The sequence below is a fragment of the Arvicola amphibius genome, chromosome 7, assembly GCF_903992535.2.
Source record: "Arvicola amphibius chromosome 7, mArvAmp1.2, whole genome shotgun sequence".
In the NCBI taxonomy this organism is placed as follows: domain Eukaryota; kingdom Metazoa; phylum Chordata; class Mammalia; order Rodentia; family Cricetidae; genus Arvicola; species Arvicola amphibius.
In genome coordinates this window covers 119,932,173-120,076,034 of record NC_052053.1, presented here as the reverse complement: position 1 = coordinate 120,076,034, position 143,862 = coordinate 119,932,173, and the positions used below count along the sequence as shown (strand labels likewise).

The window sequence follows — 143,862 nt, the reverse complement described above, 5'->3', positions numbered from 1 at the left end:
TGCAGCTTTTTTTTAGAGCCTGTCCTGGAGCTAGCTCTTGTAGACCAGGCTGGTCTTGAACTCACAGAGATCTGCCTGCCTCTGCCTCCCGAGTGCTGGGATTAAAGGCGTGTGCCACCACCGCCCAGCCCCTTGCTAATACTTTTTAAAATGTGTTTAAGAGCCGGGCGGTGGTGGCGCACGCCTTTAATCCCAGCACTCGGGAGGCAGAGGCAGGCGGATCTCTGTGAGTTCGAAGCCAGCCTGGTCTACAAGAGCTAGTTCCAGGACAGGCTCTAAAAAAGCTGCAGAGAAACCCTGTCTCGAAAAACCAAAAAAAGAAAAAAGAAAAAAAAAATGTGTTTAAGCCCACAAATTTCTCATTTTTTTCAATTAATCTTTTTATCCATGGCTAATCATAAATAGCAAAAAAAAAAAAAAAAGGAAGAAGAAAAGAGACAAACCTTTGTTGTCTGTCTTCCATGTGACTGTAACATACCATCGATTTTCCTCAAGGATCATCTGTCCAGTTTCCCTAGCATCCCACGTTTCACCAGTCACATGATCTGTGGCCCCCTAACGTCATTTGCAGGCTCCGCAAGAGCTTCCCACTTAACCTAGGCCCCGTCGCAAAGCCAAGTGCGTGCTTGATGGACGTCGTTAGATCAGCAGCCCACTTCCAGCTACAGCATCCTCATACACATGATCCTGTGAGACACGGATTTGATCCAACTCTGCTCTCTGAGGACGTCGTTAGATCAGCAGCCCACTTCCAGCTACAGCATCCTCATACACATGATCCTGTGAGACACGGATTTGATCCAACTCTGCTCTCTGAGGCACTGGTTCCTAAGAGGACACTGGCACATTAGCTTGTGGGTAGGCTGGTTGGTGACTCCCAGGCGGCTTCCTTTGTGTGCGTGTCAACATGACACTGTGCCCAGCAGAGACTGTGTTTGCTCAAACTGCAGCTTGGCGATCTCTGGCTGTCTTTGCAAAGCCTCCCAAGGAAAAAGAAGTTGAAGCTGCCTGTCTTTTGAGACCTGGGCTCAGAAGGTGGCACACTGTCACCTCTACCATCCTCTATCAGGCGAACTATTCATGTACCCAAGATCTAAGAAACAGCCATGGATTTTGTCTGTCAATGTCAGAAGGAGGGTGGGAGGCTGGAGAGATAGCTCAGAGGTTAAGAGCACTGGCTGATCTTCCTGAGTTCAATTCCCAGCAACCACATAGTGGCTCATAACCACCTGTAATGAGATCTGGTGCCCTCTTCTGACATGGAGATGTACATACAAGAGGAACATTGTATAAATAATAAATAAATCTTTAAAAAAGAAACTTTCAGTCACTGTTTTACAGAGGAGTAAGCTAGGGGGGCATGAAGAAAACCAGTTTGCCCCAAATCTGAACCACCCTTAGTCCATTAGGGTAGAACCAAAACTCTAACTTAATGATCTATCAGGTGATTAAAATGCTATCATTGTCTAGAAACGCAAAATACGTGCCCATATGATCCTGTTTTTTTCAGCCACAATCCAAACTTCCTCCTTTCCCTTCATCCCTGCTCTCAGGGTGATTTCTGAAAGCTGTGTTTCCTGAGTGTTTCTGAAGGAGCAAATGATCACAGGCTATGAGGGTCTCATAAAGGCCTTGCCCAACTCCATTCATGAACATGCATAGGACAATCTCGGTCTGACAGCATGATGTCTCAGAGGTGAGGAAAATAATGGGAGAAACTGCTCCTCTAGAGCAAGCTGGGAGAGCTACTTGGGGATGACGTAGTGACAGGAACCTTGGGGAACAAATGGACTTTGGCATCCCAAAGAGATTGCCATGAGGGAAGAGAAGCAGACGCTGGAGGAGAAAAGCTTGCTCTCTGTCAGGAGTTGACAGAGGTGACAGGTCCTGTGCTGATGGGACCTCGGGTTCTATGTATGAGGAAAGATAATGCAGGAGGGAGAGGGCAGTTTAAAATAAAGGTCTCAGTCGGGTGGTGGTAGCACACACCCCTTTAATCCCAGCACTTGGGAGGCAGAGGCAAGCAGATCTCAGTGTGTTCGAGGCCAGCCTGGTCTACAGAGCTAGTTCCAGGACAGGCTCCAAAGTTACAGAGAAACCCTGTCTCAAAATAATAATAATAATAATAATAATAATAATAATAATAATAATAATAATAGTCTCCCAAGGAGAACCTGATAAGAATGGGAGAAGCGAAACAAGTGGGGAAAGGAAAACACCATATTTGCCCCTGAAACAAATGATGTCTGTCAAATTTTAGCCACTAAAAACAGGGTCCTGGTTGCTATGGGGCAGAAATAAAGCTAAGTCATAATTAGGTCCTCTTTTTCGTAATCCATTACAAGGTTACAGGGAAGGTGTGGTCCGGGGTCTACAGGCTCATCTGAGAGCCCACCTAGGGAATGATCTGCTTCCACAACCAGTGCAGCTGGCATACTGAGTTCCATCCAGGCTGTTGGCCAAAGACTGTTGTCTTCCTGGTTGGGTACTTTGTCTGCCTGCCCCCCCCCACCCTGCCGAAGCTCATTGCTGGGTATTTTGTCTGCACCCCCCCCCCCAAGCATGCAAGCTGGGAAAGTGACAGTCTGCAAACGCTATGGAGGTCCCAGGCTTTTGTAACCTGTTTACGGTATTGACATCCCCAGCACTCCTGTCATAATCTATTGGTCAAGAACAAGCCGCTCTGTCTTTTCCACACTCGAGGAAAGGAGACTACACGGTGAGATGATGAAGAGCTGGGGAATCACACGGGATCATTTAAAAGCTGCGTACAGAAAGATCCATCTCAAAGTCCCACAGAGGGTGGCTTTCTATGTTCTAGACAATGCTGGAGAGCCGGCACTGCCTCTGAGTTGTTCTAACTCAGGGAAAGGGACCAGAGCATCTACTCCCACACCCAGTGGTCTACTCAATATCAGAGCAATGGGGCACAAACTCTCAGCCTCTTCCAGCAGCTTGGGCACCCAAAGGCTCAAAGGGAAAATGTGAAACCCTGAGACCTGGTGTGAAACAAGTGGGGCACTAGAAAACACTCGACCCCCGGGTTTCCCTGAACCCTCTAAGCCATACAGATTCAGCAGAGCAAAGAAAATCCTGAAAGGCCACCTGGGGCTCCTCCAGGATGAAGCCGAGACCCAGGACAGCTGATGGCTCTAAAAAACAGGAAGGAGTGGTGGGAGGGATCCAAGGTACACCCACAAGACAGGCTGGAGAACTCTGGGAAGAAAATAAAGGTTGGTACCTTCCTGTGGACTTGGTACATAATCATGGACATTAGCTAATCTACCTCGGGAAAAAAGAAGTCCCTAAAATTTGCAAGACACTTTTCACTTTATTCATCCCCAGATACTACAGGAATAAGTAAGTAATCACAAGCAAAACCATTATCTAAACAATCGTGACTAATTCATGGGAAGCTCCGAGAATACAGGCTAAGAAAGCAATCGGTGGTCATTTCCTGCTTCTAGCCTGGCCCTTATGAGGGTTTTTCAGACAAGCACTCTACCCCCGAGCTATATCTCAACCCCAGTACGAGTATATTAGAAGCCAACCAAAAATACTAGTGCCTCCTATAGATCCCTAATGTTATATAAAAAAAAAATGCAATGACTTTTAATAGCACGGTTGAACTGGGTAAGTCAGATCTAGTCCTAACCAGCACTACTGGGCTGCAAGGTCATGCCATGCCAAGTTTCAAATATACCTCATAAGAGAGAGCACCCCTCTGTCTCCTATTTGGATGGAAAATAAATCTTACTAGCCATGCCAAAACCTTGTATAACTTTAACATTGAACTTCTTTTATAATCTTCCTTTTGCTCTTGGTTCTAAGATTCCTGACCACCTCTCATGTGGTCATCCAAGGCCATCTCTATACTGTCCTCTGTGGCAGAGAGGAGTAACTGCTTACCACCTTCCCTAGGAGCACGCTGTGGCACAGCCTGTCTGCCCTTTAAGCAATCATGTTTATTTGACTTTTTTTTCTCATGCCCTTCATTGTCCAATTTCAGGCAAATGTGTGGTTTCCTTTTGAATCTAATCTATGTTTTCCTTGGTCTCTTGTATACTTGAACTAAATCAAATATGTAAACTTCGTGGGTGACGTTGAAGCATTGCATTCTCGCTATTATAAAGAGGGGGAGATAGACTGTAAAGGGATTCCATCGATGAGCTGACATAGATGACTAACGTTGACGCGGGCTGGGCGTTCTGGGTTCTCTTTAGAGCTTTGTGACTACGAAAGTCATTGATAGGAAAATGGCTCCATCTAGTGCTCCAGACTAGTATCAGCCTCGACCAGAAAAGGGTCTGGAGAAAACTGTAAATCAATAATACCAGCACAAAATGACGGCTGCAGCAACTGGCGGTGCCAAAGCAATTTAATCACGATAGAGGTCAATTGACCAGGGGCCCGGAACTCTTAGTCCATTGACCAGGCCATTAAAGCGACTTAGCAAACAATGGAGAGAGAGGCTGGCCTTGTCCCAAATGTGGCAGGCCCCACTGAGGTCTGCAATGACAACAGAATCAAGGAAAGCCCACTTTGTGCCAGCACTTCACTAAGAACTTTTTTACATTCTAAGTTATTAATCATAACCACGGTGGGAGGCAGGTATTATCATCCCCATTGTACAGACAAGAAATTGAGGCCCAGAAAGGCTACCATCTTACTGTAGGGTTACAGGTCTGACACTAAGCACTCTATCCCTCGCACTGATCCCAGAGAGGATGCGCAGCAACCTTGTCAATTCCTGTCTCATCGATTGCCACAGGGAAGACCAGGAAGAGCTGTGTGTAAAACACAGCTCTGCTGAAAGACAAGGTCTGGGACATAAAAGGACTCTGTGGCAAGTGGATTGTCATGAAATTCCATTTAAATATTCTGTTTCCTTGCCTTTAAATCAGGCATTCCTTGGGACCAGCAGCTACGGTCTTGCTATGCCACAGTAAGAATGATTAATACTGACCACTGACTGCATCAAGAGTGCAGGGGACGGTCCTTTTTCATGCTACATTTCTTTGCCGTGATAAAGTTCCAGGCATTGACACCAACGAATCTGAAGAAAGAAGCCTGCCTCACAGGAAAGAAGAGGGGAACTGAAGACAGAACACGGAAAGGCTGCCAGGGATTAAGGCCGTTCAGACTTGGGTTGACCACTGTCACTTGGCCAATGCTCTCCGTCCTTTAACTAACCAGCGCATGTCATAAGAAAAACACAGAAGTAGAAATGAGGTAAAAATAAAGGCACTCATTTTCCTAAATGTTAAGACTGTGTCCATTACTTTTCTCACTGCTGTGACAATATATGAAAGAAAGAAACTAAGGAAGGGCTGGTAAGGTTCATGGTTGGCAGGTATGGTTCATCGCGGTGGGCAAGGCCTAACAGCGGACCCTGAGGTGGGAGCCGCATTGGACTCAAGCACAAAGCAGAAAGAAATGAATGGCGGTGTTCTAGTCACTTTCTCCTTTTTACTTCAGTCCAGGACCCCAGCCCATGAATGAATAGCTCTTCCCACCTCAATTAAATCTTTCCAGAAGACACACCCAGATGTTTGTCTCTGAAGCCATTATAAATCTCACCAAGTTAGCAAACTTAGCCGTCACAAAGAATCTCATGCAAAGTAGGAGGATTCCTAAAGCATTGCGTTTTCATACGTGTAGGTTATTTCTAACCCAGCGGCTAAATCTATCAAGTAAACAAGCCAAATGAGGTGAATAGAGACGTGAATACGGTGGTAGTTTATTATTTTTGTGTCCTGTGCCACGGAAAACTCAGAACAGGGCCCAGAGTCACAGTTAGCTGTGGCTGTGTGGGTAAGACTCTAGGACAAACCCAAGTGGCGGGGTTAATAGTGAATTCAGTGGTTCACAGTCAACAAAACAAAGTCTCTGAGAGGCTTCAGAGAATTCCCAGTGTGTTTATGGCATTGTCTTTTGAGGGTCTTTAAGAAACCACAAATTTGCAAAACTTCTGCTTATGCTGAGAATAATGCTTTGCCCTGGAATTCAACTTTCAGTGAAGCCTAATTAGAGCGAAAATAATTGATGTAGAAGGACAAGGGAATCCATGTGTCCAGTATATGAAAATGTCCACATAAAGGAAATTATAGTACTAACATGTTGTGGAATATTATTTTAACTGTGTCTTTACACAGTGTTACATTTGTTTATGCTGCAGAATATTACTTTAACTATGTAAAGGTGTGTTACATTTGTTTATGTTGCAGAATATTTAACTGTGTCAAGGTGTGTTACATTTGTTTATGTTGCAGAATATTTAACTGTGTAAAGGTGTGATACATTTGTTTATGCTGCAGAATATTACTTTAACTATGTAAAGGTGTGATACATTTGTTTATGCTGCAGAATATTTAACTATGTAAAGGTGTGTTACATTTGTTTCTGCTGCATTTGTTTAATTATGTAAAGACGTGTTTACTTTGCCTGCCTAAAGCACATGACTGGTCTAATAAAAAACTGAACAGCCAATAGCTAGGCAGTAGAGAGTTGGAGAGGGGGCTGGAGGGCAGAGAGAATAAGTAGGAAGAGGCTTGGGAAAGGAAAGAACAAGGGAGAAGAGACACTCAGTGCCAACCTGATACAGATACAGAGAAGGATGTATACAATGAAATAATTAGGTAAAAAGTCCCGAGGCAAAACATAGATGAAGGGAAACAGATTAAGTTATAAAAGCTAGTGGAACAGGCATAAGATAAGGCCAAGCATTCCTTAATAATAAATCTGTGTCATGATTTATGAGCAGGTTGGTGGCCCAAAAGAAAACCTGCTACACCAAAAAATATCCTATTTTTTATTATTAGGTATTATTACCAAATGCAAATAAATTATAAACTGCCAAGACAATAAAAGGACATAAAAATCACAAGGACCACAAGTTTGAGGCCACCTAAAGCTACATAGGAAGTTCCAGGCCCTTACTGGTCAAGATCAATTTTAAAAGAGCAGGGATAGCAGCCAGAGATAGAGTGCTTGCCTAGCAACTGCAAGATCCTGACTTCAGGTCCGCCACTGTCCCCCCCCCCCCCCCCCCGAGAAGGAATACTTGTACTCACACACATACTGGGAAGGCTGTTAGTAGTTCCCTAATCGTCGTTCCCTGTCGTCCCTTTAGTTAATAGAAGTCCTCACGTGTTTTCTAGTGCCTGCATTTTGTAGCCGCCTTTGCGTCTGAGCATGGTCACGTGACCAAATTCTGTCCCTTGAGAGTAGACAAAGGGACTATACAGATGCTCCTCTACTTACAATGGGGTCACATAAACCCACAGCCAGGTGGAAATGGCCTAATTTGAAAATGCACTTTTTATGCCTAACTTACTGAATACGGACGCATGACCTACCTAGCCTTTTGTACAAACGACCAGGATCATCACATTAGCCTACAACTGGGCAAAAGGACCTAAAGTGAGACTAATAAAAACTCAGGGTCAGAAATTGGGATTCAACCTGAAGATCTGAAAAGCAAAACAGCCAGTCACTGGCTCTTACCTCGACCTCAGTCCAAATTGGCAATCCTGTCTCCAGGAATCTCAGAAGAAGACTGTTTTAGAGCTGTCTCGCCCCGTCTTATATTCCTCTCGAGAGCTGGGAATTAAGGTGTGCACCGCCCAGTTTCTATGGCAACTAGTGTGGCTACTGGGATTAAAGGTGTGTTACCATAATCTGGTGTGTAAGGCTGACCAGTGGGACTGTTTTACTCTCAGATCTTCAGGCAGTCTTTATTAAAATAATTTGAAATGCCACTACAAGTACCAAACACACAAAGCCTACTTTGCAGCAAAGTATCATAATTTCTGTGTGATTTATGGCATGCTGAACTGGAAGTGCCAAGCAAGCTGGCTGCATGGGTATTTGCCATAATGTACCCAGCAGGAGCACAGACAGGATTTCTGTAGACATGACAGGACTCAAGGAATCAAAATGCAACATCCTAAAAACCTGGCAACAGGACACTGTAGAAGATCTAGCGTTTCCCTTTGTGTTCCAAAGGCTCTCACTGGACACTGTGGTGTAGCACACCATGGCTCTATGCACCGGGCAAGGGGCTGGTGATTGAAACACACACAAAGACACAGAGACAGAGACACAAGTCATCCTTGATTCCAGAATACCCCAAGAATGCCCCCTTTATTGTGTCCAGGGGCATCTTATATAGGGATAGCCACGCCCCAGCCAAACGCACCAGAAACCACTCTCCTGCCATCAGGAACTCCTGAGGGTCTTGTGCTCAGAGCAGTTGTAGGCACTCAGATCAGGGGAAAACAAGTTGTTTACAAGAAATTCAGGATCTGGGGATTCACTTCTCCCAACACTGTGGACCAAGCCCCCGACCAGCATTGAGAGAAATAATCACCAGCTTGAAAAGGACCAACGGTTGAGTTTTAAGGCATGATTTCACTGTGTGTGCATGGCCTTCCATCAAAAAACTGAAAAATTGTGGCCAAACTATTATCAGTTTGAAGGTATCTCTCTACAATTTATTGTCTTGTTCTCATGAAGAATTGAGCTTTCCCATCCTTCCTCTTTCTCATGGCTGGAAACCAAAGGAAGCGTTGAGAACCTTCCCTGACCATGTGAGTGAAGGCCATACAACCTCACTGCTCATAATGCCATGGCAGGACGGGTTTCAGAGTGCTCATCCTGGACCAGACAAAGCTAGTAGAACAGAATCTCCAGGTACTCTCATTCACATCGTCTTTTTTTTTTTAATGATTTGCTTATTTTTATTTTTCGTGCATTGGTATTTTGCCTGCATATATGTCTGTGTGAGGGTGCCAGATCCCTGGAATTGGAGCTACATACAGTTGTGAGCTGCCATGTAGGTGCTGGTAGTTGAACCTGGGTCTAAAAGAGCAGTCAGTGCTCTTAAACCCTGAGCTGTCTCTCCAGCCCCATGTTTTAAGAACTCTTGTCTAGAGGCAGAGCAACAAGCTAGGAGAAACTCAGGTCTGTGCTCCTGGACCACTAGGTTGCCGTAAGACAGAGAAGTAGATGCTTGTTTGGTTTTACCTGTTAGTTCTGATGCACCAGCCATATTAATATGTACAAACATAAAGCATGGTACAGATCCCTACCACTGTAGCTCCTCCTAACGTGTTTGCGTTCTCCTTTGACTATTCAGTGCCACCATTAAATCACATAGACCATACAAGTTTTTTATTGAACTGTAAAAGCCCATTATGTGCTGGTCCACAGAATAAAATTTTTTTAAAAAGTTTATAAATGAAATAAAACTGTAAAATCAGAGTTTTTTTTTTTAAGTCAGGCAGTGGTGGCACATTCCTTTAATTCTGGAACTCGGAGGCAGAGGCAGGTGGATCTCTCAGTTCAAGGCCAATATGGTCTACAGAGTGAGTTCTGGGACAGATAGGGATACACAGAGAAACTCTGTCTCAAAAATAAAAAGAAAGAAGGAGGGTTGGAGAGATGTCTCAGAGGTTAAGAGCATTGCCTGCTCTTCCAAAGGTCCTGAGTTCAATTCCCAGCAACCACATGGTGGCTCACAACCATCTGTAATGGGGTCTGGTGCCCTCTTCTGGCCTGCAGGTATACACACAGACAGAATATTGTATACATAATAAATAAGTATTTTTTAAAAAAAGAAGGAAAGGAAGGAAGGAAAAAAGAAGAAAGAAAGAAAGAAAGAAAGAAAGAAAGAAAGAAAGAAAGAAAGAAGAGAAATTAAAGAAAGAGGAAGAATTGTTTTACTCCAGTGAGACAGGTGATGCTTTCCTGTTGGAACAGGGCTCTCTTGACACCATGGCTATGGAACAGCTGCTTAGATGAAAATGCTTTTGAAGCCGGGCGGTGGTGGCGCACGCCTTTAATCCCAGCACTCGGGAGGCAGAGGCAGGTGGATCTCTGTGAGTTCGAGGCCAGCCTGGTCTACAAGAGCTAGGTCCAGGACAGGCTCTAAAAAAGCTGCAGAGAAACCCTGTCTCGAAAAACCAAAAAAAAAAAAAAGAAAAGAAAAGAAAATGCTTTTGAGTTCATAGCATCATGTGGACTGATATACAAAATAACTATATAACTATATTTGATATACAAAATAATTATATTTGCATATGATGTTTGATGACTCACTATCTCACCACATGCCTCTCTATGAAGTACTGGCAAATCACCATTATCACCAAATGCCAAGATACTGCTTGGTTCCCCTTGCTCTAAATGCATTGTTTATGTGTCCTGAACCTGCTCACCCAGCACAGTCTAAGAAACACTACGTAATACCCACAACTACAAACACATCTTCAAACATAAGATAGTCACTCAGAAGCCTGGATAAATAAACATTCTCATACAGAAACTGTATCTGATGTGGGAGTCCCCTCTGTGTGCTGTGATTATCATTAATGAATAAAGAAACTGTTTTGAACCTATAGCAAGGCAGAACTTAGGTAGGCAGGGAAAGCTAGGCTGAATGCGGGGAGAAAGAAGGTGGAGTCAGAGAGACGCCATGGAGCCATGGCCAGAGTCAGACATGCTGAAATTTTGTAGGAAAGCCACTGCCACGTGGCAATACATAGATTAATGGAGATGGGTTAAATTAATATGTAAGAGTTAGCCAATAAGCTAGAGCTAATGGGACAAGCAGCAATTTAAATAATAAGGTTTCTGTGTGATTATTTCCGGTCTAAGCTAGCCTGCGGCCAGGACAAACAAGTGGCTCCCTGCTACACTGTATCCAAGTGGTCATAGCAACTTTATGTCTGATAGCCCCACAGTGGGAACACCACAGGCATTCAAGAGCTGAGTGAGTGCAGAAATAAATGGCATACAATGGAATACTACCTGGAGGCACAAAGAAACATGCTGACATGCACTGCTCAGGTAGACCTCAAATGAATATTACGCTAAATAAAAACAGCCAGTCTCCAAAGGTTGTTTACTCCAAGCTGGGAATGGTGGCCCATGATGTTTCCAGTCACTCAGAACTGAAAACAGGACTGAGAGTCAGAGGCACCTCTGAGTATATAGGGAGTTCAAGGTCACCCTGGGCGACACAGTAAAACACAGTCTCAAAAAGTCAAGGGTTATGGATGTAGCTCATTGGTACCGTGCTTGCCAGATGTGCAAGCTCTTAAATTCAATCCCTAACACTATCCCACCCATCCTCCCCCCAAAAAAAAAGTTTTTGTAAAAAAAAAATAAAGAAAAGAAAGAAAAAAGCATTTACAAGCTGTATAATCCATTTAAGAACATTCATAAAATAAAAATTTTATTATGACAAAGAATAGCTCAGCAGATGCCAGGTTAGGAAGAGGGTGTGGCTGCAAAAATGGCAATATCACAAGTGATGTTTAAAGATGGTAGATTATTTCCTGGGTGGAGTAATGTGTACAAAAATATCACATTTATGATAAAATTTCCCAGAAGTATACACAAAAGTAACTATGTATAAAATGGTAAAAATCTGAACAGTCTAGACTTTAGCTTATTCCAGTGTCAATCTCTGTGTGACGATGCACAGGATCGCGAAAGGTGTCACCATCCAAGGAATCGGAACAACAGAGCGCAGGACTCACCGACCAGTTCTCACCACATTGAAATCAAGTTTTTAAAAAAATAAATGACAAAAAGGGCCAGCCATAACACCTTTTGAGATTTTACACTTTCAAATAGCCACAAACGATAAGAAATAATCAATGAAAGAGTAATTAGAAAATGGGAGGTTCCCTCCAAAGACAGCAAGGAAATCATATTTTAGAAAGACTGGCTAGCCAGGTGTAAAACAAAACAAACAACAAAAAAAACATAGTGGGGGTAGGGTATGAAAAATATCAAGTAACAATTATTTACATGTTTATGAAATTTATTATTTTGTATATTAACTAAAATAATTAAAATTAAGGACAATAAACCTGATGTGGTGGCACACGCCTGTAATCCCAGCACTCAGGAAGCAGAGGCAGGTGGAACTCTGTGAGTTCCAGGTCAGCCTGGACTACAGAGAGAGTTCCAGGACAGCCAGAGTTACACAGAGAAAAAAACAAAACAACCCTCCCCCCCCCCCAAATTAAGAGCAATACACTACACATCACTCAGCTACTTCTGAAACTTTCCCTGCCTCCAAAAACTACAGTAGTGCCCTAAAGGGGCTATGTCTCCAAACTTCCCATGGATGCCTGAGAGCTCTGATAGTACCAGTATTAATCACTTGTCTTTCTATAACAAAATACCAAACCAAAGCAACTTAAGGAACGAAAGAATCATTTTGACTCATGACTTGGAGGGTCATAGTTCACCGTGATTAGAAAGTAAAGCAGAGTGAGTCAGTCTGTGGTGGCCTGGGGGAGGGAGGGAGGGAGAGGGAGAGGGAGAGGGAGAGGGAGAGGGAGAGAGAGAGAGAGAGAGAGAGAGAGAGAGAGAGAGAGAGAGAGAGAGAGAACAGGCCAGAACAAAAGCAAGTATAAGCTTCAAAGCCAGCCCCTGGTGAATGACTTCAGCCAGGCTCCACTTCCTGTGGACTCTACAACCTCCCATCTTGGAACAAGAGTTCAAACACAAGAGTCTGTGGGAGCCATTTCAGATTTAAACCATAACAGTACCAAATCCTATCTATATATAGTAGGGTGTTCCTACATATTTGTACCTATGATGAAGTCTAATCTAAAAATTATGTATAGTAAAAAATGAAAAACAGCTCGCTTAAAAAGAATAGCACGATAGCATCTGCAGTAGAAGCCATGCGAATGCGGTCTGTCTCTCAGAACAAGTGGCTGAGCTATATCTGTCTTATTCCCATTGTGTGAGGTGACCCAGCCCCTGCTTGATGCAATGACAAAAGGTGAAGGGCGTGGCGTTGTGACGTGGCATTTGACTGCCACGAAGTAAGTGACAATCTGATAACTAGGATGATTAACACCACACGCATTGTGCTGGGTAAAGAAAGGGCGGTCTACTTTCCAGGGAGGACAGAACAGGGCAACGTGAGATTTCATCACGCTATCCAGAACATGGTGCAATTGAAAACGTACAGAGCGGCTTGTTGTCGTTCTTGTTTTAATGTCTGGAATTTTTCACAGCATCTTCAGTGAACAACTAAAACCACAGAAAGCAAGATCTCAGTGACCACTGTAACAAAGACGTAAAGGAAAACATTCTGTCTTACATAAGTTATAAAGTTCACATCAGTCCACTCAGTGGAGGTAAGAAGGGGGCACCTAGCTCCTGACTCATATCCACAAAGCTCCTGCCATGGCTCCAGATGTCAACCAGCAAAGATCAGGGATAAAACTGGCTCAGAGCGGGGGAGCCCAAGTTTACAAGAAACATCCTATTTCTAAACTTGGAAAGCAAGGACCAGTTAAGGACCCTTCTGATTTATCTCGGGATGCAAACTTTTGCTTTGTTGTAGCTCTTCTTCTTGAGTGTGGCTGATGAAGCATTTAGACTTACTGGAAGCAGAAAACGATTCTGCTTTATATGGGACACCCTTGACCTATCCAAAGCATGGGGTCTCCGACTGTCTTCTCCCTACCACCCACTGTGACTCCTCTGGGTGGAGACTGTGTCTGCGGAAATCAGGGATAATGTAATTAGCTTCACACCTTGGATCCCATTTTGGGTAAGACTCTAGAACAAAATATTTAAGGAATGACTAGTGAGTATTTAAAAACTAAGAGAGATGGCTGGCATCCCCTGGGTTATGCCACAGGCAGGACACCAGGTGCCTTCCGGGTGTCATCTCATTCCACCTGTACATCACCCTCGTTGTCAGCGGTAGAATAAAGACTCGAGCCCACTGTCTCAGCGGCTCGCTATGCTCCTTTCCGCAGAACCTGAGAGCAGGAAGGTCAAGCCGTGCCCAATCTTACTAAGTCTTTAAATGAGAAATTTCAAGTTTAGCAGATCTGAGAAACAGGAGAAATCTGGCTTCAGCGAGGAATTGGTAGACCGACGATGTTCAACAACTAAGGGGAAGGGAAATCTTGAAAGGATAATCACAGGTAGGGTAAAACCGTGAGAACTAAAGATCACACGAAGAGCGTGGAGCGCATAGACTTCTCTGTGGGGTTTCTGTGAGCCTTGTGATTTCTTCTACATTTGAATCCAACCAATGAAATTCTCCTTCACACCCGCACAGTTTGTTACACCCAGTCCTGTCTCCTGGACGCTCCTGGGCTATAAACTATTTTCTGGAGCCAGCTCAGAACTACCTTCCGTAGGGACGTGTGCGATCGATCGATCGCGATCCGGGCTTTTTCAGTTTCTTCTTAGCCTCGCCCCGCAAACAGAGCCACAGGTACAAACAACACTTCAAAGCACATTCGCAGGAAGGAGAGGGAGGCAGAGATAAGAGATAAAGCTCACACAGATAAGAGGGGGGAAACTCCTGCTCTCCACGACCTGTTTTTCAGGTGCGTAAAGGCTGTACCCTTGGTAGCTTTGCTTCGTGTATCTACCCACAAAGGAGTGACAAATAGATGTGCCAGAGGAATGTTCCGTGAGCACAAGGGTGTCGACCTAAGACAGCCTCGGAACTTTGAGTTTGTAGGTTTCTCATTTTCTGCAAGTTTAAAATCAGCTCGGCAAAGGGAAAACCTGATCTTACAAGTAACAAACAGCCGTGTCTCTCTCAGTCCAACCGGAGCGGCCGAGTTCAGCCAATCACAGGCTGTCAAACTGTCGCTGAACGGTTCTTTACTCCACTCCCACCGGTATGTGCGGAGGGTACAGTAACAAAACTGCCTGAATGAAAAAAAGAAAAAAGGTCGTGACGACTCTTAGATAGGGTGGAGGTGAAGGTTTATTGTCGATAAAAGGCAGAGCAGAGCCGGGGCAGGGACATCTGGGAGAGTCCAGAGGGCCACGTGAGGAGAAGGGAAGGAAAGAAGGGAGAGCCAGACCAAGAGGTCAGGAGGATAAAAAGCAGGTGGAAAAAAAAAAAAAAAAAAAAAAACGGCATCCTGGGGAAAAGCTGCCAGCCTCTGGGCTGGAGACGTTCAGGGTAGGAGGCAGGATATGGCCAGCCAAACCCTGTAACAGGTAGGGGACTGGGAGATGCTAGGAGAACCTGGCGGCCACGTTCATTGGGTATATTAAATAGGCGCCTCGGTTAGCCATTTGTCCTGGGTTTAAGACCTATGGTTGTGTGAATAAAAATGCTCCCCATAGGCTCATAGGGAGTGGCACTATTAGGAAGTGTGGCCTCGTTGGAGAAAGAGTGTTACTGGGGGTGGGCTTTGAGGGTGGGGTTGGTTTCAAATACTCAAGCTAGGCCCAGTGTTGCTGGCTCTCCCTGCTGACTGCCAGTTCAGAAGTCTCAGCTCCTCCTCCAGCACCATGACTGCCCCCACGCCATCAAGCTTCCCACCATGGAATGGACTAATCCTCTGAGACTGTAATCCAGCCCCAATTCAATGTTTTTCTTATTAGGAGTTGCCTGGCCATGGTGTCTCCACAGCAATAGAAACTCTTGATAATAAATGATAAGGGATGATGTAATCTTTTCTATGACTACTTTATGTTGGCATTGAGGCATCGTTGTCAGGAACCCAAGAAAACTGGAATGCTGGCCAAGGCTGGAAAGAAAGAGGCAGGAGTGCAGGCTGATTTGCTTGCTGTCCAGATTCTGAGGGACCATCTGGGGCTAGGAAGGGCTCCTTGTAGAAGCAGTCTATGAGGCTGGACCACCTGGGGCTAGCTGCTCTGGAGCCATCTAGGATGCAAGAGGCTCAGGCTGGTTGGAAATTCCATCAGAAGCACTGGGGCTGGTGAGTGTGGAGAAGTTTGCAATCTTTAGTTGATTGGAAATCTGCTGGAAACAGATATATGATAGAGACAGAAAGTAAAGTAAAGGAGTTTAGGGGAGAATTTTTATCTTGGGTATACATTTGAAACTTCCAGGCCCAAGGCACTGGTAGTTGAAGGAGGGGAGTTAGTTCCAAGACCAAGGCAGAAAGAGAGAGAGAGAGAGAGAGAGAGAGAGAGAGAGAGAGAGAGAGAGAGAGAGAGAGAGAGAGAGAGGAGAGAGAGAGAGAGAGAGAGAGAGAGATCCCCACCCTTAAGAACAGGCAGCTGGGGAAACATAGGAGTACTTATCTGGAATCCATTTGACCTGAGAGAGGTGGATTCAGGTCAATTCCCTGAAGCTTACAAGAATTTTTTTAAGTGTATAAAGAGATAAAACTTAGCATTATCACTGTTTGTAATCTGTGTTGAAATCCACATTGTAGAAAAGGCAGTAGACTCATGCCTTGGAGTCATAGTAAAAGCCTGGGAACCCAAACATGATTTTGAATTAAAAGCTTCTGTGAATTTATCTCCTTTCAGAGTCTGGTAGCAAGGCAAACTATCTGTCTTCCTCAGCTGGAGACCTAGTCGCCCTAGGACAGGAGGCCTGAATTTTACATAAGGAGAGAAGGTAGCTGGTACGCTTGCTGCTCTTGAAGCTTAAGGTGTCAGTCAATGTCACCAGAGATCTGAGAAGGATAAACTATAGCAGGAGGTATAATCCAAATGGCCTATGTATCCATTAAGATGGCAGAGACTACCTAACTACCTGGACAGTTGCCCTAGCCTCCCGTGGTCTCCGTGGCTTCAGTGGAGGCAGTGGTCATAGATCTTCCATGGCTTCAGTGGAGGCAGTGGCCGTAGATCTTCCGTGACTTCAGTGGAGGCAGTGGCCATAGATCTCACGTGGCTTCAGTGGAGGCAGTGGCCATAGATCTTCCACTGTCATCTTCAGCTGCCACTCAGAACAGCATCGGCCTTCAGCTGCCAGACCCTGGTCTGACAGATGCTTCTGTGGAGAAGGAACCTGGGGGACCGACCTTACCGTGGCCAGGCAGAGTAGGGTGTCGACCCAAAAGTATCCACAGCTTGGGCAAAGCCCTGGCAGCAGGCAAAGTATGGGGCAGTTTTGTCCGGTGGTTAGTGTTGCCACAATGCAGGTGGCTTCATCAGGCCCCCTCTGTCTTCTTTGGAGACCTTGAGGTTCCCAGTAGGATCCGGCATATATATTATGGGAAGCTTTACTCTTACACATTAAAATGTCATATTCAGAGCTTGGGAACTATCTATTAAGTATCCCCGAGTTTAGGCTTAGCCTTGAAAGTACATACAGGAAGCTAAATGTTTGTCACTAAGTGAATTAACATAACAGTTTACAAGTTAGTAACTTTTATAAGATTTGGATTTTACAGCTTTATCCCTGTTCAGTTTGAGCCTTAAAAATTGAAGTTAAAGGTTTAATTAAAGATCCTTTAGCATTAAAATGTTAAACCATAAATGTAGTAAACTTTAAACCATAAGTACAGCACATAGGATGACTGGAAACTTTTCTGATCCTTTTATAGTGCACCATTGTGGATATCACGGGGTTTTTTTATGTCTTAGTTTATCCAAACAGCTAAAGCTTAACAAAGTGAGTAAGGACAAAGAAGCTAGACAGATATTACTGTGACCCTTAGAGATTTATAAGTCTTAAATATCAAATATACCTATTTAATCAAACATATGTTACTTATCTAAATTTTCTAGAAGCCTGGTGTTGAACATGTAAGTAATTTGGTGCAAATCTCTAAGTCGGCTTTTGTTCTTCTGAGTAGACCTTCATAGCCTTACGAAAATCCATACCTACCCCAAATATTTTGTAGCTCTGTTGCTGCTTCCATAGTCTAATGGAGAAGCAGAGGGCTCAGTAGGACTGTGTTACATAGGTGCTGCCTTAATTGATTTATAGTATGTGGTAATCATAATTGGGTAAATCACATGACACGTACCCTTTAACCTTAGTAAATATGGGTGCTAGCCATGAGTCTGCTTCCATCTCAATAAGGCCATCAGGCAAGACAGAGGAGAGCCACATGGTTGCTATTTAAAAACACCTATTTTCCTAAACAGGAGTGCAATCACCTATAACATGTTGTTGCAAATTAAGGTTACCCATGTGCAGATTTTTTCTTTTTTTTTTTTTGTTTATTTTCCTTTCTTTTTTATTCAGATTTTTTATTATAAGTTTTTTTTGTTTTGTTTTGTTTTTCGAGACAGGGTTTCTCTGTAGCTTTGGAGCCTGTCCTGGAATTTTATTATAAGTTTTAAGCCAATTTTTTTCAAGACAGGTTTTCTTTGTGTGGCCTTGGCTGTCCAGGAACTAGTTCTGTGGACCAGGCTGACTTCAGATTTACAGAGATCCACCTGCCTCTGCCTCCTGAGTGCTGGGATTAAAGGCGTGCATCATCACCACTCGGCAAAAGATTAAAGAGTTTTAAAAGCCTAAAAGCTGGGTGGTGGTAGCGCACGCCTTTAATCCTAGCACTCAGGAGGCAGGCAGGCGGATTTCTGTGAGTTCAAGGCCAGCAAGGTCTGCAGAGTAAGTTCCAGGACAGCCAGGGATATATCTGTCTGTGTGTGGGGGGAATGTATAGAGTGGGAAGTAGAGGAAGAACAGAGCAGAACAGGTTGGATATAAGAGATTCTGGGATCATTCGTTCGTGTTGTGGCACTTGTTACTATTTGTGAGAATTTGGAAATCAAGTGTGCCAGTTTCTGGCCATTTATCTAGACTGAGGCCAAGCTGTTTGTAGAAATAAAATCTGAGTCCACAGAGGAAGAGAGAAAGGAGTAAAATATGAAACACCACTGGAGAGAATTTCTATAAGCTCCAACAGGCGAAGAGAAGCTGCAGGAGGAACTCCACCTGAGGGAAGGGAAGCCTAAGGCAGCTTAGAGACTGGGGGAGCTGAGAGACAGAACAGGGTTTCACAGGTCCCCTTAAGGAAACTACTTAGCAGGCAGATACTAGGGTGGGGCAAAGAAATCCACAAAGTACAGGCCTAGGAGGGCACAAAGAGAAAAAGAGCAGGTAGCTCCAATAGAAAAGAGGCCGTTCCAGGACCCTCGGCCATGGTTCTCAGCCTTCCTAACGCTGCCACCCTTCAATACAGCTCCTCGTGTTGTGGTGACCCCCCAACAATAAGATTATCTCATTGCTATTTCATAACTGTAATTTTGCTACTGTCGTGAATTGTAATGTAAATATCTGATATGTGACTCACCCCCCGAAAGGGATCATGACCCACAGGTATAGGCATGAACCACTGCCGTAGCATCCCTAAACTTTTCTCTAAGCACCACTGGGAGACTTGTAAATGTGGTTGGAGGCCCCGCCCACATCCAAAAGCATCATACTTTGTTAATCCTGTGTGAGACCAAAATAGGAACACTGTACCTTGCAAGTTCATGAGAAACTAAAACAGGAAACTATACCCTTCCAATTAAGGGCGCAGTTAAGGGGTTAAGAATAAGTTCCTGTTTGTCCTACATTAAAACTTGCAAGTTAAGGTTTCTATTTGTAGTTAAGACATTCCTGTTTGTACTGTGTTAAATCCTAGCTAAAGAATAAGCCTGTTGGTCCCTCTCTCTCTCTCTTTCCTTTTCTCTTCTCCCCCTCCTCTCTCTCTCTTTCTCTTTCTCTTCTCTAAGTAATAAATGTCCACTTCTAAAAAAAAAAAAAAAAAAAAAAAAAGAAGCCTGTTCTTCCTATGTTAAGTCCTTGCAAAATAAGGTTTTTATTTCCAGTTAAGAATAAGTTCTCATTTTTTAGATGTGGTGTGAACCACTTGCAACCCCAGTCACACGATCTATCTCCTTACCCTTGCTCCTTCCCAACTCTCTCATCCCTGTGAACACCTTATCTCTCCTCTTCAAGAGGCCACAAGAACTGCTCTCTCAAATCCTAGCTAAAAGTGAGGCAGCCAGCTGGCCAGTCCTGGGTGCACCCCAAAGCACAACTAGCTTTATTTGGACAGTCGTGAACTTGATTCTCTGGTTTAACACCGAGATGCCTGAGCAGTGGAAAGAGAATGAGTTGAAGGACTTACAATGTACAGGTGACTGTTACGTTGGTGAACAAGATACAATCCAGACCCGGATGCTGACCTCTGAGAATAGATGGATGCTCTCACTTAGACAAGGGAATGTCCTATCCCTTCAAACTCCATCCAGGAGTAGAGACTTTAATCTCTTAAGATCACAGACTCTTTCGTCTCAAAACAAGTGTCTGGCCAAACTTTACTCACTCTAAAAATGGAAGGCAGCTAAGGAATAGCCCCCATGAAATCCACTGACTCAGTTTCCCTTTTTTGCAAACAATCATCATATAAAAATCATGGGGCCTGTAAAACTCTGTCTAGTGGCCTTCAAGAGATGCCTCCCATAGTCCTCTCTGTGAAAAGTCTTCTTTACCCCTCATAAACAAACAAGCCCCCCAAAAAAATCCCTTATTCTAGCCCAAAATAATCCCTTCCAGCTAAAAGGTCATTTTTAAGGGGAACAAATGACCTACATCTAAAGCCACTGCCTCTGCTAGCTCAAAAGATTTATTCCAAAAGACCCATGGAAATCCAGATGCCTTTAATTTACCTGAGGTCATCCAGTTCAGAGAGGGGGGAGAGAACAGACAGACAGACTCACACACACACACACACACAGAGAGAGAGAGAGAGAGAGAGAGAGAGAGAGAGAGAGAGAGAGAGAGAGAGAGAGAGAGAGAGATCTTAAATTCATTGTGTCCACCATTCCTAATGTTCTGGTATTCAAGGCTCCATCTATCTGAATGCTGACTGAAAGGAAAGTACAAATGGGAACCAAACCAAGAAGCATCCTACCTCTATCTGTCTCCAAAACCAATCCTAAGCAGCACCTTGAAACCCTTGAACTTTTTCAAGGCTGGAGAAGGCTAGGCTGTTGTAGAGCAGAATCTACAAGGATTTTCCTGGCAATTTTTCTCTACAATCTTATTATAACACTGGGAGAATGAATTATCTCCGACTGTTCCAGAACAGGTTCTTTGGGTTCCCAACAACAGGTACAGCCCAAAGATGCCCAGCTGTTAAAGTAAAGCTCTCCTGGACGCTGCACAGAATTCAAAGTCCCCCCCCCCCAAAAAAAAGATTTCATTTGGGATACAACAACCTTTGTCACCTCTAAGCATGTAAAAATTGCTGTGAACCTAGCAATGTGGCTCAGTGGATAAAACACTTGCTGGGAACCAGAATTCAGAGTTCCCACATAAATGCTAGGTGAGCCTGGCAGCCTGCCCACAACTTCAGTGCTTAGAAGGCAGAGACAGGGGTCCCTGGAATAAGCTGGCTAGGCAGGGTATCTCTGCACTCAGCTAAAAGACTTCAGTGAATACGGTGGGGAGCAATCAAGAAAGACTGCTGGGTCAACCAGGAGCCTATATACATTCACACGCGTGAACCCATACACATGTGAACGTGCCTGTATGCACACATACCAAAAAAAGTTGTTGTGGGTGGGCATGAGAATCTTTGAAACAAATTATTTAAGATGCATAAGTCTCCTCCTGCACACTCCTTCATGCAAAGAGAGCCATACCTACGCAGTCTCCCAGCAACAAAGGCAGAGGTGGCCCAGCCTCCAGCCAACAGCTCCCTTTCAAACATTCCCTTGTTTGCCTCACTGACCTGAAAAAGAAAACCCATAAATCTTTCTGAAAAGGATCTGGCCTGCTGCACCTTACCTCAGCCCAGAGGAAATAGGTCTGTCTAATAGATGATATTCATAAATCAGAAAAGTATAGAATCACAAAGCCTTTAATCCCGAGAGGAAATGCTTGCACTATTTCTGACTCTGGGAATGTGGTACAAATCTCCCTTCCAGGCTTTAGAAATCTGGATGAGGAAGTAAAGGCAACTGTCCAGAAGGCCAGGCCTGGCTCTCCTATCTCCAGCCAATCCAGCTTTGGGGAAAATGATCTCCAAGATCAGATCTCTGGCCTTTTCTGTCTCCTCACACTGTGACAAAGGAAATGTGCTATAGAGAAGACTTACCGCTGAGGTACTTCTGGGTACTCTGTTCACTCTGTCATTGGTTCAGCACGTATCTAAACGCTATACTGTCTTTCAAGGCTCTGATGACAGCAGAGAAATGTGGTAAGGAATACCAGATAGTTCACTGAGCACACTAAAAAGGTCCGCACTCAGACCGGGGGTCAAGAGCGGAGTCGATGAAGGAAAGAAGTGTGCAGAAATGGGGAAAGGCGTGTGAAAGAGAGCCAGAGAGGAGGGCGTGGTTAGATGGGGACTGAGCTGGTTTGAGACGCTAGGACCAACAGTGAATGAGAGGCGGGAGGGAGAGACAGGTCACGTGCACTATGACAGAGGGCTTAATCCAAGCAGCAAATCAAGCTCTCAGAAAGCTTCAGTGCACACCATCCATTCACTGTAGGGGCCTTAAAGGCACATCACAAATAACTGCAAAGAGGGACCCACGCCATCGAGACAGCAAAGCATGATGGTACACACCTGTAACCCCAGCGCTCAGGAGACTAACAAGACTAAGGCAGAGTTTGGGGCTAGCCTGGGCTACATGGCCAGACTCTGCTGCAATCCATACTAATACATATCCCAGAATGAAAACAGTGGGGGTGTGGCTATTATAGCATGCTAACAAAAAACCAAATGTGATTACCATGGGAAAAGCCAACAGGAGGAAAGTCTGGAGACTGTTGCCTAATAAATTCAGAAATAAGGTCTGGACTGAAATTTTTATTTTGCCAGGTATAAGCTACACAGACAAAAACAGGAAAAACATGACCAGACTGTACCTAATTAATAATTTGTGTTGTGAAAACCTGCCTCTGTGTGTATAAACATGTTTCTCTGTGTGTGTGTCTGTGTACACATGCTTCTCTTTGTGTGTACACATGCCTATGTGTGGGTCTGTGTACACAGGCCTGTGTGTGTGTTTATGCATGTGTCTGTGTCTGTGTATGCATGCCTCTGTATGTGTGTGTGTGTATACAAATGTCTATCTATGTGTGTAGTATGTTCACTGTTTCATTTACACTAGCTGGCTAGGGTCCCCTGGGATCCGCCTGTCTTATACACACACACACACACACACACACACACACCAGCCCTGGGGTTATAGGCAGCCCACTGCCACATCTTGCTTTTAAGTAGATGCTTCGAATCCAAATGCAGGTGGTCAAGCCAGCACAGTGAACATTTCCTTCTGAGGTATCCTTCCAGCCCTGAGGTTAGTAATCTAAACGACAGCAATTATGAAAAGTACGCCATGAGAGAATCTCATGTGTACCTCTAACAAAGAATGTCTTAAAGGTGCATTTCTTACCTAAAAGTCAACTCTGCCTATTTATATATTGAAATGTATATAACAAAAATAAATATAGATGAGATCATGAATTTGAGAGAGGGACTGGGGGACACAGGAGGAATTAGGGGGAAGGACATGTAAAGAATGCAGTTATACTTGTTACGAAACCCACAAACTAAAAAATAAAAATAGCTGGGTATAGAGACACATTCATTTAATCCCAGCAGGAAACAGAGGAAGGCCAGTTTCTGTGAGTTCAATGTCAGCCTGGTCTATATAGAAAGTTCTAGGCCAGTCAGAGTTACATGGTGAAATTCTGTCTCAAAAATAAATGATAGATAGATAGATAGATAGATAGATAGATAGATAGATAGAAGCAAATAATCAATATTTTGGACTTAACTAAGATGAACTTCATTCCATACATTTAGGTATAAGACTCACGAAGTGAAATTAAACAAAAGTCTTATTACTCCTATAAGCAATCTTTTGAGAACAAAAAGAATTTAAATTCCTTTTCTGGGAGATATTCCCTCTTAAGTACCTGTCGATAGGTGGTAATGCTGAAACTGGAGCTGACCTAGTCAGGGAGCCTCTGTTTACAACGGCACCGCCTCCTGCTTTGATAACTTGCACAAAGAAGAGGGGAGTCCGGGCACGTGTGGAAGAAGAAACAGCATAAGGCTTTCTCGCCACTTGATTAATCTCTAAGATTTCAGAGCGACTGAAACTTGCCTCTCGTTGATAACTAGGAACACCAAAACTGTAAAATTCCACCTCATTGATGATATGCTGCTTACCAGCTGCTCTATTCCGGGTGGCTGGTAAGGTGTTCCCGGTTTGGTGAGGTGGTTCCGGTGCTCTGGTGAGGACCTATGAACTCCAGAGCGCTGCTGGCATGGAAGCCAAGCATTCTCTCCAGGAAACAGGCCCCGCTTTCAGTCTGTTATGACGCAAGCACACCTGTGGAATTCATTAGAATCTTTTGCTAGAGATACATGACCAATCGGGGCAGAACAGAAATCAGTCTGGCGGTAGTGAATTTTCCTGAATAGTGTTACCCCCCACCTCTCTCTCTCTCTCTCTCTCTCTCTCTCTCTCTCTCTCTCTCTCTCTCTCTCTCTCTCTCTCTCTCTCCTCCCCTCCCCCCCCTCTCCCCTCTCTTCCCTCTCCCCCCCCCCTCTCTCCTCTCTCCTGACTGATTTTAAGGGTGGAGTTTTGGCCGGGAGAGCAGAGATTGGGATTGACACATCAAGATTAACATACAAAAGAAAATAGTTGGCAGAGAGACTAGAAGCCCTTCCTCGCCTCGCCAGGGCTTCATGTAATGTGCAGAGCATGCGTGAGAGAGGCCTGTGCAGTTCACACTCTGGAAAAGGTGCGAGCTACGGCTTTTAAAGCACACGCTTTCCCTGCCCACTCACCCACTTGCTCCCAGGTGTGCTCCCGCTTTCTTAAATAACTGTCTCTTTCCATGACCTTCCGGTGTCTTCGTTTGTTTTTGTTTTAAAGCACCTTCTTCCAGCAGACAGCCTTTGCTAACTTCCAGTGCTGAACCTGCCTGCTCTCTTGGACCCTGACTTAGCAGCCCTGCCTTCCTCTTCCTTTTACCCATCCTTCTCCTCCTGGCAACTGCCAGAACTTAGTTTGCTTGCCCTGTTGTTTTTCTCTCAAATTCTAACGAGATATTCCTCAAGCTTCCTTTTGAGTCAGCGCTTATATTCTTTTATTAATGAGACTAAGAACCCTGAATTCCCTAGTAACAGAGTTACTGAATTCCTGTTTGTTTTCTGTGGGAAACTCTCAGAGTTGGCGACCCACACATTTTGAACGGTGTGCCTAAATTTGTGCACTTCATGACAAGTGACTCAAAACAGTCCCAGACTACTTCCAGAAACCTCCTGGAACCTTGCTTTCTGTCGTTCACTCTTCCATCTCCAGCATCTTGGCCAATGCCTGGCACTCAATAAGCTACCATAAATAGTAGTTGGATACCCAAATAAATGATTTACAGGGAATTCTTTTAATAACTAAAATGGCCAATGTTGCATGTCTGCAGGTTCAAATTCCTCCTTCTGGATAATGCTCTCCAAAGTTCTGGGATTCTAGCTGTTCCCCAATCCTGAGCATATTCAATATTCATTTCTGAGAAAAATACCCTTATCCACAGCCATCTAAATCATGAAGAAGATATGTTTGTTTGTTGGCTTTTGCCTCCCAACATCCATTTCCCCAAGCTTTGGTTTTTCTTCCTGGAAATCATTCATTCCCAGTCCAAGGCAACTATCACAACACATTTCTTTCTTTCTTTTTCTTTCTTTCTTTCTTTCTTTCTTTCTTTCTTTTTTTCTTTCTTTCTGTTTGTGAGACAGAATTTTCTCTATGAACATCTGGCTGTCTTGGAACTCACTGTATAGACCAGGATGGTCTCAAACTCAGAGATCCACCTGCCTCTGCCTCCTGAATCCTGGAATTAAAGGCATGCAGCCAGAAACAAAACATTTTCTTGACTGCAATGATTTCCTTTGAGTGAGGGGGGCATGGATTGGCTAGGTGTGGAAGAGAAAAGCTTCCTCTCATCTTTCATAACATTTTTGTCAAAATGAAGAAAAGCTAAGAATTATAAGGGCCATGACAGGAAGTTTGGAGAATGGCTGTATTAGGGTACTATCTGGGTATTGTTTAAGGCTGGGTATTAAACCAAGAAATGAGGATTATTTAGTTCAGAGTTCTGGAGACTAAAAGTCTAAGATCGGGTAGCCCTAGCCATTCAACCTCTGATGAAGCCACCTCTTGGCTGGAGTACAACATGGCACGGAAGAAGGAAGGTAAATGGCCATATACAGAAGAGATGACTAGATAGGGAGCCAGAGAAACCCGAGTCAAGAATTAACAGCAAGATTCCCCCAGCCAAAGGGACTGGAGAGATGGCTCAGAAGTTAAGAGCACTGGTAGCTCTTCCAGAGGTCCTGAGTTCAATTCCCAGCAACCACATTGTGTCTCATAACCACCTATAATGAGGTCTGGTGCCCTCTTAAGGCCTCTAAGAATACATGCAGGCTGAACACTGTATACATAATAAATAAATAAATCTTTAAAAAAAAAAAGATTCCCCCAGTCAAAACCATCTTGAAACATCCCATCCTCAAGGGAGGATCCTGGAGACTTGAGAAACAATTCACAATTCACAAGTCCCAGAAGTTCCTGAAACCTGAATCACCAAGGCTCTCCCTCCCAAGGTGATGTAAGTAATACAGACTGCTGGGGGCAACGGAGACTCCCCAACTCGCCAAGTGTCTTAGTGAGGGTTTCTATTGCTGTGAAGAGATATCATGACCATGGCAACTCTAATAAAGGAAAGCATTTAATGAGGTGGGTAACAGTTTCAGGGGTTTATTATTATTTATTATTATCATCATCATGGTGGGGCATGGCAGCATTCAGGCAGACTTGCTATTGGAACTGAGAGTCCTACATATTGACAGGCGGGCAATAGGAAGTGAACTGAGACACTGGGCGAGGCTTAAACACACATGAGACCTCAAGTTCATCCTCACCATAGGGAACCAACAACCTGGGATGGATGTGTAAAGTTGGCGCACTGAAGAAACTATGACCACCTGTTCAAAAAAGTGCCCCAGATAGCCTGGGCTGTTTTCACTAATACAGTTTCAGTGGTTTGCATGAACAGTTTTACAAACAAACTTGTTTCCTTTATGTTTCTATAAATGATTACAATAATTACCAGCTTGTTCCTTTACCTCCTTTATCTTCCTTTCTCCAACTTTCCCACTAGTAACCATTACCTGCTTGACTCATAGCTCTAATATTAGAAGCACAATCAGTGTCGTGAGCGGCCAAGGAAGTTTTCTGACTGGACATACCTACAGGTAGGACAGTGTGCCCAGTTGGCAGCATTTGGGGTGACAGCATCATGCAAAGTCAAAGAGAGTTTTGCCTCTAGGTTAATGTTTACTTCTGGTAAAATCTAAGTTCTCACAATCAACTCACCAGGCAAGGCTGAATCAGTCCATTCTTCATTCTATACTATTCTATCTCCCATGGGGGATATGCCAGGTTTTTTTTCCTATCATCCTGTAAGCAACATAACTTAAAAACTTACTTTCAATAGTTGACACTGTTTATTCCTTTTTCTCATGTTCCCTTCCTTTCAATTTCCTACAGTATTTGCATAGCTATTAGAAATGAGGGCATTGTGGGTTTCTATGATTCTGCTTCATTCCCTGATCCTAGACTGGTCCCGCTAACCCCTGATATCATCTATTTATTAACTTTTCTCCTAGACTCTTGTGGTTAAAATCATTCTCTCCAGAACAGTTATGCAAATTTGAAATGTCATGAACTACTGTGACTCTTTCAGGCTAGTCACAGGGTGCATTGGAAAGGCAACACCCTGTCCTTGAGAAGCCTGAATTCATGGTCACACCTGAAACACCAAAGGCTTTAGAGGCTGGATTAGATCCAGTGTATATTTTTAACAACATCCCTTCTGGCTCACCCAGAGAGTCAACAGTGGGATATTTTCCTTTTGTGATAGCTATTTTATCTATAGCTCTGAGAAAGTGAAACCAGCAATATGGTTTGTGTTAAAAAAAAAAAAAAAAAAAAAAAAAAAAAAAAAAAGCAAGGAGAGCAGGAGCAGGTAGCACATAGCTCCTGGGGTCATGCCCAGAATTATGCAGCGAACTAGCCATTGGCCTTGCCAAAATGGGTCAAATTCTCCAGAGCCTTGCCACAATTTGTTCATGCTATTCTTGGGCCTTGTCCCCCAAAGAAGTCACATGGCTCCTGGCACCCCACAGTGACACACTTCCTCCAACAAGACCATACCGATTGCAAGAAAGCCACACCTCCTAATAGTGCCACTCCTTATGAGCCTATGGGTGCCAACTACATTCGAACCACCACACCAAGCCACCTTCACATCCTGAAAGGAGCTGCAGGGACACAGCTCTCATGAGTCATCACCCGTGCTGGGACAGATTTTTCAGTGATACAGCTGCCTTTGAGTCATGCATGCTCTTGTAAGTAACCGCTCACCCATACTCCCGTAAGAAACCCAGTAAACCCATGGCTGCACAAAGTTGGGCTTTAGTAGGATCGTGTCTTTGGTACATAGTTGGTGCCCTATCTGGAATGAATAGGCCTTTTATCACATCTACACAAGAGGAGTCACACAACATCTGGCTTACTCTTTTTATAACAACCTATCCTCACAAGAATCCCTTCATGCTGCAACATTAATCCGCAAACAAATGTTTTCTGTCCTGCCCATTCCCAAATAACTCCTCAGAGGCTTATATTACTTATAAAAGCTTTGCCAATAGCTCAGGCTTATTACTAATTAGTTCTTATATTTAAAATAACCCCTTTCTATTCATCTACATTCTGCCACATGACTCGTGGCTTGTTTCCTTATTTTCTATACATCCTGCATGCTTGGCAACTGGCCGGCATCTCTCCTGACTCCCCTGACTCTGACCTTCTCTCTCTGCATCAGGCTGACTCACCTAATCTCTTCTTGCCCTGCTATTGGCCAACCAAATATAAGTTTTAGATACATTAAAAACAGCAGTATACTCATGTCAGAAATGATTTTGGTTGAAAGCATTAACACTCTTTTTTCTATCCAGAAAACTGTGACAAATGTTTTTAGCACAATGAAAAGCACCTCTGAAGTCTATATTTAGAATACAACCAAAGGGAATCTTTATCTTGTAGTTATGATCTTATAGTGGTATGGTATGGTGTTTAATACTCTGTCAGAGTTGGATTAATTAGCTTATCAGAACTCTATCAGTAATTGTTAAGACTATGAATTTTGGGTGTCTTAACATAACAGTATCATAGTGAAAGAAAGAGAAATCTGGAACGTATTTTATTCTTTTGAACATCTCAAATCACTTTCTCTTTATCAACACCTAAGCCTTTTTTTTTCAGACCTTTATAACTTGCATTTACACACCCTGAAGCACCTCCTTAGACCCTAAAACAGTCTTAGATCCTCACATCTTGAGCTTTGCATCTTAAAACACCTTTTATTTAAACACAGGAATGGTAAGAAGTTACGCTGAAATCTGTTTTGTGAGTTTATCTCTTTTCTGAGTAACAAGGTAAACTGTCTAGACTTAGCATTGGCTCTAAGAGACCTAAACTTCACACAGAGAACTGAGAAGGCAGCTGAAGCCTTGGTTCCTGCCGTTAAGCTGGCAAAGCTACCAGTAGTCAAACAGCATCTGAGTTCTTAAGGATAAATTTTACCTGACTTAATGATTTAAAATAACAGAGATTTACTCACTGGCTGTTGGGGACTGCAGACCCTCAGATCCTGAATTTTCTGTGACCCTTTGCCTGCCAGAGTAAACAACTTGCTTTTCTACGCCTTCAGCTGCTCTGAGCACGAGACCCTCGCGAGTTCCTGATGGCAAGGGAGTGGTTTCTGGTGGGCTTGCAGCTGAAAAATCCTGAGAATTAGGGCATGGCCATTAGTCAAGGAGAGCCCTATATAAGCTGGCCTGGACCACAATAAAAGGAGCATTCTTGTTTCAAGGATGACTGTGTCTCTGTCTGTGTGTGTGTTCCAAACTCCAGCCCCTTGCCTGACTTGTGAACCATCCTGTGGCAGACAGGCGGTATGGTACAGGTGGACTGTACAACTAGCCACCTGGTGGCGCACGCCTTTAATCCCAGCACTCGGGAGGCAGAGGCAGGCGGATCTCTGTGAGTTCGAGACCAGCCTGGTCTACAAGAGCTAGTTCCAGGACAGGCTCTAAAGCCACAGAGAAACCCTGTCTCGAAAAAAAAAAAAAAAACAACAACAACTAGCCACCTGGACAGCCACTCCACAGGGTCTTCCATGGTCACTGAGGGCAACATCAGTCTTTTTTTTTTTTCCGAGACAGAGTTTCTCTATGTAGTTTTGGAGCCTATCCTGGAACTCCCTCTGTAGAACAGGCTATCCTCAAACTCACAGAGATCCGCCTGCCTCTACCTCCCAAGTACTGGGATTAAAGATGTGCATCACCACCACCACCCAACAAATGTGTAGCCCAGGCTGGCCTCAAACTCGTGATCCTCCTGCCTCCTCCTCCTTCAGCAGATCCTACTGGCATGTGCCACCACAACTGACGTGAAGCAGGTCTTCACAGCAGTTGAGGAGAAAGGCAGTTCTGCTCAGTGGCTGGTGCTGCCTCTTAACGAAGCAAGCTCTGGATGGAGGTTCTTCTGTGCCCATTCGTCTTCTTTAGAGGAAACATGGGTGGTGCCAGGAGTTGACCTGTCTCTCTATGACGAAAAGCCTTTTTAATTAAACATTCTAAATGCTGTATTCTCCAGATCTCCGAGCATTTGAGGACTGTCTGTCTATTGGGTACATCTGAGTTGTTATGACTACAATGGCCCTCGGACAGGGTCTGCCCAGAGAGCTGGATCCAGGCTGAGAGGTTGTAGAAGAATGTTTTACCCAGGGCCCTCCAGCTTGTAACTGGTTTGTTACAACTTAGCCAGTCAGATGAATGCTTGGGAAGGACAAAAAAGTAAGGAAAAATTCCCATTTGCAATAGAAGCTTAATATTAAAAACTGACAATAGAGCAGGGCAGCGGTGGCGCACGCCTTTAATCCCAGCACTCAGGAGGCAGAGGCAGGCGAATCTCTGAGTTCGAGGCCAGCCTGGTCTACAAGAGCTAGCTCCAGGACAGGCTCTAGAAACTACAGGGAAACCCTGTCTCGAAAAACCAAAAAAAAAAAAAAAAAAATTGACAATAGAGAATGTCTTGTAAACAGCTTACAGGAAGGACTAAGTTAGCTTTTGTTAATCTGAAATAGATCTTTATATTTAGAATATATTTTAAAGCAGAGTTAAGTCACATATACACTATGCTGTAAAAGATCTGACCATTGGAGGGGATCAGAGAAAAATGTATAACTCAATAAAAATCAATAAAAAAAATCTAACCATATATTTTTATCATGATCTAAAAGTGCATTGATGATATGAGTTGGTGGGAGAGGGACTTTGTGGGCCAAGGGGCCACGTGCCAGGTGAGAGACAGACTCGTCATGCAGACAGTGCTTATATGGGGAGGAGTTTTATTGAGAGAAAGGGAGTGGGGGAAGGTAAGGAGAAAGAGAGAGAGAGAGAGAGAGAGAGAGAGAGAGAGAGAGAGAGAGAGAGAGAGAGAGAGAGAGAGAGAGAAACTATTCAGGAAAAGTCCCTACCCCCAGACCCCAGATATGGCTGGGCAGAGAGAGGAATATAAGGCAGGAGAAGACAGGAGTTCAGGGCAGTCAGTCTGAGGATGCAGTCTGAAGACAGGATCGCCCCTTTGGTCTGAGCACTCACTGGTAGAGGTAAGAACTCTCATGGCTGCCGCTCTGCTTCTCAGATCCTTCAGCTTTCACCCCTTAATAGCTGACTCCAAGTTTTTATTATTAAGACCAATTAGAATTTATGCTACAGCACTGTTAATAATTAGGGACTTAAGAATTATCCTTTGCAGGGTGTGGTGTCACATGCCTTTAATCCCAGCACTCAGGAGGTAAAAGGTATTTAAGGCCAGCCTGGTCTATAAAGTGAGTTTCAGGCCAGCCAAGGCTACCAGTGAGACTCTGGTCTCTCCAAAAAGAAAAAAAATTGTACATCCTTCAAAAATTTAAAATAAGTCTGTTTTCTGGGAAAGATAAACGTAAATCAGTGAAAGGGTCAGAATGATCCTGGCTTTAAAACAAGGCTACGTTGCCGGCGGTGGTGGTACACGCCTTTAATCCCAGCATTTGGGAGACAGAGGCCAGCCTCATCTACAGAGTGAGTTCCAGGACAGCCAGAACTATTATGTTACACAGTTACACTATTATGAAACCCTGTCTCGAAAATCCAAACAAAACAAAACAAAAATTAAAAACAAAGAAAAACAAGGCTAAGTGTCCAGTTAAATACATTCATTTACATGCAAAGGAACAGAAACAAAATCAGAGTAAAAGCTGTAGTAACTCAAGGCAGGCCTAGGGGAAAGAACCAGGACTCGGGACTGGAACAGCCTGGGAGAGTTGGTGGTGGTGTCGTCTGCTGGAGATTCTTATCTGACTGCAGACTGAACTCACCTAACTTGTTCTCTCTCCCTGCTTTCCAAGCCTCTCCTAATTAAAATTTACCTTTTAATGTGGCATGCCCAGGGAGACAGAAGTGGGTACACGCAGGGTCTAAGCATCAGGTTCCTTTGGCATGTATCTCTTTCCTTCTCATTTTGTACATCCCTGCCCCCCCCACATACATACATACAGTTAATACCCACTGCCCACACCCACCACCCCCTGTGAGAACCAGAGCTGAGCAGAGGCGGGAGGAGACAGAAAAATCACTCTCCGTGTCCCTGAGGCAGTTGTTTTGAGTACTTTCCGCGTCCACAGAAGGAGCAAGGATGAGGGGGCTGACTGCCTAGTGTTTGGTCTACGCATCGCCAGATGAATAAGTCTGCGTCAGTGGTGACTTGCTTTCCTGAGGCGGCAAATCCCTGTCAACGTCTTTTCCCACCGTTCCCTTTCCTCTCTTCCTGGTTCCTTCTTTGCTCTCTAGTTCCTGCTCCCTGTTCTGCCGGACATAGCCTTTCCACTACAGTAAGAGCCATTTTGCCATGTTCTTGGGACACTTGACTGCCCTACATGGTTCCTGTCTTCTAAGTCTTTGAATAAATCGCGAGCATATCTGTCCTGGCGAACCTGACTCCCAGACCCCTGAGCCTCCACCAGATTCCCTCGCCATCTATTACTCTACTCGCTTCCTTATTTCCTAACCTTATCTGATTTAGCAAGGATTAGCACATTGTTTTTTTATATATATATGATTAGGACCTCATAACGTGAACCTCGCTGTCTCATTAATTCCGCAAGGGGAGAATTACACATGTGATTACAACATGCCTATGTCACTGGCACAAGCTCTGGACTGGAATGGTACACACCTACGCTGAGCTGGTAATGATGGAATTATGAATGAGCGTCCTACAATCACCTAAAATATTGCAACTATATCCTGGCCTGGCTCCCATCCCAGAGTTGGAACCTAATTTTTATGATCCAGTTTCTAACATGGAATGGTCTGGGATCCAGGATTGAGATTTTTCCAAGTGATCCTAGTGGGCATTCAAGGTTGAGAGTGCCTGTCAAACCCACCCAGAAAGGTGGCTCAAAAATCTGTCTCAGCCACGAGAACCGTTTATTGGATACCTTTACCTGAACCACCTCACAAGCCCCTGGGAGCTCTAGGAGTCACCAGCTCCATTTTACAGCTGAAGAAACCCAAGTCCACCTCACTGACTGATCTTTTTCTCAACTCCGACATGCAAAGCTGGGTTCTGAGCCCTGCCTGACTTCCTAAGAGCATGCTAGGCTCCCACTCTCTGTAGCACTCAACAAAACCCATCCTAAATGGAGCGCACCAACCAGATCTCAGTACTGAGAGGGCAATACTACGGTACTTTTCCTCCTGTCTTGGGATCAATGCCTCACTCAGGAAAGAGCGCGGCTCAACCCATTGTTAAGTGCTAGTAGGTGTGTATGGACAAGCAATGTCAAGAAGATAAGGAAAAGATCTTCCCATTCCATCACTAGGGTAACTGGAGTCTCACCCTCTCTAACTTCTCTTCTTTGCTTACACTACCCCCTCCTGGTCTTCACCCTCCTTTTCTGTCCTCCCCCAGTTTCCAGTTCCTTTCTGAAAAAGCGATGGCAGAACCCTACCCAGCATCACTGGGGTACCTATTAGTCCCAGGATGAAGTGTACCCAGAAACCAACATTTCTGTTGTTTATACTACTGGCTTATAGCATAGTTCAATGTTCATCAAGATATTGGGTTTTCCTCTATTCTGTCAAAGTCTCCTCAAGGTGAAAGAGGAGTTAAGGAGGAAAAGCTGATGAAATTCTTGCATTGCCTCATAACAACCGTCATCCGCCTTGTAACTCAGGGCGAGTGAGGGTAACCTGGCCTTTGTGTGCTGAACAAGGAAAGCCATTGTCTGGCTTGCCTTCTCCAGCTGAGGGGAGACAATTCCCCAATATGAGCCATACCGGGCAGCGTGTGTGCTCAGCCTGTCCTGCCAAGCCCATAGCAGGAACAGGAAGTCGAGGACCCCAGAAGCTGTCTGAACGAGGAGGGAAGTCTGGTTCCTTCTCAGACAAGGCCCACACCTGCTATGGGCAACCACTCTGTTAGCCAGTTTCTGAGTGAGAGGGGAAATAGGATCCTTTTTAAAAAGATTTATTTATTTTTATTTTATATCTATGAATGTTTCTCCTCGATGTATGTATATGCACTACGTGCGAGCCTCATGCCCTAAACCACCTCTCTGAACTCAGAAACTGTGTTCTTATATTTCATTCCCCACACCCGCCCAATACCCCCTTTATCATTCACTTTGCTACTCCCCACCCGTTTCCTGGGTGACTTCTGTCTGTTCCTTACCCTGATGCCATCACTTGGAACAGAGCACAGACCCCATCTATTTTGTCTAAGATGGGACATACTCATCTGTCAGCAATAGAGACAGAGGAAGGTTGGAGAGATGTCTCACCATTGGCTGCTCTTCCAGAGGACCTGAGCGTGGTTCCCAGCATCCACACGACAGCCAGAACTACACAGAAAAATCCTGTCTCAAAAAAGTGTGTGTGTGTGTGTGTGTGTGTGTGTGTGTGCATTATAGACAACATTGTGAACCTAGATCTAACTTCAAATCTCAGGGATCTGCAGATGGGGCAGTGGGCTTTTTGTTGTGATGTGATGTGTTTGTTTTGTTTTATTTAGACAGGGTCTCACTATGTAGCTCTGGCCCAGAGCAGTGGTTCTTAATGCTGACTTCATGTTAGAAGCACCTAGAATATTTTAAAACTATGACTGCATGAACTTCGTCCAAGTGGTTCTGACTTAAATGTATTACAGTGAAACTCTGGGGCTTATATTTCCTTTTACATTTGCTATATTTAAGTCACTTTCAGCCAGCAGTAATAGAATGATTCAATTACTGGCTTTCCCTTGCAAGACTGACTCAATGAGACTGGAGAGTCTAATGTTCTTCGGGATTAAGAGTTTCTGAGCTAGAGAAGAAATTACTATCATATAAAGACAGAAACTTCTAGAATATGGGAACATTAGCATGAGTTGTCCAATAAGTCAGTGCCACTCTTTTATATCTTGACTCCAAAATGATCAAAAAAGAAGGAACAACATGACGAAAAAGGCCTCAGCCATGTGCAGCCCATTTGCTGCCCAAGGACAAGGCCATTAAGAGGTTCATTATCATAACATTGTAGAGACCCTGTCATGGGGGGGAGGGGGAAAGAAGGAAAAACATATGAGAAAACTAAAATGGAAATAATACTTTAAAAAAAAAGTCAGAGTCACCAAGGGAACAAAACAGGTAAGAACATGTCTGTCAAAAAAATGCATTGGGTACATCTACAACTACAAAGTCACTCTGTATGACAACTGGGAAGCTTTAAATATTAACTTAACTGCAGATGGTGTGATAGCTGGCCTCCACTTTCGAATGAATTAAGAAATACCTAGGGCAAATAGGAGACACACCCAAAGGTGTGAGTGATTCCACAGAGAGAGCTCACTAGGGAGAAAAGTCCATTCCTGAATGTGAGCAGCACCCATTCCCATGGGGAAAGGCAGATGAGGTCAAGGATTCCCTTCTCTGCTTCCTGACCCAGCCAAATGTAAGTTCAGGCTGCTCCTGCCACATGATGACCTATATCCCTGAAGCAAGGAGCAAAAGGACCTATATCCCAGGAGCCAAAAATCTGCCTTTCTTCCTTAAATGTCCATCTTACCAGACTTTGGGTCATAGCAGGCAGAAAAGTCACAGCACTCAGTTACTAGTCCAAGGTTTTGAATGGTGCATTGTGTTCTGTCAACAAATACCTGAATTCTTAAGTGGTTGGCGCTGAATACTGAGAAGTACTGTTCATAGTGTGTCTATCACTTACTTTCAGTTGGCTCAACAGCGAGAAAGCAAGGCATGGAGAAACAAGGAAAGCATTAGCAATTGTTAAAGCTAGGAAGAGCGATATAATAAATAGTTCATTGTGACAACCTAGCAACTCCTCAGTGTCTTTGAAATATTTTATAACTTAAAGTAAGTTGAGGAGCAGGGCATAGTGTCATGTGTCTATGATCCAAAGAGTTGGCCTGGGCCACATAGAGAGTTGAGAGTTGAGCTCAAAAAAAAAAAAAGTTGAGAGTTGAGGAAATCTTTAAACAGATTAAAAACTACTCACATGGCCAAATAATTTCCCTCTGCTCTATTTCTCTCTTGAGAAATTTCCAGGAAGATCTACCCCCATCTCGAACCCATCCATCTAGCCCTAATAACATGCCCAATGTTACCGGCTGCATTTCTCAGCCTCTGCCCCTGGATTTTAATAACCACCACCTGATCAAATGAGTGTAGCAAATACTGAGTTCTGAGTTTTCTTACTGCTGCAATTCTCATGAGAATTGGGGGAGGCAACAACATAGCAAAGAAACATTTCTTAGCCCTACTACCCCCCACCCCTTTCCAACGATAGACTCCTTTTATCTCAGAGAGCATTGTGTGTTCCGTGTTCTAGGGGAGGCACTCAGGAAAACTCTATCATAAAATGTCCTTGTGTTTTATGACTCCCCTTTCTGCCAATAACCAGAGTTTCAAGACTGTAGTTATTGCATGCTCAGTACAATTTCCTGCTCACCAGAACCTAAGAGTACAGTTATTACCATAGCCAGGCACAGGTTTTTTTCATTTTATGCATATGTGCGAGCTCTCATCCAAGTGCTCCAAAGACATCTGATTTAAATCACGAGTTCCTGAAGACTTCGATGTGGTCCCATTGGACATCCAGGACAGCGCCACCTACCTGCCCATGGAATACGTGCAGACCCCAAGCAGTAAGGAAGGAGTTCAGGGGCACTCTTCATTTTCTAGAAGGCCTTGTGCCAGGGTGCCCTGAGGCCCTGCCTCCGGCTGTCCCAGGGCACTCCCTCCAGACCCTGCCTCCAGATGTCCCAGGGCGCCCCCTCCACGCCCTGCCTCCAACTGCTAACAGACATCTCTCCTTGCTTCCAACCACTAGAATGGTGAAACTATCACTAAGGAGCATCTTTAGAGTCAGAGAAGCAAAGTAGCTAGCCCGAAGTCAAACAGTAGGTGAATAGCATGGCTATGATCTGAGCCCCTGGTATCAGCATTCTTCAGAAGTCCCTGCATTGTGCATTCAGAAACAGAACTTCCAGCAAAAGTAGATCCCATCTACCCCTGCAGGTTCAAGAAACCCGGAGAGCATAGGTGTGGTGCGGGAAGTCCTTCTGTATATGTGTTGCTTTTATTGGTTAATGAATAAAGAAGCTGCTTTCGGCCAATGGTTTAACAAAATATATCCAGGCTGGAAAAGATATATAGAGAGAGAGTAGGAGGAGTCAGGAGAAGCCAAGAAGCTGCCACAGGAGAGGAGCCTGCTGAAACTTTGCTGATAGGCCACAACCTCGTGGTGATGCTCAGACTAATAGAGATGGGTTAGTTTAGGATATAAGAACTAGCTAGAAATACACTTAAGCTATTGGCCAAACAATATTGCAAATAATATAATTTCTGAGTAATTATTTCATGTCTGAGAGGCAGGGAACAGACAAACAGGCTCCATCAACAAAGGTGTGGATTCAGAGCCTAAATCAGCAAGAGATACTTTTTGTTTTGTTTTGTTTTTAAGGTAGATACAATTTATTATTTCTCGCTTTTCTTTTCATTGATATCGACTATCTTTTCTGAATTTCAGGTTTAATGTCAAAAATATACAAATATGGACAAATTATTCAGTAACTAAGCCAACATTCTAGATGCAATTCAAAAATTAAATTAGTAATTGATACAGGACTCAAACATAAACTGCATAACAATTAAACAGTAATTGTAACACAATAATTTAGTTCTATAAATAAGGATAAAATTAACAGACATTGCTTCAGTTTGAACTAACACCCTCCTTTAAACAGGGAAAACTATTAGTCTAGTGTTTCTCACCCTGTCTGCATAGTCCAGGAATAGAGGAGGCAAATTAGTGCTTCAAAAAAGAAAAAAAAAATCTACACGTAAAGCCCACTTCAGTTGAATGAAATCTCTCTAAAATGGGACTCAAGCAAAGATTTTTTTTTAAGTACTATCTGTGTTGAGACATGTGGGTATAAAGTAATAAACAATAACAAAAAAATTCCTCACAACAAAAATCAATAAACTGGTAATATCATTTCTTTCCTTTTATCTCATTTTTGATTGCCTGGAGTAGCATAATAAACATCGGATACTGAAAGTCATTTAAATCTGCTGCCCAAATTGAAATTCTCACTAGTTTAAATTTACAGAGCTCTTTTAAGACAATATTAGTCTTCAGAAATAATCCCATGTTTTAATTTTGTATACTCAAGTCACCTACTTGGTCAGCTAAGAGGAGTCACTAGGATGTACTAGGAAGTATTTTGCTAGCATCAGCTATAAGCTTTCTGGTACAGGGGCTGGAGAGATGGCTCAGAGGTTAAGAGCATTGCCTGCTCTTCCAAAGGTCCTGGGTTCAATTCCCAGCAACCACATGGTGGCTCACAACCATCTGTAATGAGGTCTGGTGCCCTCTTCTGGCCTTCAGGCATACAGACAGAACATTGTATACATAATAAATAAATAAATTTAAAAAAAAAAAAAAAAGCTTTCTGAGCTGGGCGGTGGTGACGCACGCCTTTAATCCCAGAACTCGGGAGGCAGAGGCAGGTGAATCTCTGAGTTTGAGGCCAGCCTGGTCTACAAGAGCTAGTTCCAGGACAGACTCTAGAAACTATAGGGAAACCCTGTCTCGTGCTTTCTCTAAGTCTGTTTAAACCCCTTTTCCCAAGTTATGCATCTTCAAAGTTAGAACTGGAACAAAACTTTCTTCATAAAAAATGCTTACACCCAGTATTTTGCCTCCAGCTGTACCACATCCTCAACAAATCTCCATTAGGCAATTCAGTAGTAATTACAGGTATCTGGCCTCGAAACTTTTCCTCGTTTTTTTCAGAATTGTGTCAAGCATGGAAAACAACCGTAGGGGGCTCCTCAAATTCAGTAGGTCCCATTTCTTCATCTCCTCCTGTCAGAATTCCCATCAATATCAATCCCTTCGTTTTTGCTCTGGGGTGTTTCTGTCAGGCTGTCTGTACTCGCAGCTTTAGAAGTTGCCAGATCATCAAATGGGAAAAGCTTCCTCCGGTACTAGACTGACTGTATCACGCTGACAAAATTCTTCACTGTGCTGTGAAATGATGTGTTTCAACTGACCCTGGCCCAGCTCAGACATTAGTTTGAGAATTTTTTTTTTTTTTTTGCACTAAGCTAAGTCACCTAGTCCTGTGGTATGTTTAACTCCAAAAGATGGTTTTGGGGCCAAGAATGGTGATGTATGCCTTTAATTCTAACACTCTGGAGGCAGAAGTGGGCAGATCTCTGTGAGTTTAAGGCCAGTCTGGTGCCCCCGCCTCTGAGCCATCATCATCTTGGTCTCAGTCTTAGCCTGTAAGGAAAAGTTTTGAAGAAGCATAACACAGTCTCCTGTGGTTGGAATTTTCTTCGGGCCAACAACCAGCTCCCAAATAAAGACACGGAGGCTTAATATTCATTACAAATGCACAACCTTAGCTTAGGTTTGTCCACTAGCTCTTTTAACTTAATTTAACCTATTTTTATTAATCTACATTTTGCTTCAGGGCTTTTTAATCTTTCATTCTGGATGTCCTACTTTCCTGCTTCCTCTGCATCTGGCTGGCTGACCCCTGGCGTCTCCCTGGCATCTCTTTTTCTTTCTTCCCTGAGCCTAAATTCCTCCTCCTCCTTACTCTCCCTGCCCAGAATTCCCACCTATACCTCCTCCCTTGCTATTGGCCATTCAGCTTTTTATTAGACCAATCAGGTGCCTTAGGCAGGCAAGGTAAAACAACACACACACACACACACACACACACACACACACACACACACACACACATATATATATATATATAAAACTAAACAAATGCAACACATCTTTACATACTTAAACAAATATTCCACAACAGTCTCCTGCTGCCTGCAGATCAAGATGTAGGATTCTCAGTTATCTCTCCAGCACCATATCAGTGTATATACCACTGTGCTCCGCCATGATGATCATGGACTAAATCTCTGAAACAATAAGCCACCCAATTAAATGTTTCCCTTTATAAGAGTTGCTGCAGTCACGGTGTCTCTTCACAGCAATGGAATACTACGACGGAACCCATGTCTGACATTGCTCAGGCATCCAGGAACCTAAGACTAGACAGACCATGAACCTAGGAGAACATCAAATACCCTTGTTCTGCCAAGGGAAGACAGCAACAAAATGACTCCTAACATTAATCTCCTATACCTATAGATCAGTGTCTCCCCTCAGCTAGGATAAGAGAAGCTTCCTCCTGCAGCACACAGACACTAATACAGAGACCCACAACTCAACAACGTGCAGAGTGAGAGACCTTGGAACACAGTCCTAAATACAATGTCTCCATTGAATCCCTGCCCTCAGGACTCTGGGGACTCTGTAGACGGAGAAGTGGGAAGACTGCAAGAGCCAATGGGGACGGAGGACACCAAGGACACAAGGCCTTCTAAGCACAGCAGAACAGAATCACAGAGACTGGCAGCATGCACTCATCTGAGCTAAATGGGGGTCCCTGTGCTAAGAGGGGAAGCGGACACAAGCCCCCTCCCCGCATCCCTAAACCAGAGCTACCTCCAGTTGATAACTGCTCCCAAAGGAAAAGTTACATTAGTTCCAACAAAGTCTCACTGGGTACACAAACCCCACTGAAGGTCAGGACCCATGCCCAGCAGTAGACGATCAACACAAAACGAACTTAATCATGTATTTGAAGGATTTTCTTTATAGGTCTTTTATTTATATATTATGATCTCAATTTTGCTTTAATGGGTTTTCTCTGTGTGTAAATGTATGTGTCTCTGTGTCTATATGTGTGTGTCTTATGGTTTGTTTTTGACTCTTTTCTTTCCTCTTTGTTTGTTTTGGCATATTCTAACTTATTTTATTTTTATATTTTAGATGCCTGTTTGTTTTCTAATGAGAACGAGAAAGAAGGGGTGTGGGTTTGGGTGGGCAGTTGGGTGGGGAGGATCTGGGAGAAGGAAACCATAATCAGAATACATTGCATGAAAAATTCTATTTTCAATTTTAAAAAAGATTTGTTACTGTTGTATGTATGTGTGCCTGTGTGAGTGAATGCCACATGTGTGCAGGTACTTACAAAGTATCAGATCCCCAGGAGATGGAGTTACAGACAGTTGTGGGCTTCCTGACATGAGTCCTGGGAACCAAATGACAGTCCTCTGGAAGAGCAGTAAGCGCTCCTAACCACTGACCCAGCTCTCCAGCCCGCAGCCTTACACATTTCTTTTCTGAGTTGATATACGAGGAGGGTCCCTTTTCCACCCATACTCACTCTGGCCCTGCTGCAGAAGAAAAGGGGAAGTGGTTCCCACGTCCAACACCGTTTCACAGAACTAGTGAATGGCTGGCTAAGGAGAGAGGTGCCCTTGACATTCTCCGCGGCATTCCACAAGGAGAACAGGGTCAGACTACGCCCAATCCAGTTTCGTGTGTGCAGACACGTGGCCCTGAATGCCTTTGCAGAGGCCTCTTTAATTGATAAAAATGAAATCCATCTGCTTGCTTAGCCAGAGCCACTTAATAACCCCATAGGAATTTCCGTCTACAACTACCTGGGGTTCACTTATCTTCTTGGTACCAACTGGAAAAGCAATCCAGTCCTTTAAAGGAAGATACCAGCATCTTCTCTGGGCTTGTGAGGGCTCTCTGTTGTACATTGTGGGCTTTTTACATTTGTCACCCGCAAGTTTTGATAAAAGGGGATCCGTGTGGATGGAGTCATATTTGGAACGAGCAGGTCTTTAGGGAAACGGTGTTGAGCAGAAGCTTATGGAGAAGATAGTTTTCTTTTCTAGGATGAAAGAAGGAATCATGGGAAAAACAAGGTAGAAAACACCAGAGTTCTATTGCTAAACTTTCTAAATCAGTAACCAACAGCAGAGTGCCTCACCCTCTGCATTTCTCGGGTTATGAGGAGAAGGGAGACTCCTAACAGCATAGGTTGATTTCAGCTTGGAGAGGAGGAGAGCAAGAGCCGGAGCCTTGTCCTCCAATCAGCAGGCTGGAGGAGTGCCCTTCCCTCCCAGACAGGTGCTGGGTCACCCTTCTGCTGCTTCCCACTGCTGGTTTCCTCACAGCCAGGCCAGGGGTGGCTGAGTTGGCAGTGTTGCCCCAAACAACCTGGGAGCTCTCCTCTGCCCTACAAATCCAATCCAAGTGCCTTCTTGTTGGCAGACAGCAGTTATGAGTCCCTTCAAACCCAGCTGTACTAGGAATCCTAAATCCATGGACTCCAAGGAGCTTGGTGCTGTGGGATAATGCTCTTGTACACTGTAAAGATTTCTCACTCATATTAGTTTAATAAAACGCTGATTGGCCAGTAGCCAGGCAGAAAGTATAGGCTGGGTGACCAGACTAAGAGAATTCTGGGAAGAGGAAAGGCAGAGTCAGTTGATCACCATCCAGATGCAGAGGATGCAAAAATGAGAATGCCTTACTGAGAAAAGGCACCAAGCCATTTGGCTAAACATAGACAAGAATTATGGGGGGGCTGGAGAGATGGCTCAGTGGTTAAGAGCACCACTTGCTCTTCCAAAGGTCCTGAGTTCAATTCCCAGCAACCACATGGTTGCTTACAACCATCTGTAATGAGATCTGGTGCCCTCTTCTGGCCTGCAGGCATACATATAGACAGAATATTGTACACATAATAAATAAATAAATATTTTAAAAAAGAATTATGGGTTAATTTAAGTTGTAAGAGCTAGCTAATAATAAGCCTGAGCTAATAGGCCAAACAGTTTATAATTAATATAAGCCTCTGTGTGTTTCTTTGGGACTGAATGGCTGCAGGATCAGGAAGGACAGAAACTTCTGTCAACAGCTCAGTCTTTTGGGGAGACTGCTTATCTTCAAAATTTCTTTGGATTTTGATTAAATGTCTTTCATTTATTCTTTAACAATTTCATGTGTATTGTGTATACATGTATGTGTATATGTATAATTTTATATATACATAATGTATCTTGATCATATCTACCCCAACCTCCCCCTCCCAATTTTTAATTTCACTTCAAAACCATTCCTCCAAAGGGCTGGAGAGATGGCTCAGTACTTAAGAGCACTGGCTGCTCTTCCAAAGGACCCACGTTTGATTCTTAGCATCCACACTTGACAGCTGACAACCACCTGTGGTCCCACACTCCCACACCTCTGACCTCCAAGGGCATCTGCCCTCACACATACATACTAAATTAAATAATTTTGACTTATTAGATTATAATAACTTCATAGTTACAAAATAGCTTGCTAATATAAAAAACAAAAATATATCTATTCAAAAATGTCTTAAAATCAAAAATCAATATGATTTCTCTAATATTTGAGTATCATTCACAAGTAAGAGATTCTAAACAACATCATTAGATTTTTCTTCCTAAAACCTGTCCCTCTACAATCGCAATCCAAGAACACTCAGATCACAGGCGTGGTTTCCAGGTTTCCAGTCCCTCCTGTCATAGTTAGAGTTCCTACTATTGTAATAAAATACCATGACCAAAAGCAACTTGGTGGGGAAAGAGTTTATTTCAGCTTCCACTTCCAGTAACTTCACCACTAAGGGAAGTCATGGCAGGAACCTAGAAGCAGGAACTGAAGCAGAGGCCATGGTGAAATATGCTTACTGGCTTGTTCATCATGGCTTGCTCAGTCTGCTTTTTTATACAACCCACAACTAAGACCACCTTCCCAGGGGTGGCTCCCCACCTCTGCTCCCTGTACCCCATCCCTGTGGAGTGGACCCATCTACAATCATTAATCAAGAAAACACACTATACCAGGCTGGAGAGATGGCTCAGCAGTTAAGAGCATTGCCTGCTCTTCCAAAGGTCCTGAGTTCAATTCCCAGCAACCACATGGTGGCTCACAACCATCTGTAATGAGGTCTGGTGGCCTCTTCTGGCCTGCAAGCATACACGCAGACAGAATATTGTATACATAATAAATAAATAAACATTAAAAAAAAAAGAAAACACGCTATAGACTTGCCACAGTCAATGTGGTTGAGACATTTTTTCAGTTAAGATTCTCTCTTCCTAGAAATGTCTGGATTTGTGTCCAGTTGACAAAAACCAACCAGCACATTCCTTTACCAATAGTATATGATATAGTCTGTCCTTACAGTATCTCTAAAAATGTGGACACACGTCCTCACCTGTACCACAAGTAGAAACTAGTATTCACTCTTGTAGATGGTCAAGTGAAAACATGAAAGGAAAAAAAAGCTGAGCTGAGATTATTGTGTGTGAAGAGTTCAAATTCCACATCTATAGTTCACAGCCTAGAGGTTTCCCTTTTCCTATTTGTGGCTCGAGATCATTTAAGAAGCAAAGGTCAGTCCTTTAAATGGATTAGCCCTAATAAACATCCACCCACGGAAGTACTTTCTTGAATCAAGTCTAGTGATTCACTCTTCCCAGGAGGCTCCATTATACAGGAAGCCCCACAACCAGAGCAAAGCCCTAAATTCAGCGTACCTTTGGGGAAAATGTGCAAGGACAATCATTTGACCTGACTCCGTGGTGAGTTAGAACAAGGGTTGTGCCGAATGAACTGCATGCCCAGTTTCAACAACCAAGACCTTCTTGAATTTCCCATGATATTTTATTCAAAACCACCAGTCACATTCTTTTGTCTGCCTAACTCTCTTGTCTCTTGGTAAATCTCTCTCTTTTCGCCTTCAGGTTACGTGTGCTTGCTACTGACCACGAAAAAGGGTTCTGCTTCTATAAGCACCCCTGCCCCCCATCTTCTCTCAAATGTCTAAGTGGCGAGCTCGGCCTCTGAAACAATCCTCCATCTATCAGAATTGTGTGGGATAATGGCTGGTGAGGAAAACAGTCATGTCAGTCAGTCAGTCTGAATGATTAGGGCTTTGGATTTAACTGAACCAGGGCAGGCCTCGTGCAGAACAAGTGATTTACAATGCAGGTTTCTATAGAAACATAAAGCCAAGGAAAAAACAGTTGAATAAATTACACAAAATCTACTTACATAAAGCTATACCTTATGGGTGAAAGACCCAGAACATGTGACTGTTTTGGAAACCATATATGGCATAAAACACATTTGTGGACAGCTTATGATGTATGGATGAAAATTTTAACTGTAGAAAAGGCCCCTGCTGGGTATGGTGAACCCCTCAGGAGGAGGGATTAAGAGGATGAAGAGCTCAGGGTCATCCTAGGCTACATATGGAGGTCAAGGTCAAGCTGTACTAAAGGAGACCCCTGTCACAGACAAAAGAAGAACTGAACAGCAACACAGAATCACTTTAGTGTGACCTAGAGGAAGATACAAGCATCGCTTACTAGGTAAGAGATGGAAGTAACTGACCAAAATCTAACCCAATCCAGAGTGGAGACCACATGGAGGACGATGGCATCCTCTCTAAGGACTCAGGGCTCAGGAAAGTTGAGGAACTAGGGAGAGTTGGTTGTAATACATGAACTTCGATTAGAGGCCAAGTTAAACAATCTGTAGAGAACAATTTAGAGGAATCTGAGCATGGACAAGAAATTTAATAATATTTTTTGAAGAAATGTAAATTTTCCTTGGTGTAAGATGACATCCTGGTTATCTTGGGAAAATGTCCACTTTGCCAGAGCTGAAGGCAGCCCTATTGAGTCAGTACCCAATATAGCCAAATCTGCCTCTTTCTTTTAAACCTACCTAACCAATAAGCTTGTGACGGTTAGTTTTTGTCAGCCTGGCACAAGCGAGAGTCATTAGGGAAGGAGTAACCTCAACTAAGATGCGTCCACCAGACTGTAGGCGTGTCTGTAGGCATTTCCTTGATTTAACGGTTGATATGGAAGGGCCCAGCCCACTGCCAGGGTTGGGGTAGGTGCTGCCCTGGGCAGTGGTCCTAGGTAGAATAAGAAAGCAGGCTGAGCAAGCCATGAGGAGTAAGCCAGTAAGCAGCACTCCTCCGTGGTCTCTGTTTTGGTTCTGCCTCCAGATTCCTGCCTTGAGTTCCTGCCCTGACTTGCTTAAAGATAGATAAACCTTTTCCTCCCTGAGTTGCTTTTGGTCATGTTGTTTATCACAGCAAGAGAAAGCCGACTAAGACACTGGTTCATTAAAAAGCATTGGTCCCAATCAGTGATTCTCAGCCTTCCTAACACTGCCACCCTTTAATACAGTTCCTCATGCTGTGATGACTTTCAACCATAAAATTATTTTTGTTGCTACTTCGTAACTGTAATTTTGCTACTGCTATGAATCATGATATAAATATCTGATATATGACCCCTGTGAAAAGGTCGTTCAAACCCCCAAAGCGATTGTGATTCATAGGTTGAGAACCACTGGTCTTAATGCTACAAACTTGCTAAGTAAAATAAGTATTTTCAAAAGACATTTCTAAAGTACAATGTATCTCTTAGTGAAAAAGCAATTATTTATCAGCAAAATCATATATTTAGATTTGAGCAGTAGAAGTTGGAGATTTAGCTCAGCAGTAGAGCGATTGCCTAGCAAGCACAAGGCCCTGGGTTTGGTCTTCAGCTCTGGGGTTGGAGGGCCACAGTAGACAGAAAAGCCTGAAATCCAGATCTTAGCAGTGAAACGGAAGGGGGCTGAGAAGTGGAGCCGCAAGACCTCCTGGCCCACAGTGCCTGTCTCAGGTGGCCTCCTCACACAGTCACCTCCTGGCCCACAGTGCCCGTCTCAGGTGGCCTCCTCACACGGTCACCTCCTGCCCCACAGTGCCTGTCTCAGGTGGCCTCCTCACACGGTCACCTCCTGCCCCACAGTGCCCGTCTCAGGTGACATCCTCACACGGTCACCTCCTGCCCCACAGTGCCCGTCTCAGGTGGCCTCCTCACACGGTCACCTCCTGCCCACAGTGCCCGCTCAGGTGGCCTCCTCACACGGTCACCTCCTGCCCACAGTGCCCGTCTCAGGTGACCTCCTCACACGGTCACCTCCTGCCACAGTGCCCGTCTCAGGTGGCCTCCTCACACGGTCACCTCCTGCCCACAGTGCCCGTCTCAGGTGGCCTCCTCACACGGTCACCTCCTGCCCACAGTGCCCGTCTCAGGTGACCTCCTCACATGGTCACTGGCCCTAAGTGCACCAATAATCACACACACAGGGTAATGTGGACTGTTTGGATACATTTTTCTAACTTACTGATTTCTTTATTATTGTCTGTGATATGCATGAGCCAAGCATGTGTGTGGCAGTCAGAGGACAACGTTGAAGAGTCAGTCCTCTCCGTCCACCTTTACCTGGGTTCCAGGGATGGAACCCAAGTCACCAGGTTTGTATGGCAACTGCTTTTACCCACTGAGCCATCTTTTTCTGTTGATTTGTTTTGTTTTTTTGGTCAGTTGGCTTTTCTCTTTTGTGAGTCATCATGCTGACCCTTGGAAATGCAAAAGAAAAACAAAACAAAATATGCTAGTTTTCTCTAAGTTAATGCCCAAATAGTCCAACTGAATTGCTTGGGTTAAGACTTCACCCCAGGCCCTGGCGTCCTTATATCCAAAGAGTCTGGAATGTTTGGGTAGAGGTTCCATCTCAAGTCCCCTCCCCTGGGAGTTGCCTCAGTCCAGACTCCACCCCCAAGAAAGCCCGCCAAACAATGATCCCCTCTCCATCAATGTTCAAGTCCACTCCCACAGGGTATTTAAACTGCCTCCCAGAGGGGAAAAAAAAAACACGTGATTTTCCAGTCTTCCTTCCCCATTACCTCTCTGGGGGACTGGAAAGCCATCCAGAAATGTTAGTATCCATTAAATCTGGGCTTTTTCTAACTCAGTTTGATGTGGTCTGATTTGGATTATTAAGTCAGCGGAAAGGCTTATCGGAGTACAGAAACTTTTCATGAATGACTGTCGTGAGCTGTAGGCAAGGGTTGTGCATTCGTTTCACGGCAGCTCAGACCCAAAATAGTCACAGAGAAACTACAACACTGCTGGCCAATTAGCTCAGGCTTCTTATTAACTAACTCTTACATCTGAAATTTCCCATTTCTATTAATCTGTGTATCACCACAAGGCTGTGGACTACTAACTAGTAAGGTCTGACTGACGGCTGGTGGCAGCTACATGGTATCTCCTTGACTCCGCCTTCTCTCTCTCTCTCTCTCTCTCTCTCTCTCTCTCTCTCTCTCTCTCTCTCTCTCTCTTGCGCTCTCGCTCTTGCTCTCTTCTGATTTCCCATCTGACTTTTCCTCTGCTAAGCCATTGGCCAAAATAGCTTTATTCATCAACCAATAAAAAGTAACACATATACAGAAGGGCATCCCACATCAATGAGCCCTTTTCTTGGTAGAAACTTCACACAATGAACCTCTGTTTTCAATAAAGCAACAGCAATGGGCCAAAATGGGAAAGTATGACAATTTTTGAGTCTCGTTTTATTAGTGAGGGGGACACTAAACAACAACAACAAAACAAACTCTCTGGTTCCCGGTCTCACCTTGAATCAAGCATTTTCTTCTGCTTTGTTACAGTAAAATTAAAACTGAACTGGCACTGCTCCCTCCACAAGGCCGTCTCTTTCATCCCCTTTCCATACCCACTAACTGATGTTAGGAGATGTGATCACACGAGGGGCAAGGCCACAGTCTCAGAAAATAGATCAGGTGTGGCTCCACTCACCTACCTGAAGCACCGATCTGAAATGTTCTCTGTCGTGTGTGTGTGTGTGTGTGTGTGTGTGTGTGTGTGTGTGTGTGGAGAGAGAGAGAGACAGAGACAGAGAGAGACAGAGAAAAAGAGACAGAGAGAGGGGAAGGGATAGGGGGAGGGAGAGGGGAAGGGAGAGGGGGAGGGAGAGGGGGAGGGAGAGGGGGGAGAGAGAGACAGAGAAAAAGAGACAGAGAGAGAGAGAGAGAGAGACAGAGACAGAGACAGAGACAGAGACAGAGATTTATGTTGTATGTGTTTGGGTACATTCATGCCACAGCGCATGTGTAGAGGTCAGAAGACAACTTATGAGAGCCACTTCTATCAGCTGAGCCATCTCACCCACCCAGAAATGCTTCCCATTCTTCTAGGACATGAAAACGTTCACACGATACAGATTTAAGACGGTGAAATGGCTGAAAACAGTTTGTAAACAGTTTGCACAATAAAGAGAAAATAAACACTTCTCTTTTCTTCTCCCTAAACGGGGTAGGGGGAGCAGAAGGCTAGGGAGATGATTAAGAGCCCTTGCTGGGCGCAGTGGTGATAGCACACGCCTTTAATCCCAGCACTTGGGAGGCAGAAGCAAGCAGATCTCTGTGAGTTTGAGGCCAGCCTGGTCAACAGATGGAGTTCTAGGACTGGCTCCTTAGCTACTGAAAAACCCTGTCTTGAAAAACCATAGATAGATAGATAGATAGATAGATAGATAGATAGATAGATAGATAGATAGATAGATAGATAATAGATAGATAGATGATAGATAGATAGATAGATAGATAGATAGATAGATAGATAGATAGACAGACAGACAGATAGATAGCCCTTGCCATTCATGCAGAGGATAGAGCTCAGTTCCCGGCATCCCTGTGGCTCCCATCCCTCTGCAACTCCAGCTCCAGAGGATATGACACTCTTGCCTGACTTCCACAGGCACTTGCCTGTCTGCACACACACTAGCAGGCAGACATAGACATAATTAAAAGCAATAAACCTTATTTTTAAAATGCTTTTTTAAAAGGGAACAGTTTGAGAAAGCCCAAGTCAGAAGAACCTGGTAAGCAGGGCTGAGACTTCTGTGCAGTAAAGAGCTTCAATTCAGGGTCATGACATTCAAGGGCTGTGACTACCATTGAAAAAACAAAACAAAACAAAAACACCAAAACAAGAGAAACTCTTTGGTACCTACAGTCTCAGAAAGTACATTAAAAATACTGTCTTTTTAGTTGAGTAAAAGCCGTTTTTGGACTCTCATTATTTAGACAGTATAACGCTAAAGGTCATAGCCACTTCTGAGACAGGCTCTTGGTTCTTGCTGTGTAGTCCTGGCTGACCTTGAACTCTGATACTCCTGCCTCAGCTTCCAGAGCACTGAGAATGCAGACTTATGAACCAACCATAGTGCCTGCTAAAAGCCCTTTTTTTGGCAGAGGGTTGGGGGGTGGTCTCTTGATGTAGTCCTGGCTACTCCTATCCCTGCCTCACAAGTACTGCAATTAAAGGCATGCACCACAAAAAGCAGCCTTAAAAGTCAATTTCTTTAGAACATATTATTGAACAAATAACCATGCCTGGTGTTTAAAGGGCCTCAAAGGAACAACTTGCTGTGGGAGGAACACTGGGGATGTCATTCCAGGGAGCACTGAGATATTCCCTGAGGGAAACCTGCTGCCTGCAGACTAAAATGATAGCTCCTCCATTCTTGGTGCCCTCACTTAGCTGTTAAGGTCAGAGGGCACTTCCTGCACCTGCAGCTCTCTGTCCCTCAGAGGCAAGAAGGACAAGAATTCCAGGAACTGACAGGCCAGGAAACCAGACCAGCCCATGTCAAACTTTTCAAGGTCTTGTTCAAAGTGTTCCTCTCCCGGAAGTCTGTCTGTATTCAGAGCAACTACACGCTCCGGGTGTAGCTGACTGGGGTAGTACTTGCCTGGCATGCATGAGGCACGGGTGCCCTTTGAGGAAGAAAGTAATCAAAGAGGCTGATCTCAGGATCCTGAGGGTAGAGTGGGAAGGGGCAAGGAGAACAAAGAGGCTCAGAGTGGGGGAGTCACCCTGTATTCCGTTGAAAGGGACAAGGAACTAGTGAAGCGGTGGAGAGGACAGATAAGTAATGAAACAGAAAAGAGCAAGAAAGAACCGAAGTGAAAAATCTGCACGTCCCTTCCATGAGGGATGCGAGCAATTATTTAAAGCGCAAAGGCAGTAATTTGGATCTAAAATGTCATCACCATTAATTTTAAGTCTTACTGTAGTCTGTTGGGGAGAATTCCTAAGGATTAAAAACAAAAGTTCCTTGAAGTGGAAACCACAGAAACAATTGGCATTTCTATAATCCTTGAGGGACAAAGCTTTGGGAAAAATGACTTCCCGGGGAGCAATCTGCACGTCAGTGTCTAAAGAGCTAATACCCACCCTCATTAATCAGCCCCCATTATGATAGTGCCACACATGTAATTACAATGGCATAGCATTATGTCTAATATTTAAAACCATGTTATTGCCCTGTGGTAATACTCCAATTTAAGTACACGTGTCAGTTTTCCATAGATTTTCTTCTATATCTGTGGCTTGATAGTCTTTAGCAAATTAATAACCAAAAGAATATAAATTCCTGTGTCAAGATCTATTGCTGTGCTGGTTAGTTTTTATGCTTCTTGACCCACACTAAAGTCATTTGGGGAAAGAGAAACTCAGTTGAGAAAATGCCCCCACCAGACTGGGCTGTGGGAAAGCCTGTGGTGTATTTTCTTGACGATGACTGATGGAAAGGACCCTGCTCACTGTGGCCAGGGCCACCCTTGGTCTGATGGTGATGGTGTGGGAGTGTATACAACAGCAGGCTGCTCACTGTGGCCAGGGCCACCCTTGGTCTGATGGTGATGGTGTGGGAGTGTATACAACAGCAGGCTGCTCACTGTGGCCAGGGCCACCCTTGGTCTGATGGTGATGGTGTGGGAGTGCATACAACAGCAGGCTGTGGAAGCCAGTAAGCAGCACCCTTCTGCGGCCTCTTTATGAGTTCCTGCCTCACATGCCTGCCCTGGCTTCCCTCAGGGATGAGGGTGTTGTGGGACTGTACGCTGAAATAAACCCTTTCCTCTCCAAGTTGCTGAAGATTCCAGAGCCTCCCCAAACAGGGCCACCAACAAAGGACCAGGCTCTCAAATATCTGAGCCTGTGGGATACAATTTTCATTCAAACTACCACACCTGCTGAACCATCTCACCACGCATACCCTTTGTTTGTTTTTTTGTTTGTTTGAAACAGGATCTCTCTTTGTATCTGGAGTTCACCAACTGACTATGCCTGGCAGCCTTTGGCTTCCAGGGATCCCCCTGTCTTCCCAGAACTGAGATTACAAACACATGTCACCATGCCTGGATTTCACATGGGAGCTGGGGATCAAACTTGGGTCCTCATGCTTGTAAAACAAGGCCTTCACCAACACTGCCATCTCCTAGCTTCTGATTATTAATCTGATTACTTGTTATTTTAAAATCATGTTATGCAGAGTTATCAAAATCAACAGTGAAGGAAACAAAACAAGACACTTTGTAGGAATGTTGTATTTAAACCAAGTCCAAGAGCTTACAACGCCTTAGCTTGTCCCATTTATTCTATACATTCAGCACACAGAAACACACATGCTTTTTTTTTCCCAGTAGGTTTATTTTTGTCTCCCACCCACTTTGAAACATGGTCTCACCACATAGAACAGGCTGGCCTGAAACTCCTGATCCTGCTTCATTAGCCACTCCAGTTCTGAGATTACAGGCACGAGTGACTGTAACCTAGTTACTCCTACATCTATTTTTATAAAGATTCATTTATGTGGTTCTGATGTGGATTCCCTTCTGTATGCTATGAATATGTTTTATTACCACTGATTAATAAAGAAGCTGCTTTGGCCTATAGCAGGGCAGAATAGAGCCAGGTAAGGAAAACTAAACTGAATGCAAGGGGGAAAGAAGGCGGAGTCAGACAGATGCCAGGTAGCTGCCAAAGGAGAAAGATGCCAGAAACTTACTGGTAGGCCACAGCCTCATGGTGACCCCTCAGTCATGGTCTACTAGATCAGTTTCACCCTCCAGATCTTTTAAGATAACCTAAGCCCCTCCTCTTGTCCTGGGGCCTGGCCTGACCACACCTTAGCCCTCTACAGTTCCTCCAACTTCTCCTCAGGCCCAGTCCTCACAGCTGCAGAACTCGGAAGGCTCCCTCCCTGAACCAGTGAGCAAATTATATCCCCCAGAAAAGCACAGAAACGTCCTTCATTCCACTGAGGACTGAATTCTTCACCTTGTCCCTCTTCATCCTCGCCTAGAACAAATCAAGAGCCACTGATGGCAATGTCGGTTCCATAACTTCTTAGCAAGTGTCACATTGCTGTTCCAACACTTAATGAGGAAGTGAGGACATCTGTCATCTGTCAGAGTGTTCTGGGGAACAACTAGGAAAACGAGTCTAGCATCCTGTTACATTAGTCAGACTCTCAGGTACAAGAGGAAAACATCTCATTCTGTTCATCTCATTTAGTGGACTTGGAGATAAGAACAGTGAAAAGTTTTTGTGTCCCAATAAAGCTCTCCGCTGACACAATAATCCAAACCAGACCAAATCGAACCAAATTAGAGAAAGCCCAGGTTTAATGGATACCAGTGCTTCTGGGTGGCATTCCAGCTCCTCCGGAGAGGAGACAGGGAAGGAATACCAGAAAACCACATGTTTATTCTCTGGGGGGGGGGGGGCAGTTTAAATACCCTGTGGGAATGGTCTTGAACATCTCAAGGGAGGGATCACCGTTTGGTGGGCTTTCTCAGAGGTGGAGTCTGGACTGAGGCAACTCTCAGGGAAGGGGGCTTGGGATGGAACTTCCACCCAGACTCTTTGGATATATGGATGCCAGGGGCTGGGGTGAAGCCTTAACCCAAACAAATATCACTGGCGATAAAGAACTACCATGGCAGCTCGACCGTGCAAAGTGTGGCACATCTAACGACAAGAGAGTCTCATGACACCCTAAGCAGTCTCCCTTGAGAAAGGGCCAGTGGGCTGCTTTGCTGTCTGTTCAGCGGCATGCAGTACTGTAAAATCTGTTAACAGGCTAGAGACCCCATTGACCAAGGAAGCCCTTGAAAGCATTGAGTAAACAGCAAACAAATGTCTTCCTGAGGAAGAATTACATCTGTTAATATTCAGAAGTGTTGTGGGAGGGACACACAGCCCAGAAAACTATAAGGGCCAAGTGTTAACCATCGGCCAACATAGCTCAGCTATGCAGCTGAGAGCTCCTCTTGACTTGAGGTTTTGAGAGAGTGTGGCATCTTCAGACTCTATATGACTTTTCAGCTCATAATCCCTCACCTGCAAGGAGGAGGAGGAGGAGGAGGAGGAGGAGGAGGAGGAGGAGGAGGAGGAGGAGGAGGAGGAGGAGGAGAAGAAGAAGAAGAAGAAGAAGAAGAAGAAGAAGAAGAAGAAGAAGAAGAAGAAGAAGAAGAAGAAGAAGAAGAAGAAGAAGAAGAAGAAGAAGAAGAAGAAGAAGAAGAAGAATGAAGCTTGAATCTCTTTAAAAAAGAAATTACTTGTTCTGGTACTGGTCACCATCAGGGAGACTTAGTGAGATCCTTGCTATGAGCCATCTAATAAGTCATTGACTAACTTTGGACTAGATATCCAGCCCTGATCAGAAAAGTAAAATAAAAAACATGACCTTCCCACCCATAAACCCAGGGAAGAGCACCATGGTTGGCCACTGCAGTCTCATTAACCCCTTGTAGTAGTGGCCCAAGGAAACCAAACTCCAGCCCAGATACTAGTCCTGTGCTTCTCACACTCTGCAACTTAACGTTCCCAGTGCCTTGTGCATCCCCTTAGCCTAAAGTCCATATTTATTCTTTTCTCCCCATTTTTCCACTGACTAGATGAGCCACATTTAAATTCGATATAGCAGATACACTTGCTTGCTCCCTTAGCCACTACACACAGCTTGTATATTGAGGCTACATTATATTTCTAAGCTTTAAAATGCTATTTACCCATATATTGATAGTTTTTAACAGCTAATGGCAAATAGTAAGTTACTTAAACAGTATTTTTAAAAAAGGAAAAAAAACGCAATATTACTTTAAAAATTTGTTTTCAGTGCTGGGAAGTGAGCCTGGGGCCTCCTGCATACAGACAAGTGTTACAGCTCTGCACTTCACCTCCAGTTGTCGACCTCCTTGGTAGTTAGATTACATACGCATGCTCATCATGCCCTGCAAGAAAGAAAAATGATAGATAGATAGATAGATAGATAGATAGATAGATAGATAGATAGATAGATAGATAGATGGATGGATGGATGGATGGATGGACGGACGGACGGACGGACGGACAGACAGACAGACAGACAGACAGATAGATAGATTCAACACTTTATTTAAAACATGCATAGATAATAGATATCTGGAGACACACACTTTTAATCCTAGCACTCAGGAGGCAGAAGTAGAAGGATCTCTATGAGTCCCAGGACAGCCAGGTTAACACAGTGAGTGAGACTTTGTCTCAAAACAAACAAACACACAAAAAAGACACAAGACCCCCTGATAAGGCAAAGGTTGTCTGGCTTGAAGTGGGTGTGTGATAGGAAGTAAGTGGACCTGGAGGCAGACAGACTAGCTCAGTGACTTCAGCCCAGGCTATTGCATACTCAAAGCCTGTTTCTCCTTCCATAGAGTGCAACATATCTTATTATTATCTTATTATTACAAGACAGCTGAGCTCTGACTTTCAATTTGTATGTTAATGCAGTCCTTTTGTTCTACTCCTGCCTTTTGAAAGCAGAGGTATATTAAGCTGATGGAAATTAAACATGGATGAATTTTCAGTACTCGCTGAAATTCCCTCCAGATAAAAAAAAAAACCAAAAAACAAAAAAAAAAAAAAAAAAAAAAAAACTTACTAAAGGAAGCTAATTAATCTTGTGACAGGGTCACAAAAGAGACAGAAGGAAGGGGGAGATCTCACTATCCCTTCTCAGGGCACACGCCCAGTGACTCTAGACTCCCATTGTGCCCCACCTCCTAAAGTTCTCCCCAGAGTGCCACACTGGGTAATATCACAACATTGACTTTTGGAGGGAGCGGCATACTCCAGGTCCAGATTATATGGTGTCTATCAATACATAGTTTTCTGAACGAGGCCACACACCTGCAGGAACATAGCCGTTGCTCCACTGCCGGCCATGGAGAATCACGGTAGAAGCGGTGGTGTTGGTAAGCCCCAGGGGTAGTTACACAGACAGATACCTCCCGGATATCTTCCTTCCTCGTCCTTCTCATCTCTCCTCTGCGTATTCACCTTTTCTTTGACCTCATTGGTTCTCTGTAGTTCTGGAGGGAATGCCACAATGCCCTACTTCTTAGCCACCTCTGTGCTTCTTCCTCTTAACCCCAGAGACGAGGGGAGGGTGGAGCAGGGAGGCCACATGAGCACCCACATTTTATAGAGAGATGTGGAGAGAGAAACTCTATCTGGTTCCTGCATGGTGGCTGGGCCAGAAATGACCTGGGCTTCAAGCTCAGCAGCCAAGATACTCTCAATCAATACACACAGGGATGCATCTCAGTGAGACTGATGTAGGAAGCAGACAGAGAGTAGAGATGGAAATGGAGAGAGTGGAGATTTAGAAGCATGGACCCAGCTCTACTCCTGAACTTCATCATTAAATAAGTGAATAAACTTCTATTTTATATTTAATCTAGTTTGAGTTGGGTTCTATCCTTCAGATTAAAAGATCCCTATCTCTATAAATATACCTTTTCTATAAATAAATGAATATATAAATAAATAGAAAGTCATCTCATTTAGAAAAAAAAACACAGATGCAATATCTAGGAGTCTTCACCCATTCCTTCAAAAAACAAAACATGTCCCCATTTCCCCTGCATTCCAGTGGGGCAGCTCCTGCCTCAGAGGCAGAATCTGGGCTGGAAGGCAGGAGCTGATGGAATCACTGCAGCTTCTCCTCACAGCCTGTGAAGGCTGGAATTTCAACTCCGATCTTGTGTCCCTGGCCAGTGTTGCCTAATTCCACCATCCCTTGATGGCTGCCATCCTCTGTGAAGTCTTAGGTGACTGGCTGCTGTGTTCGTGCTCCAGTCCATAAACAGAAGCTGGAGGGGAGCATGGGCAGACGACGCCACGACCTGTCCTCTCCTTCGAAAGTCTCAGTTTGGAAATTGCTCAAATCCCTCCCCTTCATACCCCACTGCCCAGAATGTACTCATATAGTCCCAGCTACCTGAAAAAGGCAGCCATGCGCCTCAGCTCAAAACAGAAACATCATCATAAACGACAGAGACAGAGGCTGAGGGTTTGCTTCGCTCAGTGGCAGGCCATTTGCATATCATGTGAGAGGGCCCCGCACCAAAAAAGATAAAGGCAGGGGAGGGTGGAACTAGTAGACTTGTTACAAACGACATTAGGAGGTACGAGGACCAGAGAAGGCTTGAAGGAATAGGAAGAAAATGTCACAGCCAGGCATGGTGGCACATGCCTGTGATCGCAGAATTTGGGGGACTAGGAGGTCAAGGTCACCTTCAGCTACATGGTGAATTTTAAGCCCAGTCTGGGTTACATGAAATAGACTTAAAAACAAAAACAATCTCAGAACTAATAATGTCATTTGCCCATTACGTCCAGACATGGCGTGGTGGAGGCAGCTGAAGAAATAAAAGAAACTAACGGACTCAGACAAGTCAAGGCTTTAGAGATCCGCCTGCCTCTGCCTCCCCGGTGCTGGGGTTAAAGGCTGCTGCCACTGCTGCTACCTGGCTAAATCGAGGCTTATTTTGATTGGGCTAATGATTGTTTACATAAGGAATAGTGCTCTGTTATAAGACAGGCAAAGGCTGGGTAGTGGACCTAGCAGAAGCAGCGGAGGTGAGGAAAGAGTCGATGGCCTCTCAGAACTGTCATCGTTAGAAAAAGGTAGAGTGCGATTCTCATCCATGAAAACAGGATGTATAAGGTCTGTTTTATACATATGAGATAATAAGAGAATACCTAAATAAAACTATCCAAATAATGAGCTTCTTTGAAAGTAACGGCCCAAAGGCTGGAACAGTGACTTAGGGTTAAGAGCACCAGCTGCTCTTTCAGAGGACTCAGGTGTAATTCCAGCACATACATGCTGCTCAAAACAATCTGTAACTCTAGTTCCTAAGAATCTGATGCCTTCAGTAGCCACGGGCATGCTCTTGGAGCACAGACCAAACACCCATAGATCTTTTTATTATTAAAAAAAAAAAAAAAGAAGCTGGGAAGTGGTGGCACTCGCCTTTAGTTCCAGGACTCAGGAGACTGAGGCAAGCAGATCTCTGAGTTATCAGCCAGCCTGGTCTTTAAAGTGAGTCCCAGGACAGCCAGAGCTATAGAGAAACCCTGTCTCATAAAGAAAAAACAAAAACATAAAAAGCAAAAAAAAAAAACAAAAAAAAAAACAACAGGCAAACAGGCAGTGGTAGTGAGTGTATGCCTTTAATCCCAGCACTCAGGACGCAGTGGAAAGTGAGTCTTGGTGAGTTTGAGACCAAACTGATCTACAAAGTGAGTTCCAGGACAGTCAGGACTGTTACACAGAGAAACCCTGTCTTGAAAACCAAAAGAAAAGAAAAAAAAAAGAATGAAGGAAGATAGAAAAAGAAAACAGTAACGCTAATCATGTAAGGAAGACAGTGGCCGGCGACCCAGCTCAAAACTAAGCTGGGGATTAGCAGAAGTGCCCATAAAAGAAAAAGCAAATAAATGAGACAGTAATGGCATCCATAAGAAATATGATATAACTAGAAACAAAAGACTTCGTGCCAAAAGAAGGAAGGAAGGAGGGAGGGAAGAATAAAGGGAGGGAGGGAGGGAGGGAGGGAGGGAGGGAGGGAGGGAGGGAGGGAGAGATACAGGCAGATAGCTAGGCATGGTGGTGAATAGCTTTAACTCCAGCTCTTAGGCAGAGGCAGAAAAATCAGAAGTTCAAGGTCAGCTCTGACTGCATGGAATAGCAAGTTAGAAGCCAGTCCCCACTATAAGCAATACCGCCTTTAAAAAGAAAAACAGGGGGTGGGAGCATTGAAAGAAAAAGAGCAATAGAGAGAAGAGATAATCTACAGAGTGGGAGAAAATCTTTGCCAGCTACACCTCTGACCAAAGGTCAATATGCGAAATCCATATAGAACTCAAAGAGTATGCAGGGCTGTGGTGGTGCTCACCTTTAAACCTAGCACTTGGGAGGCAGAAGCAGGTGGATCTCTGTGAGTTCAAGGCCAGCCTGATCTACAGAGCTAGTACCAGGACAGGCTCCAAAGCTACAGAGAAACCCTGTCCCAAAAAAATAAATAAATAAATAAAAGCAAAATAAATTAAACGCTTGCTTCAGACGAGTCATAACACGAAGAGTTTGACCCAGGATTCCGCAGATTCGTAAGTGATGATTCAGTTAAACGAGGAAACCAAGCTCTCCCGTCTCTGTTTCTGGTCATGACTAAGGCATCTCTCACTCGTGGTGTGTGTAGAAAAACTAGTTTTTGTCTTTACTGGCATAGCTTGCCTAGAGGTTTCGTCAACTACGAAAACGACACTTTGAAGCCTTGCAGAAGCTTACCAATAAGATACATTTTCTCGCAAATCCATTCAAGGGTAGACCAGATGTCTCGGTTGAGGAAGGAGCTGACCCTCTACTAAATTTATAGCTGAAAACTCCTTTGGCCTGAGCCAGAGTTCCTAGAATCAAAAGGGAAATACAAGGCCATGGCTTTTGTAGATAACAAATTGGTTCAGTCAAGGAAAGACTGCAGATCTGACAAGGAAAAAATGGTGTGCTCAGGAGAAGATGAATTTACACCATATTTCATTATAGAAGACCATATTGGAAGAAAAATGGCTTCATTACTCCTGTTCTAAGGGCCCTGGTGAGACTAAGGGGAAGAGGGGAAAGTCACTAGGAGTGACCTCCTCTCATCCACGCTGAATCCATCAATCCCAGGCAACTGCGGAAGGGGCGGGAAGCCATGGCTGACAGTGGGGGGAGCCACAATTATCAAGACCTTATTAGCTATTGCCCCGGAGTTAAAGGGGGTCATTTGCCTCCAGAGGGTAACCATCAATTGCTTTATATGGGCTACAATTTCTAAGGTCAAAGTCAAGGTATGGTGATGGAAAATTAGGTTAGGCATCGTAAATCCTCCAGCACTGATGCTTCTTATCTGAACAAGAATGCTATAAACCACCAGCCCAAAGACAGCTGGCAGGAAATACATCAGAATCCACAGCCTGTGAACTTTCTGATGGATAATGCAATCTGCCACATAACCTACAGCACTGAGCTTCCTCTGCTTGGCGAAAAGAGGACTGAGCTTACCCTGGCCTCTTGCGTGTGGTTAATATTACCGCTTTAGATATTTTTAATTTTTTTATTCTTGATCATTTCATATAGGTATATAATAAAATGTGAACTTATATAAGTTCATCCATAATCATCCCAACCCAACTTCATGTCTTTTTTTTTTTTTGGATGACCACTAAATCCAGACAGTGCTACCCACATGTGTGTGGGCGTCACAGTTAATTCTTTACAACAGCAAGTACTTATCCAAAACTGCAGAAAAGACGCTTGGCATAGGAAGGTTCTCTCACTTCTCTTCTTCTAGCCTTGCTACAATCCAAGAACTTTCATGCCCTAAACCAATGGAAAAAATGAGTCCAAAGGCCCAGATGCCACGAAGTTGACAAATTCTGCAGGCAAATTCTGTTTTGGTTTGTGTTTTGTTTTTATTTTGTTTTGTTTTAATGTTGGGTACTTTGTTTTATCTTTTTTACTAATCTCTGAGGTGGAAACAACCACCAAAAGAATGTATATATAAACTGGGTATGACGCCACACCTCTGTGACCTTGGCACTCAAAAGCTGAGGCAAAAGAATCACAAGTTTTGGGGCAATCATGGCTACATAGTGAGACTCAAAACACACACACACACACACACACACACTATATATATATATATATATATATATATATATATATCCTTAAATTTCCAAAAATAAGGAAGTGTTTGAATTGTCAGAAAAAAAAAACTTAATAAACCTAGAGAAAGTCTACATTAGTATTAAATGAGGAAGATTTAGTAGCTGTGAGGGGCATTTCCCTAGCAGTGACTTTGATGTCCATGTTCCTCCCATGCTGTATTTGGAACGTCGTCACCTCATGAGCTGTGCTGTTCACATGAAGCCTGGAAGACAGGACACACCCACACTCGGGTGGACCTGTGTCTGACTCCACAGCCTGTACCAAAAGATAGGCAAGAAGCTGAACCTTTGTAGGCTGAAGAAAAACTATCCTGGGGGTAGTGCCACACAACAGTAATCTTCCTTCAAAACAAAACAAAACAAAAAAGCCAGATGGTGGCACGCATCTTTATAGTCCCATCACTGAGTGTGAGGCCAGCCTGGTCTATGGAGAGAGTTCTAGGGCAGCCAGGGATACACAGAGAAACCCTGTATTGAAAAATAAAACAAAACAAATATCTAGGCAATCACTATAAATATCTTCAGTACCACTAATCATTAAGGACTGCAAATCAATAGGAGATGCCTCTGCCTCCTTACATTAATTAAGATGGCTACTATCAAAAGTTAATGAGAACATGATTAAGTTAGAACTCTCATGCATTGTTGATAGAATATAAAATGTCTTAGACACTGGAAATTAATATGGCTTTTTCTCAAAATAATCAGAAATGGGCAGGTGACTTGGCCAATAAAGTGCTTGTTGCATGAGTTTAAGGGACGGAATTTGGTTCCCAGCACCATGTGAAAACCAGGCTTGGCATCATGTGCCTATAATCCAAACGCTTGACAGGGAGAGAGACAAGAGGATCTCTGGGGCTCTGTGGCCAGCCAATCTAGCAGAATTGGTAAGTGCCAGTTTAATAAGAGAGTCTACCTTGAAAAATAAGGTGAAGGGGCTGAAGAAATGGCTCAGTAGTTAGAGAAAAGTCTGCTCTTGCAGGTTCTGTTCCCCGCACGCATTATCAGGCAATTCACAGCCACCTGAAACTCCAGCTCTGATTCCTCTGGTCTCTGGGGACAGCAGCATTCATATGCACATGTCCATGTGTTCCATGTTCCAATAAGGAAGCAGTTTCATGAAGTTTGGTAGTAGCAAAACAAAAACAGTCATCAGTCAAGGCAATTTTAAAATATATCGGTGGAGGGCTGGATGGCTCAGCAGTTAGCACTTGCTGCACTTCCAGAGGACCCAAGTCCAGTTCCAAGCACCCATGTCAGGTGGCTCACAACTGAGTGTGATTCCATCTCTAGGAGAATGGATGCCTTCACTGGTGTGGTGCCTGCATGTATGTGTACATAATTCACATGCAGACACACACATCTACATATAATTAAAATAAATAAAAATAAAATATTTTGGTGGAAACATCCGAGAGGCATGGGGGAGGAGAGAATCGTCTTCTCTAGCACCATGTCTGCCAGCACGCCGCCATGTTGCACCATGATCATAATGGACTAAACCTCTGAACTGTAAGCCCCCAGCTAAATGCTTTTCCTTTATAAAAGTTGCTATGGTCATGGTGTCTCTTCACAGTATAGAAACCCTAACTAAGACAACTAACTCAGCCTGCTTCCTCATGGTTCAAGGACCGACCATCAGAAACCTTCAGGAGTAGGAGCCTTGCTGTCCAGATGTACTACTTGCTGTGTCACCCGAGGAACACTGACCTCAGGGCCTTTCTTTGGAACCTACCCTGATGTGGGATGCCCCTCTGTGTGCTGTGAATATGTTTTATTACCATTGGTTAATAAAGAAGCTGCTTTGGCCTATGGCAGGACAGAATATAGCTAGGCAGAAAATCCAAGCAGAGAGACAGGGAGAAAAAAAATGGAGTCAGGGAGACACCAGCAGTAGCCGGAGCCATGGTAAGCCATGGGGCAGGTGGCGATATACAGATTATTAGAAATGAATTAATTTATGTGTAAGAGTTAGCCAATAAGAAACCTAAGCCATCAGCCAAACAATTATAACTAATATTAATCCTCTGAATGATTATTTTATAAGCAGCTGCAGGGACCGGCAGGCAGGAGAGAAACCAGTTCGGCGGGACTGGGTGGAACAGAGACAAGTCTCCAGCTACACCATCCTTCTTTCTTCTCTCTACCTCTGAAACCTAACAGATAGATGGTCAGCGGTCCTCAGCATCTTCCAGGGCTTCATCCAGACAGACTGCTGAGCAGTTCTTGGTTTGCAGCCTTCTGAGCATGCAGAGGACCACTGCTGGTCTACCCAGTCCAGCCCTCTTTTTCAAGGGTCTCACCATGTAATCTTGGCTGGCCTAGAGATCACTGCATAGACCAGGCTGGCCTTGAATTCACAGAAACCCATCTGCCTCTGGATCTGGGATTAAAGGTGTACACCACCATGCCCTGCTGGTTTTCACAGTAAAGGCAAACCGTAACTCTCACACTGATGATAAACTAAAAATTAGCAAAGGAGAACAGATATAAAGATTGTTACATAGATTCATAAAATGGAAATGCTACACAACAGCGAAAGTGAATGAGTTAAATCCATAGACAACAGTAGAATTCAGTATAAAAACATAAGCAAAAAGAAAGAGGTGAGAATAGTCATAAAACATTTCCTATTTGCCTATCACGTGGCACAGGCCTTTAATCCCAGCACTCGGGAGGCAGAAGCAAGCAGATCTCCAAGCACCTTTGCCCCCCAAGCCATCTCTCCAGCCAGGTTTTATTTTTTTGAAACATGTCCATATCTCAAGCTGACCTCAAACTATGTGGCTGAAGATAACCTGATCCTTCTACCTCCACCTTCCAAGTGCTGGGACTGCAGGCATGTGCCACAACCCAACTTGAACTGACTTTAAAAGAGCCCATGCCAAATGATCAAGTGCTTCTGGTTGGCAGGGGAGTGTGAACTTCCCACTGAGTACTGGGATGAACACTCTGTTGAGAACCCTTTGTGGCAAGAACGAAATCTATATAATTACCAAGCTGTGAATGACCCAGAAAGTCAAAACCTTGACACAGACTCATTGCAAAGACTTTAAGAGTGTGGCTGGAATCTGCTGGTCAGTCTGGATCAGCAAAGCTGTAATCTGAAAAGGTTTTGACACCAACGAGGCCCTAGGAGAGGAAGCAGAGGTGACAGCTCACTGTGTGACCTCTTCACTGACATTTCTCAAGTCTGCCTGGTAGTCACCACTGCACCACAAACACGATACTGGCACATCTGTGATGGCGGCTGTTGCCAGGTGCAGCAGAAGGCACCTGAGCAATGCTGATAGCAATCTGAGTGGTGTCTTGATTGGCACTGTGCCACCAGAAGGCTTACCCTCCTGGATATCTACATGAACGACCCAGCTAGTTTAATGAGCTTTGTTATTGCATTGTGGCCCCAGTGAGGAGTGTCGTTAATCTACCAGTCCACAGTTTTCTTCAAAAAACTAAACTTTTAGACCATTGGATCAAGCCCAGAAATGAGTAAAAACCTAAAATTATCTTTAGCAAAAAAGACTAGCTGCCAGAGCTATGGCAACAGCCCTGAGTTCTACACAGACAGCTCAAAGGAGCTATCTCCATTTGGTGCTGTAGAGTTGAAATCGATGCGAAATAGGAGCCACAGCTCAAGGGATACCATCAGGGTTAAGCTTCCAGATTAGCAGTGAGCCGGGCCCAGGCATGGACTCAGTCTCTGAATGGGGCAGGGGAGGTCCTCACTAACCAACGGTTGTGCTGCAGGCAGCAGAGGAAGCGGTGAAGGACAACAGCCATGGTTTCTTGTAAACTGGAGATGCTGATGAAGCCAGTCAGTTGCATTCTCTAACAGGACATTTCCATTTGACAACGATGTGTTTGACGTTTCCTACCTTGCCCAGGTGACACATCCCAAGGTGAAGATATCATGTCAGGGCCATCAGGCGTCCGGGATCAGTCCAGAGTAGAGTGTTTTTTTAGAAGGGACAAGGAATCTCCAGAGACTCCAGGCAGACAATGAATGCCTCTTTCTGCCAGACTAGTGGGCTAGAACTATTAAGATCTCAAAGGAGTCATTGGGTTGTTGGGACCCAAAGGTACTAATGCCTCTTTCTCTACATCTAATCCCTCCAGTCATTAGAATCACTTCTACATTTACAAGCATGCAAAGTCTAAACACACAAATATCAATCACACATTCATGAGGAAACTACAATCCTACACTCAATAAAAGCTCCCCCCATGCAAAAAGACCCCCCAGGCAACAAGGGCATATTAACTTCCCTTCGTCACAGCAAATATAACTTGAATGCCATCAGGTGGATCAATGTGCCTACCTCCCAAAGGGAAAGCAACTGCCTCGTGTGGCTGTAGTAACAATAAAATTATAAAAATCCCTCCCCTCTGCAAAATACTGAGCTTAGGTCTCATCCTTAGTCATCTTCTCAATAAATCTCAGGTCAGAGAAGGAAATGGGAAGAGATGGCAAAGACTGGGAGAGAAAAGAACAGCTCTTTCAAGGAATTCAGGTTTGGCCATCTTTCAGCTTCAAATGGCCACCGACTTGTGGTCACCTGCATGAGCTCCCAGGTTCTGCAGAACCCCCAAAGCGTGTTCCTTACCACTAACATAATTGCTGCCCCGAGCAGCCAGTCATGCTGCCCTGAATTCAGGTCTGTGAAATCCGCTATCAGACTGTCCTAAAATCCCTCTTTCATGTGCCCTGGGACAATTAAGCAACAATCAAGGTACCATTTAGGGAGCCTGTGTTTTCTGCTTTTCACACACATGGCCCCTAATCATTAATTAACCAGTAGGGTAGTGGGGGATTCCATTCCCTAACCCCTACCCCAATACTTGGATAGAATTTACTACTAGTTCTTTGAGAGTTGTCTCATCTCCAAGTCTGACTTGTGGCCGCCATTACCTTCCTCCAACTGCCAACAACATCCTGTTCTCCTCAACAAATCTGATGAGAACTGGGAAGCAGCTGAGAGTTTACTCATCTGCAAGCTAATACATTAACGATGCTGGCAGAAAACATGAGGGCCTGAAGTTAGACACAAATGGCATTAAGATTTTCTTGTTCTGGTTCCCAAGCCCCAGTTCCCACTGGGCCACGCAAATAGCCAGATGATATCTATTCTACAGCGAGTGGCATGCAGCTCAGGGCTCTCTTCTACAACTTTCATGAAGGTTTGCTCCAAAGGAGATACTTTTATCCTCCAAAGCTCTGAGCAAACCTGCCCTTTGCTCTGGGGAGGGGGAGGTGGGGGGGGGGGACAACACACTGGTTATTTCTTCATCTTCCCTGTTTACCTCTGAAAACATTATAGTCTGAAGACAGACAGAGAGGCAAGCAGGCATGGAGAACTGTCTGATGAATCTTTTAAGTGAAAACAGTGGAAGGACCCCCCCCCCATTTGTCATTTACTGATAGACAGCCCAGAAACTTTGACCAGTTGGTATTTCATTGAACACTTCTCAACGCATATACTCCTTTCTCCTTAACCTCATCTTGATTTCCTATGAGGGTAAACATGCCTTGCATGAGGTCAGGGTTTGTGCCAATCATCAGCAACGCAAAGGCAGTTTACTGGATTCCATCAAAGAACGAGGATAATTAAAGATTCCTGAGAAGACAGCCAGGCAGGCAATCTGGGTGCCTGTCTAAAAGTCGGTTCTCACCTTCTATTTTCAGGTTACTAGGGGGACAGAAGAACATGAGACACCCGCCTGTCAGCAGTTCTTAATGGGCAAACATGGGCATTAACTGAACAAAACCTAAGCTAAATGCTCATTCAATTTTAGGTCTGAGTACAGTTCATATAACACCACCCAAGTTTTAACTATTTCAAACCAAAGTAGTAGCTGTGTAGTGGTGGTGCATGCCTTTAATCCCAACACTCGGGAGGCAGGAGCAGGCAGATTTCTGTGAGTTCAAGGTCAGCATGGTCTACAAGAGCTGGTCCCAGAACAGGCTCTAAAGCTACAGAGAAACCCTGTCTCGAAAAACCAAAAACAAACAAAAAACTCAAAGTAGTTACATATACTTATCATTCCAAGCTAACTGTGATGATAAATACTGAAAGTTTATATATTGCTTGAAGCCTCAGGATTTAAAAAAAAAAAAACTTCAAAAAGAATCTTGTTTTTAGAATTCAGAACCAAAAAATATTTTTAAAAAATAGCAAAACTGGGGCTGGAGAGATGGCTCAGTGGTTAAGAGCACTGACTGCTCCTCCAGAGGACCTGGGTTCAATTCCCAGCACCCACATGGCAGCTTGCAGCTAGAATCTGACATCATTATACCAATGTGCATGAAATAAAGTTAAATAAAGTTTTAAAAAAAAATCTGTAATAAGATTTGGCACCCTCTCCTGACCAGCAGGCATACATGTAGACAGAACACTATATACATAATAAATAAACATTTAAAAAATAGCAAAACTGGGGCTGGGGAGATGGCTCAGCAGTTAAGAGCAATGGTTGTTCTTCCAGAGGACCCAGGTTCATAACTCTGTAACTCCAGATCCAGGGGATTCAATACTCTCACAAAGACATATGTGCAGACAAACAACTCACACAGACATACATAAACACACACACACCCCAAAACTTATGCTAGAGGATGTCTTAAAATGCATAGTGTGTATTTTCTAATTACTAGAACTTTTATGTTCAGAGATATGTTAAGCTATAGTTACTGTTTACCTAGTCCTCCAGCAACCATCCCACAAAATAACTACTAGATCAATATTTAACCATAAAAGAAAAGATATACTGCTATATTCATTGATTTTTTTTTCTTTGAATTTAATGAGTTTACATCAAAAAAAATTAGGTAGTCATTTTACATCTAAGGAATAAAAACCTTTTTAAAAAAAATACAAAGAGTGGAAGGATTTTTAACCAAGTTTACATTTCTTTTGGCTACGGTTCTAAACAGTTCATCTCATCACATCTTCCCACAGTGTGCAAACGCAGTTCACAGCACCTGTCACAATCGGCAGACGGACTTTGAGCACATACACCATCAATATTGCCTCAGAGGAAACTGCACTCTGCCTTCTATGAAAAGCTCTACAGTATATCGAAGCATTACACAATGCTATTGACCACCCACCCTCACGAGAATCAAAGTTGGCTGGAAATAAGTCCACGTAAGAATTAGATATCTAAAAGGTGAAACGTTCCTTGTGTTCATTTTAGCAAGATCTCTACATTTTCACTACTAAGAAACACTTTAATAGTTGTGGAGCAAAAGCTGTTAAGAGCCTAGGCAGCTAAACCCATACTCCTGAGTTCAAGCTTGCAGATAAATCCTTTAAAGTAGGTCTCCAAGTATCCTCCCTTCCATCCCCAAATTCTGTAATAGTTCTTACAAAACTTTGGTCAAGAATAGAAATATGTCCAGGCAGATGTATACAATAGCAAGAACAGTAAAGCCCAACTAATGACCTTGGATTTAAAAAATAGAAGGCAATTAAGATGTACTCAAAGTTACATTAAGAAAAGCTTTCACTGGGTAATATTGAAACAGTCACAAAGGTTAAGAAAATACTGATATCAAAGTACAAATGACTACAATGTTAAAATAGACAAAAGCTACTATATAAGAGCCTCTTTTTAAAATCAAAAAGAAAGAACACAACACATGAGTCAGGATGATTTTCCTGTTCTACTCATGAATTTTAGTCTCTGTTATTTATAAGGTTGGGTATGTTGACATCCGGAGAGCATCGTACATCAGATGAGGTCTCATTCCAACTTCACAAGGCGGATCGATCTTCCCCCCAGGAACCTCTGGATCCTGGGCACATCTTCGTCACTGTACAATTTCAAAGTAATGCAGTATGGCCATGATGTGCTGAGGCATAAAGACATAGCCGGTGTACAGTGCCATCCCCACCACGGACACCAGCATCGAATCTGTGTGATAGTTAAGGAAACTTATTTGTCTCAGTCTGTTCAAAAGCTAAAACACAGTTTGTCAACAACCATCCCTCTCTGGTAGTCATTCACAGTGCAGAAACGGGGTTCTTGCCATTACAACATCCTACATGGTTTTTAGCCCGTTTTACTTCTACCAGGTAAAGTCAGCACAATTATTCTTCCTATTAGATAGTGGTGAAAACATCAGATGATTTAAAGTTAAGTGTCTATGGGTTTAACCTAAGAAACAAGCACACATTAGAGCTGGAGAAAAGGCTCGGCTGTTAAGAGCACCGGCAGCTCTTCCCAGAGGAACCAGATTAGTTAATTCTCTGCACCCACATGGCAGCTCACAACGGTCCGGTCCGTAGCTTCAGTCCCTGGGGATCCGATACCATCTTCTGGTCTCCCTGGTGAACAGACAAAAATGCAGACAAAATGTCCATACACATAAAATAAAGGGAAAAAGAAAAACTGAGGAAGAGAGGTACACAAAATATGACTACGTTTAATAACTTCATAAGGTCTACCAATTAAGTAACAGCAAAAAAAAAAAAAAAAAAAAAAAAAAAAGAGTATGATCCAGGTGTTGCAAGTTTGAACTACCACATGCAAAAAGTACTGACGTTGAAATTACTGCTTCGACGGCACTGGGATCATACGCATGCGCCACCACGCCTGGCTTTTTACCCGGATGCTGGCCATCCTAATACGGGTCCTAATGCTTGCGCAGCAAGTTCTTTACCCACTGAATCATTTTTCTTAGCCCATGGCTTTCTTACGAGAAAACAGCGTTTAAATAAACAATATGCTCACTACAAACTAATATTTGTGTAACAGTTCAGCTGGCAGATCTCTTTATCAAGAGTTTTTCTATGGGACGTTTACTCTAGCTATGACTGAGAAAACAGTGACTCGCCCAGAGCCAAACTGAAAGCTGTCATTAGAACCAGAGGTCAAATCAAGACTCAGAACCTAAGTCCACTTACGGCATGGAGCAAAGGCAACTGAAAACCCCTCCCGCCATCTAGTTTATCTAACCTTACATTGTGCTTTCCCCTTGACGTCGTCCTTGGTGGTGGGGGTGGGGGGTGGGGGTGGGCAGGGTCTCTCTGCGTAGCCCTGGCTGTCCTGGAATTCACTCTATAGACCAGGCTGGCCTTGAACTCCGAGATCCTCCGGCCTCTGCCTCCGCCTCTCAGTGTTGTGTCACCACACTGCAGCTCATCTTGTTATCCTTAAATCTCTACCTTTCTCTCCATCTTATCACCTCATTTCTTTAAAATAAACAAACAAAAAAATGTCCCTAAGATTCCCAGGGGCCGCCTAGCAAACCCAGTGGCTAACTGGGGACTGGCTTGGTCCCTGCTGCACTAAGCCTCCTGTTCTGGGCTGCATTTCCCTGGGGTTCTAATCTCTATCAACATCTCCTGTGTCTTTCCCTGTCCACCACCTATGTGTAGGACGACAGGGTGGATGGATTGTGCTTTTTCTTCCAAACACCCACTGGAGGTTTGACTCGATAGTTTGGTTTTTCTTTACTCGTAGTGCTGGGATCCAAACCAGGGCCTTGGGCATGCATGCTAGCTCACTTGTACTGAGCTTCAGCCCCAGCCTGCTATTTTTTGCAATGCTCATAACTATTTGCCTGCCCTTCCAATGAGAAGCTTCTTCAGATTCCTTCTCCCCACATTCAAATTACCTAAGACTTCCCAGTTCTCCAACCCCTACAAATAAATCCCATCTCTCCTTCCTCATCAATGAAAACTGGTGGATGTGATATTAGTCCTTAGGTCTCGTATATCTGGACCTACTACAGGTCAGAGCTTTCAGGAACAGAACAAACAGCCATCAGTTCTGGCGAAGATAAACAAAATTATTGACGGCTACCTGAACTTATCCTTATAGTGTTTTTTTTTCCTTAAGATTTATTTCTATTTCTAGCCTGCCGGGTGTGATGACCCATGCACTCTGGAGGTGGAGGCAGGCAGATCTCTGTGAGTTTAAGTCCAGCCTGGTCTACAGAGTGAGTTCCAGGACAACCAGAACTACACAGAGAGACCCTGTCTCAAAAATAAAGTAAGAAACTGGCAAATCTCTGTGAGCTCAAGGTCGGCCTGGTCTACTAAACACCAGGCCAACTAAAGCTGTACAGTGAGACCCTGTCTCAAAAAATAAAAATGATCAGTGTTAGTGTATATATGAGAGAGAGTGAATGGGTGTGGGACAAAGAGATGAGTGTGTCTGTGTGTGTGTGTGAGAGAGAGAGAAAGAGAGAGAGAGAGAGAGAGAGAGAGAGACAGAGAGAGAGAGAGAGAGAGAGAGAGACAAAGAGAGATTTATATTATAATCTGAGGTGTGACCTCAAACTCAGAGATCCCTCTGAATCTGTCTCCGAGTGCTGGAATTAAAGGAGTGTGCCACCACCACCCTGGTGAGCCTGGGTTTCTGGGGGGTGAGAGGGATGAGATTCCTTTCTTCATTAACATTTTAGGATCCCACTTATTTGGAGAGGGCATTTAGTTACCACATCTCAATCCTTTACTGGAGACATATACAAAAAGTGTAAATCTGATTACATACAACACAAGACAAGTAATACATAAATAATATTTCTATTTACCAAGTGGGGGGAGGGGCGGGTGGCACATGCCTTTAATCCCAGCACTAGGGAATCAGAGACAGGAGATATATATACGCACATACACACACACACACACACACACACACACACACACATATATCCAAACTTTTGTAATTTCTTATAAGTTTTTGTAGTTATATAGAAGTCAGATTTACAGAGTATAGAGGCCTCTTCTGACTTGAATAAAACCCCAGAAAACTAAAAAGCTAAAAGTGGAAAGCTGGTCTCTGCCACTGAATTTGAAGTGCTTGTGGGCAGGAGCACTTGCTGACCCTCTGCTACTAGCTGCAGAACACCATAACAGAGCTACCCCATAAATCACTCCAGAACCAGCAGCCATGTGCCAGAATGAATGCAGGCCCTGAAGACAAATGTTTGTACAAGCGCTGATGAAAAACAGGTCATTTGGGGCTGGAGCGATGGCTCAGAGGTTAAGAGCACTGGCTGCTCTTCCAAAAAGGTCCTGAGTTCAATTCCCAGCAACCACATGGTGGCTCACAACCATCTGTACTGAGATCTGGCATGCAGGCAGGCATAGAGGCAGAATGTTGTATACATAATAAATAAATAAATCTTTTTAAAAAAAGAAAGAAAAACAGGTCATTTATAGCCAAGCTGTAACATAAACATCATATTGCATTCATGGATAAAGCAAATAGAACCAGGCATGGCGGTTAAGCACCTTTAATCCCAGCACTCAGGAGGCTGCAGCAGGTGGATCTGTGAATTAGAGGCTACATACAGCCGTCCTCATCAACTTAGATCATGAAACCCAATATGGACAAGTTCAGCAGGACCGCCATATATGGGCTGCCCGTGCATGCCAGGGCATAAATTTCATTCAACTTCTGGTCTACATAGCTAGTTCCAGGATACCCGATAATATACAGTAAGACTCTCTCTCAAAACAAAACAAACAACAAAACTCAAAACTATGTATTTGTAGGTCGCCTGTTGTTTCTTTAAGAGAGATTAGCCAACTAATCATGAGCTGATAAGGTTTCAGTGAAAGGATTAAAACGGGCTAACCCAGCACTTATTTCAGCAACAAAAAAAAAAAAAAAAAAAAAAAAAAAAAAAAAAAAAAGGCCATAACAAAGGGAGGAAATACTTCAAAGACAAACACCATTTGTCAGAACTAAGACCAGCAACACTGCCTGCCCCCTGCCATTCACCAGACTTGGAAAACTGGAAAGCAGGATCTCTCTGAAAGTCAGGATCGCTATGGGGGAAGGGCGCTCGCTCACTCGGCTTCACTACTGTACAGCACACGCAAGGCTTCAAGTCTGATGCCACTGCTCACATCAGAGAGCTTTTAAAGCAATCCACCTCTCTTTTCTTTTTCTATTTTTTTTTCTTTATTTTTTGAAAGAGGGTCTCTCTGTAGCCATGGCTGTCTGGAACGCGCTATGTAGACCTGACTTAGAACTCATAGAAATCCGCCAGCCTCTGCCTCCCAAATGCTGTGCTCAAAGGCATGAGACAGAGTCCTTTGTAAAAGCCAATAATAAAAGCTGTTTTTCCTTAAAAGTATCCAAAAGTTTGATGGATACAACTTATTTTAAAGAACAATCTGGGAAGTGAGGGAAAACATTTGGTTGTTAGCAGAGACTATTTAGTAAAAGGCAAAGCCCTACACAAAAGAAGTTACCATAGCCTGGTGGTGGTGGCACACGCCTGTAATCCCAGAACTTGGGAGGCAGAGGCAGGAGCTCTCTGAGATTGAAGCCAGCCTGATCAACAAAGTGAGTTCCAGGACAGCTGGAGCTGTTAACACCCTGCCTTTAAAAAAAAAAAAAAAAAAGGCAGTTGCCAGCTTCAAATAGCTGGAGATTATCCCAGGAGAAATGTTAAGAAACTGTATTTTTCTCAAATGTATCAACTTGTATCTGATACTTTTCTGGCTGTCTTATATGGCAGCAAATACTTCTATGACATCTGATACAGTTACCACCTCATGTAGGTGACCTGATCAGTCAGCTCAGTTCACAGAAAATCCTATCAGCACCAGATGCTAGCTAGTGTGCTGAAGTAAAAACCCATCCCCTGGACTGTTTTCTCTCTCACACATACATACACACACACACACACACACAGTTTTAAGAAAAAAGAAAAATCATGCTGCTGAACGAACACTGGGCATGCCCTGAGGAAAAAATCTTCACCCTAAACTAAACCCTGAAGTCTGTAGCTCTGATTCCGGGTACCAGTTTACAAACAGATGTATATTTTCACTAGTCTATTGCCTTCACAAAGATTTAAAGCCTCAGTACTAGGGGGAGGGGTGTGTGTGTGTGTGTGTGTGTGTGTGTGTGTGTGTGTGTGTGGTTTCCCAGGGTTTTCTTCAGTCCCTATTTCTAGAACACCAGTTAGCTCTGATGCAACTGATTCTATATTATATACATGAGACCTACCTGCCTGCCTGCCTGCCTTCCTTCCTCTCTTCCTCTCTTCTGGAGGGCAGTCAGACATTGGAACTGGAGTTACACACAGGAGCGAGCCACCATGTGGATGCTAAAAACTGAACCTTTGGCCTTGTGAGAATAGCATGTGCTCTTAACCGCTGAGCCATCTCTCCAGCCCCTCATATGGAGCTGGTAGAAAGGCCACATGAGAGAGGGCAGCGACGGACAACCTTCAACATGAAACGTCTCTCAGCTCAGCTGCTGCACAGGCAGAGAAGCCCTTTGAATTCTATTTTAAGAAAATTAAAAATTAGCATCTGCTGCAGAGCAGCCTCCAGAGATACATCTCTAGACTGGCCCAGCTCTCAGCTGATGCTAGCGGCCCTGTGTCCCATAAAGCATCTGTGATGGCCTCAGAAACCTGACAACGAGTATGTCCATGGAACACTATCCATGCATTTCTGACGAGCCCTGGGGCAGCTTCCAGCCACACTGAGCTGTCTACCTGGGCTAATCAAGTTGTCGCCCCCCCCCCCCCAAGATGGCAATGACTGTTTTTGTTAGGGCTTGCTCAATAAGTTGCACAGCATCCCAGTGGCCTGCTGAAATATTGCTTTCCAAGAAAGCCTACTATTTGGGGATTGTCCAGAACATACATAAAGCATACTGCTCAAAATTTATGAGTGAAACTTCTACTTATAACCACCTAGTATAAATATCCTTTCAAACACTCTATTAACTATTTTGAAGTATTCCAACATATGCTCTGTCTGGTAGCTACGAAACCCAGTTTTTAATTATTAAATATGAACACCTTGAGTTTATTGGGTTTTTTGAGAAAACTATCTTGGAAAACCAAAAATAGAAAAAAGAAAAGAATAAATTGAGTATTTGGGGAAGCAGAGGCGGGTGGGTTTCTAGGAGTTTGGGGCTAGCCTGGTAAACAGTTTCAGGACAGCCATGCTACACAGAGAAACACTGTCTCAAAAAACAACAACAACAACAACAAAAAAAAAAAACGAAAACCAAAACAAAACAAATTGGCCCAGACATGGTAACATACATGCGCCTTTAATCCCAGCACTCAGGAAGCAGAGGCAGGTGGATCTCTGATTTTGAGGCTTTGTAATGCGTCCCAGGACAGCCAAGGCTATATGGTAGAACCCTGTCTCCAAAACATAAGAAAAAAAAGGAAGAAAGGGAATGGATCTTAGTTTATCTCAGAAAAGCCGTAAACATCACCAACACTCAAGGCTTAAGGAGGCCCTCAGCCATTGCTATTAACAAATTGTAACAAATGGCTAGTTTCACAAACTGAAGGACTGTGGAACACAGACCAGGGGTCAGTCCCACCTAGGACTTTCCCAGACCTTCATTAAGCATAGTCTGCATTATCTTACACCTTTCCTAAAAGTTACTAAAGAAAAAATTAAGAGCCTAAAGAGCACAGCCAACGGTTAGGTTATTCTAACATTCTCAATACAAACACAGTGCAAAACAAACCAAAGCTCAGAAACTGGAAGTAAGGAAACATCTCCCAGGAAGTTAGGGCAGTTTACAAGAACCTGGTAAGAGCTCTACTTCTGGTCTTCTAACAAGGATCAGGATCTGAGAACTGCCCCTGGGCTACCAGGCCTTCCCACCCACCCCATGCTCTCATGTCTTCCTCAACCTCGACAGGAGGGAGGAGGTAGCACAAAGAATCTCTAACACAGCAAAGGAAGGGATAATAACTAATTCGGGCTTTATTTTCATTCAGATAACAGACAGCACCAAGCCTATTTATTCATCCAAAGGTGACAGGAGTGCCTATTTTAACACAATTTTTTGTTGTTTTGTTTGGTTTTGTGATTTTGGGGACACAGACTTTCATGAAGCCAAGGCTGGCCTCAAACTCGCCATGCAGCTGAAGCTAGCCCTGAGCTCATGATGCTCCTGCACTACCATCTCAAGTACTAAGATTGCAGGCGTGTACCACCACACCTAGCCACACACGCAATTATTTGAACAGAAAAAAAAGGCAGCTTTTTTTTCTGATAGAAACTAAAACTGATTTTTTTTTCTACTGGCTTCACAGTGCAGACTGGTTTTGCCAGTTTGCAATTAACATTTTCTATGAACTGTATAAGAAAATTATTTTAGGGGATGAAGAGATGGCTCCATGGTTAAGGGTACTAGCTCTTCTTCCAGAGGACCCGGGTTCAGTTCCCAGCACCCACATGGCAGCTCACAACTGTCTATAACTCCAGTTCCAAAGAATCTGACACCTTCGTACCAGATGCACATAAAATAAAGTTAAATAAATATTTTTTAAAAATCATTTTAACAAAAGTATACAGTTACAAAAGTAACAAAAAATAACTTTTGTTAAAAGTTATTTTTGTTATTTTAACCAAAGTATTAAAATGTATGTACAAATAAATTCTTTCTAGTTATCTATATTTACTATACAAATCTTCTATGTCAGCCAGGCGGTGGTGACGCATGCCTTTAATCCCAGCACTCGGGAGGCAGAGGCAGACGGATCTTTGTGAGTTTGAGACCAGCCTGGTCTACAAGAGCTGGTTCCAGTACAGGCTCCAAAGTTACAGAGAAACCTTGTCTCGAAACCACCCCCCCCCCAAAAAAAGACTTCTATGTCAACATAAATGAGCAAGGGAATACATAATTCACCTCTTTTTCCCCCTTTGGAGAGTTACATACACCAAATGTCTAAGACCACTGTTGCTGCTGTTTTCAGAGAAGGTTCACTAACCTTCTATTTCATCCACTTAGCTCTCTCTGGTAACAGGAAGCCGCATCCATTCCTACAGAGGGAAAGTCGGAAGGTAATGGCAGAAAATACACAGCAGTAGGCATGGTGGCCCACACCTACCAACATTCAAGAGGCTAATCGGGAGGATTACTTTGAGTTTGAGGCAAGTTTGGGCAACATAGGCAAGCTTGGTTGCATAGCTAGATCCTATTAGTCAAAAACATCAAAACCAAAATCTCCTGAGGCCTCAGGTTTCCCATCACTATTTCTCCCTCCGTCTTCAGAACAGGACACTGTTTCTACTACAATATAGCACAGAAAAATCTTAAGACTGTTGCCACTGTAGCATTTAGCCATAAACCAACAAATGTTTCTAAGTATATAGACCTACCTAAGCTACACCACCAAACTCTAAAGAGTTTCAAACTTTACCCCAACACTGTTTCTTTTCCTTCCTTCCTTCCTCCTCCCTCTCTTCTGAGCTTTGCTATGTAACCCTGGCTTGCCTGGTACGTTGCCCAGGCCATCTGAACTCCCAGCAGCCCTCTTAATTCAGCCTCCTGAGCTTGATTCAGCCACATCTGGCTTTCATGACTGTTGTTTTATGAGACTTCACCAACATTGCTCAATTGTACGAGGCCAATTTTCAGCAGAGATTACCTGCTACTACTGAGAGGTTTCATGCATTTAAATGTACATTTTACCTGACCTACAAAACCCAAAGACCAAACTGAAACTATAAACAAACAAAGCAGGAAATCAGCAGACTTTATATTCCAAAGCCCCAAATAGGCATTCTGGTTATTAAATTCTAGGTTAGGAAAGAAATGCCAGTGGTAAATGTCTTGCAAGCAGGTACATTTTTCAAGAGCCAGGTCCAAACAACCTCATGCTCCTTCAACACCAACACCCTTGCTAAGCTTGGAGTGAGCGCTACCTCAGTCATCAGAATGCAATAATGCAAAGTGTGAAGTTGTCCCTAAGGAAGCTACACCACACCGGAAAGCTGAGCCTGGGTGAAATACGCATGTGATTGTGAAATCATTCAGTTTATATTAAGGAGAGGGGGATAGAAGAGGAGAAAGAATGCACTGTTAGTATTTAGTCCACACGAATAATATCCTGGGATATCAACACAGGCTTTAGGAGACAACAAATATCACAGACTTCACAACCTTGAGCTACTCATTGAAGCTGACAAAATCAGGTACGGTATACACAAAGTGCTCAACAAAATCATCACTCACCAGTTCTTAACTATAAACTATACAGCAAAGCACAGTTTGAAACCCCATCTACAACTAACCACAAATCTGTCCCGGGCACAGCTTGTACTCAAGGTGCAAAGAAGTCATAAACGAAACACACTTTTTAAACTGCCATCTTGAAGACCAAAAGGCCTGCCAGTAACTTATAAACTGCTTCCCAAAACTGTATGTGAGTGTCACGACCACGTACTCACAACCTGGTGAACTAGTAAGAGTTTCTGTCGCTCGGAAAGCCAATCAAATCAGGAATAGCTAAAGGGCCAAAGACGCCCAACCCCGGAGCGATTTGCTCCACCAACAGCATCCCTGCCTCCTACCAGGGGACTGAGGTAAAGGCAGGCGCGGTCGAAGCGAGACGTGGAAGCACCAGGGTAGACGTCGCTTTCCAGATTACCTGCAGAAATCAGGACGCCTCCACCTTGGGCAGGGGAACTTCGCCCTACACCCCAATCTCCGCAGTTCCACCTCCCTGGGCCCCAAGACACCCACCCACACACACACACACACACCCGGCGCGCGCGCCCCTCCAAGCCCCGGCCAGGCCAAGCAACACAGGATACTGAACACGGTCCGCTCCCAGGGTTCCAGCATGTAGAGTGCCGTGACCAGAAGGTACTGGTAGTAGAACCAGGACATCTGCTTCCAGGCCCGCGCCAGCGCCATGCCCGCCATGCGCCTCCCGCGGTGCAGCAGCGTCAGGCCGGCCCGCGGCCCGCTCGCCTCCTAAAGCCCCAGGCCTCTGGGCCCGCCCGCCACCACCCAGAGCCCATTGGCCCTGCTGGCTCCGCGCGTCACCGGGTACGCCCAGTCCCGCGCGCACCCGAGCGGCCACGGCTGGCCCCGCCTGACCGGCGCTTATTGGCCAGGAGGCTACCTCGGATGCTCGCGCTCCGCCCCGCGCCTCGCCCACCGTGGGCTCCCCAGCCCAGGGAAACGGTTTAGGGTTAAGCACCCGTTCTGCATCTCCACGCGCTCTCATGGCGGTTGCAAGACGGGCTTCAGTGCCCACTGGCGTCCAGCCGAGGGTTTGCCATTAGGAGGCAGGTTCCTTCAGACCAGCTCGGAAGGGTTCCTCTAGGAACAAGTGTGTGGAATCTCTCTCTCCTGCCTCTGGGCCAGGGGATTATAGGGTTGGGCGAGAATGCTACCAAGGAGTCAGGTGTGCAAATAAACAGTGTCATGTGCCAGAGAAAATGAAGGGTCAAAGAGAATGCAGATGCCAAATGTCACACAGCCAAGAAGGTGTTGAAAACTGTAGAAGTGACGCATGTACATCAGTTCTTCCCTTCACCCAGGCACATGCATGGAAAAACACACATATCTAGGCCACATTACCCTCCCCCCAGTTCTTAACCTAAAGATGAGAACTGACCATAAACAGATGCCCATCTTTCGCTGGTTGCGCTTAGGAGACAACCGCAGAGGTCAGGATCAAGAGAAGCGCACTTGATCTAGTGGGTTCTACAGACAGCTAGCCTGAGGTCGCGGGAGCTGTCTCCTTTCTGCCTGCAACGGTACCAGCTGTGTTCTACTCTTAAATCTCGGTTCATACACTACTTAAAAGATGACATAGTTAAATGACCTGTAATTTATATGTTTAAAAGGTTTGAGCCTACAGATTTAAGCTTTAAAACTTTCAAGGTTGACAGCTATTAATTTAAAAATATCAAGTGTTCCTTACGAGCAAAGACCTTACAAGCAACTATAGACTCAAATCTGCTTTCATAGAGTACCTAGTCTACCAGAGAAGGCAGGCAGGTAGACTACAGTGAAGTTTGATAAATGATATCTGTGTTCTGTGTAATTAGATTGGAAGGGTAAAGGCTACTGGACTGGACAAGTACTAATAGGAACATGGGTAATAGATGTTCCAAACACAGAAGAATAGCACCCCTACATAAAAGTCCAGTGTTTGGTTCCAGGACTAAGGACCTGTACTGGCTGGTTTTGTGTGTGAACTTGACACAAGCTAGAGTCATCAGAGGAAGGATCCTCCAGTTAAGAAAATGCCTCCATGAGATCCAGCTGTAAGGCATTTTCTCAATTACTGATCAAGAGAGGCGGGCCCATCCCGTTGCAGGTGGTGCCATCCCTGGGCCGGTAGTCCTGGGTTCTATAAGAAGGTAGACTGAGCAAGCCATGGGGCTCAAACCAGCAAGCAGCTCCCCTCCGTGGCCTCTGCATCAGCTCTTGCTTCCAGGATCCTGCCTTGCTTGAGTTCCTGCTCTGACTTCCTTCACTGGTGAACAGCAATGAGGAAGTGTAAGCCAAATAAACCTGTTCCTCCTCCCCCAACTTGCTTTCTGGTCATGGTGTTTTATTGCAGCAACAGAAATCCTAACTAAGACAAGACCCCACTAGTCCAGTGATTAAGTCAAAGCTATTAGTCATCTCAGACCTTTAGTTAGTTTTCCTCTTTGGTTTTGGAGAATGTGTTCTAGTTTTTCTGCTGCTGTGGTAGACAGTAGACAAACAAAAACCCTAGGGTAGAAGTTTACTTCATCTTATAGGTTACAGAACTCCACTGAGGGAAGCCAAGGCAGGAACCAGAGAGGAACCCTGCCTACTAGCATGCTCTCCCTGGCTTGCTCAGCTTGCTTTCCTTAACAGGCCAGACCCATTTGCCTAGGAATGACACTGCCCATAGGAGCCTGAGACCAACCATGTCAATCAAAACACTCACCCACAGACCAATCAGATGCTACAGTCATCCCCTCTTCCCAGGTGACTCGTGTTTATGGTGATGACAATAAAAACTAACCAGGAAACAGGGTCTCAAGCTGGCCTTAAACTCACAGTAATTCACCTGTCTCAGCCTCCTGAGTGCTGAAATTACAGGCATGCACCACCACACCTAGCCTGGACACACTCATCTTTCAGATACAGGATGGTAAGAAGTAAACTCAGAAATTGCAAAGAAAAAAAAAAAGAAAAAAAATTAAAAAGAAGAAAAAAAAAAAAGAAATTGCCAAGAGGTGGCGGTGGTGGCGCACGCCTTTAAACCCAGCACTCGAGAGGCAGAGGCAGGTGGATCTCTGAGTTCGAGGCTAGCCTGGTCTGCAAGAGCTAGTTCCAGGACAGGCTCCAAAGCTCTTGAGAAACACTGTGGGGGGGGGGGGGGGGGGGTAAGCTCAGAAATCAAACTGGATCTGAGCTGAAAGTTTCTTCTGCAGGCTAGTTTTCACTGCACCAAAAGGCATAAACTGTTTAGGAAGAAAATTCATCAGAAGCCCCACCCAGTCCTTAACCCTGTGAGCTACAATGCTAACCTGCCAGGCAAGGCATGCTCACTGGTGCAATAACAGCATGACTATTACGGGGATAATCAACTACTTTCTAACAGGATTTTAGCCCTGTTCCACAAGAGAGAACTTTGGTAGGGTAAATCTGCTCAAAAGCTGGGGAGGGCATAGACCCGAGGAGGGAACCTGTTACTATTATTTGCTAAAGGGGCTTCTAGTTAAGCTGCCTTTAAATAACTACACTCATACCCAGTCAAAGAAGCTTCAGTTTGTGGGGAGGAAGAGTTGAAGCAAAGACTCCAAACTGGTCAAAATGCGGAGAACAGGTGGCTGTTGAGTGCTCGGTCCTAAACAAAACATCTATTATCATCCCCTCCGAGAAGGTTGCATTAGAGGAGGAATTAATAATGTAGGAGCCAGAGAATAAGAAGGAATGGTGAGAAACACTGTCTTCTGGACATCAAAGGGGGACGTCTCATTCAAACCACCACAAGTAAGTAGGGTCTACTGAGAGAAAGTTAAGTCATCTGGGGCATGTCTTGGAGGAGGTTCTAGACCCCGGCACCTTCCTTGTCCCTCTCTGCTTCCCATCCTCCCACAGGCAAACAGCTTGCTACATTATTGCAGATCCAAAGCACCAATCAACCTATTGTGGAATATTAAGATGTGTTAATTTGTTTATGCTGTGGACCATCTGTTTAAAGATCAAAGCTGTGTTCCATTCTCTTATGTTGCATTTGTTTAACTCTGTGAAACTGTGTTGCTTTGCCTGTCTAAAACACCTGATTGGTCAAATAAAGAGCTGAATGGCCAACATTTATGCAAGAAAAAGAATAGCCAGGCTGACAGGCAGAAAGAATAAATAAATAAAGCTGGTAAGAGATGGAGGTATGAAAAAAAGGAGAGGGGGCACCAGAGGCCAGCCACCCAGCTACACAACTAACCACAGAGTAAGAAGGGGGAAAAAAGACAGAAATAGAGGAAGGTAAAAGCCCAGAGGCAAAAGATAGACAGGATAATTTAAATTAAGAAAAGCTGGTTTGAATTAAGCCAAGCTAAGGTAGAGCATTCATAAGAAAGAATAAGCCTCCATGTATCTATTTTGGAGCTGAGTGGCGGGTCCCCAAAGAGCCAAAGACGAGAAAAAAATCAACCACAGACTGAAAACTCCAATACTATAAACAAATAAGCCTCTCCTCCTTTCAGATTGACTGTATTGGGTATTTTATCACAGAATCAGAAAACTAACACAATCTTCACCATGGATCTTCACAGTTTTGAAAATTAAAGAGTACTGTCAAATTTCGGAGGGTTACCAATGTTACTCAGCTCCCAATGGGAATCAGAGGTGTTTATTCTCAACAGATATCTCCTCTGCCTGCTGTACAGGAGCTTCACACCTCTTGGTCCCCTTCTTGGTCCCCTAGACCAGACTTTCCTCTCCAGTGCTGCAGTGAATCTTCTAAGTCACCCCAAACTTACATTGCCTCCAAAGGACAGGGTCTCTCTCCCCCAGGCACCTGGCATTATTACTACTGTCTGTAGCATGAGCTCTTTTCCCCTCCCCTGTACTTACATTTAAAAAAAAAAAAAAAACAATAAGGAAGTCCCTAGTAAAGTGCCAAGTCTCCCTAGTCCTGTTCTCATTGGATTCCAGTTCATCTATCAAAGATCAATGTACGCGCCAAATGTACCGGCAAAGGTACCAGCGGTTATAGGGGTTAGGAAATAACCACGATAGTCCTTTATAATAAATCAGTTTTAATACAAGGGAAAATAAGGAAACTTACAGAACCAAGGGTCCAGCGGAGCAGAAGGTACGCAGGGGAGAACCAAACGGGCCTCCTTCCGGCGCCCCGATCCTATTTAAGGGGTATGCTACTCCGCTGGGGCAGCCACGCCCCTGAACGCAGGGATTGGGCCAGCTGCCCCAACAGATCAACCCCATTGTCAAAGGACACAGACCCCAGAAAAGTCCCCCCTGGAGCTCCTGATGCCTGCGTTGGCACTGTCTATCAAGGGGGTTGTACTTGCCATGAAATGAGCTCTTGGAGAATAAGCCATGGACTGGTCCATTTAGGCCTCTGGCAGTGCTGAGATGAAGCAGATTCTTGAACTGGAACACACCTCAACAGGTAAAGGTGCTTGTTACCAAACCTGATGGTACCATGAATTTGACCCCAGAAACCCACATGCTGGAAGGAGAGAATTGCCTCCTGAAAGTTATTCTCTGTGCGCACACAAAACACCTAATTTTGACTTTAAAAAAGATTAGCTGGGCAGTGGTGGCACACGCTGTTAACCATGGCACTAGAGGCAGAGGCAGGCAGATCTCTGAGTTTGAGGCCAGCCTGGTTTACCAAGCTAGTTCCAGGACAGCCAGGGCTCATAACAGAAACATTCTGTATTAAACATAAGATACATCTAAAAGGTGAAGTGCTCCAAGAACTGGGGATGGGTCATGTTTGATCTTGGTTTTAATTCTGTGTAGCACTGATGGCTAAACTCAGTTTCTCACACACCAGGCAAGATCTGTGCCACTGAGCCACGTCCCTCCAGTCCCTTTGTTAACATGGTTTTTGTTTTGTTTTGATTTTCTGTCTAATTACTTTAACACATAGTCCCACTAGCTTGCCAAGCCGGCCTTGAACTCATGCTGTTGACCCAGAACTTGAGTTATTCCTCCTTCAGTCCCCCAAACAGCTTCAATTTCTGGCCTATGCCAACAGACCCAGCTTCCAAAATATAGTTTAGTAAGAATAGCATCAGAAAAACAGACACACATTGTCTTAGTTATTTTTATTGCTGTGAAGAGACACCATGACCATGGCAACTCATAAAGAAAACATTTCACTGGCTCGCTTACAGTTTCAGAGGTTCAGTCCATTATCATGATGCTGGGGAGCATGGGGCGTGCAGGTGGGCATGATGCTGGAGTAGCTGAGAATCCACTGACATAAGGAGTAGTATCCTGAGCAAAGGAAACCTCAAAGCCTGCCCCTGGAAGAAGCCACACACTTCCTCCAACAAGGTCATGTCCAGGCCAACAAAGCCACACCTCCTAATAGTGCTATGAGATTATAGGGGCCAATTACAATCAAACTACCACACACAGGGTCATTTGGAAAGCTTCAGATCATAGAAAGCCCACAGGCAGCCTGGGTCTCTCCACGCCCCACTAAGATCACGCCATTCACCAGCAGACTGCTCTTAACTTCCACATTCATTGCTTCCATGAGACTTGTATCTGAATATAAAACCCCCAAGTTCAACCTTTTTTTAACTAAACACTTACTTTATTTTATTTAATGGCACTTACTTTATTTTATCTTTTGGTGATCTCATTCTTGGATTCCTTTCATCCTAGTTTCAAAGACGAAGCTACTGGAACTCATCTGAAGGGTAGGGAAGGTGGAAAGTGCCCAGATATAAGCTAGGACGTTATCAGCCCCTCGGTAATGTTAACATAACCACCTCTTCCTGTTTCAGGACAAGTCCTCAAAAAAGCACTCGAGCCTAGGCATGGCGACACACACCTTTGATCCCAACACTCGGGAGGCAGAGGCAGGCAGATCTCTGTGTGTTTGAGACCAGCCTGGTCTACAGATCAAGTTCCAGGCTAGCCAGTTATATAATAAGACTGTCTCAAGTTTTTTAAAAATGCACACGAATTTCTGATTCTTTTAGAAAGAGTTTTCATTGAGCATTTATTGAGCCAGCATTAGACACATAACAATTATGAAATGAGAAGGCCATTCTGCTTTTGGTGTAATTACACTCTGCCGTGCTAAGTAAAAAAGGTGAACATGGTACACCCAGATAACAAACAAAATAGGGACAGCTCAGAGGGAGGGAGCCCTTCCAAGCTCTGTGGTAACTGAAGAAGGAAGCGGATCAGGGAAGGCTTCAGGCAAAATGAACAGAGGTTAAGGGTGAGCAGGTACAAGGCCTTTCAGTTAGTTGTTTAATGAGCGTGAAATAAAACCCGTGATTCATTTGGCTGCAACCTGCAAGTACCTGACATAGGGAGAACAAGAAGGAAAGTCGGTCAAGTTCAAAACATGGAGAGGTTTGAGGACCATGAAGCGTGAGAACTGTGGGAGTCAGAACTGAGCGCAGTCAAAGCGTGAGCTTAGGAATGAGAGACTGCAGACAGAAAGGACCCATTCGGAGGCTATTTAAAGCCTACAGTGAAGGAATGGCCACTCCAACTGTATGTTCATTGATGGTCTCCTCAGTTCAGTCATTCTGCTTATGTTCTCTATATAAGTAAAGCCAACGCCGAAAATTTGGGAGCCATATGAGGAAGCAACAACATTAAAACCACTGCGTGGGTAAGAGTGAGCCAAGGATTGTGGTTCACACCTTGAATCCCAGGCAGAGGCAGGTGGCTTTCTGTGAATTCAGTGCCAGCCAGAGCTGAAGAGTGAGGTGCTGCCTCAGACCACCAGCTCCCCAGAATAATAATATTCCTAGAACAAGATGAGAATGTCATAAAAATTACAATCAAAAGAAAAATCGTACTGTGATGTCTGATATCTGTAAATCCAGCACTTGGGAGACTCAGTCAGGAGGAGAACCAAGAGTTCAAGGCCAGCCTGGGCAGCATGAGTTCTAGGCCAGTCAGGATACAGACCAAGACCTTGTCTCAAGAATAAAGGAAAAAAAGAAAAGGAGAAAAGGAGAAGGAAAAAGGAGTTTCAAGTATTGAATAAACAATACTTTCCAAATAAAACTAATAAAAGTATACCAGAATATAAAATTAGGGACCCCCTCCAAAAACAAACAAACAATATAATGAGGTATTGGACAGTATCTCACAGTAGGTGGGATAAACAGATTGTTCTGAGACAGAATTCACACAGCCTGGGTGACCTGAACCCCTAACCCTGTTGCCTCTACTGCCCATGTTAGTATTACAGGCCTGTACCACACACCTGGAAACAGACTATAAAAAAAAAATCATACTAATAATCTTTTTCCCATCTTTGTTCCTTTTGTGCTTTGTTGTTTCTGTGTGTGTGTTTGTCTGTCTGTCTGTGTGTGTGTGTGTATACAGGCTTTATATAGCCCAGGCTGCCTTGAACTTTGTTCTTCTGTTTGACCTCCTGGTCACTTGCATTACAGACTTATAGCACCACATCTAGCCCTTTGGTTTTCTATTTCCTTTTTTTTTTCTTTTTTTTTTTTTAATGATCTCATTGTATAGCCCAGGCCGTCCTGGAACTCACTGTGTAGTTATGTAGTGTAGCTTAGCCTAAACTGTCAATCCCCTTGCCTTACCCTCTAAAGCAGTGGTTCCCAACCTGTGGAACCTTTAAATAGGGGTCGCTTAAGACCATCAAAAAACACGGATATTTACATTACAATTCATAATAATAGCAAAATTACAGTTAGGACGTAGCAACAAAATAATTTTATGGTTGGAGGGTCACCACAACATGAGGAGCTGTATTAAGGGTCGTGGCACATTAGGAAGGTTGAGAACCACTGCTCTGGAGTATTGAGAATACTGGCTCATATTTCCATGTTCCACCAACCTCGAGTTTTTCTTAAGGAAGCTGGAGGGCATGAGGATAGTCAGAAGGCTCTATCTACTCCAAACAAGTAGATCTAAGAACAGAGAGTCCGGCAGAAAGGAGTTCCAGGAGAATAAAACACTTCTGCAGCCGACCATCTGAAGTGAACAGGGCACCCCAGGGGCACATTCTAGGTTTCAAAACAATCGAGGAGCTGGAGAAATGGCTCAGCGGTTAAGAGAACTTACTCTGCACCACGATGACCTGAATTTGGATCCCAAAACCCATGTAGCAATCTGGGTGTTGCTGTAAAGGCTTGTTTTTCCCAGCTTCAAGATGGGAAGAGGCCGGAAGATAGCCAGGGCTCACTGATCAGCTGCCGACCCGAGAAAACACAAGCCCCAAATGTGAAGAGAGACTGTCTGAAAAGGGGTAAGCAGAGGGTGATGGAAGAGGACATCCTACCCCCTGAGGCCTTTACACACTCATACAGACAAATAAATATACTGATTTTAACATTCCCCATCCCCCAAAATTAAATACACATTTAATTATGTTAGTTTCTTTTATTGTTTATTATTTTCTTCTGAGATAAAATACCTGATAAGTGCAATTTAAAGGAAGAAGCACTTATTTCTGGCTTTCAGTGTGAGCACCAAGGAAGGCTTGCTTGCAGTGGGAACATTACACCACTGACAGGAAAGAGAGAGAGAAATGGTGGTGTTCAGCTCACTCTTCTCTTCCGGTCTAGAATGCCAGCCACTGGAGAGTGCAAACTAAATTCAAAGTGGGTCTTCCTTCCTCACTTAGGCCTTTCTAGAAACTTCTTTCTTTTTAAGCCTACAACACATTGTATTCCCAGGCAGTCTCCCATCTAAGAGCTAACCAGGCCCCATCCTGCTTAGCTTCCTAGAACAGATGGGATCACGTGTGTTCAGGGTGGTCTGGCCATAGACCAGAAACACTTGCACAGACACACCCAGAGATGTGTTTCCGCAGTGATTCTAAATCCAGTCTTGTTTACAATAAAGACGAACTGCCACAGGTCTACCCTTGTCAACGCGACACTCCAGCGCATCTTTTTATTTTACCCTGTTTGGGCTGCGGAGATGGCACAGAGGGTAAGCAAGAGGATCGGCTTTCAAAGCCCCATCACCTACATTCACTCATTTACAGATTAAGTCATTTTGAGTTTGCCTACATGTATGTATGTGCACCGCATGCATGCCTACCCTGCAGAGTTCAGAAGAGGGCACTAGATTCCCTGGAACTGGAGTTACAGATGATTACTGAATTAGTCAGGGTTCTCTGGAGAAAGACAGAACTGAGAGAGAGAGAGAGAGAGAGAGAGAGAGAGAGAGAGAGAGAGAGAGAGAGAGAGAGAGAGAGAGAGAGAGAGAGAGAGAGTGTGCGCGTGTGCCCGCGTGTGCACATACGTGCCTGAGTGTATGATTTATTAGCATAGCGTATAGGTATATGACTATTCCAATAACAACTGTCCCCTTACGGAAAGTCCAAGAATCCAGTAGCTGATCTGTCCGTGAGGCTGCTTATCTCAGCTGGTCTTCCGTATATGGCAGAATCCTGAAGAAGTAAGCTCATACCAGTGAAGGAATGAACTTGCTACCAAGAGCGAGGGCAAGCAGGCAAAGAGCAAAAGCTCCCTACCTCCCCTCCCCTGCCCCGCATGTCCTTTAAATAGGCTGCAACCAGAAGGTGTGACCCTGATTTAAAATGGATCTTCCCACCTCAGAAGATCCAGATTTAAGGTAGATCTTCCTAGTTCAAATAATCCAGTTAAGAAAAATCCCTCACAGGTGTGCCCAGCTGCTTGCGTTTGAGTTCATTCTAGTGCCGTCAAGTTGACAACCAAGAACAACCAGCACAGTTATGAACTACCATGTGGGCACTAGGAACTGAACCCAGGTCCCCTGCAAGAGCAACAAGTACTCTTACCCAGCATCTCTCCATCCTCCTCCTCCCCACACCAGACTAAAACAAAACAAAGACTACACATACATGCCCATAACCCAGCACTAGGGAGTGGAGACAGGTGCATCCTAAGGGCTTACTCACTGACCAGCTTAGCTCAAATGGTCAGTTTCCAGCTCAGTAAAAGACCCTGTGTCCAAGAAATAAGATAGACTGACTGGTGGCGTCCTCATTTAACCCCAGCAGAGACAACGGGTCTCTGTGAGTTCAAGTCAGTCTAGTCTCAAATAGTGAACTAAAACTCCTGGAAAGAAGCTTTGTCTGCAGAAACAGTGATTCAGATCTCAGTGCTGGGGAGACTGGAACGTCGCAGGTCCAGATGCTAGTTAATTACCTCATCTTGGGCTAGTTCTAGCCAGCCCTTACCCATCTGTGTCAGGACTAAGATCCTGTGACTAATAGACATCCTTCGGAATCTTAGCAGACCAATACCAACCCAAAAGCCTGTAGACCCACCTCTCCTCTCCCCCTCCTCTCCCTCTCTGTCTCTCTCTGTCTCTCTCTCTCTCTCTCTCTGCCTCTCTCTGCTCATCCCCCTTCTCCCTTTCCCCTCTATAACCCACTAAATAAATACCCACTTTCTCTATATGGTGTGCCTATCCGTCTCTCACCCACTGCATCCATAAACCACCCACAGTGGCCCATTGTGCCCGGGGCGGGGGGGGGGGGGACACATGACACCACACACACACACACACACACACACACGGGGCGGGGGAGGGGGGGGACATGACACGAGACACACACACACAACACGGGAAGGGGACGACTACACTGCAGCATTTTACCATTACAACTTTCCATTCAGACAAGCTAGAAGGCTAGTGCTGTGACACCAGCCCCAGGTCTGTCCCAGGGATGGCTGCTCCATGGTCTATTTATGAAACACCTTCCCACTCTTGTCATGGCTGGACTCTGTGGCCCTTAGTCCCAGAGGTGGGGGCAGGAGAGCGTGGCATCAGTATCTGCTTGGCTAGGTTATAGCTCTGTGATAAATCACTGCCTGGCATGCATAAGGCCCTGGGTACAATCCCCAGTAAAGGAAAAATCAAAACAAACACAAAAACTTCCTATGTCTGCTAAGAAACCACAGCAAATCAGTGAGTCAGAGATAGTCAAATATCAAAAATGAAAAGAAGTCGCTCAAAAATTATTTACAAAGAAAAATGGGTGCCGGTCACTGTTTCACAACAGGACAGGGTCCAGCTTCCCTAATTACACATCTTTTATCTGTTCTTTCTGCTCCCAAATCTCTGGTAAGGATTCAAAAGCCTGAGGCCGTAACTACTCCTAGGAGTATCTAGTTCAGATTAGGAACAAAAAAGCATAGTCAACATTTGCCACACAGAAACACGTACCATAAAAAGTGTGTGTGTATATGTTCCTTCAAAATAAAAATAAAACAATTAATGAGAGATATTTAATAGTTTGTGTATTTCTACATTTGGAGGCAGGTAGCCTCTGGGAGCCAAGAGCAGCTCCTCGCTAATCAATTGGGGGGTGGGGGGAACTTCACTACCTCCTGGCTAACAACCAGCAAGGGGGGCGGGGGAGGCGCTTCAGTCCTGTGGCTATAAGGATATACATTCTGCCAACGGCCTGAGACACTGGGAATAGGAACTTGCCTACCCAAGTCTCCAAGAGGGAACATTACCCAACCAGGTTGCTTATCGCCTTTGTGAGTTCGTGTTGAATGCACTGCTTGACTGTAGCCAGGCTCCTGACACAAAAAAATTATGATGACAATGAGCGTGTATTGTTCTTTATGTCTGTGGCCACATTACACAGCAACAGAGCATGGCACAATGAGCCCAGCTGAAGAAGGAACAATTAACTTCAACTGGATCTGTTTAACCCCGTAAACAAGTATTTTATGCTCCACTTAAAGCAAGCTGCACTGTGGCACAGTTCTGTGCGCCCGGCCCAAATAGCCTTGGGAATGTCTGGTGTATCAAGACTGCTCTCTCAGTGAGAGGCACAAACAACAGTCCTTAACAGTAGTTTATTTAATGTCCCGGTGACATACAAAACAGGTTTGTTTCATCATGGCATTCTCAGATGCACGGCACTGAATTTTGGTCCTACGTACTGGCCCCACTTCTGTCTGCTACTCCACCAAATTCTCAACACTCCTCCACTTTTCAGGTCCTGTGTGTGTGTGTGTGTGTGTGTGTGTGTGTGTGTGTGTGTGTGTGTGTGTGTGTTTGCACGCATGCATGGGCATGCGTGCATGTTTAGGTCAGTCACAGGAAATCTTGAGAGTCATTCTATCCTTCTACTGAGGGCTCCAGGGATTGAGCAATCTCTGGTTGTCAAGCTCACTCAAGAAGTGTAGAGCCATCTTGCCAATCCCTGAAGCTCATTTCTTTACAAAGCATCAACCTCTAGTACTTTGTTATAGCAGTAGAAAATGAACCAAACACTAACAAATACTTATTCCAGAACTATTTAATTTTCGGAAACTAATCTAATAAATAAGAAGCCCCAAAGTCTCCAAAGATGCACCAAAAATGAAAAGAATAATCAGTCCGCCATTACTCATGGAAAAATTAAAAAGAAAAAAGGGAGAAGAGATAAAGGTTGATGACCATTCTTTCATAACAATGAAATACTGCTTTAATAACCAATGTCACTGAGTGATATGATAGGAAAGAGGAAAGAGTCCATATGTGCTTCACACAGGGCTGCCGAGTCAGTTACCTGTCGCTCCTCAGGAATGGCTTGCTAACACATTGAAGAAGTGGAAGACTTCATCCTTGTCATAGACGGCCACTTCAGTAGAACACTCTGAGCACATGACAGGGTGATAGACCTCCTCCGCGTCTGTCTCCACAGGACCTTCAGGGTTCGACCTCATCTTCTTAGTGCCCCGCTTTTTCTTCCTGTTTCCTGGGTTCTTGTACCTTAGAACCTCCTCTCTGTTGACCGAACAATTCATCACGAACATTGCTCTGTACTGAGTCTTGTAGGATTCGTGCCTGGAGAATGAAATGGAGTCTGGATTTCACAGCAGTCATTTTTAGATCAAATGTTAGAACACCCATATGGATAGCCACTAAAATCAAGACAGGAATGAAATGTGAATTGAAGGAAATTTGAAAGTGTTGTTTATTTATTTACTTATGTTTTTGAGACAGAGCTGCCGAACCTAACACGGAACTCACAATCTTCCTGTCTCAAACTCTCAAGTAATGAGAAAGCGGGCGTGCATGGTAACCCCATGGAGAAATACACTTCTTAAATGGAAGGCTGGGCAGTGGTGGCACACACCTTAGATTCCAGAGGCAGGGGGATCTCTGTGAGTTCATGGGCCAGCCTGATCTACATAGTGAGTTCTAGGACAACCAAGGCTACAAAGAGACCCTGCCTCAAAGAGAGGGAGAGAGGAGAGAGAGAGAGAGAGAGAGAGAGAGAGAGAGAGAGAGAGAGAGAGAGAGAGAGAGAGAGAGATAGGCAGGCAGCTGGCAGGCAGGCAGGCAGGCAGGCAGGCAGGGATGTGTTCATGGGAATATAATTCAATGGTAAAGCATGCAGAGTCTTGAGGTTTGATCTCCAGCACTGAAAAAATTAATTTTTTTTTTAGACAGGATCTCACTATGTAGCCCTGACTGGCATGGAACTCTATATGTAAACCAGGCTGGCCTCATACTCACAGAGATTTGCCTGCTTCTACCTCCTAATTACCAGACTCAAAGGCATGTGCCACCTCAGAGGTTAAGAGTACTGGCTGCTCTTCCAGAGGACCTGAGTTCAATTCCCAGCAACCATGTGGTAGCTCACAACCATCTATAATGAGATCTGGTGCCCTCTTCTGGCCTATAGGCAGATACATAATACATCTGTATACATAATAAATAAATTTTAAAAAATGGTATTTTGCTGGGTGGTGGTGGCACACACCTTTAATCCCAGCATTTGGGAGGCAGAGGCAGGACGATCTCTATGAGCTCGAGGCCAGCCTGGTCTACAGAGTGAGTGTGTTGTTCCAAAATTACACAGAAAAACCCTGTCAACAAACAAATGAAAAGGCACGTGCTACCGTGCTTGGCTCCAGCCCTGAAGCTTTTTCTTTTTCTTGTCTCACTTTGAGACAGGCTCTCAGTATATGTCCCTGGCTGGCCTGGAACTGTCAGAGGCCACCTGAAAGAGACCCCATTAACAGCAGGGGCACCCTCTCAGACCCCAGATGCAGCATAAGCCACACAAACCCACCCGGCTAGCTTTACCCAAAATAATTACACAGAAACTGTATTCTTTTAAACACTGCCTGACCCATTAGTTTCAGCCTCTTATTGGCTAATTAACCCATATTTAATAATCCGTGTAGCACCACGAGGTGGTCGCTTACCAGGAGAGATCTTAACCTGCATCCATCTCGGAGAGGAGAGGCATGGTGACTGCTTATGGCGACTGCCTGAAGCATCTCCCCAACTCTTGATTCCTTTCTCCCACAATTCTGTTCTGTCTACTCCACCTACCTAATTTTCTGTCCTCTTAAAGGGCCAAGGCAGTTTATTAATCAATGAAAGTAACACATAGACACTCCTCCATCAACTCAGGAAGAAAAACAGTAGCAAATGACCTTACAGGTGTAATTTTTAAGAAGACAAAAAGGGGAGATTGTGTTAGAATGGGTTAGGGTGCAGTGGTATATCTTGACTGGGCATATTAATTAGGTGAAGCAAAGGGGGCTTTTGATTGCTGGACTTCAACACTTTGATACCTGGACTTTGGTAGTCGGCCTCAGAAGGAGGAAGTGGCCAAATAAGGGAACAAACCTTGGCGGCTAGCTTTAGGAATGCAACCAAACAGTTGTTAGCAAAGGAGAGGGAAGACGGGGAAGGGCAAGCAAGGCCTGCCAGAGCTGCATGCTCAAGTAGGCTAGTGTCTCTTCACCACCTGCCTCTGCCACCTGAGAACAAAACAGCATCTTTTTTTTTTCCTGCCACTTTAAAAACGACTTTTAGGGCCTGGATGGCATGGCTGTTAAGAACACTGGGCCACCACCTACCTACAGGGCAGCTCACATCCATCTACAGTTCCAGTCCCAAGGGATCTGACACCCTCTTCTGGACTCTGTGAATGCTGCACACGTACAGTGCACAGACATATGTGCTGCAAGCAAAGCATCAGAGCACAGACAATAGAAATAAAGGGGAAAGCCAGGCGGTATGGTGCATGTCTACACAGAGAAACCCTGCCTTGAAAGAACAATATATACTAAAATGAAAAATAAAGGGGGGAGAAACAACTTTGATCCCAGAAAAATAATTATTTCTAGAACAATTTTTAAATTTGTTTTTTAAGGGCTGGAGAGAAGGCTCAAAGGTTAAGAGCATTAACTATTCTTCCAGAGGTCCTCAGTTCAATTCTCAGCAAACACATGGTGCGCACAACCATCTGTAATGAGATCTGATGACCTCTTCTGGCCTGCAGGTAAACATATTATGCAGGTGTACATAATAAATAAGTCTTTTTAAAAATTGTTTTTTAAACTTAGGAAGACAAAAATGTTACTGAGAACTTGATGGATAATGTCTAAGCTTTTTGAGGCTGGTCCTTACCTACCTGGGCTGGCCTCAGACCAGCTATGTAACTAAGGCTGGCCTCTAACTCCTGGTCCTCATGCCTTTGCCCTCCAGGCCTGGGGCAGAAGGTGTGCACCACCGTGCCAGTCCCGTGTTTGTGAAGGTGAGGTTTGGAGGGGTGGGCACACGTCGCATAGCGTGTGGAGCTCAGGGAGAGTCGGTTCTCTACTCTGACATGCAGTGGAGCTCGAGTTGTGCGCTAACCAACACCTTATCATCCAGGCCGTCTCACCAGAATTAATTTCTTTTTCAAGCAAGGTCTTGCTGTATAACCCAAGCTGGCTTTGAACTGATAGGCATGTAGCTGATGTAAGCTTAGAACTCAGGATCCTCCCTTCTACCTTCCAAATGCTGTGATTTTAGATATAAGGTGCTCTGTGCAGTTTGAACCAAATTCCAGAGAACTCTTACAGGAGGCAGTAAGGAACCACAGTACATCAGAGATGAGAAAGGACTGTCCAAAGTTTGAGGCCTGCCTAGTCCACATAGTGAGACCCTGTTTCCAAAAACAAACAACAGCAATGACAAAACACATACTTCAAAGTTCCCATTTCTGCAGAAATATTTAACTGATTCAAGTCTAAAACCAAATTGGAGGGAAACAAAATGCAACACAATGGTACCCAGGCTCATGGTGCTGACACTTCAATTAAGTCAGGAACACTTAACCTTCTGTCTTGAATTATTTTAGATTTATACTGTTTTGTTTAAAAAAAAAAAAATTTAAGTGGTGGCACACGCCTTTAATCCCAGAACTTAGGAGAGAAAGGCAGGTCAATCTCTGAGTTCGAGGCCAGACTGCTCTACAAATCAAGTTCCAGGACAGCTAGGGCTACACAACACTGAGAAGCCCTGTCTTGAAAAGCCTAAATAAATAAATAAATTTAGAATTATTATATTTTTGTGTCTACCACTGTTTGGCCTGTACGTATGTACACCACACACATGCCTGATACTTGTAGGGACCAAAAGAAGGTGCTAGATTCCCTGGAACTGAGCTGCCCTCTGGGTGCTGGGAACCGAACCTGAGTCCTCGGCAAAAGCAACAAATGTTCTTAAGGATTTGTTTATTTATACGAGGCGTAGTGGCATCTTTTTGAGGTAGATCTCAGTTCAAGGCCAGCCTGGTCTACAAAGCAAGTTCCAAGAAAACTAGGAGTGTTACACAAAGAAACCCTTTCTCAAAAACATGAGAGGGGGGAAAAATATTTGTTTGTTTGTTTGTTGTATACCGGTGTTCTGCCAGCACGTACACCTGCAAGGCAGAAGGGGATACCAGATCTCATGGTAGAAGGTTGTGAGCCAGTCAGGCGGTAGTGGTGCACACCTTTAATCCCAGCACTCGGGAGACAGAGACAAGCAGAACTCTGTAAGTTCGAGACCAGCCTGGTCTACAGAGCAAGTTCCTGGGCAGGCTCCAAAGCTACAGAGAAACCTTTTCTCGAGAAAACAAAACAAAAAAACTCATTTCTGTACATGTTTACCTTTGCCCCTTACCTCTGGCAATCAAGGCACAGGGTGGTCATGCAGGCAGGGCAATTCAGAACGGCGTCACTGTTCGGAACCGGCTGTTGCTTCTGATGTGGTCTCTGCAGGCCATAAGCATGATAACTAAAACAGAAAGATAAATCTGAGAAGAAAATATACATTAATCAACCAAATCCAGGTTTCTAATGTCCAGAAAAAGGATTCAGAACTCAGAGAAATTACTAATTACTATTATTATCATTACTATTTTTATTTAGCTACTTTATGTAAATGAATGTCCTATCTGCATGTATCTAAGTGCACTACATGTGTGCCTGATACCCTGGGAGGTCAGAAGGTGTGGGGTCTCCAGAAACTGGAGTTATAAAAGCTTGTGAGCCACCAGGTGAGTGCTAGAAACCAAACTCAGGTCCTCTGCAAGAGCAACAAGTGCTCTTAACTGCTGAGCCATCTCTCCAGCACCAAAAATGGATAAAACTTCGGATATGATTTACAAGATCTACCTAAAACTTTCTGCAGAGGCAGAAAGTTTAAAAATAAAAATCAAATCAAACTTCAAGGTGGCAGAGCCTAACTCCTTAAGTCTGGACTGTACACAGTAATTTTCTTTCAGAGTAGTTTGGTGTGATGTGGTCCCATGCCTGAAATCCCAGCACTCCAAGACAAAAGCAAGGGGATCCCGAGTTCAAGGTCAGTATGAGCTAAAATGAGACAAGTCTCATAAAAGCCAATCCTAACAACAAACCAAAACCCCATTATCAGTGAGATTGTGAGGAAAATCTCAGGTGAATTCTAACAGGAAACTAACCCTTCCTCACACCTGGCCAGGGCTCTTCAAGACACTTAGGATGCCAAAAACAAGGAAAGTCTAAGAACTATTTTACGCTTGTAGTCACATGACTTTAATCCTAGCACTCAGAAAACAGAGTAGGTGGAACTCTGAGTTCGAGGCCAGCCTGGTCTACGGAGCAAGTTCCAGGATAGCCAGGGCTACACAGAGAAACCCTGGCTCGAAAAACTTGAGTTTTCAAGGCAAGGGAATTCTAGCACTAGGCGACAACAGCAGGAAGACTACAAATGCAGCCTGGACGGCATGGTGAGCTCCACACCAGCCTGAGGAAGAGGGGGGAGGGGATGGGACAGCATGGTGAGCTCCACACCAGCCCGAGGAAGAGGGTGGGGTAAAGTGCCTGCTGGGCAAAGTGTGAGGGCTGGACTAAGAGCCCAGTGCTCACGTAAAAGCAGGCAGAGGCACTGTGACCACAGTGCTCTCGGGGACAACAGCATGGAGACAGGCAGATCTCTGGAGCTCACTGGCAGCCAGCCTGAGCCAAGCTGTAGGTTCAGTAGATACTCTGTTTCAAACACTGAAGGTAGAGGAGCTGGTAAGATGGCTTACCACGTCAAGGTGCTTGCTACTAACCTGACAGCCCTAGAAGTTGTCCTCTAACCTCCACAAGCATGCCTTGCCACATATTCACACAGCAATAATAAATTTTAGGATAAACAAATGTAAAGTAAAATACGGAAAGCTAAGGCAGGAAGAACAAAAGCATCCAATGCCAGCCTGGGCTACACAGCCAATTCCAGGCCAAACTATGCTTCCTCTGGGATCCTGCCTCCAAAAACAAAATGAAAGCAGTTTCAATAAGTAAACACCAGGGGGCGCTGGAGGAAGCAGCACAGGAGTGAAACGGGATGAGCGAGAAAGGACCCAGTGAGAACTGGAGCTACAGGGTGTGTACAGAGATCCCACAGCAACATCAGCCCTCCAGACTTGGAAAACAGAGCTAGCCATCCCCATCCGGACGGAAGCACAGCCTCCTAGGCACTGAGTGAGTAGCTCAGCAGCAGAGTACTTGCCTAGCATGTACCACAGCATAAGTGCGATTTCCAGCACCACACACAGGCACACAAAAAACTAAAACACAGAATTACCATGTGATCCTGCAATGCTCCACCGAGATTTGTAGCCAAAAATAAAAATAAAAAACACAGAAGGGACTCAAACAAACATCCGTACACCAGGGATGACAACACTATTCAAGATGATCAAAAGGTAGTTAGAACACAAATACCCCTCAGGGGATAACAAAAATCAAGACAGACACACAATGGCATTGTTCAGCCACAGAAAGAAGTACTGAGCTATGATGTAGATAAACCTCAAAAGCAATTTGCTCCTGGGCCTGCAAGGTGACGCAAGCCTTTAATCCCAGAATTTGGGACTAAAAAACAAAATAACAAAAAGCACTTAGGAGGCAGAGGTTGATGGATCTCTGCGTATTCAAGGCCAGCCTGGTCTACATAGTGAGTTCCAGAGCAGACAAAAATAAAATTAACAGTTTAGAGGCTAAAACTCTAATCTCAGAATAATTTTAAATTGTAAGAGAATCATGATAGTGCATACTCATAATCCCAGCACTTGGGAGGCTAAGAGAGAGTAGCCCTGGGACTTCAAGGCCAGTGTGGGAGAGACCCTATCTCACCACCAACAAAAACAATACATACATACACAAATACATTTTTTAAAAGTCTTAACATGTCTTTTTGGGAAAAGCTAGTTTGAAAAGACCAAAATACAAACCAGCCAACAAACCACCAAAGTTAGTTTTATAAACAGGCCTATTGGTACAGGCCTATAATCTTTGCTTCCGATGGGGCTGAGCCAGGAGGATTGCAAATTCCAGGTGCACTGGGCTACAGAGTGACTTCAAGGTCAGCCTGAAACACTTAATATTTTAAGAAGAAAAGGGCTCTGTGAGTTTGAGACCAGCCTGGTCTACAAGAGCTAGTTCCAGGACAGGCTCCAAAACTACAGAGAAACCCTGTCTTGAAACACCCCCCGCTCCAAAAAATAAAATAAAATAAAATAAAATAGGGGACTAAGAATACAGATGAGTACAAACTATAATCCCAGCACTCAGGAGGTTGAGACAGAACTGCTGTAAATTAGCCAGGGCAAAATACATGAGTACCAAGCCAGCCAGGGTTACACAGCAAAACCCTGTCTCACAAGAACAATAAAAAGTTCCATTTCTTAAATGGAGAGATTGACTAGGACAGTTTAGATCATCAATAACTAAACATTAATTGTCATGGTGACCAACCTGTAACTCCAGAGAGCATTTGGAAGGTGGAAGCATGATCATCAGGAATTTAAGCCCTGCCCTAACTACATATTGAGTTTTGAAGCCATCCTGGGCTACATGAGAATCTGTTTTAATAATAAACAGGTAGTGATTGCACAGACCTTTAATCCCAGGCAGAGGAAGGTGGATCTGAGTTCGAGGCCAGCCTGGTCTACAAGTGAGTTCCAGGACAACCAGGGCTACACAGAGAAACCCTGTCTCAAAAATTGGATGGATGGATGGATGGATGGATGGATGGATGGATGGACATTCAATAATCTGACTACAATCTGCTAGTTATTTTCAAATAAACTTTTGAAGTTTTCCTCCTCAAACTGTTCCTGATGTGTTTGTGTGAAAAATACACATATAGTAAAATAAGAAAGCGTGGAAAAATCACTCTATAAAGATTATAAATAAAGATTTAAGTGCTCACCCCCTTCTCTGTGCATCAACCCAGGCTTGGTCTCTGTTATCTTTCTCAGGATCATACAGTAACTCATCATTTGTTGGAATTCTGCGCTGTTTCTTCTTCTTCTTGGTCGCTTGTGCTAATTTTTAAAAGGTTAATAATATGGATCAGTATCATGTCTAAAGATTACATTCTTTAATATAAAATGACTCTCCTGTTTCCCACATTATGTATTTATTCTCGTTACATTGTCTTTTAAAAGATACCTAAAGCCTTTCTTTAGCCAGCAATCCCAATACTTGAGAGGCTGAGACAAGAGAACTGCCACGCCTGGACCACACAGTGAGTTCCAGGCTACCCTGGCAATAAAAGTAAAACCTTACCCAAAAATGCAATACATAAAATTAAATAAAATACAGCTATTCTTTTTTTTTGGGGGGGGGGGGGTTCGAGACAAGGTTTCTCTGTGGCTTTGGAGCCTGTCCTGATCAAATAAGAGTTTTGTGCAATTAAGACACTAAATTAAAGATAGAGGAGGCCAAAGGGCTAAGTTCACATAAAAAATTCAGTCTCAAAAAACCCATTTAAAACTAACTGGTCACAGTGACACATCTGTAAACCCAGTCTTTGGGAGACAGAGGCAGTAGGATCATGAGTTCAAGGGCATCCTTGGCTTCAGACCAAGTTTAAGACCAGCCTCTCCTATATGAGACCCTGCCAAAAATAGAAGGGAGGCAGGTAAGACGGCTCCGTGGATAAAGGCACCTGCACCACGCCTGACAACCTGAGTTCAGTCCTGGGACTCACATGGTGGAAGAAGAGAACTGACTATCATAGGTTGTCTGCTACAGCCACACACGCGCAGAACGAGCTCCCATAAACACACACACACACACACACACACACACACAAGAATTTTTGTTTTGTTTTGTCTTTTTCAGGACAGGGTTTCCCTGTATCCCCCTGGGTATCCTAAAACTAGAACCAGCAGGACAGAGGCAGGTGGATCTCTGTGAGTTGGAGGTCAGCTTAATAGATATAACAAATAGGTGGAGGTCAGTATGAATAAGAGCCAGATGGTTGTGGCACCTGCCTTTGAAGGGGATCTGTAAGTTCAAGATCAGCCTGGTCTAGAGCAAGTTCCAGGACAGCTGAGGGCTACAAAGAAACGCTGTCTTGAAAAATGACGAGAAAAAAACATATATAATACACACACACACACACACACACACACACACGTGGTGGCACATGCCTTTAATCCACTGGTTCCCAACCTTCCTAATGCTGTGATCCTTTAACACAATTCCTCATGTGGTGACCCCCAACCATAAGTTTATTTTCATTGCTACTTCATAACTGTAATTTTGCTACTGTTATGAGTCATAATGTAAATATCTGATATGCAGGATGTATTTTCATTGTTACAAACTGAACATAATTAAAGCATAGTAATTAATCACAAAAACAGTATGTAATTATATATTGTGGAATATTTATTTCCAATTACAAATAGATAAAATTTTGTCTTGAAGCATGATGGGTAACAGTCTTAATGTAAACAGTCTTTACAACAGTAAACTACATTGCTACATTTTTCAACAGGATGCCTAAAAAGCTAACCTCAGTGCGAAGGTTGAGACTGTTTCTTTCTCACCAGATCGGAAATTCTTGGGGCAGTCTTTGCAAGAGCGAAGTCTACTGTATTTAGACATGATAACCAACAAGCTAGAAAGCCGTTTCACAAAGATATGTTGTTGGAAATGGAAGAAGGTGCAACACAGTCTCAAACAGAACATTTTCTGTAACTGGAGTGCAGAGAAATCAGTTCTCACTGCGAAGCTGTTCATTCGGTGGGCTCCTCTTGTGCTGTCTCAGAAACACCTTGACTTGGACTGTGAGTGGGGTGTCAGGTAGATTTGAAAACACGATGAAATTCTGAGTGTAAGTCTGTGTGAGTGTTCTTTCACAGAAATTATCATCATGATCCTTTTGTCCGGTTCAATGTAATGTTTCTCAAAGAAAGCAGATTAGGTAGGCAACATGTGAATTCTATTAATCATCTTCTTTTCCTTTCTTTTTTTTTTTCAAAGCTGAAGTTTCATTTAGCATGACTGGACCTTTTCAGACAAATCAAGGCATGCTATATTTGATCCTTGCAGTGATAAATTTAACTCACTCAAAATGGTAAAGGCGTCCATTAAATAAGCTGTTTTCTTCAACTCACTTCCATGGCTGAAAGTGCTTCCAACTGCAGTCTTGCTTTCTGAGGGGGCTGGAGAGATGGCTCAGTGGTTAAGAGCACTGGCAGCTCTTCCAGAGGTCCTGAGTTCAATTCCCAGCAACTACATGGCAGTTCACAACCATTAGTAATGGGATCTGATGCCCTCTTCTGGTGTGCATGAAGACAGAGCATTCATGTACATAAAATGCATAAGCAAATAAATCTTTAAAAAAAATCAGTTCATCACAAAGCTCGAACACGCATTTTAAACTTTTCCTCTGGACAAGCATCACACTTTGGTGTGAAATAGCAGAGCTTTGTTCAGCGTATCCAACTCACTGCACAGTTGAAAACCAGCCGACTGTTCAAAGAGCTCACCTTGACAGACTGACAGAACTTAGGATGCTTTTCCAATATTTCTTGTAACTCTTACAGCAGCATCTTCGCTGCTAATATTTGCCATACAAATCATACAGTGAGTTCCAATAACTTCTGGTAACTCACTGAGTACCAAACACTGACATCCAGATCGACACCTTAGCATAGCTGGCGCACCATCTGTGCAAAGACCACAAACCTTTTCCCAAGAGACCTTGTGCTTTCAGAAATAAACCAACGGTGTGCAATTCATCACATGCAGTAGCTGTTGTTCCAAGAGGTTTACAACAAAGAAACTCACCTTCAACATCTCCAGTATTAATATACCTCGTGTAAACTAGTCACTGTGAACAGTTTGCAACATCTATAGATTCATCACGCCAGACACTAAACACTGGAACTGGAGCAGATTTAATTTCCTGGGTTCCTGATCAAGACTATCAGCAGGCATGCCATCCATTCTTCCATACGGTGTCTCAGATAAAGAAGCTGCATTAATTATGTAACAAATTTATCTCCAATCATAACTTACACTGTCTCTGGCCACTGGCAGCAGCAAATCCTCAGCAATGGCATGAGGGTTCACAGCTCTGGCGATTCTGAGGACCACCAAACATGACCTTTCAATGGCTGCTGTATTGTTTGTGGTACTTGCCACCAGTGTCAAGTTCAGCTCGCTCTCTTTTTGGGGGGTAGGGAGATTGAGAAAGGGTTTCTCTGTGTAGCCCTGGCTGTCCTGGAACTCAATAGTTCCAGACTGCAGACCAGGCTGGCCTCAATCTCACCTGCCTCTGCCTCTCAAGTGCTGGAATTAAAAGCATGCGCCACCACCACCTAGCAAGTCTGGCTGTCTTGAGTCCATCGGCTTTGCTTCTAAATTAGTTGGTATCCTTGCCAGCAAAGCTCAGGTGATTGCTATCAAAATGGCGCTTCATAGATTTTGTTCAGCATCATAGATTTTGCTAATAGAACTTCACAACAAATAACACAATGTGATCTCTCAATTCCTGCTCTAATCACTGAGCTAAAACCATACTGTAAAAAATCCTCACTATAGTTTCTTTCCTTAACATTTCTCTATACATAATTCATTTTCATAGAATGGTTTTCTAATGAAAATAATATATAATAACAATATCTTTTAGAAGACAAAAGATGATTCCCCAGGGCGGTGGTGGCACACGCTTTTAATCCCTGCACTCAGGGAGGCAGAAGCAAGCAGATCTCTGTGAGTTCAACACCAGCCTGCTCTACAAGAGCTAGTTCCAGTACAGTCAGAGCTGTTACACAGAGAAACCCTGTCTCGAAAAAACAAAATAAATAAATAAATGAGCAAACAAAGACAAAAGATGATTCATGAAATATTTTATTCAATGCAGTTCATTAATTTCCTATGATTGGCCGGGCATAGTGGCGCACGCCTTTAATCCCAGCACTTGGGAGGCAGAGGCAGGTGGATCTCTGTAGACCTTACAAAGTGAGTTCCAGGACAGCTAGAGACGTTATACAGAGAAGCCCTGTCTCAAAAAACAAAAACAAAAACAAAAAAATTCCTTTGATTTTACCATTCTGCTTTGTTGTTTTGTTTTTTACATACCTGCTACTATCACCAGGGGGCAGTATTCACATTAACCATAGCTGACTATAAAAAGACTGGTCAGCATCCAGATAAAGTTCCCACGGAACAGATTTTTTCCAGTAGCTGATGATTTTACATTTACCCAGCAATTGTAACTCATGAAGTGTAAGTCCTACCTCCAACACTGCTGCGTTCAATGCATCAGCTGTTCTCTACGCAGGTGGCCAGGCTGCGTAAGCACAGCACTGCACCAAACCTGTCACATACACGTGTATTTGTCTGGGGTGTAGGGAAGGCGCGATGTCATCACACCTGGAACTCATCCATGGACACGTGGATGCACCGCCTGCAGGCGGATAGAGGAGCAGTGGTTCTCAGATCCTAAGAAAGCTGGAAATACGTGTTTTCTGATGGTCTTGGGTGGCCCCTGTGAAAGGGTGGCTCCCAAAAGGGCCATAGCCCCCATGCTGAGGAGCCGCTGTAAGCGTGCACGCATACCTGCATGCCTGCATTTCTTATGAACCAATTCTGCATGCCAATCAACAGCATAAAATTTCTTTGATTGCTGGGCGATGGTGGCGCACGCCTTTAATCCCAACACTCGGGAGGCAGAGGCAAGTGGATCTCTGTGAGTTCGAGACCAGCCTGGTCTACCAGAGCTAGTTCCAGGACAGGCTCCAAAGCCACAGAGAAACCCTGTCTCGAAAAAAAAACAAAACAAAACAAAAAATTTCTTTGATTTCTTTTTTTTTTTTTTCTTTTGAGACAGAGTCTTACTGTGTAGCTCTGGCTGTCCTGCCTCTGCCTCCCTGAGTGCTGGGACTAAAGGTGTAGTCACCATACTTGGCTTAGTCTATAGTTTCTTAAAAATAAACAAGAGAGAAGCCGAGAGATTGCTCAGCAGTTAAGATTACTGGCTGCTCTTTCAGATGACCCAGGCTTGATTTCCATCCCCCACATGGTGGCTCACAAACATCTATAACTCCATTCCAGGGAATCCAACACCGGGTGCTCTCCGGGCACCAGGCATGCACATGTGCACACACAGACATCCTGCAGCCCATACACCCATTAACATAAAGGTAAATTTTGTTGAGGAATATTATTTGAAGTGCTTTGTTTACACTGCGTTTGTTTAACTCTATGAAGCTGTGATTCTTTGCCTGTCCAAAACACCTGATGGTCCTAATGAAGAGCTGAAGAGCCAATAGTGAGTCAGGAGCATGGACGGATAGGCGGGGCTGGCAGGCAGAGAATAAATAAAAGGAGAATCAGGAAAGAGGATATCAGGGGCCAGTCACAGCAAGCTATGGAGTAAGAGTGGAAGTAAGATCACAGAAGTAAGAGCAAAAGAAAAGCCCTGAGGCAAAAGGTGGTCGGGGATAATTTAAGAAAAGCTGGCAAGAAACAAGCCAAGCTAAGGCCGGGCATTCATAACTAAGAATAAGCTTCAGGAGCTGGGTGGTGGGGCCCCAAAACAGCCAAAAGAATCACATCATATCACACAACCAAATTTTAAAAACAATATAAAACTCAGATGGAAAATTGAATGTCAAATAACTGTTGAGGCGGACAGTATCCGTAAAACACACCTGCTAAGAAAAGGTTACTCACTGGCTTTGTCTTCATCCTCAGAATCGGAATCAAAATAAATGTCATCATAGTACTTTGCTGTGACTCCGCCAACACGCCCAACTCCCGAGGAAGAGCCTGCCAAACAGAAGGGACGTTTACAAACTGGAACACTCGTACATACTTCCATCACTTCAGACAGGACTAATTTAGTCACAATCTCAGTTATAGAGTATTGACTACGAGATATCTGCGCCTATGCACCTATAGGGAATCACTCCTTGACGAGTTTTCCAGAATGAGAAAATCATCCTCTCTCTCCCCACAAATGTAATTAGAATTTAAATGCTGTATTTCCATGATCTCAGCATATATACTTCTAATTTAATGCACAATACAAATACTCCGTTGAGGGAGCTGGAAAGAGGGCTCAGGTTAAGAAGAGCACTGGCTGCTCTACTAGAGGTCCTGAGTTCAATTCCCTGTAACCACATGGCAGCTCGCAACCATCTGTAATGAGATCTGGTGCCCTCTTCTGGCCTACAGGCACACAGGCAGGCAAAACACTGTATACATAATAAATAAATAAATCTTAAAAGAAAAACCAAATACTCCATGGAGAACAGGAAAGGATGTCTTGCTCCAAGGGAATTAGACAAGAAGATGGACCAAGAACAAACGTCTCATCTCCAGCTTGTCTTCACAAGCCTGTGTCCCTGAGTCTTCCTCCGCTTCAATTACATCTTTCCGTTCTTTAAGTTATAGCACATACCAACATGAAAACCAGTTCTGACCAGTCCTACTTCCACAAAACAATTTTTGGGTCAAGTAAATTATACATAAAAATTTTAAAATGAAATATGTTTATTACTTACTACAAAGAGACAGGAATTTGTAGTGACATACCATTAATCTGCTATCAGACTCTAAAAATTCTTTGTATGTCTTGTGGGTTTTTGGGGGTTTTGTTTGGTTTCTTGAGACTCACTCTATATACTAGGCTGGGATCAAAGGTGTACGCCATTACGCCCAGCATGCGTTAAAAACCACAAAAGGAAATAAGACAAGTATTTGCTACTAAATAGTATCTTTCCAATAACACATAAAATGTGTTAGTCATTAACGAAAACTTGGGCACAGACGTCAGCACATTCATGTCTTCATGTGGTAAGACATGCTCATGCAGCTCTGTCTCCCAGCCACCCAGGAAGCAGAGGCAGGATCACAGAGACTACAGGGAGTTCAAGGCCAGGCTGAGTAACTTAGCCAGACCCTTCTCAAGTTTTAAAAGAGGCAGGACTGTAACTCAGTGGTAGACTTCTGCTTAGCAAACACAGACCCAGGTTTACCCCCACCACCACCCATCTCACACACACACACACACACACACACACACACACACGTGCACACAGACACACAGTGATTCTTGAGCACCTACACAAAGCAACACAAAAGAACACAATCCCTTACAGGATAGCTGAGGGAACAGAGCCCAAAATTTACCTGTCCCCATAGAAGATAACTTATCCTCCATTGTTTTCATGGTGGAGTTTAATTCAGCTTCCATTTCTTTCTCAAATTCGTCTTCACTAGATGATTCACTTTCTCCAGTAAGACATTCCCTGATGAGTTTTCGTTTTTGGTCAGGAGTTCCATGCAAGAGCACGTCAACTTCATCTTCAGAACTAGCATACATTTAAAGCACAGGGAATATAAATATTAAAACTTTTTCTTTTTCTTTAATTAATTTACTTTTTGTATTCATATACAAAAAGTTCTATCTGCATGTACACCTTTATGCCAGAAGAAAGCATCAGATCCTACTATAGATGGTTGTGAGTCACCATGTAGTTGCTGGGAATTGAACTCAGGACCTCTCTGGAAGCACAGCCAGCGATCTTAACCGCTGAGTCATCTCTCCAGTCCCGAACATTAAAGATTTTAAAGTCATGGCTGGGATGTGGCTCAGTGGTTGAGCACTCACGCAGCACGTGCAAGGCCTAGGTCTGACGTACAGCGTCACAGAACAAAACACAAGCACAACTTCTAGCATTTCACTGCTCAACAGAAGATTAAGTTTTACAAATTTATATCTGATGTACCTATTATATTACATATAGCAATGATAACTAATAGGCAACAGATCAGCTAATACAGTTATCAGAAAGGTTTTCTGGGTTTTTTTTGTTTGGTTGGTTGTTTTTTGTTTGTTTTTGTTTTGTTCTGGTTTTTGTTTTTTTTTTTTTAATATTTATTTATATATTATGTATACAATATTCTGTCTGTGTGTATGTCTGCAGGCCAGCAGAGGGCACCAGATCTCACTGCAGATGGTTGTGAGCCACCATGTGGTTGCTGGGAATTGAACTCAGGACCTTTGGAAGAGCAGGCAATGTTCTTAACCGCTGAGCCATCTCTCCAGCCCCTGGTTTTTGGTTTTTTGAGACAAGATTTGTCTGTGCAGTTCTGAAACTCACTCTGTAGACCAAGCTGGCCTCAAACTCAAAAAAGAGATCAGCCTAGCTCTGCTTCCTGAGTGCTGGAATTAAAGGTGTGCACCACCACTGCCTGGCTTCTTTTGTTTGTGAGTGTGTATGGGTCTTCTACTTGTATGTGTATCTGGGCATCAACTGTGTTGCCTGGTGCCACAGAGGCCAAAAAGGGCACTGGATTCCCTAGAACTAGTGTTACAGTTAGATGGTTGTGAGCTGCCATGTCAGTGCTGGGAATCGAACCCAGGTCCCCTGGAAGAACAGCCAATGCTATTAACCATCCCTCTTTCCAGCTTCTTATATTATTACATTGCTTTCCAATACTTGCACCAATTCATAATTCTATCAACTAAAAAAGCTTACCTCACAGATCTGAGAGTTTTATTTAGGTAAAATACATAAATATGTAATTAATATACAGCTAATATTTCAACATAAAATGTTAACAGGAATTAAATAATATAATTTAAAGAACACATTGCTACAGAAAACTGTGAAAAGAGAAACTATGGACATCGAGGATTTTTTTCCTGGTGCTGGTAACTGAACCAAGGCTTCATGCACAACAAGCACCTGCTCTACCACTGTGCTATAGCACTCACCCCAAGAAACTTACACTACATCCTGGATTCTCCTAGCCAATTTGTACTGCCTTCTGTGATTGGTTTTCTATCAACAGAATTACAATAGAACTAAATCAGTAATTAGGAGGACTAAAACAACAAAACTGGATTTAGTCGGGGCCAGCACAACAGAGGACAGCTCGTATGCAGGTAAGGCACTTGTCACCAAGCCTGCTGACCTGAATTCAATCCCTGGGACCCACATGGAAGGAGAGAAGCTGTCCTCTGACCTCCACACTGGGCCAGGGCACCCACATGCCCACATACACAAATTTAAGAAAAGAAATGTTATTTAATTTTTTTAATGAATTAAGTCAGACATGGTGTTGCACGCCTGTAATCCCAGCACTCAGGTCAGAGTTCGAGAGTGGCTACACAATGGAGTCAAAAACAACTCTGGGGGCTGGAGAGATGGCTCAGAGGTTAAGAGCATTGCCTGCTCTTCCAAAGGTCCTGAGTTCAATTCCCAGCAACCACATGGTGGCTCACAACCATCTGTAATGGGGTCTGGTGCCCTCTTCTGGCCTGCAGGCATACACACAGACAGAATATTGTATACATAATAAATAAATAAATCTTAAAAAAAAAAAAAACAGCCCTGGGCTACATGAGACCCTGTCTCAAACAAGAAAAACTAGATGTCTAAGACCTTTCTAATACAATATGAAGAATACACATAATAAGGCTGAGGCTGTAACTGAGTTGGCAAAGTGCTTGCCTGGCAGGCATGAGGCAGGGTTGAGCACATCACATAACACATGTGGTGGTGGATGCCTGTAATCTCCGCACTTGAGAAGTGGAAGCAGGCGGATCAGAAGCCACCAGTCTGGGATACATGAGATCCAAATCCATAATCACAACAGAGTCCTCATAGGAAGAATACTCCCAACTGCTGTTTTCTTACCAGATAATGCTTTCAAGGCTCCATCAGAGACTTAATCAGAAAAATGCAATTCACTCCAGGGAAGTAGCTGAGGACTAAGGGTGGGTTGCTTGTCCTTTTGTTTGCCTCTTTGAGACGCAGTTTCACGGGACAGCCTGAACTTACAGAGCCTCCCAAGTGCCAGGATCAAACACAAGTGCCACCACGCCTGGAAATGGCTACGGTTTTAAGCAGAATCTACTCCCAAGAAAGTGCTGTCCATGACAGGTAACCTGGCCAGCATGCCACTATACTCTCCTGTCACTGCCACCATCACAACTGTTGTCACTCCGACCTCTTAACTCTGCCTCCAGCAACATCTGTCAAGGGTCCCCTGGCCTCAAAACTCTGTCTCATTCCCCCTCTCATTCCTGTTCATTCGCTCTACTAGCAGAGTGTCACTCCTAAAGGCCTCATCACACCGCCACCCAACTCAGGAGCTTTCTATGACCAGACCTCTGAGCCAGCATTCAAAATAGCCTTCCACAAGGTAGCTCCAACCTTCCCACCTTACTATCCACTACTAATTACCCTCTATGTCCTTAGCCAAAAAGGCCAGTACGCTCAGGTCAGAAAACCGTTCCTATACTCTAACCTTCCCAAAGTAGAAAGCTCAAATTATTTGCTAGGTGGTGGTGGCGCACTCCTTTAACTCAAACATAAGGGAGGCAGAGGCAGGCAGATCTCTGTGAGTTTGAGGCCAGTCTGGCCAACAGAGCTAATTCCAGGACAGTCAGGCTACACAGAGAAACCCTGTCTCGAAAAACAAAAACAAACAAACAAGCAAGCAGCAAGAGGGTAACCGGATATGATGGTGCACACTGTATTTTAGAAGGCCGGAAGGGAAAGAAGAGCAGTGTGTGGGCAGAAGAGTGCAGGAAGCTTGAGGCCAGCCTGAGACACGAGGACCAAGAGCAGAGAGGAGAACAGCATACTTGCAAGCAGTAAAAGGGACCCTTGCAACGATGCAACGATCTGTATATTCACTGGCTTAGTGTTCGTGTCACGTCTGTTTTTATGTGTGCAAGTACGTTTGGAAGCCAGAAGACAATGTGAGAAATTGGCTCTTGCCTTTTGCCTCGTCGAGGAAGGGTCTTTCTTGTTTCTGGCAGTACACTACAGGCTAGTTGTCCTCGAGCCTCTGAGGGCATCTCCTGCCTCTGCCTCTCATCTCACCACAGAAGTGCTGGGATTAAAGACAAATACTAACACATCCAGCTTTTTACATGAGTTGGGGGTGGGGGGGAATAGAATCACGTCCTCGGGCAAGCACAGGAAGTCTGCTGCAAGCTAAACCACCTTCTCGGCACGCACACACACCTTTTCTGCATTGGTTCTCAACCCCCTTGTGAGCCACATACCAGATATCCTGCATACAGGTATTTTCATTATGATTCACAACAGTAGCAAAATTATATTTACAAAGTAGCAACTGCAGAAAGGAAAATTAGTAGAATCGTTGTATCTAGGGTAAGCATTAGAATGAAATTGTGTTTCTCGCTGTATCGGAGGTAAACTTCAGAATGAACAGTTGTTTTCTAGGAAAGCTTAGACTGTAAAGAAATCACTGTGGAAAAAAGTGATTGGTTTCTGGGATCGACAGAGCTGCTTTCCTGAAAGCTTTACAGACTTTGCATGGCTTTGGTGACAAGACGGTCCTGGCACACCTTGACTATTGGGTACAGCAAACAGTACCCAGTAAGGACGAAAGTGGCGCGTGCAGCACTTTTCTTCAGAAGGACATACCATTCTATCAGGGACTTGAGTACGAGGAACTTGTTTTACCCAAAAGACAACTTTTATGTAACAATCAATAAATACACCTTTGCACGGCTATTGGGGTTCAGGTCACAGAAGTTCCTCCCTGCTGCCAGACAGCCTAACATTCATCTTGGAGGGACCCTCTTCCTTTGACCGACCCAAGCAACACAGAACATCTTGACAAGCAAAGAAATAATTTTATGGTTGGGGTCACCACAACATGAAGAACTTTATTAAAGGGTTCCAGCATCAGGAAGGTTGAGAACCAGTGCTCTAGAATCTAGGTTAATAAAGGAGTAAACAAGCCAGGCCTGGGGTTGTACACCTTTAAACTCAGCACTTGGAAGCAGAGGCAAGTGGATCTCTGGAGTTCAACGCAAACCTGGTCTCCAGAGCGAGTTCCAGGCCAGGCAGAACTACACTCTGAAACTAAAAACTAAAATTAAAATATGAAACAGATAGATAAGAAGGTAGATTGGTAAGTAGATAGATAGGCAGACAGACAGACAGATAAAATACCCTGGGCTTAATATCCCAGCAAGGTTTTAAAAGGGGTGGGGGAATAAAGATGTGTTTTACACATAAGTGAAAACATCCCGAATCCCAAGTTCTCTTAAGTAGGATAAATACTCCATTTCCAAAAGTACCACAGAATTTCATCCATGCCTATCAGATGTCATGTACGACATCTTCGAAGATACGCATTTCATTTCCCCTATTATAAGGTAATTTCCCTTATTTCTATTCAACAGTCTTCCAGCTAAGGCCTGTAGCCCTCACTAGTCCCACACTTGTATTTCCAGTTACACACGCGAAGCCGAGAACTGACTTGCCTTCAGTCACAGTGCTAGCAAACTGTAAGGAGCAGGGTTCCATCTGAGGATTTACGCTTTGGGGGCCCCGCGATTCCGGAACATCCCTCTTCCCGCACTGCTGTCCATCCTGGCTCCCCAGAGACTGAGCAGCCCAACCAGGCACCCCGAGGCTCCTACAAGGGATGCGGGCGGCAGTGCGCCCAAGCTCGGCAGGCGCGGCGAGCACAACGGCCTCGGCCAGGGCCGGGCGGACACCGCGGGGCAGCGGCCCACCTGCTCAGAGCCGGCTCCTCGTCACTCGGCTCTTCCACCGCGTAGGGATCGTAGTCGTCCTGGAGCCGGTTCATGGCGGCCTAGGGAGGCCTACGCGGTCCACCAACTGCCCGGGTTTCAGTGTATTCCGCGGCTACCTTCCCTAAAGCGTCCGGGGACGCCACTTCCGCTCGTACTGCGAGTCCTTCCTGTGCGCCTGCGCAGGCGCAGGACTGCGAAGGAGGTGGAGGGGGATGGATCAAACTCGGCTCTTGGCGTTTTCTTTTCCACTGAAAACAGCTGCTGTCTTTTTATCGATTTTTTTGTCAGTGTTGTTGCTTTATTTTGTTTTTGATGCGGTCTCACTAACCCAGTCTGACCTGCAACTCTCTGTGTAGCCCAAACTGACTTCGCTCCACCTACCTTGACCAGCGGAGAGCTGAGATTACCGTTGTGGACCACCACCCAGTCTGATTTCTTTCTTCCAAGCTGTTATCTTGGCCTTTCTCCCAGGTTTTTATTAGGCTTAGTGATTGTGTGCAAATAGATAATGTATGATTACCTACTTGGGGAAAAAACATGGGAAAAAAAAGATTTCCTATTGAAAAGAAGTTCAACATTAAAGGGGTGAATCTCCTAGAACTGAATCCTATGAGAATGAGTTCCTTCCGCTGGTGGAGACGATGAGTTAGAACTTTTTTGTCCAGAGCCTCTGAGCTGTAAACCTGAGCGGCTCCGGGTCTCAAAGAAAGGTTTTCCACCTCCCTTTTGATTCCCATACTTAACCCTCAATCAACAAGCCCGAGCCTCCGCCTCCCAGCCTTAGTGGGCGAAGTCTTCCTGACGGGCCAAAACTCGAGTTCCCGCAACGTCACCTCAGGGGTGTGGTGTATGTAAATTATGTGCACGCAGAGGATGCCGGTCTCCCACACGTTCACTTCTTATGCCTTTTAAGAATGATACCTACATAATGTCCAGGGTTCTTTTAGGGGGACACTATAAGAACGAGCGAAAGTGAGGGAGAGAAGGCACAAAACAGAAGACCGTAAGTGTAGAGTGGGGCGATATGATGGAGTCCTTGTACCCGGCGCGAGCAACTCATACTTACCTGGCAGGGGAGATACCATGATCACGAAGGTGGTTTTCCCAGGGCGAGGCTTATCCATTGCACTCCGGATGTGCTGACCCCTGCGATTTCCCCAAATGCGGGAAACTCGACTGCATAATTTGTGGTAGTGGGGGACTGCGTTCGCGCTCTCCCCTGGCAATGCTGGTTCTAGAAGAATAGAATGCTTTAGCAGCTCATAGACAGTAGCCACTACTATTGTATTTTTGAGCCCTACTTTTGCTTTCGTCACTAACCACTAAAAATAACATATGCCCGGTTTTGTCGTATTCGCTGGCGTCCTGCCATAGCGATTCCGTTGGTAGAACGCTTGAGTGAAATATATGCCCCTTAATCTCATACTGCATACGGCTTGAAAGTTTGAAAACTCAGCCAGCTGTGGTTGCTGTGAGTTAGTGTACTTCCTCTAGGCCAGCCTGGGTGACAGAGTGACAAGACATCCTGTCTGAAAAAGCTGGTAGAAAAAAAAAAGGGGGGGGGGCTGGAGAGATGGCTCAGTGGTTAAGAGCATTGCCTGCTCTTCCAAAGGTCCTGAGTTCAATTCCCGGCAACCACATGGTGGCTCACAGCCATCTGTAACGAGAGGTCTGGTGCCCTCTTCTGGCCTGCAGACATACACACAGACAGAATATTGTATACATAATAAAATAAAAAAAAAAAAAAAAAAAAAGCTGGTAGAAACAATTCCAGTAAATGAATTATTACTCTTGTTATCTGGCTTGGTCTCGTGGCAGTGGCTCCTTCAAAGAAGCAGTGGAGCATGGGCCACCCTTCATTAAACCTGTCCACACTCCAGTCCTTTGCGGCCGCGGGACCTCAGGCCCCTAGGTCAGAGATCCCTTTTCTTCAAGTTTCTAGTATCCGTTTCGCAGAATCAAAACAGCTCTAGGGTCTGGAAATCTATCGGGGTGCCAGCGTGGTCATTTCTGTGAGGGCCCTCTTCTAGGTGAAATTCCCTACATCACCTAGCAGGTGATGATACAGCTTTATCACTCCGTGAACCCTCAGTTGGAGCGTTGCATTTTTGGGTCTAGACCGTGCCTGTATCCTGGCAGTGAAAATGGATTGGGAATATGTATGGAGATTGTTAACGCCAGCACAGGAAGGGAAATGACACTTTGGGGTGTGTGTGTGTGTGTGTGTGTGTGTGTGTGTTTTCTGGAGATATGGCTCAGCAGTTAAGAGCATAGGCTGCTCTTCCAGAACACCCACCTGGCAAAACAGGTAACACATAAAATTAAAATCACTTTCCCCCACTCCACTCACATTTGTTTGTTTTTCCACAAAGTTTGTCTGGCTGTCCTGGAACTCTCTCTGCAGACCAGGCTGGCCTCGAACTCACACAGATCCTCCTGCCTCTGCCTGCCAAGTGCTGGGATTAAAGGTGTGTACCACCACTGCCCCGTCATAAAAATGTCTTTAAAAAGAGTAGAAACATATATACAGTATAACAAAAATAACCTTAATTTTTGTAACAATAAACAAAAATCTATACCAATTTAAAATATTTAAGACTAGTATTTGGTTTTTTAGTTTAAAAGTAAATTCAATGATCTACCCTTAACCCAGACCCAGAAAGACAAATACAATATGTACTCACTCATAAGTGACTTTTAGACATAAAACAAAGTCTATAATTCACAATCCCAGAGGACCCAGACAAAAAGGACCCTAAGAGAGACATACATGGATCTAATCGACATGGCAAATAGAAAAAGACAAGATCTCCTGAGTAAATTGGGAGCATGGGGACCATAGAAAAGGGTGAAAGGGGAGGGGGAGAAAGGGAGGAAAGCAGAGAAAATATATAACTCAATAAAAACAATAAAGAAAAACAAAATAGATCTATCCTTTTATTCTGTAATTTCTATAACCCAACTTTTTCTTTTCAGAACAAGATCGCTGAATCTAATCTCCTTTGTTCAGCTTTTTTCCTGACCATGACCAATAACAACTGGTAACCAACTCCCCTAAACAATAAGTATCCATAACCTATTGAATAACCAAAACCCACCCACCCCACCCCTTTGGATAGTGGGTGTCATGTTCTCTAGATTGCTCCCTTCTGTCTGAAGGGCTCTGGCATCTCTAGGGGACCCTGAGAAAATATTGTATAAAAGCTTTGTTTCCGTTAAGCGGTACAGCTTAGGAGGAAATCATCTTCATAATATTCCACAGGAAAATGCCCCAGAGAACAGGATATTTCCATGATACACACACTACACTAGAGGCGGTGGGGATCTCCCCACACCCATTCACGCCATGCCAGGTACCAGAGAAAGATGGCAGCAGCAGAAGTAAAAGACACTCTGGGGTCTGGGCTCTCAGGGCCTTGCCTATCCGAGATTCACCCATCGAGGTTTGGTTTCCTGGTGGGCTGATCCCCTGAGGTCAGTTGCCAACTGCTGCTCCTCTGACAGGGCCAGCCAGCGGCACACAGTCCAGGTGGAACCGTTAGTGTGGGACGCCATCATCCTTCTGGAGGTCAAAGGTCATTGTTAGGAATGGCCACGGTATATTGCAGAAAACTTAAACATTTTAAATGTCCTAGATAGCAGATCTCAGAGAGGTCAGAGGACCACAATTTGTTAAGTGCATCCGTGGTATGCAAACCTAATTCCTAGTTTCCTGATAGACAGTCAAGCCTGATGAAATCATGTACAGAAAGCTACATAAAGTCCTTTTCTAGAATTAGTTAGTACTCTATATGACCATTAGTATCACAATAGAAAGCATATACATACATATATGTATGTATGTGTGTATGTATGTATATATATATATATATATCCTATAAATTTTGAGATAATATTTATACCTTCTCTGAGCCGTCTTTCCAGTCTCAGGGCACTTTCAAAAGCTGACTTCAGCACCAATGTCAGCGATTCCAGGATACTGAAGTTTCAAATCCTTTGTGAAAAACCAAGTCCAGTTCTCCTGACCTGCTGGCTTCAAGTTTGTAACATAGGTACATCCAATGCTTTTATTTTTCATTTTGGTAGCAATTAACTCGAGTGACCCAAGGTAGGAGACACTGTCTCGAAAAGAGAGAGCGAACTGGGAGGGGCTGGTGAAGATGGCTTTCCAAGATTCCTGGGACCCATGCACAGCTGAAAGCAGCAAAAAAAAAAAAAAAAAAAAAAAAAAAAAAAAAAAAAAAAAAAAAAAAAAAAAAAAAAAAACCTCGTTAAAGTTGCTCTCTGACCTCTGTATGTCATAGCATATGCACCCACACACACATTTAATACGTGCACTCACTAAAATATACATATAATAATATTTAAAAACAAACACCCCCTCCAAATTATCTGAGCCAGATGTGATGGAACATGCCTGTAATCCAAGCACTTGAAGGCTGGGACAGGAGAATCGTGAGTTCTAGGCTCTCCTAAGACATTTTCTCAAAAACAACATTACTCTTTATCCTTATTTCTTTTTGTTTTGTTTTGGCTTGATTTTTTTGAGGTTGATTTGGTTTGGCTTTTGGTTTTTGTTGTAGTATTTGTTTTGGTGGGTTTTTTTTGGGTTTTTTGTTTGTTTGTTTGTTTTGCTTTGTTTTGTTTTCGAGACAGGATTTCTCTGTAGCCCTGATTGTCATGGAACTCACTCTGTAGACCAGGCTGGCTTTGAACTCAGAGAGATCCTCCCGAGTGCTGGTTGTTGAAGACTGAAGATGTGAGCCACCACAACCAGGTACTGTATGTTTAAATCCCTGTATGTAGTGCATGGGATCACGGTCAGAGGATGACTCCTGTGAGTCTCATGGGATCAAACCCAGGCTATCAGCCATGACAGCAGGTGTGCTTACCTAAGCCTATTTAGCAGGCCCTGGATCCGTGGTTGGAGTGCCTCTTGTGGGGTGGGGATGGATTGCAGCAGCAGTAGGACTAGCCAGCTGGCCTTGGGTGGGGTCGCTATAACATACAGAATGAGTGGACAGTGTGCCAGGGATTCTCACCAACACCTTGAAAAATAACACGTAGGGGGCTGGGGAGATGGCTCCGCTGTTAAGAGCACCGGCCGCCCTTCCAGAGGTCCTGAGTTCAGTTCCCACCAACCACATGGTGGCTCACAGCCACCTATAGTGGGATCTGATGCCCTCTTCTGCCGTGCAGACCTACATCCAGATAGAGCACTCATATACATAAAATGATGTTTATAAAACCTGTAGCTGGGCACTGTGGCGCCTGCCTGTAATCTCACAGCTGGGGGATGTGGGGATCGGTGCAGTGAGTTTAAGGCCAGGTGAGACCACAGGGGAAAACCGGCCTGGGCAAAACAAGGGAGACCAGGTGTGGTGGCATACAGCTTTAATGCCAGCTGCAGCAGGTGCTAACTCTGAGTTTGAAGCCAGCCTAGTCTACACAGCAAGTTCTAGGCTAGCCGCGGGCTATTTAGATGCTGCCCCCTAACCCACTCCTCCCCCAAATGGTTTGGGGGCAGCAAGGTGGCTCACAGGGTAAAGGTCACTGCTGTCAAGCCTAACAATCTGAGTCTGATCCCCAGACTGTATGGAATAAAAGGAGAGAACCAACTCCCTGAAGACAGCCCTTGACCTGGACATGCTCGCTGTGGCACCCACACATGCCCACGGTTGGATTTAATGAATGAAACCCAAAGCAAAAAGAACGTCCGGGGCACACTCAGGAAAGTCACTCTGTGCTTGAAGAATGGGTCATTGACTAGCTGGCTGCCAGACCCTGCAAACATAAACCTTTCTGAACTCACTGCTGTGGGGCAAACACTGAGCATTTACCTGTCATCCCGGAGTCGAGGGAGAGGTGGCGCTAGCGATCGCCATAAGCATGTGGTGTTCCAAGCCCAGAAGCAGACTCTTCCTACCTGGCGGGAGGCACAGGACATGAAGCTGAGCAGTCAAAGCGGCCTTTGGCAGCGAGCGTGAAGAAGAACTGACTTGCTGACTTCTTCGGCCGGTGAGGCTGGAAGACTGAGTGAAGGGGAGCACGGTGCAGAAAACGGACTGAGAGAGCCTAGGATTGTTGGGTTTTAAAACGTTTCTACTGAGAGCGGGAGTGAGGGCTCATCTGCCAAGAGCCGGTCCTGCTCTAGCAGGGGACCAGCGCGGGGTTCTCAGCACCAGCTTTAGGCGGCACACAGCTGCCTGTAACTCCAGTTCCAGGGTCTCCGGCATGGCAGCGACTCCTGGACTCTGTGGGTTCCTGCACACAACACACAAGTATATATATGTACGTTGTTGTGTAGCATTATCCTCGGAGACGGAAACTTCTTTTTTTTTTTTTTTGGTTTTTCGAGACAAGGTTTCTCTGCAGCTTTAGAGCCTGTCCTGGAGCTAGCTCTTGTAGACCAGGCTGGTCTCGAATTCACAGAGATCCGCCTGCCTCTGTCTCCCGAGTGCTGGGATTAAAGGCGTGCGCCACCACTGCCCGGCAGAAACTTCTTAAACCAGGAAGCACACAACTACACAACTGAAAATAGCTGCAGGAATTTCCTGAAACTGAGCAGACCCACTAGTCCCCTCCCTCCCAGTCAGGCTGGCGAGTGTCACTCTCAGAGAACTAGCTGCAAAAGAGCCTCTGAGAGCCAAGCAGCAGCCTGGAAGAAGCAGAACCCAGCTGAGCTGCCTGGACGAGGTGTCGATCAACCGAGACACTGGAGGAGACGCTCCAGCCTGCTGTGAGCCGTGGATTAGGGTCCCAGCGTGTGTGAGCTCTTCCCTGTGCTGGGGAGGGCTCCGGCGATGCAGCTGACTTGGAGTCATTTCTGCACAGGGAGTGACCTCACCTATATTCTTTTTTTTTTTTTTTTTTTTGGTTTTTCGAGACAGGGTTTCTCTGTAGCTTTGGAGCCTGTCCTGGAACTAGCTCTTGTAGACCAGGCTGGTCTCGAACTCACAGAGATCCGCCTGCCTCTGCCTCCCGAGTGCTGGGATTAAAGGCGTGCGCCACCACCGCCCGGCTCTCACCTATATTCTTATGAGTAACCCCAAGACAACTCATTGGTTCCCCAAGTTGGACTCTGACGGAATCCATACTTTCGTCTGCTGTGTGCTCCCCCTCCAGGGTAAGTAGGTGTGTGTGTTGCAGCTCCCTGAGAAAAGTCTTCTCAAAACACAACACATAACTAAAAAAAGAAAAAAAGAAAAGAAACGGGAAAAGCAGGCTTTGGAATGGAAGGGAGACGAAACACTCCTTGAACTAGGAGTTGTATGGTGGAGCAGGTCCACCCAAATCCACCTTTTTCCTTTGGAACGGCGAGCAAAATATAAAGAGGTGACAGAGAGCTCTCTGTTGGGGTTTATTTAACTTTGACTAAAGGAAACTAAAAGTGAGCACCTCGGACAGGAAGGATTTTTTTTTTTCTCACCCAGGATGTCAGAAGAACCTCTGCACCGCTGTGAAGCAGCCCACCTAACTGTGGCCTCGGGTTGTCTGAGCTCCAGACCTCAACCTGATTTCCAAGTAGAACAGTGGTGAGAAGGGAGACTTGGAGCAGGAGCTTTTGAAATTTTTTATTTCCTGGAAGATGCTCTCCCTGGCCGAAGCCGTTTTAGTTGGGGGAAATGGGTCGATACTCTAGGCCAGAACTGCAGACCCCACAAGATGATTCAGAAGCTGAGAAAGAGCCAAGGTAGACTAGATCCGAATATTAAAGGGGAGGGAGGGAGGGAGGGAGGAAGGAAGGAAGGAAGGAAGGAAGGAAGGAAGGAAGGAAGGAAGGAAGGAAGGAAGAAAGGAAGGAAGGAAGGAAATCACTCCTCCAACGTATGCCAGTGGTCTGGGGTCAGTTAGAGGGGGTGAGAGGGTGAGCACGAGGTGGCTCCGCGAGTAAAAACCGCTTAGTTACAGCCAGGCCTAATGACCTGAGAGGACTCCCCCGGGCCCACGCTCCAGGCGTCCTCCCTCCACTCCTCTCCCCGCCGCCATGAAGAGAACGTGAAGAATCAGGACCAGTAGGTCCGGACAGTTCTCTCGCGTCTGCTTTGCAACTGTTAAGATTCCAGTGTGAGCCTCCATGGTCAATTTAGTGATTGTTTTTCTGCTTGAGAACTTGTAGCGAGCTCTTCTATGTGAAAGGAAAGTAGTTCTATGGGCCGAGGGTGCGGGTCGACCGGTAGAAAGACTTGCTCGGCCGGCACGTACGATTCCCCCAGTGCGTGATCCCCAGTAGTGGACTAAGCCCACAGCCAGGATCAGAAGTCGATCCTAGGCTACAGGGCGCGTTTGGGGAGACCCTGTCCAGAATTCGGTCGGCTGGCGCGGGGGGGGGCGGGGGGGGAAGAGAGGGATGGGAGAGAGGGGGGAGGGGAGGGGCGTATGCAGATGAGCTATCGCGCAGGGGCTGCCGGTCCGGCGGTGTCGGCGAGGCGCGTCCCCGCGGTGACCGTCCCGCGTGGGGCGGATGGGATGTCCGTGAGGAGCTCGGAGGGCGGCACGAGAGGACGGCGAGGCGGCGTCGCGGGAGCGGTGACCGTCGGTTATAAGTGCGTGTGTGGTGAGGGAGGGCGCGGTGGCGGCGGGAGCAATTCATACTTACCTGGCAGGGGAGATACCATGATCACGAAGGTGGTTTTCCCAGGGCGAGGCTTATCCATTGCACTCCGGATGTGCTGACCCCTGCGATTTCCCCAAATGCGGGAAACTCGACTGCATAATTTGTGGTAGTGGGGGACTGCGTTCGCGCTCTCCCCTGGCAACGCTGGTTCTAAAAAAAAGCGGCCTTTACACTGCAACTTTGACATGTAGTTGTGATTTCCTCCTAGTTTTCAGAAGTTTTTTCTGTTCTCTCTTTTCTTATGTTACTTGTAGTGTTACTTTGCTGCTTTTTATGCTTCCTGCCTACCATCAGCATCCACATTGCCCGTTCTTTTTTTTTTTTGTTTTGTTTTTGGTTTTTCGAGACAGGGTTTCCCTGTAGTTTCTAGAACCTGTCCTGGAACTTGTAGACCAGGCTGGCCTCGAACCACATTGCCCATTCTTGTAGCTAAGGTTAACATTTGGACCGAACAGTTGTTTTTCTAAGGGTAGTTAGACTGTGAAGAAATTATTGTTTTGAGGGCTGGAGAGGTGGCTCAGAGGTTAGGAGCACTGGCTGTTCTTCCAGAGGTCAATTCCCAGCAACCACATGGTAGCTCACATTTATGATAAAAATCTGGTGCCCTCTTCTGGTATGCAGACAGAATGCTGTATACATAATAAATAAATCTTTTATTAAAAAAAAAAGCTTTGATTTTTTTAAAACAGTGATATGTAATGCGGTGGTGCTGCACAGCGCGCCTTTAATCCTACATTTGATAGGCATTGCAGGAGGATCTCTGTGAGTTCGAGGCCAGCCTGTTCTACGACAGCAGGCCTGTTTCACAGAGACCCTGTCTTGAGAAACTATAATAATAATGATAATTATAATATTTTTAAAATAAATATGTTCGGGGTTCTGCCGTCGAGACTGGGCCTCCCTGCTGCCTCTGACCGATTACATCCTGGAGTGGCCCTCTTCTTTTGATCTTCCCTAACTCAGCCAGCCAGCACTTTTCTTGCTCAGCTGCTGTAATCCCGGGTGGTTCCTCTGTCCAAGACCTTTCTAATAATAAAGTTAAAATCCAGCACTTTCTTTCTTTTTTTTTTTTTTTGATGATTTATTTTTTTATTTAAAAATTTCCATCTCCTTCCCTCCTCCTCCCAATCCAGCACTTTCTAATAAGAAAGTTAAAATCCCAGGTCCATCCATCCCTCAAGTCGGATGACTCCACCCAGCCCTGTAGTTGGATCCCGTGTAGCCCTGGCTGTCCCAGAACTCACTCTGTAGACCAGCCCGGCCTCCAACTCAAAGAGATCCTCCTGCTTCTGCCTCCCGAGTGCTGGGACCTTTGCCTATTTGCAACCATCCGCATATGGCAGCTATACATAATAATTTGATTCATTAATGACGTTTCAATACGTGCACAATGTATCTCAACCGTGTTCACGACCCGTGTCACCCCCTTGTCCCCCTCACAGTCCCGCAGATCCCCTTCCTCTTCCCAGCCAATCTCCTCCATTTAACCTTTTTTTCTTAATTTTATAATTTTTTATTGCTTTTATTGAGCTAAATATTTTTCTCCACTCCCCTCCCTTCCTCTCCCCTTCACTCTTACCCTCTTCCTATGGTCTCCATGCTCCAAATTCACTCAGGAGATCTTGTCTTTTTCTACTTTCCATGTAGATTAGATCCATTTATGTCTCTCTTAGAGTCCTCACTGTTGTCTGGGTTCTTTGGGATTGTGAATTGTAGGCTGGTTTTCTTTGCTTAATGTCTAAAAGCTACTATGAGTGAGTACATATATTTGTCTTTCTGCATCTGGGTTACCTCACTTGATATGATGTTTTCTAGATCCATCCATTTGCTCGCACATTTCAACAAGTCATTTTTTTCTGCTGTGTAGTACTCCATTGTGTAAATGTACTACATTTTCCTTATCCATTCTTCGGTCGAGGGGCATTTAGGTTGTTTCCGGGTACTGGCTATGACAAACAATGCTGCTATGAGCACCGTTGAGCACATGTCCTTGTGGTACGATTGAGCATCCTCTGGGTGTATCCCGAAAAGTGGTATTGCTGGGTCTTGAGGAAGGTTGTTTCCTAATTTCCTGAGAAATCGCCATATTGATTTCCAAAGCAGCTGTACCAGCTTGAACTCCCACCAGCAATGGAGGAGTGTTCTCTTTACCCCACATCCTCTCCAGCATAAGTTATCATTAGTGGTTTTTTTTTCATAGAAAAGCAATTTATTCCATTATAAGCACTTGTGTGATTTTTCTTCTTAAGCTATATACACAAGTCTTTCAGATGCTCCAGTAAGTGGCCAGCGTGGATAAGGAATAGAGAGCCAAGTGAAGGTGTCCGAGCCAGGAGTATAAATATTGCAAGGTGTCATCTTACAATATTTATAAAAAAAATAACCACACATAATAATGCCCCATCTCTGAAGCCACTTTAGACCTGGGTTTGTTACTAGAAGATTCCTGAAGAAAAATTTAAATATAAGTCTGTGGCTTTGTTGAGTTAAGCCCCCCAGTTAAGATTTTAGAAAACACCCATGGTTTGGGCTAATAGTATTGTTGGTGGCACCTATTGTAGCCAAATAGCTGAACAAAGTCTGTGTCTCAAACCAGTCTTAAATCCATCTCAGGGTTCAGAAGAAAACAAGGGGAGTCTGACTCACAAGTGCAGACATGTCTAGGATCCATGTCCTTCCGGATCCACACATCCTTCAGGGTCTTCAGCACTGTAAACATTCTCTGCCAACTGCCGCCAACTGCCACGCTGCATGATATTGTCTTCTGATACAGAACAAATCACCCAAGGTTCATTGGGATTCCAGGAGAAATCAGGTATCTTGGCAGTGTGACCACCATGAATAAACAGCAGCTCTGGTGTTTCTTCTGCATCTTCTGGGGACTGTTCTTCTCCAATTTTACTTAAATTCCACACATTCAACCTACGATCGGTACCGCTAGAAGCCAAAATAGTCTCATTGTGAGGTGACCACTGAACTTGGAATATTTCATCCGTATGTGATGTAAATGAATGCAACTTGAGTTTCAGATTTCTCAGACCCCACAAGGCAACAGTCTTGTCAGCTGACCCTGTGGCAAGAATGGACTCACTGCAAGGTTTGAAAGACAGGCAGTTCAGCGGTGTGAGCATCGACTAAGTGGCCTGGCTTGGAAGTATTGTTGGAATGAGTATCCCAAATCAAAAGTTTCTGATCATCGGCAACTGACCCAAACAGAGACTCGAGGAGCAGATGCCAGGAAACACCCTCTACTACTGCTGTATGCCCCGTGAAGATGGTCTTTGCATCCACCACTCTTCCTTCCTTTGGAACTACACTGATGTCCCATAGGCAGATGGTCATCTGAAGCACTGAGTAAGTGCCCGCTGAGATTTGGATTCCAAGAAAGACCATAACCTTCCTTCTGATGTCCGCGGAGATGCAAATCTGGGTTGCACTCTCCAGAGGGTCTGGTTTAGAAGGATGCTTTGTGTAGTCAAAATAAACCACCTCACTGGATGCAGTCATTGTTGCAATGATGCAAGGGTTCTTCTGGGGCATGTACCGAGCCCTTTTTACTTCTCCTTCATGGTTGATCGTGATTTCTATTTCAATTTTCCCGCTGACAGAGCCAAAACCTCCAAATTCTCCTTTTTCACTGTCATAGTGTGAAGCATCAACCTGAGCCTCGTCATTAGGGAGCTGGACACTGGCTGTCACCGGGTGGTTTTGTTCATCCGATGTCTGTGTTCCCAGAACAAGTCGATGAATGCTGAAATCTTTCCCCTCAGGCCTGGTAACATCTGGAAGCCACTGGGCAGATGACTCCAGGGCATGGGTCACCACCAAATCATAAAGAAAAGGGGTGTTTTTCTTCCATATTTTGTACTCCTCGTTGATCACACGTTCTTCCACCACGTCGTCAAGGGCAACTTCCTTGTCAGCCATGAGGCAGGCGAGCCAGGACGGGTTGGGGGAATCCTGGGGTCTTGCGTTACAGGAGGGACAGGGAGGTGACAGTCATCGGTGTTTTTGATCTTGGCCATTCTTACAGGTGTAAGATGGAATCTCAGAGTTGTTTTGATTTGCATTTCTCTGCTGGCTAAGGATGTTGAGCATTTCCTTAAGTGTCTTTCAGCCATTTTAGATTCCTCTGTTGAGAGTTCTCAGTTTAGGTCTGCCCCCTCCTTTTTTAATTGGTTATTTGTTCTTTAAATGACCAATTTCTTGAGTTCTTTGTATATTTTGGAGATCAGACCTCTGTCTGAAGTGGGGTTGGTGAAGATCTTTTCCCATTCTGTAGGTTGCCGTTTTGTCTTGTTGATCATGTCCTTTGCTTTACAGAAGCTTTTCAGTTTCAGGAGGTCCCATTTATTAATTGTTGTTCTCAGTGTCTGTGCTGCTGGGGTTCTATTTAGGAAGTGGTCTCCTGTGACAATGTATTCAAGTGTACTTCCCACTTTCTCTTATATGAGGTGTAGTGTGGCTGGCTTTATGTTAAGGTCTTTGATCCATCTGGACTTGAGTTTTGTGCATGGTGATAGGTATGGGTCTATTTTCATTCTTCTACATGTTGATATCCAGGTATGCCAGCACCATTTTTTTTTTGGTTTTTCGAGACAGGGTTTCTCTGCAGCTTTTTTGGAGCCTGTCCTGGAACTAGCTCTTGTAGACCAGGCTGGCCTCGAACTCACAGAGATCCGCCTGCCTCTGCCTCCCGAGCCAGCACCATTTGTTAAATATGCTTTCTTTTCTCCATTTGATATTTTTTGACTTCAGCACTAATATCAACTCTTCCAGGATGTTGAAGTTTCAAATCTTTTGTGAAAAACCACAGTCCAGTTCTCCTGACCTCCTGCTGGCTTCAAGTTTGAAGCACAGGTCCAATGCTTTTGCTTTTCTCTTTGGTAGCAAGTAACTCGAGTGACCTATCCAAGGTAGGGGTCACTCTACAAGTGTGGCTTCCCGTGCCCCCAAGGTAGAGAGGCACTACCAGGGCCAGAGCACCAGGGCTGGGGGAATTGGGCTACATGTCAAAAGCCTGATCTCAGGTTTTTTCATTTAGCATTTTTATTTTTTTTTTAATCAGTTGGTACCAAGTATAGATCTCACACACTGAGCATGCCCTCTCTCATCTAGCTATGTGTAAATTCCTGCCCAAGTTCCAGTTTTGTTGTTTTGAGACAGGGTCTCACTGTCGCTCTGGCTGGCCTAGACCTCACAGCGCTCACCACACACCCAGCCCTCGAGTGTTAGTGTGTCATTTCTGTTTCTATTGTTTGAGGCAGGATCTCAATGTGTAGCCCTGGCTATCCCAGAACTCACTCTGTAGACCAGCCGGGCTCCAACTCACAGAGATCCTCCTGCTTCTGCCTCCCGAGTGTGGAATTAAAGGCGTGTGCCACATTCGGCTCGAGTATTAGTTTTTTAATTAAAATTCCGAGAGCATTTTACCTTCCGCGCGGGGGTGGGGTGGAGTGGTGGACAGAGCGGGGGGGGGGGGGGGGATCAAAAAGTGTCGTAAGCATGGTTTTGTCGTTGTGAACAACTAATAGAGAAGTTGAACATGTGTCAAGTCCTCAAGTGAAGGGAGCGACCATAGTTTCCTTTGCCTTGTTGTTGGTGGGTTTCATTTGTTGGTCCGTTGCTGACGTTTCTGGATTTTCAAAACAGGGTTTCTCTGTGTAGCACCCTAACCGGTCGTCTTGGAACTCGCTCCGTAGACCAGGTCAGCCTCGAACTCAGAGATCCGCCTGCCTCTGCCTCCAGAGTGTTGGGGTTATCCTTTGCCTATTTGCAACCGTCCGCATACGGCAGCTACACATAATTCGATTCATTAACGACGTTTCCATACGTGCACAATGTATCTCAACCGTGTTCACGACCCGCGTCACTTCCGCAGATGATCTTCCCAGCCAATCTCCTCCATTTAAGGTTTTTAAAACTTTTTTCGTGTATTCACGTGTGCACGGACCCGTGCGTGTCCGAAGAGGATATCGGATCGGGTGGAGCTGTGAGCTGTGGATATCGGGTCGGAGATGCTCTGAGCAGCCAGGTGGAGCGCTGGGCACGGAACCCCGATCCTCTGCAGGAGCAGCCAGCGCTCTAAGCTGCCGAGTCATTCATTTCTCCGGCCCCACTGCTCCACCTTCGTGCCTTCTATGTCTGGTTTATGGGTTGGTGTCTTCGTTTGCGGGTCCGTTGGTTTTGAGACAAGATCTCACTGGGTAGCCCTGGCTGGCCTGTAACTAGAGATGCGTAGACCATCGATACCTAGCCCTGAGCTGGCAGCGATCCGGAACGGCCAGAGTGCTGGGGTCGATTAAAGGGGCCGTGCCGGCTAGTCGCAGTCAGCTTCACCCGAGTCAGTGCCACCTGAGAGGAGGGTGGAAGCTGGGTTGAGAAAGGATCGGGCTGAAGCCTGAAGGAGGGAAGGCCCAACCAACGACGAGAAAGCCCGGCACGAACAAATCCCCGAGTGTAGTGGACGACGGCCCCCAGCCAGGATCCTAAGTTTAGGGTCATCCTAGGTTACAAAGTGCGGTCGGGGAGACCCCGTCGTCCTCGCGGACGCCCGAGGGGGAGGTGAGGGAAGCATTAAAAAAAAACAACAAAAAAAAACCCGTTCGGGGGCGGGGCGTATGCAGATGAAGTATCGCGCGGTGGCTGCCGGTCCGGCGGTGTCGGCGAGGCGCGTCCCCGCGGTGACCGTCCCGCGTGGGGCGGATGGGATGTCCGTGAGGAGCTCGGAGGGCGGCACGAGAGGACGGCGAGGCGGCGTCGCGAGGGCGGTGACCGTCGGTTATAAGTGCGTGTGTGGTGAGGGAGGGCGCGGTGGCGGCGGGAGCAACTCATACTTACCTGGCAGGGGAGATACCATGATCACGAAGGTGGTTTTCCCAGGGCGAGGCTTATCCATTGCACTCCGGATGTGCTGACCCCTGCGATTTCCCCAAATGCGGGAAACTCGACTGCATAATTTGTGGTAGTGGGGGACTGCGTTCGCGCTCTCCCCTGGCTTTATTGGTTTCAAGAGCAGGATGTAGGGAGCTCTTATAGCTGCCTGGGTTTCTTTTTCTATGCCGTGTACTCGTAGAAATATGGATGTTTTTCGCTACACTTTGTTTTCTAACAGCTACGTTGTAAGTTGGGGTTTCTTGGACTGATGCCGACCCAGGGCCACGGAGGGGTCCTTTGTACTTGGCTAAGCTCCCCCGTGAATTTTGCTTAATCTTCCACCTTCCTTTTTCTCTTCCCCCTTCCTTTTTCTCGTTTCTTCGAAACCTTTTCTGGTTTTTTGTTTCATCCGTTGCTGAAGCAGGGTTTCCTTGTGAGACATTCCTGGCTGGCCTGGGAATCACAGCTGGGATTAAAGGTGTGCACCATGGCTGCTCAGGTCAGCCTGCTTCTTACAGACTGCAGGACCAACAGCCCAGGCATGGGTTGGACCATTCCAACCAGCTGGGCCCTTCCCCATCAATCACTAATTAAGAAAATGCCCTTCTGCCAGGTGGTGGCGGCGGTGCATGTCTTAATCCCAGCACTCGGGATAAAAACCAGAAAAACAGGACACACCAAAACCAACTTGTGGAGGAAAGGGTTTATTGAAACCTACAGTTCCACATCACAAGTCCATCACTATTGAAGGAAGTCAGAGCAGGAACTCAAGGCAGAAATTTGGAGGCAGTAACTAAAGCAGAGGCCGTGGAGATGTGCTCAGACTACGTTCTTACATCACCCAGGACCACCAGCCCAGGGGTGGCACTGCCCACAACGGGCTGGGTATTCCCACATTCACCATTACGAAATGCTCTTCCGGCTCTCCTGCCTATCGTTGATCTTATAGGAGCAGTATCTCAACTGAGCTTCGCTCCTCTCAGTTGACTCCTGTCGAGTTGACAGAAAGCCAGTTTAATCTCAGCAGCACTCAGACGCTGTAGGGTCAATGGTGGCCTCGTATACTCGCTATATTTATGTGAGTCAATGGAAGGGAGGGAATTTCAATCGAGAAAATATCTTTATAAGATCTTGTAGTGAGGCTTTTGTTTTTGCTTTCTTTCTCGCTTTTGGTTTGTTTGTTTTGATTTTTGCTTTTCGTTTTTAGAGACATGGTTTCTCTGTTTAACAGCCCTAGCTGTCCTGGAACTCAATTTGTAAATTTGTAAACCAGGCAGGCTGGCCTCGAACTCACAGAGATCCTCCTGCCTCTGCCTCCCAAGTGCTGGAATTAAAGGCGTGCGCCATCACCGCCCAGCTACATTTGATACATTTTAAAGGAAAAAAAGGGAAGGAGGAAGGAGAAGAAGGAGGAGAAGAAGAAAAAAAGAAAAGCAGCAGAAGAAAGAGAGGACGAGAAGGTTGAGGAGGAGCAGGGGGAAGAAGCAGAAGCAGAAGCAACTCTTGGGGACTAAGCAGGCGGGGGGATAGGGATGATTCAATGGATTTCCCACACAAGTATGAAACAGAATCTGGATCCCTGTCACTCATAAAAAATTCTAGGCAGCATGTGAGGGGTGCTCCTGTAGGATCTGCTATCTTCTCTGCTGGTGGTCAGCAATGTTAAACCATGTTCCTCATGAATCTACCACAACATCCCTCCACCAAAGCTGGAGCATAGGAACCTTTATTATTTTATTAATTAAAACGAATCATGCATTAAATTTTTCTCTTCATTTTTTTGGGTGGGTGCGTACATATGCCAGAGGACACCTTGTAGAAATCCATTTGCTCCTTTCACCATGTGAATTTCAAGGACTGAACTCAGTTTGTTTTGGAGACAGAGTCTGGCGGATCTCTGTGAGCTCTCTTTAAGCCCAGTGCAAGGCCGGTCTGCACAGACAGAGAACTCCAGGCCAGTTAAGAACTCTGAGACACCCTCCAACACACACCAAAAAGAAAGTGGGGGGGGGGGAGGAAGAGAGATAGGGAATGAGGGAGGAATAAAGTGAGGAAGGGAGAGAGGAAGGGAGGAAAGAGGAAGGGAAGAAAGTAAAGAAAGGGAAAGAAAAAAGAAGGAAGATGAGAGATGAGGGCCCCAAAACCAGATTATACTATTGGGCTACATGGAAAATCTACAGGAAAAGTAAATAATAAAAAGGGCATCATCAATTGTGGTGTAATTTTCTTGAGTTTTTGTGGGATTTTTATACACTGCGTGAAGATGTATTTGCTGTGGTTGGTGTAATAAAAAGCTGAATATGCAGGAGGAGGTATAGGGTTTTCCGGGGAGAAAAAGGAAGAGGCACGCGGGAGATGCCAGGAGACACTGGGAGCGAATAGGAGGTGGAAGGTGACGCCAAATGGTAGAACGTAGATTAATATATAAATGTGTGGTTGTTATATAAGAGCTAGTTAGGAACATATCTAAGATATAGGCAGAGCTTTCATAATTAATAAGTCTCCTTGTTATTTCTGAGCTGGCTAGACCAAAGGAAAGTCTGACTCCAAGTATTTTGTGTATGGATGTTTGCCTGCCTGCATGGATGTCTGCACCACATGTGCGCAGTGCCTGTGGTGGCTAGAAGAGGGTGTTGGAGAGCCTGGAATTGGGAGTTACAAACGGTTGTGAGCGCCCATGCGAGTGCTGAGAATTGAACCAAGGCCCTCTGGAAGAAGAGTTAGTATTCTTAACCCCTGAGCCATCCACCTCTCCAGTCCCAGGCGAAGCCATTAATGTTAATTTCTTTTGTTTGTGAGGGTTTGTTAGATTGCTTGTCTGTTACAGTAGCCTTAGCTAGGTTAGTATTATTATTAAAGTTGTATTATTACGTCCCAGATAGTGTGTTTTCCAATTTTCGGTGATTATATCTGGCTGGAAAGATGGCTAAGCAGCTAAGAGCAGTGGTTTTGAAAATTTTTAGGATGAGCCATATTCACCACGACCACCGATAGCAAGATTCTGACACTTTCTTGGCTGCACGCTATATACAGTCACTTGAGAAATAAAGTCACCTACCAAAAGCAGCTAGGCCATGACAACACTGAAAAACCTGTTTTTCAACCAGAGAAACCAGGGGAGAGCGCGAACGCAGTCCCCCACTACCACAAATTATGCAGTCGAGTTTCCCGCATTTGGGGAAATCGCAGGGGTCAGCACATCCGGAGTGCAATGGATAAGCCTCGCCCTGGGAAAACCACCTTCGTGATCATGGTATCTCCCCTGCCAGGTAAGTATGAGTTGCTCCCGCCGCCACCGCGCCCTCCCTCACGACACACGCACTTATAACCGACGGTCACCCGCCCCCGCGAACGCCGCCTCGCCGTCCTCTCGTGCCGCCCTCCGAGCTCCTCACGGACATCCCATCCGCCCCACGCGGGACGGTCACCGCGGGGACGCGCCTCGCCGACACCGCCGGACCGGCAGCCACCGCGCGATAACTCATCTGCATACGCCCCGCCCTCCCCTGCCCTCAGAGGCCCTGCTCCCAGCCTCCGCCCAGTCTGCACCCTACGCTAGGACGCGCCCAGACGGGCCCTCACCCTGGGCCTGAAGGGGGACTGCGCGGACGGCCACACCTCCAGACCTCTACACACCATCCCCTTTACACACCAACGCCGTTTACATCACACACCATCCGCCCTCCGCGGGCACCGTCTCGGGATGACACGCTGGGGTGTCGATGCAGTGTTGACGTGAGCCTGTAGTTCCAGCACTAGGACCAAGGGTTCAAAGCCATCCCGGGCCAGATAGAGACTGTGAGGCCAGCCTGGGCTACCAGGGGGCCGTGTCTCAGAGGAAAATAAAACGATAATTCACGCGCCGGGGCGGATGGCTTGCTTTGTGAGCCTGGAGACCTCTGTTTTACTCCAGAATCCACAGGATTCCAGAAAGCTTTTCTCTGAAAACAAACACAACAACACAAAAAAAAAAGAAAAAAGAGAAAAAGGGAAAAAGAGCCCACAAACAATAAGTTCTTTTCTTTTGTTTTAGTTCAGTTGCTGCTGGGTGTGGAGGTTGCACACCTTTAACGCCCCCCCCCCCCACATTGCAGAGGCAGAGGCAGGACCGGTCGGTGGTCGGCGAGGCAGAGGGAGGTCTGAGATCGAGGGCCTGCTTGTCTACGTCTCGAGGTCTAGGCCTGCCAGGACCATATAACGAGACCCAGTTTGCAAAGGAAAAAGGAGAAATTAGAAATCCAGCTATCAATCTCCTATCAACCGCCTGTCCTGAGTTTGACGCTCAGTCCGGGCTTACAGACCCGAAACAACTTAGAGGAGCAGCGACCCTCCCAGCTCAGCAGAAGTCCGAGAGAATACACCTGCCTGACAAGAGGCCCGAGGTTCGGCCGTGGGCCTCGGCGGATCGATTTCAGCCACTTAAAGTAGAGAGGAAAGACCAGTAATTACATACTGATTTGCTCAGTGGCTTACTTCAAAGCACTGCTGTACGGCCTGTTCCTCAGGCGTGACTTCACTTGCTGTCTGAAGCAGGGTGGGCTGGAGAAATGGCCGTTAACGTCCTGTCCTTAACGACCTGCTGCTGACTGAGGCCAGGCTTTTGTTAAAGCTTGCTTCCTTGCCTGCTCCACCTGGTGGTGTAGGGAAGGAAATGAGAATACGACCCGGCACTGGAGCCCTTCGGGGGCGGAACTGCATTCCGGGGCCCTCTCTTCTCTTCCACTCTCAGTCACCGCTGTGCTTCCATTTAAAGCAAGTAAAACACACACACACACACAAGAGCAAGGGTTGTGTAGCTCAGGTATATTTTGATGGGGATCCTCCTTCAGTCAATGTTGTTTCAGAGACTGGACCAGGTTGGGCGTGGCCTCGGTACCAAAAAGGTGCGTTTCCTCTCTCACACCTGGACGTTGTATTCTGCTCCTATTTCCCATTCATACAGAGGACTGTGATCTGTGAGTCCCCCCTTTAAATAAAGAACCCCTTCTTGTACAAATTTAGAACTTTATTAGGGTTCTCCTTCTGGCGCTCCCGACGTGGGAACGAGCCAATATATAGGTAGGTTAGTGTGAGCTTATTACACTTATAATAATAGTAATAGAGTGAATACTTATGAGCTATCATTTATAGTAAATTTACATTGGTATAAAATTTGTGTATTGATACAGATTCAAATTATATCTGTTATGTTGAATATGCTCCTATTTCTTTTGACAATATTTGTACACCTATGCAAAGTTATTTTGTCATATTGTATGCATGCATGTTTTTACCTCTGTTTAAGACATTTTGTATATTGATACAATCTTAGGATGGATTTATCATATTACATTATACATTTCTACCTCTGATCAAGATACTTACACATTGTTTATATTTTGAGGTCATTGTCCTCATTTGCTGTATAGTTGCTTAAAGATGGTTTAATATTCTAATATAAAATCTTAGTCTTTAGATTATACAGGTATTAAGTATTATAGGTCAATAGTCATCCATGTTTATCATAATTATAGTTAGACTAATCAGGTTCTTTAGACAGATAGAGATTGTATTTCACATAGATAGGTAACCGCTCCAAAAAAACTGTAGAACATAGCATTTAATTAACTTAGGGTTTTGCCTTGAGACACGATTGCTCCTGGCAGCACTGATCTATTCCCAAAAAAGTGTTGAGCACCTGAGAAACCATGTAGCTGTCAGAGAAGAAAGACATGAGCTGCAGGCTGGAACCTTGCCAGTAGGCCTAAAGACATAGACAAGCAGGCCCTCGTTCTCAACGCTCCCTCTGAGTCCCTGCCTCCCTCTGACTCGCCGACCGCAGACCGGTCCTGCCTCTGCCTCTGCAATGTGGGGGGGGGGGGGCGTTAAAGGTGTGCAACCTCCACACCCAGCAGCAACTGAACTAAAACAAAAGAAAAGAACTTATTGTTTGTGGGCTCTTTTTCCCTTTTTCTCTTTTTTCTTTTTTTTTTTGTGTTGTTGTGTTTGTTTTCAGAGAAAAGCTTTCTGGAATCCTGTGGATTCTGGAGTAAAACAGAGGTCTCCAGGCTCACAAAGCAAGCCATCCGCCCCGGCGCGTGAATTATCGTTTTATTTTCCTTCTGAGACACGGCCCCCTGGTAGCCCAGGCTGGCCTCACAGTCTCTATCTGGCCCGGGATGGCTTTGAACCCTTGGTCCTAGTGCTGGAACTACAGGCTCACGTCAACACTGCATCGACACCCCAGCGTGTCATCCCGAGACGGTGCCCGCGGAGGGCGGATGGTGTGTGATGTAAACGGCGTTGGTGTGTAAAGGGGATGGTGTGTAGAGGTCTGGAGGTGTGGCCGTCCGCGCAGTCCCCCTTCAGGCCCAGGGTGAGGGCCCGTCTGGGCGCGTCCTAGCGTAGGGTGCAGACTGGGCGGAGGCTGGGAGCAGGGCCTCTGAGGGCAGGGGAGGGCGGGGCGTATGCAGATGAGTTATCGCGCGGTGGCTGCCGGTCCGGCGGTGTCGGCGAGGCGCGTCCCCGCGGTGACCGTCCCGCGTGGGGCGGATGGGATGTCCGTGAGGAGCTCGGAGGGCGGCACGAGAGGACGGCGAGGCGGCGTCGCGGGGGCGGTGACCGTCGGTTATAAGTGCGTGTGTCGTGAGGGAGGGCGCGGTGGCGGCGGGAGCAACTCATACTTACCTGGCAGGGGAGATACCATGATCACGAAGGTGGTTTTCCCAGGGCGAGGCTTATCCATTGCACTCCGGATGTGCTGACCCCTGCGATTTCCCCAAATGCGGGAAACTCGACTGCATAATTTGTGGTAGTGGGGGACTGCGTTCGCGCTCTCCCCTGGTTTCTCTGGTTGAAAAACAGGTTTTTCAGTGTTGTCATGGCCTAGCTGCTTTTGGTAGGTGACTTTATTTCTCAAGTGACTGTATATAGCGTGCAGCCAAGAAAGTGTCAGAATCTTGCTATCGGTGGTCGTGGTGAATATGGCTCATCCTAAAAATTTTCAAAACCACTGCTCTTAGCTGCTTAGCCATCTTTCCAGCCAGATATAATCACCGAAAATTGGAAAACACACTATCTGGGACGTAATAATACAACTTTAATAATAATACTAACCTAGCTAAGGCTACTGTAAACAGACAAGCAATCTAACAAACCCTCACAAACAAAAGAAATTACATTAATGGCTTCGCCTGGGACTGGAGAGGTGGATGGCTCAGGGGTTAAGAATACTAACTCTTCTTCCAGAGGGCCTTGGTTCAATTCTCAGCACTCGCATGGGCGCTCACAACCGTTTGTAACTCCCAATTCCAGGCTCTCCAACACCCTCTTCTAGCCACCACAGGCACTGCGCACATGTGGTGCAGACATCCATGCAGGCAGGCAAACATCCATACACAAAATACTTGGAGTCAGACTTTCCTTTGGTCTAGCCAGCTCAGAAATAACAAGGAGACTTATTAATTATGAAAGCTCTGCCTATATCTTAGATATGTTCCTAACTAGCTCTTATATAACTTAACCACACATTTATATATTAATCTACGTTCTACCATTTGGCGTCACCTTCCACCTCCTATTCGCTCCCAGTGTCTCCTGGCATCTCCCGCGTGCCTCTTCCTTTTTCTCCCCGGAAAACCCTATACCTCCTCCTGCATATTCAGCTTTTATTACACCAACCACAGCAAATACATCTTCACGCAGTGTATAAAAATCCCACAAAACTCAAGAAAATTACACCACAATTGATGATGCCCTTTTTATTATTTACTTTTCCTGTAGATTTTCCATGTAGCCCAATAGTATAATCTGGTTTTGGGGCCCTCATCTCTCATCTTCCTTCTTTTTTCTTTCCCTTTCTTTACTTTCTTCCCTTCCTCTTTCCTCCCTTCCTCTCTCCCTTCCTCACTTTATTCCTCCCTCATTCCCTATCTCTCTTCCTCCCCCCCCCCCCACTTTCTTTTTGGTGTGTGTTGGAGGGTGTCTCAGAGTTCTTAACTGGCCTGGAGTTCTCTGTCTGTGCAGACCGGCCTTGCACTGGGCTTAAAGAGAGCTCACAGAGATCCGCCAGACTCTGTCTCCAAAACAATAAAACTGAGTTCAGTCCTTGAAATTCACATGGTGAAAGGAGCAAATGGATTTCTACAAGGTGTCCTCTGGCATATGTACGCACCCACCCAAAAAAATGAAGAGAAAAATTTAATGCATGATTCGTTTTAATTAATAAAATAATAAAGGTTCCTATGCTCCAGCTTTGGTGGAGGGATGTTGTGGTAGATTCATGAGGAACATGGTTTAACATTGCTGACCACCAGCAGAGAAGATAGCAGATCCTACAGGAGCACCCCTCACATGCTGCCTAGAATTTTTTATGAGTGACAGGGATCCAGATTCTGTTTCATACTTGTGTGGGAAATCCATTGAATCATCCCTATCCCCCCGCCTGCTTAGTCCCCAAGAGTTGCTTCTGCTTCTGCTTCTTCCCCCTGCTCCTCCTCAACCTTCTCGTCCTCTCTTTCTTCTGCTGCTTTTCTTTTTTTCTTCTTCTCCTCCTTCTTCTCCTTCCTCCTTCCCTTTTTTTCCTTTAAAATGTATCAAATGTAGCTGGGCGGTGATGGCGCACGCCTTTAATTCCAGCACTTGGGAGGCAGAGGCAGGAGGATCTCTGTGAGTTCGAGGCCAGCCTGCCTGGTTTACAAATTTACAAATTGAGTTCCAGGACAGCTAGGGCTGTTAAACAGAGAAACCATGTCTCTAAAAACGAAAAGCAAAAATCAAAACAAACAATAAACCAAAAGCGAGAAAGAAAGCAAAAACAAAAGCCTCACTACAAGATCTTATAAAGATATTTTCTCGATTGAAATTCCCTCCCTTCCATTGACTCACATAAATATAGCGAGTATACGAGGCCACCATTGACCCTACAGCGTCTGAGTGCTGCTGAGATTAAACTGGCTTTCTGTCAACTCGACAGGAGTCAACTGAGAGGAGCGAAGCTCAGTTGAGATACTGCTCCTATAAGATCAACGATAGGCAGGAGAGCCGGAAGAGCATTTCGTAATGGTGAATGTGGGAATACCCAGCCCGTTGTGGGCAGTGCCACCCCTGGGCTGGTGGTCCTGGGTGATGTAAGAACGTAGTCTGAGCACATCTCCACGGCCTCTGCTTTAGTTACTGCCTCCAAATTTCTGCCTTGAGTTCCTGCTCTGACTTCCTTCAATAGTGATGGACTTGTGATGTGGAACTGTAGGTTTCAATAAACCCTTTCCTCCACAAGTTGGTTTTGGTGTGTCCTGTTTTTCTGGTTTTTATCCCGAGTGCTGGGATTAAAGACATGCACCGCCGCCACCACCTGGCAGAAGGGCATTTTCTTAATTAGTGATTGATGGGGAAGGGCCCAGCTGGTTGGAATGGTCCAACCCATGCCTGGGCTGTTGGTCCTGCAGTCTGTAAGAAGCAGGCTGACCTGAGCAGCCATGGTGCACACCTTTAATCCCAGCTGTGATTCCCAGGCCAGCCAGGAATGTCTCACAAGGAAACCCTGCTTCAGCAACGGATGAAACAAAAAACCAGAAAAGGTTTCGAAGAAACGAGAAAAAGGAAGGGGGAAGAGAAAAAGGAAGGTGGAAGATTAAGCAAAATTCACGGGGGAGCTTAGCCAAGTACAAAGGACCCTCCGTGGCCCTGGGTCGGCATCAGTCCAAGAAACCCCAACTTACAACGTAGCTGTTAGAAAACAAAGTGTAGCGAAAAACATCCATATTTCTACGAGTACACGGCATAGAAAAAGAAACCCAGGCAGCTATAAGAGCTCCCTACATCCTGCTCTTGAAACCAATAAAGCCAGGGGAGAGCGCGAACGCAGTCCCCCACTACCACAAATTATGCAGTCGAGTTTCCCGCATTTGGGGAAATCGCAGGGGTCAGCACATCCGGAGTGCAATGGATAAGCCTCGCCCTGGGAAAACCACCTTCGTGATCATGGTATCTCCCCTGCCAGGTAAGTATGAGTTGCTCCCGCCGCCACCGCGCCCTCCCTCACCACACACGCACTTATAACCGACGGTCACCGCCCTCGCGACGCCGCCTCGCCGTCCTCTCGTGCCGCCCTCCGAGCTTCTCACGGACATCCCATCCGCCCCACGCGGGACGGTCACCGCGGGGACGCGCCTCGCCGACACCGCCGGACCGGCAGCCACCGCGCGATACTTCATCTGCATACGCCCCGCCCCCGAACGGGTTTTTTTTTGTTGTTGTTTTTTTTTAATGCCTCCCTCACCTCCCCCTCGGGCGTCCGCGAGGACGACGGGGTCTCCCCGACCGCACTTTGTAACCTAGGATGACCCTAAACTTAGGATCCTGGCTGGGGGCCGTCGTCCACTACACTCGGGGATTTGTTCGTGCCGGGCTTTCTCGTCGTTGGTTGGGCCTTCCCTCCTTCAGGCTTCAGCCCGATCCTTTCTCAACCCAGCTTCCACCCTCCTCTCAGGTGGCACTGACTCGGGTGAAGCTGACCTGCGACTAGCCGGCACGGCCCCTTTAATCGACCCCAGCACTCTGGCCGTTCCGGATCGCTGCCAGCTCAGGGCTAGGTATCGATGGTCTACGCATCTCTAGTTACAGGCCAGCCAGGGCTACCCAGTGAGATCTTGTCTCAAAACCAACGGACCCGCAAACGAAGACACCAACCCATAAACCAGACATAGAAGGCACGAAGGTGGAGCAGTGGGGCCGGAGAAATGAATGACTCGGCAGCTTAGAGCGCTGGCTGCTCCTGCAGAGGATCGGGGTTCCGTGCCCAGCGCTCCACCTGGCTGCTTAGAGCATCTCCGACCCGATATCCACAGCTCACAGCTCCACCCGATCCGACATCCTCTTCGGACATGCACGGGTCGTGCACACAGGTGGTATGGCACACGTGAATACTCATAAACAGTTTTAAAAACGTTAAGTGGAGGAGATTGACTGGGAAGAGGAAGGGGATCTGCGGGACTGTGAGGGGGACAAGAAAGTGACGCGGGTCGTGAACACAGTTGAGATACATTGTGCACGTATGGAAACGTCATTAATGAATCAAATTATTATGTATAGCTGCCGTATGCGAACGGTTGTAAATAGGTAAAGGTCCGAGTACACGGGAGGCAGAGGCAGGAGGATCTCTTTGAGTCGGTGGCCTGGCTGGTCTACAGAGTGAGTTCTGGGGCAGCCAGGGCTACACGGGATCCAACTACAGGGCTGGGTGGAGTCGTCCGACTTGAGAGATTGGATGGACCTGGGATTTTAACTTTCTTATTAGAAAGTGCTGGATTTTAACTTTCTTATTAGAAAGTGCTGGATTTTAACTTTCTTATTAGAAAGATCTTGGACAGATGTACTCTGAATTACAGTAGCTGAGCATGAAACGTGCTGGCCGTTTGAGTTACTTGAGAAGAACTCAAAAGAAGAGGGCCACTCCCGGATGTAATCGGGGTCTGAGGCTGCAGGGCGGCCCAGTCTCGACGTGCTGAACCCCGAACATATTTATTTAAAAAAATTATCATCATCATTATTATTATACTATTATTATGGTTTCTCAAGACAGGGTTTCTCTTTGAAACAATCCTACTGTCCTAGAACTCACTCTGTAGACCAGTCCGGCCTCGAACCCACAGAGATCCTCCTACCTTGTCTGCCAAGTGTGGGATTATAGGCCTGTGCCACCACCGCCTGGCCAATCCCTGTTTTAAACAATGATTTCTTCAAGGTCTAAATACCTCCAGAAAAACAACTGTTTCATCCTAATGATTACCTTAGCTATAATGACGCTAAGCTACTAGATTTCCACTACAGAAACGAAAAAGCCCGGATCCGTCGTGGCCTGCCTCCTCGTCCTCCAGTGAACTCTGTCCATGGGAACCGGAAGTCGGCCAAGAAGTACTCTCTGCCTCTTCTCTCTGGGGCTTCCCGACCCGACTCGACCCGACTGCAGGGGCCACTGTGCAGGGTGGATGGATGGACTTACGTTCGGATGGATGGGCAACGTGGATGCTGGTGCTTGAAGCAAAGAGCTGACAGGACGAGGTCCTTGACTCTAGGGAAGAGGTTCTAGAGCCCCAGGAGAAAGACGGAGTTGAGCTAAAAGCCAGTGGAGGACGGGACGCGTGAGTCCGGGCTGTGTTTGGGGGTGTGTGACGTGCTCCTGATGCTACGGTGGGACGCCATGGCCGTTCAGGGAGTCCTTGCCGGTCTTACGTGATTCCTCCTGGGCTTGCAATGACTATTGCTGTGCCCAGGACACATGGGTGTGGAATAAGCCCATGGTAGTTGTTTTTATCTAACTTGCAAAAGAAGGGGTTTCAGCTAACAGAGTCTGAGGCATGAAAGCACTCGGGACTACGTGGATCAGCAGGCACAGGCGTTTGGTCCTACACCTGTCTATGGCAGTCTCTTAAACAGTTCAACCGAATAGTCCTGCTAACTCGTCTCAGGACAGAACTAGAAGACCACTAACGTTAAACGCACAACCGTGGAGTTAGTAATTTTAATGACAGCTTCAAACACTTCACATATAAAAACAGGCCTTCTTTTAGAACCGGCGTTACCAGGGGAGAGCGCGAACGCAGTCCCCCACTACCACAAATTATGCAGTCGAGTTTCCCGCATTTGGGGAAATCGCAGGGGTCAGCACATCCGGAGTGCAATGGATAAGCCTCGCCCTGGGAAAACCACCTTCGTGATCATGGTATCTCCCCTGCCAGGTAAGTATGAATTGCTCCCGCCGCCACCGCGCCCTCCCTCACCACACACGCACTTATAACCGACGGTCACCGCTCCCGCGACGCCGCCTCGCCGTCCTCTCGTGCCGCCCTCCGAGCTCCTCACGGACATCCATCCGCCCCACGCGGGACGGTCACCGCGGGGACGCGCCTCGCCGACACCGCCGGACCGGCAGCCACTGCGCGATACCTCATCTGCATACGCCCCGCCCCTCTTTCCCTCTCTTTCTCCCTCCCTCTCTCCTCTCTGTCTCTGTCTCTCTGTCTCTCTCTTCTCTGTCTCTGTCTCTCTCTTCTCCGTCTCTGTGTCTCTCTGTGTGTCTCTCTCTGTCTCTGTCTCTCTCTGTCTCTCTTCTCTGTCTCTCTCTGTCTCTCTGTCTGTCTCTCTCGTCCCTCCCCCCCTTCCCCGGCTGGCTGTGGGCTTCGTCCACTACTGGGGATCACGCACTGGGGGAATCGTACGTGCCGGCCGAGCAAGTCTTTCTACCGGTCGACCCGCACCCTCGGCCCATAGAACTACTTTCCTTTCACATAGAAGAGCTCGCTACAAGTTCTCAAGCAGAAAAACAATCACTAAGTTGACCACGGTGACTCACCTGGAATCTTAACAGTGGCGAAGTCCTGATTCTTCACGTTCTCTTCATGGCGGCGGGGAGAGGAGTGGAGGGAGGACGCCTGGAGCGTGGGCCCGGGGGAGTCCTCTCAGGTCACTAGGCCTGGCTGTAACTAAGCCGTTTTTACTCACGGAGCCACCTCGTGCTCACCCTCTCACCTCTAACCGACCCCAGACCATTGGCTTACGTTGGAGGAGTGATTTCTTTCCTTTTCCTTCCTTCCTTCCTCCCTTTAATATTCGGCCCCAGTCTAGCCTGGCTCTCCCTCAGCTTCTGAGTCATCTTGTGGGGTCTGCAGTTCTGGCCTAGAGTATCGACCCATTTCCCCCAACTAAATCGGCTTCGGCCAGGGAGAGCATCTGCCAGGAAATAAAAATTTCAAAAGCCCCTTCTTCGAGTCTCCCTTCTCACCACTGTTCTACTTGGAAATCAGGTTGAGGTCTGGAACTCAGACAACCCGAGGCCACAGTTAGGTGGGCTGCTTCACAGCGGTGCAGAGGTTCTTCTGACATCCTGGGTGAGAAAAAAAAAAAATCCTTCCTGTCCGAGGTGCTCACTTTTAGTTTCCTTCAGTCAAAGTTAAATAAACCCCAACAGAGAGCTCTCTGTCACCTCTTTATATTTTGCTCGCCGTTCCAAAGGAAAAAGGTGGATTTGGGTGGACCTGCTCCACCATACAACTCCTAGTTCAAGGAGTGTTTCGCCTCCCTTCCATTCCAAAGCCTGCTTTTCCCGTTTCTTTTCTTTTTTTCTTTTTTTAGTTATGTGTTGTGTTTTGAGAAGACTTTTCTCAGGGAGCTGCAACACACACACCTACTTACCCTGGAGGGGGAGCCCACAGCAGACGAAAGTATGGATTCCGTCAGAGTCCAACTTGGGGAACCAATGAGTTGTCTTGGGGTTACTCATAAGAATATAGGTGAGAGGTCCCACCCTGTGCAGAAACGACTCCAAGTCAGCTGCATCGCCGGAGCCCTCTCCAGCACAGGGAAGAGCTCACACACGCTGGGACCCTAATCCACGGCTCACAGCCTGCACGCAGCTCAAGCAGGCTGGAGGGTCTTCCTCCAGTGTCTCGGTTGATCGACACCTCCCTCGTCCAGGCAGCTCAGCTGGGTTCTGCTTCTTCCAGGCTGCTGCTTGGCTCTCAGAGGTTCTTTTGCAGCTAGTTCTCTGAGAGTGACACTCGCCAGCCTGACTGGGAGGGAGGAGCCTAGTGGGTCTGCTCAGTTTCAGGGAATTCCTGCAGCTATTTTCAGTTGTGTAGTTGTGTGCTTCCTGGTTTAAGAAGTTTCCGTCTCCAAGGAAAATGCTACACAACAACGTACATATACATACTTGTGTGTTGTGTGCAGGAACCCACAGAGTCCAGGAGTCGCTGCCATGCCGGAGACCCTGGAACTGGAGTTACAGGCAGCTGTGTGCCGCCTAAAGCTGGTGCTGAGAACCCCGCGCTGGTCCCCTGCTAGAGCAGGACCGGCTCTTGGCAGATGAGCCCTCACTCTCGCTCTCAGTAGAAACGTTTTAAAACCCAACAATCCTAGGCTCTCTCAGTCCGTTTTCTGCACCGTGCTCCCCTTCACTCAGTCTTCCAGCCTCACCGGCCGAAGAAGTCAGCAAGTCAGTTCTTCTTCACGCTCGCTGCCAAAGGCCGCTTTGACTGCTCAGCTTCACGTCCTGTGCCTCCCGCCAGGTAGGAAGAGTCTGCTTCTGAGCTTGGAACCCCACATGCTTATGGCGACCGCTAGCGCCACCTCTCCCTCGACTCCGGGATGACAGGTAAATGCTCAGTGTGCCCCACAGCAGTGAGTCCAGAAAGGTTTGTTTGCAGGGCCTGGCAGCCAGCTAGTCAATGACCCGTTCTTCAAGCACAGAGTGACTTTCCTGAGTGTGCCCCGGACGTTCTTTTTGCTTTGGGTTTCATTCATTAAATCCAATCGTGGGCATGTGTGGGTGCCACAGCGAGCATGTCCAGGTCAAGGGCCGTCTTCAGGGAGTTGGTTCTCTCCTTGTACCCCATAGTCTGGGGATCAGACTCAGGTTGTTAGGCTTGACAGCAGTGACCTTTGCCCTGTGAGCCACCTTGCTGCCCCCAAACCATTTGGGGGAGGAGTGGGGATTAGGGTTAGGGGGCAGCCTCTATGTATCCGGTGGCTAGCCTAGAACTTGCTGTGTAAACTAGGCTGGCCTCAAACTGAGTTGGCACCTGCTGCAGCTGGCATTAAAGCTGTATGCCACCACACCTGGTCTCCCTTGTTTTGCCCAGGCCGGTTTTCCCCTGTGGTCTCACCTGGCCTTAAACTCACAGCACCGATCCCCACGTCCCCCAGCTGTGAGATTTCAGGCAGGCACCACAGTGCTCAGCTACAGGTTTTATAAACATCATTTTATGTATATGAGTGCTCTATCTGGATATAGGCCTGCACGGCAGAAGAGGGCATCAGATCCCACTATAGATGGCTGTGAGCCACCATGTGGTTGGTGGGAACTGAACTCAGGACCTCTGGAAGGGCGGCCGGTGCTCTTAACAGCGGAGCCATCTCCCCAGCCCCTTACGTGTTATTTTTCAAGGTGTTGGTGAGAATCCCTGGCACACTGTCCACTCATTCTGTATGTTATAGCGACCCCACCCAAGGCCCGCTGGCTAATCCTACTGCTGCTGCTATCCACCCCCACCCCACAAGAGGCACTCCAACCACGAATCCAGGGCCTGCCAAATCGGCTTAGGTAAGCACACCTACTGTCAAGGCGGGCATCTGGGTTTGATCCCATGAGACTCAGGAGTCATCCTCTGACCGTGATCCCATGCACTACATACAGGGATTTAAACATACAGTACCTGGCGGTGTAACTCATGCCTTTAAGTTAAAAGCACTTGGGAGGTATCTCTGTGAATTCAAGGCCAGCCTCATCTAC

At 45.2% G+C, this 143,862-nt stretch overlaps 3 protein-coding genes and 7 non-coding genes across 11 annotated transcripts; 4 read left to right on the top strand and 6 right to left on the bottom strand.

Annotated features, from left to right (window-relative positions):
• Window positions 1-67,828: 67,828 nt before the first annotated feature.
• Sptssa (serine palmitoyltransferase small subunit A) lies at window positions 67,829-78,827 on the bottom strand. Its single transcript, XM_038336151.2, has 2 exons — window positions 78,637-78,827; window positions 67,829-69,001 (listed from the first exon to the last, which is right to left on the bottom strand). The coding sequence occupies exons 1-2, from the start codon at window positions 78,746-78,748 to the stop codon at window positions 68,898-68,900; spliced, it is 216 nt and encodes a 71-aa protein (XP_038192079.1). The 5' UTR covers window positions 78,749-78,827; the 3' UTR covers window positions 67,829-68,897.
• LOC119818593 (E2F associated phosphoprotein) lies at window positions 69,010-112,256 on the bottom strand. Of its 2 annotated transcripts, XM_038336150.1 has the most exons (7): window positions 112,085-112,256; window positions 106,702-106,883; window positions 105,241-105,336; window positions 99,473-99,587; window positions 95,915-96,028; window positions 91,530-91,807; window positions 69,010-69,414 (listed from the first exon to the last, which is right to left on the bottom strand). In XM_038336150.1, the coding sequence occupies exons 1-6, from the start codon at window positions 112,156-112,158 to the stop codon at window positions 91,540-91,542; spliced, it is 849 nt and encodes a 282-aa protein (XP_038192078.1). In that variant the 5' UTR covers window positions 112,159-112,256; the 3' UTR covers window positions 69,010-69,414; window positions 91,530-91,539. The 2 variants fall into 2 exon arrangements, with proteins under 2 accessions (XP_038192078.1, XP_038192077.1); XM_038336149.2 differs by lacking the exon at window positions 69,010-69,414 and having other exon boundaries at window positions 91,260-91,807.
• A 907-nt stretch (window positions 112,257-113,163) lies between these two features.
• LOC119820157 lies at window positions 113,164-113,327 on the top strand. Its single transcript, XR_005286420.1, has one exon. It is a non-coding gene; the product is annotated as a U1 spliceosomal RNA (small nuclear RNA).
• Window positions 113,328-120,696: 7,369 nt separating this feature from the next.
• LOC119820156 lies at window positions 120,697-120,860 on the top strand. Its single transcript, XR_005286419.1, has one exon. It is a non-coding gene; the product is annotated as a U1 spliceosomal RNA (small nuclear RNA).
• A 2,363-nt stretch (window positions 120,861-123,223) lies between these two features.
• LOC119819492 (histone-binding protein RBBP4-like) lies at window positions 123,224-124,649 on the bottom strand. The gene is given in 4 exon segments (XM_038337721.1): window positions 123,224-123,839; window positions 123,841-124,056; window positions 124,058-124,166; window positions 124,169-124,649. Coding segments are annotated over 4 exon segments (1,263 nt in total). The 3' UTR covers window positions 123,224-123,382.
• A 2,905-nt stretch (window positions 124,650-127,554) lies between these two features.
• Window positions 127,555-127,718, top strand: LOC119820155. Its single transcript, XR_005286418.1, has one exon. It is a non-coding gene; the product is annotated as a U1 spliceosomal RNA (small nuclear RNA).
• Window positions 127,719-130,711: 2,993 nt separating this feature from the next.
• LOC119820147 lies at window positions 130,712-130,875 on the bottom strand. The gene has a single exon (XR_005286413.1). It is a non-coding gene; the product is annotated as a U1 spliceosomal RNA (small nuclear RNA).
• Window positions 130,876-134,256: 3,381 nt separating this feature from the next.
• Window positions 134,257-134,420, top strand: LOC119820136. Its single transcript, XR_005286404.1, has one exon. It is a non-coding gene; the product is annotated as a U1 spliceosomal RNA (small nuclear RNA).
• Window positions 134,421-137,421: 3,001 nt separating this feature from the next.
• LOC119820126 lies at window positions 137,422-137,585 on the bottom strand. The gene has a single exon (XR_005286395.1). It is a non-coding gene; the product is annotated as a U1 spliceosomal RNA (small nuclear RNA).
• Window positions 137,586-140,158: 2,573 nt separating this feature from the next.
• LOC119820114 lies at window positions 140,159-140,322 on the bottom strand. Its single transcript, XR_005286384.1, has one exon. It is a non-coding gene; the product is annotated as a U1 spliceosomal RNA (small nuclear RNA).
• Between the last annotated feature and the right edge of the window lie 3,540 nt (window positions 140,323-143,862).

Coding starts and splice junctions, on each gene's coding strand:
- Sptssa (XM_038336151.2), bottom strand. CDS start 78,748: ATGGCGGGCATGGCGCTGGCGCGGGCCTGGAAGCAGATGTCCTGGTTC. Junction 69,002..78,636: donor CTGGGAGCGGACCGTGTTCA/GTATCCTGTGTT, acceptor ACTATCACACAG/ATTCGATGCTGGTGTCCGTG.
- LOC119818593 (XM_038336150.1), bottom strand. CDS start 112,158: ATGAACCGGCTCCAGGACGACTACGATCCCTACGCGGTGGAAGAGCCG. Junction 106,884..112,084: donor GAGGAGCCGGCTCTGAGCAG/GTGGGCCGCTGC, acceptor AATGTATGCTAG/TTCTGAAGATGAAGTTGACG. Junction 105,337..106,701: donor GTTATCTTCTATGGGGACAG/GTAAATTTTGGG, acceptor TCTGTTTGGCAG/GCTCTTCCTCGGGAGTTGGG.